The 136,908-nt window shown below is 45.0% G+C and overlaps 8 protein-coding genes across 15 annotated transcripts; 3 read left to right on the top strand and 5 right to left on the bottom strand.

The window, feature by feature from the left end:
* Positions 1-3,733: 3,733 nt before the first annotated feature.
* On the bottom strand, positions 3,734-9,069 carry YIPF3 (Yip1 domain family member 3). Its single transcript, XM_030944485.1, has 9 exons — positions 8,938-9,069; positions 8,655-8,861; positions 8,466-8,572; positions 7,829-7,874; positions 7,442-7,534; positions 6,971-7,102; positions 6,351-6,464; positions 5,758-5,881; positions 3,734-4,347 (listed from the first exon to the last, which is right to left on the bottom strand). The coding sequence occupies exons 1-9, from the start codon at positions 9,016-9,018 to the stop codon at positions 4,226-4,228; spliced, it is 1,026 nt and encodes a 341-aa protein (XP_030800345.1). The 5' UTR covers positions 9,019-9,069; the 3' UTR covers positions 3,734-4,225.
* Positions 9,070-9,081: 12 nt separating this feature from the next.
* On the top strand, positions 9,082-22,178 carry POLR1C (RNA polymerase I and III subunit C). 3 transcript variants are annotated; one of them, XM_030944492.1, is made up of 9 exons: positions 9,082-9,191; positions 9,274-9,345; positions 9,558-9,665; positions 10,188-10,320; positions 10,425-10,544; positions 10,748-10,900; positions 11,071-11,220; positions 11,742-11,858; positions 22,055-22,178. In XM_030944492.1, exons 1-9 carry the CDS (start codon positions 9,123-9,125, stop codon positions 22,072-22,074), a joined length of 942 nt encoding a protein of 313 aa, XP_030800352.1. In that variant the 5' UTR covers positions 9,082-9,122; the 3' UTR covers positions 22,075-22,178. The 3 variants fall into 3 exon arrangements, with proteins under 3 accessions (XP_030800352.1, XP_030800351.1, XP_030800350.1); XM_030944491.1 differs by lacking the exon at positions 22,055-22,178 and adding an exon at positions 12,183-12,550 and having other exon boundaries at positions 10,428-10,544; XM_030944490.1 differs by lacking the exon at positions 22,055-22,178 and adding an exon at positions 12,183-12,547.
* XPO5 (exportin 5) lies at positions 13,839-43,497 on the bottom strand. 4 transcript variants are annotated; one of them, XM_030944487.1, is made up of 33 exons: positions 43,303-43,497; positions 42,929-43,050; positions 42,239-42,311; positions 41,538-41,675; positions 41,046-41,228; positions 39,995-40,036; positions 39,123-39,149; positions 38,654-38,839; positions 37,891-37,967; positions 37,357-37,456; positions 35,864-35,947; positions 35,334-35,459; positions 35,017-35,107; positions 33,301-33,429; positions 32,432-32,547; positions 31,486-31,641; positions 31,032-31,073; positions 30,311-30,400; positions 28,822-29,021; positions 28,088-28,187; positions 27,045-27,226; positions 22,200-22,300; positions 21,015-21,111; positions 20,346-20,482; positions 19,671-19,768; positions 19,178-19,224; positions 18,907-19,001; positions 18,014-18,076; positions 17,447-17,529; positions 16,713-16,820; positions 16,392-16,529; positions 16,064-16,228; positions 13,839-15,533 (listed from the first exon to the last, which is right to left on the bottom strand). In XM_030944487.1, exons 1-33 carry the CDS (start codon positions 43,405-43,407, stop codon positions 15,393-15,395), a joined length of 3,642 nt encoding a protein of 1,213 aa, XP_030800347.1. In that variant the 5' UTR covers positions 43,408-43,497; the 3' UTR covers positions 13,839-15,392. The 4 variants fall into 4 exon arrangements, with proteins under 4 accessions (XP_030800347.1, XP_030800346.1, XP_030800349.1 ...); XM_030944486.1 differs by having other exon boundaries at positions 30,311-30,418; XM_030944489.1 differs by lacking the exon at positions 39,995-40,036.
* A 172-nt stretch (positions 43,498-43,669) lies between these two features.
* On the top strand, positions 43,670-53,050 carry POLH (DNA polymerase eta). Of its 3 annotated transcripts, none has more exons than XM_030946554.1 (10): positions 43,670-43,853; positions 43,952-44,086; positions 44,173-44,414; positions 44,674-44,843; positions 47,989-48,092; positions 48,934-49,053; positions 49,669-49,792; positions 50,413-50,478; positions 51,157-51,320; positions 52,101-53,050. In XM_030946554.1, the coding sequence occupies exons 1-10, from the start codon at positions 43,717-43,719 to the stop codon at positions 52,966-52,968; spliced, it is 2,130 nt and encodes a 709-aa protein (XP_030802414.1). In that variant the 5' UTR covers positions 43,670-43,716; the 3' UTR covers positions 52,969-53,050. The 3 variants fall into 3 exon arrangements, with proteins under 3 accessions (XP_030802414.1, XP_030802416.1, XP_030802417.1); XM_030946557.1 differs by having other exon boundaries at positions 43,759-43,857; XM_030946556.1 differs by lacking the exon at positions 44,173-44,414 and having other exon boundaries at positions 43,952-43,998.
* A 2,132-nt stretch (positions 53,051-55,182) lies between these two features.
* On the bottom strand, positions 55,183-65,848 carry GTPBP2 (GTP binding protein 2). The gene is made up of 12 exons (XM_030946427.1): positions 65,620-65,848; positions 63,368-63,394; positions 62,584-62,768; positions 62,196-62,304; positions 61,458-61,655; positions 61,007-61,181; positions 60,149-60,368; positions 59,588-59,723; positions 59,118-59,176; positions 58,222-58,393; positions 57,780-57,944; positions 55,183-57,396 (listed from the first exon to the last, which is right to left on the bottom strand). Exons 1-12 carry the CDS (start codon positions 65,797-65,799, stop codon positions 57,199-57,201), a joined length of 1,824 nt encoding a protein of 607 aa, XP_030802287.1. The 5' UTR covers positions 65,800-65,848; the 3' UTR covers positions 55,183-57,198.
* Positions 65,849-66,942: 1,094 nt separating this feature from the next.
* Positions 66,943-70,449, top strand: MAD2L1BP (MAD2L1 binding protein). The gene is made up of 2 exons (XM_030945955.1): positions 66,943-67,196; positions 67,822-70,449. Exons 1-2 carry the CDS (start codon positions 67,011-67,013, stop codon positions 68,350-68,352), a joined length of 717 nt encoding a protein of 238 aa, XP_030801815.1. The 5' UTR covers positions 66,943-67,010; the 3' UTR covers positions 68,353-70,449.
* On the bottom strand, positions 69,256-79,562 carry LOC115902453 (epoxide hydrolase 1-like). The gene is given in 11 exon segments (XM_030945954.1): positions 69,256-70,663; positions 71,622-71,747; positions 72,083-72,191; positions 73,982-74,196; positions 74,518-74,647; positions 75,009-75,239; positions 76,041-76,221; positions 77,018-77,231; positions 78,085-78,108; positions 79,415-79,448; positions 79,451-79,562. Coding segments are annotated over 11 exon segments (1,563 nt in total). The 5' UTR covers positions 79,548-79,562; the 3' UTR covers positions 69,256-70,461.
* Positions 79,563-84,337: 4,775 nt separating this feature from the next.
* On the bottom strand, positions 84,338-99,234 carry LOC115901776 (plasminogen-like). The gene is made up of 13 exons (XM_030944739.1): positions 99,177-99,234; positions 96,214-96,349; positions 95,469-95,575; positions 94,301-94,415; positions 93,102-93,265; positions 92,380-92,509; positions 92,139-92,257; positions 90,485-90,647; positions 89,483-89,613; positions 89,221-89,247; positions 88,490-88,619; positions 86,859-86,985; positions 84,338-84,601 (listed from the first exon to the last, which is right to left on the bottom strand). The coding sequence occupies exons 1-13, from the start codon at positions 99,232-99,234 to the stop codon at positions 84,338-84,340; spliced, it is 1,671 nt and encodes a 556-aa protein (XP_030800599.1).
* Positions 99,235-136,908: the final 37,674 nt, after the last annotated feature.

Here is a 136,908-nt window from a genome sequence, read left to right on the forward strand (position 1 = left end):
CTCTCCCCATTGAGTAATCCTGTACTTGGAGAAATAGGAAGCAGGGCCCCTGCGTTTTCAACTTCACTGAGCTGAAAAAGGAAGGCAGTGATGTGGAAATTAGGTTAAACCGCCTAAGTAGGCAGCTTTCTGCACGTAACTAATCTGGCTGCTGCATATAGCAGTGCTCAAATGAATTCCAGCCCAGTGGGTAACACTGGAACAAAACCAGGCTCCTCTGCTTGGTTTGCAGGCCAGGGCCCAGGAGAGGGGATGGAAAGGGAATAGAAAAATAAGGTGTGGAGGGGGATATGGAGCACTTCTCCTCCATTGAAATGGAGGAGCAGATCACCTGAGCTGAGGATGCATGTTAGGTCCTGGGTGGGTAAGGGGAGCAGCAGCTTTAAGACATTGGCTTGAACTCCCAATGTGGGTATCACCACACCCTTTGAGCAATCCATGGCTGCTCTCTGGAGTACCTACACAGCCTTCTCTTTCTTTACCTGTTGCACAGAGATGCATGACCTTGATACTGTTCTCCAAGATACACCAAAACAGACCACTGGCCTCGCAATTCTTCTGTGCTGCAATACTAGCAGCAGCTGCAAGCATCCAGATGTGGTACAGCTGTGGTACTGTGGCTTTCAGAAAAGCAGCAGCTCATCTCTAAGGTCACATTAAAAGACCCAGGTGAGAATGTGATCCTACATATTGTAGGATGGTGAGGGACAGAAGGCTGTGTTTCAGAGTTATAGGGAGGGGGTAGCCAAGAAAATCTCAGCTGCTGCTACTGCATGCAGGTCAACTAGAAGGCCACACTCAGACTCACCTCTCAGTTACCTCCAGGCACTACTCAACCCACGCTTTTTTAAACAGACTATTATTAGGGAGGTGCTCAGAGGAGAGCCCTTGGGACATGTCCCACTTCCATTGCAGCAGCAGTCCTGAAACATTGATGAAGATGCTCTAGTGCCTCTTCACTGCCTGTTGTCAGGAGCCATAGCACATTGAGGAGACAAGTATCCCACCTACTTTATGCTCAATTCATTGAAAAACTGCCACAGGAGCTAATGGTCCAAAGCTTTGGCTCACCAAACCTATTGCAGGGCTATGCAGAGGGGACTTTGGCAACGCTATTTTGTGCAGAACTAGGTATTTCTTCCTTGTCACATACAGTTACCCAGCAGGTATGAGGAAGGTCATTTATTGTTTACTTACTGGGGACAGAAAGAGTGATGCCATTGAGAGTTAACACATAAACAGAGAAAAACAATGGATGAACAGCAACTACAGTGAGAGTAGACACAGGAAACAAATGGGAGAAGAAAGAGCCTACCCGTAATCCAAAATCACAGCTAAGGTGACCATTAGTGCAAAAAGGATAGACTGTAAGAAGAGTTGGACACTCAGGTACTGCATAGGAGAAGAGGAGGTCATAGATGCTTTAATATTAATTTTCAGCTTTAATATACAGCTTTCTCTTTCTAATCTGACAGCTTTGTATGTTTGTTCCATATTTAATAAAGAGGGGTTTACACAGAGCTACCTTTACTCAAAAGGGGGAAATGATGAGTGGGTTATTTCAGGTTTGCTGCAAAGGAGAAGGGTGAAAATTATTTGAGATTTGCTGCAAGAGCTGTGGCAGGAAACAAAGACAGAGATAGTATTGCACGGCAGGGTTGTAAGGCTTCTTCTGCTAACTAGAGGACTTGAGTAAGCACTGAGATGCCCTCCCACAAGGACTTCATTAAGCCTGCTTGCTCAGCATGCTCCCTGGAACTGCAGCATGCATGCATTTCTCTGAAAAAACACGTCCTTCTCTGTCAGTGAAAGGCAATGCTGAAGCTCTCAGCTGAGCACTGAATTTCTGGCAGTAAAGAACAGTTCAGCTTCCAGCTGCTGCTGCACAAAGAATTAATCAGGGCTGAAGAACTGGAGCAGAGCAAGCCCCACAGGTTCCAAGAGGGTGGTTGGTTGTCACCCTGATCATGTCCCCAGCTGACACAACACACAAGCTGCTCAGGGGAAGCATGAGGAGTTTGCTCACTGCTCTCTTCTGTGCTTTGAGTGAAAACACAGGGCACAGCTTCACCCCTCTGGTTCAGCTGAGTGGCTCAGTGCAGGAGGGAGCACAGCTGTTCTACAATTCTGTCATAAATCAGCAATGGTACAAGTTTGGTGCAGAATGATTTTTTCTTCTCAGCTGAACTTACTCCAGTGACAATTGTCTCTTTCTCCTTTCCATCCCCTCCTGCCAGTACTTCCAGAGTTTGCACCAAGAGAAATGGATCCATTCTAGGCTGCCAGGGCAAGAACTTGGAATTAGAAACAAACCTCCCATGGAGATATAAAGAGGGAAATACTAGAAGCAGCATTACAAACTAACATTTCCATTTTGTCAAGTTTTGAAGTAATAGAAATTCTAGGAGCTTAAAGTGGTTCAATTGGTCCAAAAAACCCCACGGAGACTACTATCCAAAATAATTAACAGTTCCCCCAAGTAGCTTGCTCTGAGTGCTGTTCCTCAGCCAAAATGTTTCCCGAGGAAGGGGGTCAGGAGGGGAGAAGAGAGTGAAGGAACCTGTTACACATGTGATTGTTAGCAGAGAAGCTTTTTGCTCTTGAAAGGGGAACAAATTATGAATGTGGGAATAAGCAAATAGTGGAAAGTAGGTCTGTGACTGAAAATAATCAAGTCCTGTCCAGTGACATTTTTTTCAACTGAAGCAAATGAAAAACCTGATTACACTAGCTGGCACTGTCTTCCTCTCTTTCACTGCACCTGGGCACTAGTCTGAATGCCACTACAGCTGCATCCTCTCCCATTAATATCAACAAGGGACCAAAGAGTGCAGTTCTGATATACTGCCTTGTGCACTTGTGGGCACACCAAGAAAGGGCCATATCCTGGGTTTTTTTCTGCCTGAGTTTAAAGACGACCTTCTCTGAGGGGTGGCTCCTCTCCCCCAGACATCCAGAACCACAAGGAGAGAAAAGATGAAAGCAAACCAATAGAAGTTTGAGCAGAGCGGGAAGGCTGAACTACTCAGTTGTGAGTTACTGCAGTGCAGGTAAGCCTAGACTGGGCTGCTCTGCTTACCCATCCTTACTGGAGATTTCCTGCATCAATACACTGGAGATTAATATGGCCACTCCATTTCCATTACACACTCTGCTATTTCTCCTTTGTTAAATGGAAACACCAGAGAAAAGCTTGCCAGAGACTCTCAAGGCCCCAAGAGTCTTTTCAAACAAAGGCCTAGACTCAGCTTGAAAAGCCAGGCAGCGCACAGCAGAATGGGTGTCTGGGGAGCAGAATGCCACTCCTGCCCAGAGGTGACAGTCTCATGGCTGGGAGACATGAGGGTCAGCAGCACAAGGGTGGGCTGAACTGGCCTCCTCATAGAAATATCCACTGAAAACCGTGCACAAACGTGCTGCCCTGCATGTCCCACAGAGCAACATGGCAGAAGGGTGGCAGGAACAAAGGGTATAGTGAAAGCATGGGGAGAGATACATTTCTGACATCCAGAGCAGAAGGGATGCTGAGGTGAGATAGCAGCTTGGACCAAGTGAAGAGAGAGGGAGCAGTAGGGAACATGACAAGAAAAGAGCATGTGGTTAAACACTGTGCTGTTCCTGAAAATCACCAGAGAAAGTGAAGTTCCTGTGCCTTTTGAACTACTATGCCTTTGAAAAAGGTGCCCAAAACAGGACATGTATCACAGAACATTTGAAGAAGGACAGTAGAAAATTGCAAAGAATCCTGCTTTGAGTCTAGGACAGGACAGATGAAGGAAGGCACAGAGACCCAAACACCATGCTCCCAATTAGACAAGCAGGCTCAAGCATAAGACATCACTCAGCACCAACATCAATTTAATTCTTCCCTCTTCAGGACAGGAACAGGGCGTATACTTCTGGAGTTACATCAGCAAGCGGAAAGAGGGCTAAGGAACAAACTGTGCTGGGAAATCCCAGCTAAACATGCAGGCAACAGAACCACTCTACTCAAGATAGCCCACACCTGGATGGGGGAAGAGTACAGCTCTTCAGAGTCACTGAGGTGTGACTCACCTCCGCTGAGTCCACTCAGCTGCCCAAAACTGTAATGCAGAGGACATGTCCAGGAAAACAAAACCAAGTTGTCTTCTTGCTGTTCTGTCCTGCTTCTAACAGGCAGCAGGTTACTGTGGCCCTATGCAGCCCCAAAAGTAGTGAAGGAAGCAAGTCCAAGACTGTAAAACTAGAGGGTCAATGCAATGGCTTTGGCTGTTGTGTTCAGTACAGCATTGGAAACAACTGGAATGTCTCGGGCAACTCTCTGAAAGGGCGGCATGTTGGGTCCTTCCAATGTGTCCAGGATACCTGGAGAACAGAAAAAAGGGGAGAGAGGCAAGAGTTAGTTCAGATGATAACAGATGGCACATTTCTTCTTGCTTTCCTCTCTGTCCAGGTAGTGGTTGAGGGTGGCAAGGCCCAGAACAGGCAAAGCACTTGCAGGCAATGGGAGGAGACACCTAGGCCCAAAGACTGAACAGGAGTAAACACTTCCATCCAGAGACCACAGGGTACACATCAGAGATTGTGCTTGGGGCAGAAAAACTGCATGTTCCCAAAAGGAACACAGATGCTTTTGCTTTGAGGGTGTCAGATCCAGTCCCCTGCCATTTGACCTGAATGCAGGTACTGCCAGAGATGTTGCTCTGCTGAGGAAAAATGATAAAATCCTGTTTCTACTCCATCCCAGCACAGACCTTGCTCTTAGACCAAGATTCACTTTCATCCTGAGATACACTTGCAGACTCACATCAGGAGCTGCAGCTGTGCTGCAATGTGGAATTTTTGTCACTGCAATGCACAGACCATGCTTGGCAGGAAATACACAGACCAATGCAAACGTCCTCAAGTCTCTGTCAATTACCCTCTTAAGACTGATAATCAGTTTTGGAGTGCTTTGAGGAAAATTGCTTGGAGTATATTTTATTCTATTTAATCTGCCAAAAAGCTGCAGATCAGAACCTCTGCCATAAGAACAGATTCAGGAAAGACAAGATTTATATCCAGAAGGACTTGTAATGCTATTAAGCTAATTATGAAGATTTATCAGAAATATCACAAATGGGTCTGGCTGCCTAAACTCATAGAAGAGATTTGCAGAATTGCATATTTAGGGATATTTAGGGATTTGGAAACTCTCTAGAGATGGGGCAGGAGAAGAATTTTGCTTTGTATTTTTTTTTTAAGGAGGTTGAGACTTTGTTAGGAGAAAAGAAGAAGAGATAGAAGGAGGATGTGAATGTGAACATGCATGGCCTGGTTAACAGTACCAGCTGGGGAAGATACAGCTCTTGCTATCTGTGCTATACAACACAGGATACAAAAAGATGTTAAACAAAGAAGGAAAAACATTTATGACACATTTCCTGATCAGAGAAAAGCAACCTGACTTCAACAATATTTAGGAACGGGCTGGACATCTGCATGCAAGAATGGTCAGTGCTGTTACACTTCACTTGTGGGGAAATAATTAGGGTCCTGCCTCACAAATTGGGTGTTAAGTGCTAAAACTCAGTGCACAGTAACTACCCCAATGTTTACCTGCTGCCCTATTTGAACAGCTTCTTCTAAAAAGCTAGTGGTAGTGATTTTAGAGCTGGAAACTGGTACAGATGCCCAAAAGACAGATTTAAATGGCCATCCTTTCTCTCAGAGAGAGAAAAAACAACCTCTCTTCCCCCAGATCTAACAGGATATCTTTGTATCTCCCTTGCTTACCTTCTACCACCTTGTGATAAGCAAAGTGCAGATAGAGGAGGAAAAGCATATGTAGAGCAGCAAGAGTCCCACACAGGATGAGCCGCTGGGTATGTCCCACGGTGCGTGACACCAACACAGCAACCTAGATGAGGGGAGGAGATCAGAGACAGGGCACCTGTACCTGAGCCTCTGGCACTGCAGCCAGGAACACATGGAAGAACAGGTCAGGCAGTGAGAATCTGCAGGAACACTGCACTAAGTCTTTTTTGCAGTTTTCACCAACAAATTTGGAGTAATTTGGCACTGTTTTGTGTAGGTGAGCCTTGCCCAGTCTTGCCAAGAGTTCAGGAGGCTCAGCCATGGCTCTCCACAGCAGCAAGGGCTGTAAGGGAATAAATGAACCTCCTGGAGCTGTTAGAATGGGTGAGGATATTAATCCAAGCAGCATCTCCATACGCCAGTGGCCAAATTATGCAGGAGCATAATTTTCTCCACAGCAGTTTGACTGGCTGTGGAATGAAACCAGCACGCCAAAGAACAGAAAGCAAACACCACTTCCCTCCCTTTTTCTGTCCCAGGAAGAGGAGGACCCCAGGCTGCCTGTTCCTTACCATTCGTAGTGTAGAGAGTCCACCAACGACCAACCAGAAGATATAGAAGAGGGAGTGGAAGTGGATGTTATAGGTGACAAAGAGAGTGATGCAGTGTCCGAAAAGACCGTAGCCCTGACAAAACAAAAACGTCCATGTTACAAGCACCAGTCCCACACAAAGGGCCATTGATGAAGAGCAGAACAGCCTATTCCTGTGACACTTCACCATAGCAAAGCCTCACAAACCACTCATTCACTGCCCAACAGTCAACCAGAACAACAACAGCGGCTCACACTCAGATAATCTGTCTGAAGGATTCACGGGCACATCAGAGATTGCGACAATGTGGGAAATAGAGGAAAGATCCTCCAACCCCAGAGAAACTGGAGTCTCCTGGCTTTTTACCACCAGGTTCTCAAGTCAGGAAGTGCAAAGCAGGAGACCTGCATGAAGGAGCTGCCTCTTTGTACTATCGCTGTGCCTGGGATGGAGCAGGTCAGAGGAACATCCTGGAATTCCAGGTTGTCCCAGTGCAGCTACCAGCAGTTTACAAAGCCTTTTCCTGTTCTTTGTGAAAAGCTTGTTCTGGAACACCACACAGCCAATGTGCACCATGGGGCAGCTCCATGAGTACATACCAGCAGTGACAGCATCTGAACCATCGTGATTTGGGCATTGCACAGATATGCCAGGAAATACATGAAAGATGAGACGCCCAGCCAGTAACCGAAGCAGGTGCCAATGGCTGTGCCCATCAGCGTGCCTTCCCTCTGTGGAGACAGTGTCAGGATGAGGAGAACTCAAAGGAATGACCTGCCAGCACCCAAATTAACCCCTCAGAGTCCCAGACACTTTGTAGGAATTATCAAATAGGTGGCCAGCAGCATTCAGGGGGCCACAGGACCTACACCCCAAGCTCTCCCAGCAGCAGAGTGTCAAGAGTTTCTGGTAAATCCTTCCTCCCACCCCCAAACCAACATCCTCAAATCAATCTGCTTTTCAGCAAGATTCTTATTCAGTTATAATAGAGGTTTCCTCTCCTTTTCTAGTGTCAGTACAGCAAGCCAGAGCCCAGGCAAACCACCACTTATCACTGAAAGTCAACGTACAATGATGGTGTCTGAGGTCTTCATTCCATGCAAAAGAATGGCCACTAGGGTGAAAACCAGCATGAGGGGTCCATACAGCTCGCCTGCAATCTTCTACAGGAGGAGAGAGATGAGGGAAAGTTTGGTTAGAGCCCCTGGATATCAGGGTCCTCCCACAGGCGATGTGAAAAGTGCACTGAATGGAGTTTATCACCCAGATTATCACCTGAGGTTAGGTGACAGCACACTGAGGTTTGGAACAACCGTGGAAAGGAGCTACCAATATTTTCAGGGAGAAGAACACCTAACAAACTCAGTCCTTAATAACATGGATTATTACAAGTTTTACAAGATATCTGTGGGACAGTCACTTGGCCATGGAGTCTGATTCAGCAAAAGGGAACTCACCTGTGGGAAATTAATCATCTTTACAGGAATCATGGACTCCAGCAGTCTGCATCACAGGAAAACAGGGAATGACAACACGAGCAGGAAGAACAACAGGATAGTTAACAAAATGCTTCATAAGTAAAAGATGCCATATACCCATTACCAGTGTTTACTATTGTGTTGACAGGCCTTGAGGGACAGAGGATTCTTTCTAAAGGATGAGTCAAGGTCACTAAAGAAAGTAAGGTTTTCTGTCAGTGGGTTAACTTTGCTGAGGAGGGGCAGATTCAATGAAAATGTTTAGGGATGAGAGATCATTGACACAACAGCAGGAAAGAAAGGTAACTTTCCTCCTAAAGGCTTAAAAAACTTTGCTTTGTTGGACTCAACTGTGTGGCAAACCCAACAGAAGCCACATAAGGCAGCCAAGTACAAAAAGAGCCCCTTCTCCTGCCTCGAGCAGCGATGCCAGGTGACAGGGCTGCCAGCCCAGCCACGGGACCTCACTAAGGTGAGCAGGACAACGCACAATGTGTTCGCTCACACGTGAGTCTTCCCGCAGGGCTGCCAGCCCACTGCTGCTCGCTGGCTCGGAGCTGGCAGCCAGGTTCCTGCAGGCACGGAGCCGCTGCCTGCCCGCGCCGGGGCTGCCCACCTGGCTCGCACTTGGACGGGCTCCACATCGAAGTAGGGCCGGAGGATGTCGATGTTGGCGTAGAGGCTGAAGGCCCTGGAGGCTTGTCTCTTCCCCACTTGCCACATCTGCGGAGAGAAGGGAGCGGGCAGCGGCCGGCCGGGCAGGCAGGGACCCCGGGGCCGGGGCCGGCCGGGGAACAGCGCTCACCTGGTCAGCGACCTGCCGGCCCAGCTGCCCCCGCAGCCCCTTCATGCCCAGGAACTCCCCGTCCTCCTCCTCGCCGGCGCCCGCCTCGCCCTCCGCCTCCTCCTCCTCCTCCTCCTTCATGCGCTGGTGCATTTCCCCCATGTCCTCGAAGCTGGAGCCCGACGTGTCGTCCATGTTCTCCATGTCGATGACGGCGGAGCCGCCACCCTGCGCCGGGGCATACACGGTGTCAGCACCCGCTCGGCCCGGCCCGACCCCGCCGCCGCCCCCAGCCCGGCCCCACCTGCATGTTGTCCTCGAAGCCGCCCCATTCGGCGGCGGGGGCACCGCTCCTGCCGCCGCCCGCCGCCCCCGGCGCGGCCATGGTGCCCGTCCCGGCCCCGCCGCGCTGGCCCGGATGGGCGGGAGCCGGATGTGACGGCGGCCGTGGAGCCGCGGGCAGGGCCGGGAGCGCCGCCCATCGCCCTCATGGCGGCCCGGCGGGCCACGGACGAGATGCGGGACCGCGTGGTGCTGGGCGAGTTCGGCGTCCGCAACGTGAGCGAGCCCGGCGGTGCGGGACGGGGGGCGACCGGCGCCCGCAGCCCCTCATGGCCCCGCCTGTGCCCTCTCGTCGCAGGTCCACACCACCGACTTCCCCGGCAACTACCCCGGCTACGATGACGCCTGGGACCAGCGGCGCTTCGAGGAGGTGGGTGAGAGGCACCGGCGGCCGGGGCTGTCTGTGGGTGTGCGGGGTCGGGCCCTGCGGCCGGGCTGTTTGTGGGTGTGCGGGGCCGGGCCCTGCGGCCGGGGCTGTCTGTGGGTGTGCGGGGCCGGGCCCTGCGGCCGGGGCTGTTTGTGGCTGTGCGGGGCCGGGCCCTGCGGCCGGGCCGGCTGACCCGCGGTGCGCGGCTCCCGCAGGCGTTCCGCGTGGACGTGATCCGTGAGGAAGAGGACACCCTGGAGTTCGACATGGTGGGCATCGATGCCGCCATCGCCAACGCCTTCCGCCGCATCCTCCTCGCCGAGGTACCGGTGCTCACCTGGGGGTGCCCGACTACGACTTGCTTGACAGGGAGCGTGGAATGTCCAGCCTTGTCAGCCCTTGCGGACAGCTGCGGGTTTTGGAATGAAGCACACGTTCATTCCGCATGTGTGCTAGGATCCCAAAGAGAATTAGGGCTTTAGCAGCATGGGCGATACCGCCTAATGGTCCTAAGTGCTGTTGGTGGTGGCTGGGGGTCATCCTTTTTCACACAGCTGTGTTGCCAACCTAACAGAAGCCACATAATGCTGCCAGGTACTAAAAGGCTGAGGATGCCCCAAAGCTCTTTCTTCTGCCCTTCATCTCTTGCGATTGATTGTGTAAAAAACGGGATGGGAATAGATGGGGTGTAAGGGTTTATTGCATAGCCTGATTTGGCAGAAATACACTCAAAATAGTCTTCGTGGCAGTTATTTGTGGGAAAGGAGAGACGCTTGAGCTGGATAATCTCTTGGCATGTAGTTCAGCTATTGTCTTAGGCTGACTTGATCTCTTGTCTCCCTGAGGTGCCAACGATGGCTGTAGAGAAGGTCTTTGTGTACAATAACACATCCATTGTGCAGGATGAAATTCTGGCTCATCGGCTGGGCCTCATCCCTATCCGAGCTGACCCTCGGCTCTTTGAGTACAGAAACCAAGGTGAGAATCTTGAATAGAATAGAAGTATTGAAGGTTTCTCTCCAAGTAGGAAATCAGGGTCATGTAAACTGAGCAGAAGTAAGATTTCATATGCTTCTTTCCAGGAGATCAGGAAGGCACTGAAATTGATACTCTGCAGTTTCAGCTGAAAATTAAATGCAAACGAAACCCTCATGCTGCCAAGGAATCATCTGATCCTGATGAATTATATTTCAATCATAAAGGTGAGATTGCTCCTAAAAATAGGTGCTGTTTTTTTCTTTTTGGTCTCGGAAGACAGGACTTGGGCTGTTTTCTCAGCCCTGTGTGCTCACAGGGAGAGTTGATTCTGTTCTGCTAAACTTACTTTTTGCTATCTCCAGTCCTGTACAGTGAGTGACCTGCTTTGAGGCAGCATCTGGCTGATGCTTGTGGCTTCTCTTTGCAGTGTACAGTAAACACATGACATGGGTGCCCTTGGGGAATCAGACAGACCTTTTTCCAGATGCTGATTTCCGACCTGTTCACGATGACATCCTCATTGCACTGTTGCGACCCGGCCAGGAAATAGATGTGCTAATGCACTGTGTCAAGGGTATAGGTGAGTCCTGGCTCCTGGGGCAGCGGGACGAGGAATGGGAGTGCTTGGACTAGGGCACTGCGGTGTGATGGGGAAGGGTGGAGAACTGGCTTTTCCCCTGGGACTTTAGGCCCCAACATCCTTGTTCCCTGAGGCCTGCTCTCATCCTTGACTCTTAACTCTTTGTACAGGCAAGGATCATGCCAAGTTTTCTCCTGTGGCCACAGCCAGCTATCGACTGCTTCCTGACATTACTCTCCTGCAGCCTATTGAGGATGAGGCAGCTGAGACATTGCAGAAGTGCTTTTCCCCTGGGGTCATTGAGATCCAGAATATCAATGGTACTTTTTTCCTGTGCTAAGTGCCTTGTTCCTTGCAAGCTTTAGTAGAGTCGATTAGAGCTTAGAGCCAAACTTTGCAGAGACAAAACCACATTGTGAAGTTGTCTTGCTGATCAATGGTTCATGCTCTTCTGAGCCTGGTTTTATGGATGAGTGGCTGCCACGTGCAGATGTGTTGGGTGATGAACAGGGATGTCCCTGAAATAAATTGGATACCTGTCCACAGAGCTCTGCAGCTGCTGACTGCAGCTTCCAGTGCTGTTCAGTTGTGACACTGGGTAGTGAACTTGCTAGTGAGCTGGAAAAGCAGCTGAGTGTGGAGACTTCTTGTGTCCTTCCAGGGGTGCATGTAGGCTTAGTGTTTGGGTTTTCCTGCCAGGTTGGAGTTTCATGTTGGGTATATGCTGATTCTTGATATTGGTGTCTCCCAGCCTTTGGTGAGGGGGGAGTGCCTATTTGAGGTGAGCATGTGCTGTGACCACCTGCTGCAATTTGCCCATCTTGTTTCATCTTCCCTTTAGGAAAAAAGGTGGCAAGAGTAGCCAATGCACGGCTGGACACGTTCAGCAGAGAAGTTTTCCGACACGAGGGTCTGAAAAACCTTGTGCGCCTGGCAAGAGTGCGGAACCATTACATCTGTAAGTGCCCTGTTTTCCACAGCGTGCTGGCATGGTTTGTGAGAACAAGCAGTGACTGGCCAGCATGTGTGGCTGGCTCTGTGCCTCTTCCCACCCTCAGCATCCATACATTCAGAACGGGTGGGTAACTGCTTGCTGTGGGAATCTGGAAATTGAATCTGTTGGTGCTTCCTTCTGGCAAAGGTAGTCACTTCTCTGGCTGTGAAGATCTGGCTTGTTGCTGTGAGGTGTAAGGGAAGGTGAGGGACAGCAGCATGGAGCCAGGTGCATGGAGGCTGAGGCTGCCTCGTGGCTCTGCTGACTTGTGTCTGTGTCTCTGTGCAGTTTCCGTGGAGTCGACAGGTATCTTGCCTCCAGATGTGCTGGTGAGTGAAGCCATCAAGATCCTGATGGGAAAGTGTCAGCGTTTCCTCAATGAGCTGGACTCTGTGTCTATGGAATGACCAGGCTGTAGATGGGAAAGCAGAAACCTGCAGTGCTATTCTGAGCTTCCTGCACCTGCCTCTAGGGGGAATTCCTCTTCCATAGGCAGGAGGCTTGTTAGGGGCTTGCTAGGAGTCCAAGGACTATCTGTTTGGATTTTTTTGTTGGTAATGAAACGCAGTGAGAAGATGCACTAAAATAAAGCCTTTTTTTTTTTAAGCTGTCTCCTGTGCCATTCACAATTGTGAAACCATAATACATGGAGAAGAAAGCGGCAGCATGTCTAAAGATGAGTAACAGCATTTCTTTTAGATGGTATGCAGTGAGGAGGACTGATGGGCAGTGTAGTAAAGCACTTCACAGCAGGTCAGTGCAGTTTAACGAGTTGCTATCAGAGCATGGCTGTTTTGTGGGTGTTTCAGACCAGCTCAGGGATTGTTAATATGGTAGAGAAAAGGCTGTACTGTCAGAGGACTGGAACACCTCTCCTATGAAGAAACTGAGAGAGCTGGGATTGTTCAGCCTGGATAACAAGAAAGCTCCAGGGAGACCCTATTCTGGCCTTTCAGTATATCCACGGGGCATGGGGAAAGACTTTACCAGGGTCTGTAGCAACAGGCTAAGGGCCAACAGTTTTGAACTTGAGAAGGCAGACTTACATTGAACATTAGATATTTTTTACAATGAGGATAGAGGTAAGTTGTAACAGGTTGCCCAGAGCTGTGAATGCCCCATCCCTGGAAGTATTCAAGGCCAAGTTAAATGGGGCATTGAGCAACATGGTTGAGTGTTAAGAGTTGAAAATGTCTTGGAGTGTTGGTATGTCCCAGTTGCTGAAGTCAAAGCACACTATAGTGCTAGACCTCAGCAAGTAAGTGGAATGAAAATTTTGTTTCCTTGGGGTAGAATTACTTAAGAGTGTAAACATCCTGTTAGGGTGAACATGCTGTAGGGAGGAGGTACACTTGGCATCCTGGCTCCAACCCCAACCTGTCCCATGCCATGCTGCAGACCCAGACATATGCTGCACCTGCCTCTCACACGTTCTATCTATCTATCTATCTATCTATCTATCTATCTATCTATCTATCTATCTATCTATCTATCTATCTATCTATCTATCTATCATCTATATCTATCTCTATCTATCTATCTATCTATCTATCTATCATCTATCTATCTATCTATCTATCTATCTATCTATCTATCTAATCTGCTATTGCTTCACATGCTTATTGGACAGACCCTTGAAAGGCCTAAGGGTTTTGCTTTGACAGCACATACCCCTGAAGCTGTAAGCTGGGACCTAGAATTAAAACTAGCAGTGACAAATAAATACTTTAAAAATGCAATTCCCCCTCACCTAATTAAACTATCTAGTCTGGAATGGTTCACCCCCTCCCTGACAGTGTACTAACCACCAGCAAAGGTGCCCCCTTTTTGGTAACTGGAATAAGGAGTGGTGAGAAATCTCCAGGCAGGCAGTCTGGTCAGACCAGAGGCCTCAGATCTTACTGAAACAGATTAAAGAATAAAAATGAAACATGACACCATGTGTATGAAACTGGAATAGCTTTACTGACATTCAGGTGTAACACAACCAGTTCAGAGACAGCTTCGGATTTAAACATTCCTACAAAAAAGGTTTAAAATCCATTTTACAAAAACCCCTTGTGTCTAGCATGAAGTCACAGAATGTTAAAAATATCACAACAGAATAAATACACCCAGCCTTTGCTAGAGCCAGGAGCCATGTTAGCTCAGAGGTTAAAAAAAGTTTGAGGCTAGGAAGAAAGTGGAGGGTGCTGGTGGAACAGCAGGGGCAGGAGGGTGAGTGGATGCCCAAGGCCTGCTCTTCCTATCTGCACTCCCACGCCTCCCAACCCCAGCCTTTTTGTCCAGTCTGTCCATGTGGAGACATCACTTCTCCACCGACCACAGTTTATTACTTGTTCTGTCTCCTGGATGGCAAAACTGCCAGCTAGCTCTGGACAGACCCTCCTAGCTCCTGGGCTAACTCTAGGATAGATTGTGTAGTATTTGTCATGTAAGAAGAACCAGCTTTGCAGACTGGAGTGGCTTCATTAGAGTCCCACCACATCTAAAATCCAGTTTCTGACCTGGCTCCCCCCTGTAAACTGCAGTATAAAGCCCACCCCTCCTGCCCCACCATGCAATTCTCTGGGAAGTACCAGACTGGGTAAAAACAGAGGCTACTGTCACCTCCACTGCAACAGGGCAAGGAGATCCCTTCTGGATTGCAGGTACTTCAGGTATTGGTCCAGATTTTATCTACCCTGCGCTGGCCAAGTTCTAGTCTACAGGGCATGGAAAAATGAAAAAAACAATTAAGAAAAAATATGTCCTGCTCCCCCTGAGAGATGTCCAAGAAAGGCTGGCACAAAGTAAAAGCCTTCCATTTGGCTCTGGGTAGAACAAGCTGTATGATCATATCTATACATACATATGTATATATATGACAGTGTCTGCCTCTTTCTAGAGAGCAGTTGCACCTTAGAAAGGCTGATCTCACAGGAGATCCTAGAGCACTGCTAGGCTTCCTGGCACACAGCCCTCAGCCCAAGGCTCAGCATCCTGGAGGGAAACGGATTCAGCAGAATTCCAGTCCGCTAGGGACAAGTGCTGATAAGCATGACAGGAGTGTCCGATGTGTTCCCTACAACGCCTGGCTACTAGCACCCAGAGGAAGATTAGATTAGGGTAGCCCCTTTTCACATGGCACACTACTCTGCCTTTTGCATTAATCCTAAACCCCAAGGGCTGAAGAGGTGGAGCAAGAGTGACCCGAGGCTACAAGATGACAGGCTTTACCCTAAAGAGGTCTATGGACTCAGCTCCCACCTTGCAGAGAAGCAGAGGTCTAAAGATGCTCATCCAATGGAGGGGAAGGAGTCACGGGGAGAGCTTAATATTGACTGGTTCAAATGCCACCGCAGGCCCCATCCCAGTGTATGGAAGAGAAGGGGACAGGACCCGTAAGGGGCTTTATTCAGACAATGCTTGTGGAGGCAGTGACAAGGAGAATCTAATGTGCTTACTATGAGAGACAAATTATAAGGTAGGGGAGGAGATGGCTGCAGCATCCCAGGCTCAGGGTTCAAAGAGTACATTGAAGCCCTCTCCATCCTCGTTTTCTAGCACATCTGTCTGCAGTGATGGCTTCACCTTTTTGAAGAGAGACGGAAGGTTCCGGATATGAACCTCCTTGCGGAACTGCTCCCCAATGGGCTTCTGCAGAGGACAGACAGGCAGGCATCAATCATTACTGTCTTCATACCCCCACACAGCTCAGGGGCAGCGTGCTTGCACATCAGAGGCAGAGCCCAGGTTCTGAGCAATCCCTAGGCCTGGACTCTGTGCTTGCATTTTGAGGAATTTCAGGCCTGGCCTCTCCCAAGTGCCAGGGCACTGAGGTCACCTTTAGAATACCAGCTCCCCAGCTTCCATTCAATGTCAAAGGCTCTATCACCACCATCCTCACAGAAGTCCAAGGCCCACCCAGCAGCTTCAACCAAACATTTTAACACTGTTTCCCCAGGCACCCTTGTGCAAGGTACCCGCTGCCTCTCAGTGAGAGGCCATTGCTGGAGGGGCTGCTCAGGACCTCCAGGATGAAGAGAGGCCCTAAGAACAAACACTAAGAACATGCTGCAAGAGCCTCCTGGCTGGGAGGGGGGGTGGCTGGTGAGAGGAGGCAGGCTGGCCACCCCATCACTTCTGCAGCACACAGCTGTGAAATTTTCCTCCAGGCTATCACTTACCCCAATGCAACCTGAGATGAGGCGCTTGAAGTGATCCTTCCGGCGCTTGTCTGCCACTTTTTGCAGTGTTGGGTTGAGAAGCTTTGAATCAAACTGCTCCAAAGAGTCCAGCTGGATGTCTGGGATCTGCTCCATAACTGCCTTCAGCTCCCCATAGCGAGGGCGCTGCATGGAGAAGTACCATTAACACAGCTCTGCCAGAGTAACAGCCTGGCCCTCACTGGAGCCATTAACTCCTCTGCCCCTACCCACTAGGCATGGGATCATTTTTCACCATTCCCTTCACATTCCTCAACCTCACATTTGGATGAAGAACAGAATTTCTTACCAAGGCCTCGTAGATCTGGAAAGCCAGGTGGACAAGAGCTGCCATGCAGCCATCATGCTGCCCATGTACCTGCAAGCCCTTGAGCACACTTGTGAAAAACCAGGACACAGCATCGGGAAGGAGGTTTCCTGGAAGCACCTGGAGAAGAAGCACTGTCAGCACTGAAACAAGATACTGGTGGTACATAACCGCCTTTCTGCAACAGCTTGCTCTTCCCAAGGGAGAAGGTGCTCAGGGGTAAAGCAGCCACTCTTCTCACAGCATTCAGAGCTTCCTCTTCCAACCCTGCCAGAACTAATCCCTTCTTCTTCCCAGAGGTACCTGTTTGAGCAGTGGCCAGCAAAGCTGTGTTGTGGTTCTTTGGCAGGACAAGGTGTCCTTCCAGGACAGGGATGTGTAGGCAGTGATCAGCACTGCAGTGCAAACATCCTGAAAAGGAGTCGGAGAGGAAAACCAGTCTGAGGAACTATTTTCTACTTCCAGCATTCAAACCTGATGGGAGCCAAGAAGGAATCCAGAGAATGTGCAGGAACTTCTGAGAATCCTGCATGTTACTGTTGCTCTAGTGAAAGGTGTTCACCCAGTGTGCACCATCAGAACCATGAGGGACCAGTGTTAACCTGCTCCCTTCATCTCCCTGGGAAAGACTCTGGAACACTCATGGACTCCCTTCAGCTGCTACTCTCAAGTCACTACAAAAGCTTCTCCAAGAGCTTCTGAGGCATCCACAGCAGAGAGTACAGGAAAAAAAAGCTGGATGAAAACAGGCCCAGGATGAAGGCAGAGCCAGGGAGCACCCTGAGGGCTTAATATCCAGGGCCTCTTCCCCCAAAAGCTGAAGCTCTATAGCAGTGTGTTATAACTGGATCCCAACCCCCATTTGCTTTGTGGCTTCTGCAAGGCCCTTAGAAGCCATATATGTTCCTAAGGGGTGATTCCCACGTGGGGAATGCTCCAGCAGCCTAGATGTCTGCAGCAGTGTCTGGCTGCAGAGCAGACAAGTGTGACAAAGAGTACAGAGAAAGGATGGTGGCAGTCAGAGCACACGCTCTTACCTCTTGCTTCATCAGACACTTGCCAAGCTCGGTGAGCTCTGCGTTGGCAGGGGGAGTCACCTCCGTGGCCATCGCCTCATCATCTGCAGAGCAAAGGCTGCATTGTGAACATGGCCTCCCAAGGACTGAGGGGGACACAGGGAAGCTGCAAGAACTAAGCTGGGAGCCAGCAGACAGAATCAGTGTCCTGGCACAGCTTACCCAGGACATCTCTTTTCAAGCAAAAAGCACCCACCCTTGGTGGGGCAGGAGGGGCATGCAACTGGCTACCTTCAGCTCTTGGGAAAGTGTTCACATCCCCCTCTGCTCCTCAACCCACTTCTCTGAACCTTAAGAACCAGCTGCTCCAATATGGCACCTGTGAACCCTGCAGCACATTCATTTCCAGGCTAGACTGGGTTTTTCTGTGGCCCTCAGGCATGATGGGCAGGACAGAGCTGAAGGCTTCTTTCCAAGCCTATATCCCTGACACAGAACTTCCAGCCCAGCCTCCCGCTCAAGAAACAGGAAAGGAACAGTGTTTGTGTACACCAAGGGCAGGAAAGGCAAAGGTAGGCATTTACTTACCATCTCCGTCTACAGCAGCAGTAGTGTTCTGTTCAACACCTTTCTTAGAAACACAGCAAACAGCTGCAAAAACAGTTGCGGGTCAGAGCAGCAAAAGGGAAGATGCTACTGCAGAACATGCAGAGATTATCCTATAGACTCTGATGGGCTCACAGCTGCTTCAAGCTCCCCCAGCTCTTACAGGGAATCTGAAGAATCAGAAAGCCCAGTATAAAAGCTCAATACTGCACTGCCTGGAAGGCTCTAACACCCCATCCACAGTAGAACCTTCTGCACAGTGCTTGCTTCCTATGACTGAGAACCAGGAATGTGCAAAACAACCTGAAGCCTATAACCCAAGAAGAACACTGACTTAAAGCGAAAAGGGCAGTCAAGGAGAGAGAAGATTGAATTCTGTAATCTCCATGGAATCAATTTCCCCAGCCTTCCTGTACAAAGCCATGCTGACACAAAAATTCTGTTGGAGAAGGGGAACAGAAGGAAGACTGCTTTGGGGGACAGACTCCTCCCTTACGTCTGGTTAAACACATGGCAATTGCCAGCAACAAAACTGCTCTACACTTGGCTTGTCCACAAATCCATGTCCCATACAGGGTTCCAAAGCAGAATGGGAGAACCCAATTCCCTGCACGACTGGATTCTTACAGGAACGGTGCCAAAACCATAGAGCCCTAAAAGCTAAAAAACGGAAGAGTATCTCTTCTGAAAGGTTTTCAATTATCTCAAACTAGGTTTTAGCTAAGATTTTGGCAGGGCTGTCTCCTATCTGCATTCTCATGGTTATGTTACATAGTATTGATGGTTATAATTAAGTTTACTGCTCATTGGGAATTCCTGTTGTCCACTCCAGGGATTCCCAAGTATCTCAGGAGACCTAATCTGTTTTCACTTACTGGCAAGATCCATGACTTCTCGAGTCAGCAGCCTGACCAGCTGTTCCTCAAGCATCTCCTGAGACTCAGGGTTGTCATCTGCAGCATCATCCTCACTGAGGAGAACAGGTTTTAGTTTGACAGGAGCCAATGTCTTCAAGTACCCCTCCACCCAATCACAGGGAATGAGTCACCAGTGTGGCTTCCAGCCCTTGCTGGCAAGGCTGCTCCTGGGCAAAGGGCCACATAAAAGACCCCATTTCCCTCTTTGTACCAGGGGGTGGAAGCTTACCAGAGCATGCTTCGCTGGTTGATCACCTGCCATTTCTGGGACAACCTCTGTTCAAGACAGAAGGAAAGATTAAATCTGGACACAATGCAAGGAGACCCAAGCAGTATCTGCTGGCAGAAGCACAAGAGCTTTAAATGCCCAGACCCATTTTGAACGGCAGGAGAACTGGTAGCAAGTGTGCTGGAATGTGAATGAGCTGTCATGAAAATGAGAGGACATGGAAAAAAAACCATAAACAAACCCAAAAACTATCAGGGCTGCAGGTTAAGGAGTTGATGTCCACAGGTTCAAATTCACAGCAAGGGGTGCTGTGCAACAGCCAGGGCTCAATGCACTTTAAAGGCCCCTCTAAACATCATCAAAGTCATTAAGCATCAAGGCTCTGCCCCCGTCTCTGCTGGCTCTGTAGAGACAGACATTCCCACACGTTGCTGCCAGCAGCTACAGGAGTCAGGGCTGCCAAGGAACAGGCACTGAACAAGCTATTTCTTACCATGTGCAGATAGGTAAAGAGTGGTCCCAGCATGGGGCAGACAAGGGTTTCGTAGTATTCTGCAGGGCAGGAAAGTACCAAGGGTTTCACAAACACACCTGCACAGACCAGTTAAGGAAGAGATCCAACACAGCCAGCTGTGCCCAAGCCAGCCCATTCCAGTGAGAGGCCAAGGGACAGGCACTTGGAAGCCCACCTTCTCACAGCCCTGAACTAACAAGTGGCATCTCTATACAGAAAGAACATCAGTTATTCAGCTCTTTCTCCTGACAGTTCAGCTGAGAAAGTTAAAGGTGCTTAGCACCCACTTCCCAGCTATGAGACTGAATGTCCATCCCTGGAAAGCAGGTTGGGAAACCCACATGATCTCCCAGAGAAGCACATCCTAATGTCAAGCTCCTCACTATCCAAGCCTCTTTGCCTCTCAGAAGGCACTACTCATCTCTCACAGTGCCTCCAGAACCACACAAATCCTTGGCATTTATTCTGACCCCACACACTGCTCGTTCTGCTCATGCCCTCCTAGCATCACACCTCACCTACACCAGGTGTATCCCTGTTTGTTTACCTCCTCAATCACCCTTCTTTGTATTGGCCATACTGAAAACAATGCAGGGTTTAAATTCATGTCTTCAGAGCCTCCCAAGCTGGCCTGAGATGGTGATGGAAGGATACGGAGCATGGGACGCAGTCGGTAATCAGGAATGTTGTTGAGGTTGTTGAAAGCAGAGCTGAGGAGCTGGGTGGCAAGACCCTCAACAGTGTAGAAATCCTGTTGCATGGAGGGGCCTGCATTTCCCAGGATGTGAAAACTTCAACAAAAAAACAAGTTAGTTACACGTCTGCCAGATAACAAGTACCCCATCTCTGATCTGCAAAGGCTACAAGTACTATCATCCTGAGACTACACAGTTGTCACATGCCTAAACAAATACTATAGAGGAATTTCAGCACAGTATCTCTTTTTTTCTGGGATACCTGCAGAGGGACAATGAATTAAGCATTTAAATACTACAAGGTGCTTTCAAGTGCTGATGTACCCTGACACATAATGAGAAGTGGCAAAAGAGACAAACTAGATCAGGGTATGAGGTAAGCGCTCCAATCTGACTACCTAACTGCAGAAGAGCTAAAAGCAGATCCGCATTTTGAGGTACTTTTTCCAGACTGTTCCATGTCTGTGTGGCAGGTTACAACCACTGTATATATGCCACCACTGCAGCTTGGGTATTGCAGGATACAGCTCACATCAAAAGTCTACTCTAAAGGAAGCCAGGACCCCACTATAACCTGCTGCTCTGGCTGTGCAGTGCTGCATTGTGGTGAGAGATGTAGTGCACTTACCAGTTGTCATAGAGGGTACAAAAGAAGCCCTGCATCCTTTCTAAGACTGTTTTGTAAACAGGAGAGTCATAAAGCTCCAACAAAGGCTGAGGGAGACCTGTGGGAAGGAATAAGCTTCAGTTACATTAACGAGAGAGCACAGTGCACCTTCAGAGCATGCTGGGCAGGCCCCAGCCAGCTTGGCAACAGCAAGGGAAGCTCTTGGCAAGAGCCAAATACGAAGTGGTGCAGCAACCCTGGGGCAGAAAGTCAGAGGTCAGCCAGGTTCAGGCTGGTGGCACCCAGAGCAGAGGTGTTTCCACTGAGGTTGTTGTAGCTGCCTTATTTCTCTGAAGTAGAACTTACTTGAGCTGTCAGAACCCAGTCAGCAGCAAAGCTGACAGTTGTTGCAGCTCCTCTAATAGCTCATATCTTCAGGTTTGTATTCTCTGCCAGGATACAAGCTACTGTTGAACTATAATATTAAAAAGTTTAGAGCAGAGATCAAGGCCCTGCTGTTTTATGTGCAGGGGCTCACAGAGTTTTTAAAGTTGCAGGAAACAGGTAAAGGAACCTGTTCTCATTTTATAGATAGGAAATGGAGAAAAAAAGACAAACCAACTTCCCCAAAATATTTCACTGTTTTTCAACCTGACATTAAACCCCAATTTCCGAAGTCATGATCCACACTTTACCCACAAGGCCACCCACTTCTGCTTGGTTGGAAAAGCTTCTGTGTTCACAGGCTCAGACCTATTTTAAGAAGGCTCCGAAGGCCTCTTTCCAATATGCTGTCTAGGAATAAATGCCACACTGCACAACTTGGTTCTTGCCCTCCAGGACAGGTCTCTGCACCAGCACTCAGGGCTCCTTCTCAGCACTTATTCTGCTCAAAGGCAGACAATTACAGCACCCTCCAGCCTCTGCAGCCTGAAATGCCATGTTTCCAGAGACCACCATCACCCCACAGATGAGATAAGCAGTTTGGTAGTGTACCCTACAATGCATGCAGAAGAAACCAATGTGTCTGAGACAGTAACTTATTTATATCTTGGTTTCAGCTGGTTCAAATCATCGCTGAGCTGCAAATACTATGAAGAAACTGGTCCTCCAGCCCTATTTCACTTCCACTGCTATGGACAGATCACTAAGTCAAGTATCTCTAAGAATCTGCACACATACTCCTCCTGAAGAGAAACCTCTTACCTAGAATGGCATTCTTCTCCACTTCCAGCATGTCCAAGGCCTTTGCAAATGTATCCCCCAGCCTGGCCACCATCTCTGGCGTGTAGAGGTTGTTGTGAGTCCTGAAACAGAAGAGCACTTGGTTTATACTCATGTAAATCAATCCCTTTTTGCCCTTGACAGTGGAATCCTCCTTCAGCTTGTGGACAGCTCTTCTGAGGCAGATGATGAGGAAGGTGAGACCACGCACATGTGCATGGGATCCCCCTTCCCCACCTGCAAAAATACTGGGGAAGCTGACCCAACAGAGACATGGAGTGACTCCACCTCATGTCCTGAATCTCCTGGCTGCCCCTTCCACTTATTTCAGTTCATCCCACCCCTTGCAAGCACTGGCAGCAAAAACTCCCAGCAATTCTCCAGATGATGCTGGGAACAACTTATTAGCTTGGCCAAAGGGATCCAAGAATGTATTTTTAGAACTGACAAGACATGGATTCTGTCATCTCAAAAGGTCTTCTGCACCTAACGCCCCTGCAGAGGGAGGGGCTGCTTCAGCTCCAAAATACACACACTGCCCCTCAGGGATGGGTCACAGCCCCCAGAATGGCAGGTGGCATTGGAGAGACTCTAGTGAGAACATCAGTCCAATCAGATGTTACTCATGGCAGGCACATCTGCCCCCTGGACAACACATCCAGCTGGGAACAGTTCCCAATCATAGGAAGTGGCCACTGTCAGCTGTCTGCAAGGGACACCAATTCAGCCATGGGTGGCTGCTTCTTGCCATCCAAGCCAAAATGGGTCCCCTCTCTCAGCCAGAGTACTGACGCTCAGAGCTGGACTCGGCAGGGGTGTCTCTCTCACCTACCTCTCTCCTTTGAGACCTCAGACCTCCACTCTGGGTGTCGCCAGCTGCACACAGCACAAATCCTGCAGCCTCCTCCAAAACTGCAATGCCATTGTACCTGCTGCTAGAGGTGATCAAGGGCAACTCAGTATCTCCCCCTCAGCAGCGTTTCCCAAAGCAGGGGGTACATGGGAATGGCTGGGGGAAGGGAGGGTGGACAGACCTCAGGATGTTCTCCAGAGTCTCAGCTTTCACTCATGTAGTAATTATTGGGTTTTGGGTTTTTTTTTCAAAGGTCTACTTTCATAATTCTGGCAACTGTGATGCAGTGATGTCTGCCTGCATTTGCAGAAAGCTCCAAAACCACAACTAGCCTGTTTCTCTCAGCAAGTGTTAAATACTCCCCTGCTCACTGCATATGAGGAAGGCAAGTATGTGAACTTCATGAGAGAGAGCTATAGAAATGACTCATACTCTCATTCTGGGCTGGATCTAACACCATGCAACAGGCCTCAAAGGGGCACAAGCTGATTCTGCTTTGCCAAGAAGGGCCAGGGCCAGCTTCCACACTGGTTAATGCTGCCCCACTGACTCAAAAAGCTGTACATTTCTGCTTGAGGCTATCCTGAAACCTAGCCACTAAAATAATTCTCTTGCATGTCTCCTGTCCACTCCATGTCAGTGTTGGCCTTGCCTCATGCTGGGCAGAAGGCCAGTGGGGCAAATGCAGGGACTGTGTAATTGCAAAGGTGAACCCTGAAATCAGGGGCACTAACTCCAGCAGGACAGGCCAGACAGTCATATCCTGAAGGTGTGGTCATGGTCCTTACTTGTTTCAGAGTCCTTGAAGCATTTTCTTAAGTCTGCAAGTTGGGAGGCAGATGTCCACTTACAGGGCAAGCTGTCTTAATACTCTGGCAACTTCCCAGTGGGAATGGAGAGAAAATGGCCAACCACCCACTCCCTATGGGAGTTAAAAAGGCATCCAAGAGCCCTCATGTATGATGATGTAGCCCCTAGGCATGTTCCAGCTGAGACTTATCAGCACTCCTGGGCACCCCACACACAGGAAAACAAACTAATTTCAAGAGACATTTATGCTTTAGAAAAGACAAGCGAAGGATATGGCGGGACTTGGGGAATTTTCAGTGATGGTCACAGCTCTGCTAGAAAGAGTATCTGATGCCTAGAGAGAACAGCTTGTAAACCAGAAGATGAGTCCTTTAGGACAGTCCATGATTGAAGAATCTTTCCAAAGTTGTCTACAATGAAAATGCCTACAGCATCCATGTCTAACCAAGAATTCTTTCATCAGCATTAATGCTTTGGCAGTGTCAGCATTTCATCATCAGGAGTTCCAAAAAAGCTTTTGTCTAAGCAAAGCATTTGCTGAGCCTGAGCACCTAATTTGCAACAGAACACGAGCAAAATCCCAGCACAATAAAGGTTCTGCACCAATCAGGTCATGCAGCTACTGACTGCAGAAATGCACCAAGGTGGCTGAAAATCATGACTTGGGTTTAAATTCAGGAGTGAACGTTTTAAGCCAGTAGCTAGAAAATACCTAAATAAAATGAGGTGCCACAGAGGACAGGAGAATCATTACTCTGAAAACTGCAAGCAGTGATTAATAAAGCAACCTCAAAATAATTCATTTAACACAGCTACCAACACAGATACAAATACAGGTAGGCACAGTAAGATGCCACTCAAAGCTACTTTATTATTCCATTACCTGGACTACCTCATTCTTCTCAGTTTGATCTCACCCATGACCTCCCTTCAGGCTACATACCACCCTGGCAAAGGCCCAATGGTTTAACAGCTTCACTGCCTCTGTCTGCTTACACAGCAGCAGAATACCATACACTATCCAGAGAGCAGCAGTCCCACCTGCTCAGCCTGGAAACCCCCTCTGTTAGCACACTGGTGGCCTGACTTGGTGCTGAGTTCAGCTGCTCAGCAGGATCCATGCTACTGCTACTTGCACATCTGTTAACACAGAAGCCATCACAGCCTGCAGGGACTTCCATATCTCTGTCCCAGGGTTACACGTGGGCAACACTGGATGCTGCTTATCCATACAGAGAGCTGCCCAATGGCACAGATCTCAGAGAAGCATCCATCCCCAGGTAGTAATGTAGCTACATCCCTGAAGGCATCCTAAACACAGGCAGCTTTCCTGCCAGGCAGCCTTCCTCATATCGTCATACCTCCTGCCTGCTGACGGGCAGCTACAGATTCCATATTCTCCTGTGTGATCCATATTAAAGAGGGCTTGAGGATGACATACATGGAAAAGCACCTGAAGTCAGCAAAGAACACAACAGGAGCTCCATAGCACAAGATCCAGCTTCGCCAAAAAGATTTAAGCATCATCATCAACACCAGCACTGAACAACTAGGAGCTTGCAGTTGTCAAAGAGAGTCCTATATATCCAACAGAAGCAATGAAAAAATATGAAGCAAAAAAAGATCCACTGTTCTGAATACATCATTCATTAGTTCTTGTTGGAGCATCCAGCTTAAGAAAAGCCCAAGTGAAGTACAGGTTTCTCCATGTATGTTACTACCATGTACACAGAAAATATTTTGGTCTGCAGGTGAGATGCTTGAACACAGACATTTTATCTCAAAAAAAGCCCAAACCAGCCATGGAGCCCCTTCCTTTATATCGTGGATAGAGAACATAGCTCATGTGTTCTCTTGGAGGTGCTAAAAGCCAGGCACAGAGTTTCTGCTTCTTCACAGAAGTGGTGACAGAAGATGGATGACAGTTTCCTAGGCCTGTTGTAACAGAGATCCCAAGTGATTTTACTGAGGCACAAGTTCTGGCAGGAACAGTGACTGCATGAGGAAGAAGTGTCTGTTGCAGCCTGTACAGACCCTGGGCACCGGTTTAGTTGCTCTCACACAATATGACACAATATGGCAAGCACTGGAAGAAATTGCATAAGGCTACCACTACTCAGGTGAACTCCACCTAACCTCTCCCAAAAGCTCATCAGTAGGATCTTCAGCCTTCCAGGATAAAAGGCAAAAACACTGTGGCCATTGGTCACTGTGCTACAGAGTTTAGTGATGAGGAACACTGCCAGTGTGGGCCAAGACAGCATGTGCTTGTCCAAACAGTCCAGCATGTTGCTTCTCTCTGGAAGCAGCACATTTCTGAGCTCAGTGAGTACTAAACATACTTGACTAGACAGAGCTCAGGCAACAGAGCCCCTTCCCTTACAAACCCAGGAGCTGAAAATCAAAGTGGATCTGCAAATGCTTTTTCTCAAAAGGCCCCTGCCAAGGACAGAGCAGCAAGTTTTCAAGTATGTAACATGTTCTCTTACAAAATTGTCCCATAAGTCTGGCAAACTCCCAGTGTCAGGAGTTACCCTGAGAAACTTCTCCTTTGTAATTCTGGGAACTGTGTTCTTCAGGATTTCCCTTTTCTGCCTTCTCTTGCTGCCCCAGACCAACACACCACTGGTGACACGCAGAGAGGCACTGCATGGTAGCAACAGCCTGAGAGTATGCATCCACTGATTTCAAGAGCAGACAGTGCTTCAGGAGGCCGCTGCTCATGGTCAGCCAAGCCAGCTTAATTTAACACTGAAGAGAGAACAAAGCGAGCAGGATGTGATGAGAGCTGGGACTGCCCTGGTAGTGACAGGAGAGGTGGCCTTGTAGGGGCTGAGGGCAGAGCAGAGATGTTAGCTGAGAAATCATTAACTGGGTGGCAGAACTACAGCAGTGGAGGTGGGGGAGGCAACCCCAGCACAAGCTCCCATTAGCTTTGATGGCCTCCTGCAGGCCAGGCCAATGAACATTGAGAAGGCTCCAGTTTGCACAGTGCCATTCCCCACTGTGAGCAGTCAGGAACAGTACTTGGGCACTGGCACCAGCCTGTATTCCCACTGGCTTCACTGGGCAAACCATGCTCTGATCATTCCACCTCTTTATCACAGTTTGGCTTTCAGAGATTTATAAGCCAACATAAATGATTTCAAATCAACCTGACCCACCTTATGAGAGCAAGTAAATTGTCAAAAAGCTTCAGGACCTGCTCAGTGCAGGGATTACGGTACATTGGAGTTCCACTGGGCAGGTATCCCAAAAAGAATCCTCCAGCTTTTGCCTCTTCAGTAGCAGCAGGCCAACGAGCTCGTTTCACAACTCCCAGAATAGTGTACACACAAAAGCTTATCTGCAGCAAGAGATGTGGAGAAAGCATTTCTTAGCCAGATCACAGTCTGAATCAACAGGTTCTCAGAGAAACACATCATCCCATCTCAAAGGGAATGCTCTACAGTGAGCCTAACCTGGTGATAGGAACAACCTCTGGTGAGTTTGCTGCCAGGAAAATGCAGCAAATGATCATGCTGTATTCCATCACCTTCAGAGAGCCCTGGCCATGGCAGGATGGCCTAGGAATTCACTATCAGACAAAGCACCAATGCATACCCTCTCAAGAGCATGCAAGCAGCCAGGCAGGCTGCTAAAAGTAAGGGTCTAGACCATCAGTTCCTCATGTCCTTCATGAGGGAAGATGCAGTGCTGGGACAGATAGAGGATCTGAGATGACAGAACTGCATTAGCCCCAAATCACTCTATGGACTACATTTCAGTGTCTTCTACAGATCTGAGGACAGCAACTCCGTTTGCAGTTCAAGTGAAGATTTTACACTAAAAATTCAACACAAATCTCCTCAGATGAATTTTAATTATATTCTGTGCTCCAGTCTGAGCACAGTGTTTTCCTGGTTTAAAAAGCACAATTCACTGTGCCATATTTCTAAAAATCATGGAAATCAATTGCTTCTCCAAAACCAAACTCTATTATAAACAAAGAGTAGGAAACAGTGTGCTTCACTCTGATAAATAATGTTGTTTTGCATGGCCTGCATGCTCTTTACTGTAGCTTAAAGAGCAAAGGCCAGCCTGTTATTCTGCAATCTAAAGAAGTACATGATCACAGACCTTGTGTGCAATCACAAGAGAAATGGGGATGGAAGGAGGCAGGTCTCCTTTCATTAAGGATTACACCTCTCCTGGTAATGATACTCACTCTAGACCGGTTTAGGCCACTAGGATCTTCCATGACTGGATCAGCAATTTTGTTGTCTGCACCCACGTAGGATATAAAGGCTTCAGGATCTGAGAGGACTCTGGCAGCAGCAGAAGACAACAATGGGATTATTGTTTGTACCAGGGAATTTAAGCAGAGCTTTGCACTGGCAATGTACACCTCACAAATACAGAGCAGGCTAGAGAGGCTAGGTAGCACTCCATCCTCTACATAGGAACATGCCTAAAAAGCATCAGAGATGGGTACACTCTCCAAACATTATCAGTTCTCTTGGGCTGTGGGGTTCTAAAAGATTCAAATCTCTTATGAAGATAGCCGGCCTGGGAAAACTCTTGTGCGTGCCCAGCTACCCAGAGCTGCAAGACATCTCAGTTTTAGTAAGAACTCATCTTCTTACCTTCACCTGGGGATAAGCAAGGATGTCTTTTATTTCTTATTTTATGCAAATGCTTTGAGCATGCTGGGGAATGTTCCTTTATTACCTTAAGCAATTCTTACCCAGAAATTTTCAGCAAACAGCATTTAGTCTGTTGGCAGTTTCTGAACTGTAAAACTATTATCACAATGACTGCCCACAGCACAGGAGGTCAAGAGGCAGCCCACCACCCTCCTATGGTTTGTGTGTTTCCTTACTGGGCAGGGCATTACCTCTTCAACACCTGCAGTTCAAAGTTGGAGAAGAAATGACCAACAGAAAGAAAAGTAACCCATACCTCTGCATCTCTGGGGAGAGCCACAAGCCAGCCACAGGAGCCATGAGCTCCTCCAGGAAAGCCTTCTGTCGCTCATAGTCCTTAAACTGGTTGCTGATGAGGACAAGGGCCTCCATAAGAGCACACTTCTCCATCTGTGTCAGAAGCAGCTCATTTGACAGCAGCTGTTTCACATGGTTGTACAACATCTCAAAGTTTGGCTAGAAAACACATCCAAGTGGAAAAGCATCATGCATCTGGTATGGAGGAGGGCCACTGGGGGAGGTAGAGAAGGGGGTGTACTGTACAGCTGGAGGAGAATGGCTGTTACCTTTTCTCAACATGGCCATCTCCTCCTCACACTCAAATTTCTCTGCATGTTCAGTCTAAGGGAACTTCTGTTCTTCCCTACCCCTCTATCATTATCCTGCATTCATTTTACTTTAACTCTCCACAATGACTGAAATAAGAAAAGGAAATCTCTCCCTAGGCAGTTATATCCCTTAAAGCAGTGTCACACCTCAAAACAGTTCTGGTGCTTTTATTTGCTCACAGAAAACACCTTGCTTCTTTGGCCAGACTCAGGATTCATCCATCTCTTTGCTTGTGGTAAGTAACAACTCATATGGTTACAATGAGTGCCACAGGAATTCTTGCACTTCTTCCCTTCCTTCTCCAGTTGCCACCGCATCTACCCATAATTCTGTACAAACATTAGCAATCATCCTCTTCAGCAAAGTCCCCTGAACATCTTTTGGGACAATCTCTTTGGACTCATCTCTCTGGGTCCTTGGCTCTTTCTAATGAGGATGTTTGGGAAAGAGACAGTTATAGCTCAAGGACCAGTTAAGTGGAACAAAAACCAACCTATTAGTTCTTAGCATCAATTATAGAATGCAGACTGGAACCTCCAAATTACCTTAATTAACATCCTTTAAAAATGTCTTTGTTTAAACTAGCAATATCCTATGGTCCTCCCATAATCCTAGGTCCCACTCCACAGAAACGCATCTAAAGAATGTTGCATGCAGAGACTGTTTACTTCAGAAAAATGAACAAAACACAGCTCATGGAATTTAAATGTATTTGTCTTCTAATCTCAAGCTCGTCCAGACAACAAATACTCTCCTTTTTCTCCTATATTCTGCTAAGTAACAGAAGAAAATCTAGTGATTAGCTATGCTAGAGTCTTCAGCTAAGGAATTAGCTGAGACCAACACAGGTGATAACATAGACATTCAGCAAACATTCCCATAAAACCAATGCAGTGCTGCTTGTATCTTCCTCATCATCCCTTTCACATTTAACCCACCAATCTACAATTCAACTCCTCAGGCAGAAAATCTTTCAGTGGGGAAGAAAAGAGGTACAGGGAATGAACCACTTTGCATTTGTGCAGGAGGAATGTCTCCTGGAAAGAAAGCAGAGACTGTAGCCAAGGAAGTTGAAGATCCCACAAAATCCAACTGAAACTGAGGCAAGACTCTTCATGACAGTTGCATTTACATACCAGGACAAGCTGAGGGTAATCCCGGCACATCTTTATGATTGAGGAGCACGCATGCCTTCTCACATTCTTCACTGCTCGAGTTCTAGGAGCCTGGACAGACACAACAAACTTCAATGCAACAAAACAAAAGTTCAGCCAAATGCAGGGTATCTTCAAGAGACAAATTCATTACATATAGATTTCTGCACTGTTGAGCACAGATCAAAAAAACATCTCCATGCCTCCCCTGCTCCCTCCAAACAATCATGCAGCAACCAGATTTCCTCTGAAGCAGTAGTCAACCCAAGCAGTCCATGTTCAAACAAGCTGTACTTCAGGAGTGAGGATGCCATAGCTCTTACTCACTATTTCAAGACTTCAGGCACTCCTTAGGTAACTGGCAGGTTTAAAGCCATCCTTCAGAGCCATTTATGCCAAGTACTAAAAGAATACCCAGAGCTAATGAAGGGATTTCACTCTCAGGAAGGCCAGCACTGACTGGGGAACTAAGTGCACTGGCCTTAGAGCACACCTGTGGCCTTCTAAGTTTGTGAGCCAAAGCTTAGTAGGTGACGTCAGCCACAGAGATCAGCAATATCTAGACGCCCCAGCTTTTTCAGGAGCAGAACTATACTTGAGAAGCCTACTTCAGCAGAGTCTTCAGACTCAGGATGCTCCCTCCACTAGAATATGATGGGATCCAACTGTTATAACTCATTAGTAGATAATAATTCAGACGTACCTTACTTTCTTCTACAACTTCAAAGGTAACTGAAGCAAATAGCTGTGAGAAAAGGGAGGAAAAATACAAAAATTGTATCATTTGTTAATATTTAGAACTCATGTCTCTTTGAGCTCAAGGAACAGGTAATAAGGATTTTAATGCAATTTCATTGAAGTCAGTGAAGAACCCCTGAGTGAGCTGAAAAATGAATCATCAATACAGTGACACCTTGAAATAAAACATGGCCAGAGCATGTAATTATACTAATATTTAAGGCTAAAAACTACAAAATTTGGGTTAATTGACATTACTCTTCTTGTGACAAGTCTCAGTCTCGGTTTCTCCCATCTTTAACATGAAGAACAGTCCTTCCCTGACAGCAGCATCAAGAGGACTGACTCCTGCAGTTTAGTCCAAGAGCCCTGCACCACAAAAAGCTGATGTAGTTTTAGCAGGATCTGCATGTACCTACCTTGGAAAGTACTTGGGGGAGGTATTCTGGTCGGTAAGTGACAAACGGAAAGAGGGCAGAGACATTGGTGAGCACACAGGACAGGATCAGAGGATCTTTTGTTTCAAAATTAAGGACAAGCTGCAGTAGATCTATGCCATCATTCACAGGGATTTCCTACAAAGGCAGCAAAAAGAAAGGAAAGAAAAAGAGAGGCAACACTCAATACTTCAACCTGTAGTATACTTCCTACAAAACCTAGGAAAAAGGCTGAGGCAAAAAAGACAGCAACATCGCCACTGTTGATAGGACAGTCTTGAGACATCAGTCTCTAGTCCCCATACTATTGCTTACACCTCTGGGAAAGGCACATTTCCTCTCTCAGGCTGTCTCCCAATTCTCCTCCTGACATTGTCCAACAGATTTCAAGCTTAACCAACTGTACTGACCCACATAATTATTCTACTGTGATTAGACTGATGAGTATATGAGCAGTTTAATCTAATAAAAAAATCAAGTCAGTCTACATCAAACTGATCCTTCTGATTTACCTGCTGTTGAACAAGAGAGAGAAAATGATCTCCTACTCTCTGGGCACAGACTCTCTCATTTAGTTAGAAATAAAAAAAAATTAAAAGAACTAATAAGAGGATAATTAAATAAACTCGAGAAATTTTTCCTTAAGTAATCTCTTCTCTAGCAAGGCACTATGTAAAAACCTGTCACCTGAGCACTCTCCTGTGACTTCTCATCCCATAGTGTCCAAAACTAAGACACGCCAGTATGAGTTTGGTGTCATCAAAAGAAGGGTCATTATTCCTCATGAGAACGGTTCACCAAACATTCTGGGTTTTGCAAGGAGGTAACCACTACTACAAACTGCTCAAGGATAACAGAACTGCAAAACCCCTCTGGTGTCGACCCAGAAGCAGGCAGGAGAGAAGGCAGGAGCATGGGATACACATACATCTTTGTCCATGGTTCGAAACATCTGGCTGATGACGCTCTCTGAGAAGAAGGTCATGGCATCCCACTGCACAAAGGATGGAGAGAAGATGGAGCAGAGACCTTCGCCTGTCTTAGCTGAAAGGAAGAGAACACTGGAGCTCTCACCATGCTCCTCAACAGTATAGTGGACTAAAAAATGACAGACTAACAGCCTGGCAAGTTCCTGTGCTGCAACACCTTAGCACTCACAAGTATTTTAAGCACACAGCTCTCCCTGCAGATGCCTGGCAGGGATGCACTGGGAGCAATTAAGGTAATCCCGTGTCATTTGCTTAATTCAAGTGAAGGCTCCTGAGGCATAAATCTTTGAGGTACTGTGCAGAGCAATATGAATAGATCACAGAAGAGAAAAGAAGGGAGACCACATGCCCGGGCTCAGCACTGCAGGCAAGACTGCCCTCAGTGTGACTTTGCAGAGCACCAAGCAGCCTTCCTTCAGAGCAGGGAAAGCAAAGAGAATGACAAGAAATTTGCCAGATAAGCATAACTTCCCTAACAAAAGTAATAAATACATTACAAAGATAAAATGGCCCAAATAATTGTAAAATTGTATCAGAGTGACAGCTGTACCTGTTCTGCAGAGAGATTTGGGGTAAGAAAAGGAGGAGCCACGGGCTTTACATTACTTTTTCCATATGTAGACTTGAAAGGGATAAATTAGGGAAGGGGTGGGTTTGACTTCATTTTGCTTTTAACTTGCAAAAACCTTAAAATCCTTAAAATCTATCATGGAGTCTTGGCTACCACTTAAACAAGGCCAAGAAATTTCTTCTTGGCTTTAATTATAAAAATAAATCCCATATCCCTAATATTTTTCAGGTAACCTACAGTTCGTGGGTCCAGTATCAACAGGAGCTGTGAGTTGGTACTTCAGCCATTCACCAGCCATTTGGAAGCCAGTTAGAGGGTCCAGACGACAAGCCATCCTCATCACCTCTCCTTGCTGGGCTCGGAAGGCTGCAGGGAAAAATCACACACCAAGAAACCAGCTGATGCTGCCAATTTTGCAGAGCCAGGACTTCTGCTTTGGCAACAGCTGTGTAGTGGGCACAGATACACAACCAGTAAAGCAGGTACGACAGGATGGGCAATTTTTGAAGTGATTTAAGTAGACTAAAAAATGACAGACTAACATTAAAAAAAGTACAATTAAAATGCAGTATGAATTATGAAAATCTATGCTGATGCCTTTTCCTGGTCTTAAAAAACTGAGAGCCAGACATGGTTAAAGGATAAGGGATTTCTACCTCGGTATTTTAATAAGGATCCTTATTGGTGCACCACCACGCCAAGGTGCATTGTGGCACCTTTTACCTTACCAAGGTGAAAATCCCTTATCGCATAACCGTGTCTGGCTCTCAATTTTTTAAGACCAGGAAAAGGCATCAATGCTAAACCAGATTTACTACAATTAAGCCTCTATTCTTCATTTAAAATATGCTACAAACTATAAATGTTTGCTGCTTACAGAGCACCTGGGGATACTGAGATTAAATACCAGCATTAGAGAACTATCACTTCCTTTAGCTAAACACTTTTCCTAGATTATGCAACTAATGACAAACAAACTTGATCTCAAAACCCAGTTGCCTTGTTTTCAATTTCAAAGACACTAAAGACAAAGTACAGAACAGGAATTTCACTTGTTCCAAAATATTCCAGTGCATGACCACACAAAAGAATCAGCTCTGCTGACTACACAAATGCAACTTGCATTGTTAATTAAAGTTGTGTTGCCAAGTAATTTCATTTTGTGTTTCAAGTTAGTTATATTTTCTTATATATGTAATGTCTTCAATATAACTTAACCCTCTAAAACTATTTCAGATTCTGGCTTTGTGCATTTAGCTACTTTATATTTTCTATCCAAAAGGATTTCTTACAATAAGTAAAACTATCTAGTAAGCAATAAAAATGAAACACTTAAAATCTTCAGATATAAATGTAAAAAGTAAAAATTTATGTAATTTCTTCCATGGATCCTCCCACCCACCAAGTTAGTACCAAATTACACCAGCCAGTGAGAACCAACTTCAGTTTTGGAAAGAAAAATACAAGATGAAAGAAAAAGTAAAATCATTAATATCCAGCGCTGGTTTAAGATTCTTATTAAATTAGGCTATTGTAATTGCTCAAATTTAGCTATTGGTACTAAACCAGAAGCTTCCTACCAGGGCCAAGACAGATTCTTTCTGGAATGACATCTAAAGTCTTTTGTAAGCTGCCTTCCTCTCCTAATCTGAGCATGACTTGAGGCTGTTTGATTTCCTCCTCTAGGTGACCAAAAGACACATTTGCTCTGATACCAGAATGCTATTAGGCCATCTATCTGACCAGCCAGCAAAACAACAGCAAATACTAAAATTAAACACATGAGCTGCCCCAGGAAAATCCTAACTTAATTTACTCCAAGATCCAGACTTAAAAAGTTGAGAAACAAATGGAAGCTGCCAAGCCAATTTGGTAGGCTCCAAGCTCAGCCAGTGACTAAAAGGAGGAAGGACGGACAGACAACAGAATGCAGAAAAAGTCTTGGCAACTTACAGTTGAAGAAGGCATTGAAGTCCTCATCACTGTCAAAATCAAAACGGGAGTATTCACAGCTGGGGCTGTCTGCTTTGGAAGGAAAGCCGACCTGGAGACAAAGTGGAAAAGCTCAGGAAGAAAAAAAAGTCAACCATTACAGCTAACACCAGCTTCAAGGAGATGAAGGCTGGAGGCAAGGAGCAAGATACAACTGTGCTCAACAGCCTGGAGATCATGTTTGGCCACGACACAACAAAAATGTTGTTTCTTCCCCCATGACCCACAGGCCACGTCCACCAGGCACCTTCCCAAAACCACCTGTGATTTCCACATACCTTCACCAGGTTGGTCATGGATGCACGGAGATACTTGGGAACGACAGCCAGCAACAAAGGGTCACGAGACAGAACTTCATGCCGAAAGAGGGCTCCCCATGTGATCTGGGTGGAAGAGCGCAGAAACTGGGGGAAGAAGAGAGAAAAGAGACAAGCAGAGCAGGATTTCAGTGCTGAAATTTCTACTGCTAACATTAAGTGTTGCTATCAGAAAGCAACAGCAAATTATACTGACTATTAAGCTGAGGCTAAGGCACATTGAAGGCACACTGCAAATTCCCAGAAAGCCAACAATTCCTAATACTAGGACTGGCTGCAAATTCTGCATTTTCTACTCAGTTCTCTGTGTCAGGAACTGCTCCTGATGGTGTGGTAATAAGTAGAAAACACTCTGCCTTCCAGGCCTTCAGCTGAAATGGAGAGCCTAGAGAGCAATATTTAGCAGCTGAAGTTCTGTAGTTTTCTACAGGCCAGCTCAATTATGCATTAACACACACAGACACACATGAGATTTTCAGCCCTTTACATACCTGGCTGGGATGGGTTGTGAAGGCTAAAAATGACTCAAGGTATTTTCCAAAGTTGGCTGGCGTTTCCACATTACAATCTGAGCCCTATGAGGAACATGAAGTATTTCAGACAAAATACTAACTTTATGGCAGGCTGGGCTCACAAATGGTATGTTTCAGGGTAAAGCAGGAGCACTACATCCAAGGCCATAGACTGTAAAGGAGCAGAGACAGAAACACTGAACAACTGATTTTTTTCTGAAACCACTACAGCCCAAGGAACATCAAGTTCTGTTGACCAGCCTGGAGGTGCTGGGGACACCACCACCCTCATTCAAGAGTAACAGGTGACTTCTCACACAGTGGAGCTCCATTAAAACCAAATTTACAACCACTGCTGCTGCTGTGAGTCACAATTTCAATTCTATTAGGTCAAACCCACACAGCAATACTAAAGTAGTACAATTCAAACCAAAGAATTTCACAGGAAAATACACCCAGATAATTTCACTCAATTTCTCCAAATTTTCTCCATTTTGTGTATTTAACATATGGGTATCCATGACCAGTAACTTTCTTGGAAGTTTGTCAGGACATTAAGTTTTGCCCTGAGCCATAAACTCAAGGTTTTGCATCTTCTCAGAAATTATAACATGATCTGGTGCCCTGAAGATCCCTGAAACTGTACAGCTCAGTGCTGCCTCTCCTAAGTGAATCTGAATTAGCAAACTCAATCTCATAACTTCATTATGGATTAACAGCTCCTACTGCCTAACAGCAAGCGGAGTCGCTGCAAGCAGTAATGCACTCTGTATGCTGTCCATTCTTTTTAGGGATGAATTCTCAAGGATTGTTTTTGGTTTTTTTCTTTCTCTCCCTATGAGACTTTACTTTGCTCTATTGCTTTTACAAGCTGGTTGCTTCAATCTCCCCACAAACAGCATCTCTCAACAAGCCTGCCTTCTTCATTGCAGAAGCACTCAGTTGAATGGAGAGAGTGGGAATTCAGCACCAGCATGGCATGAACAGTATGAATTTGCATCTTCATCCCAACATTGACATAAAGCATTACAAAGATGAACAGCAGGAATAAAACCCGTTTCTTCCTTCAGCTTCAGAGAGTCTTGGTAGAAGAACAGACAGGTATACTCTCTGAGTTAAATTTACTGGGAAATTTAAAAGGCTTCCAATAGAAGAGTAATTTCCTGGACTAGATTTTCTCCAGCAGTAGTCAGCTAAAAACCTGACCAATTTGCAGTGAAGCTCAGCATTTTACAGAGGTTATAGGAAATGGTTCTTGATGACAGCAAAGCCCTGGCATCAGTCAGGGTCCCTCCAGTCTACATTTCTATGACTTGGTAGGATACAGTTAACCCACTTAAAAGCAGAGCCATTTCTGCCTTTTGGAAATGCACGGAGAGAACCCTGGTCCTACCTTAGATCAGGGTTGCCTCAAGCCCCAGCCCTAAAAACTAGCCCTGCCAGGGTTGCTGTTGGTATTAATAAAGACTTACTAGCAACGCACATAGCTGGCTGCCCAATGCGCACAAAACTTGGCAAAGCCTCTTCAAGAAAACATAGTGCTTCTCCACCAGGCCTTCTCCATCTGCTGTCCTGGGAATGAGGGAAGGAGGAAAAAACAGGATCACAGTTACTCATGCTGTAGGTGACAGGCACACTGCTGTCTATCTTGTAGACAGAAAGAGGACTAGAGCAATTTGATTTTTTCGCAGTGGGATTTTCTTTGCTATTATCAAGAAGTACTGCTTTATTGGCATCTAAAACCTCTCAAATTGCCTCTTTGAAAGAGTGCCTCCTCTGGATCAGCTTCAGGCTGAAACAAAGTCAGGGGAGCTGTGATATTTACACCTCTTTTCTTTCAATTATGGGTTTTGAAAAAAACTTCCTGTTTTGCCAGGTTTTGCAAAAGAAATAGTGGTTTTGTTCTCTCCTATCCAGTCCCTGCTTCCTTTGCTTAAGCAGCAGTATCTTTTGCACCTACAAAGCCATTTGTATGCAGTATTGTGTGAAATCACCAGGATACTCACTGGGCAGCAGAGAGGATGCAGTGCATGGCAACATCTCCAAACAAGACCATCAGAGGCTTCCGATCCTCCAGCTTACCCTACACACAGAACACACCACATGCTTCAATTAGAACTTATTTATTCCCATCTACATAAATATTTATTTCCATCTGCCAGGAAAATGAGGAGAGTCACAATTTTCTTTCCATCTAGGGAGGGGCTTACAGTCCACATATGATTTAAGTAAAAACTTGCCAAAATTCCAAGGTATCTATCTAAGAAAATGTCTCCAAGCAATCCCATCACAGGAACTTTAAATGGCAAAATTGACCCTGAGACATGATCTTTTTTTCACAGAAGACTGGCTAGTTATTTACAGGCAGCTGATAAACACTCAGCCTTGACACTCAGCTGCTTGTGAATGAATGGGTCAAAATCACCTGCTGTCATTTAGATCCTGCTGTCATTTCTCTGAGCTGCCAGGTGACACAGCTGATGACACTATTTTCCACTTCACAGTTGTAGGAAGTGGGGGGTAAAAGGTCAGTGAGGACCTCCAAACTGCAAGGAGAAATGAGCACAGAATTTGGAGAGGGTTCTAATGGTTGCTCTGTGTATTGTGCTAGCATGACACTCACACAAATATCATTAACAGAATCAGCTAAATTTGAATTTTGATTCTCAGATAAAAGGGCAAAGATAGCATTGCTCAGTTTGAAGAATTATATAGGAGAATACGAGAAAAATAAAAGGGAGCCAGAAAAGTCAGAGAGGAAGAACTCACTTTCCTGCTGACAGCAATCAGGAGACACTCTGCTGCTCCAACTTGGAGTTCAGGCTCATTTAGGAGCAGACACAACATCTCCAAGAGCTTGCAGTTGTCTGCTGTAATATGGCTTAGAGCTACCCAGTCAATGTAGCCAGCCAAAGTGTTGAGTGCTGCTATCCCCACACGACAGTTTGCCTGGGCCTGTGAACAGAGAGGAGGCACAAGGTCAGAGCCAGAGAAAAACAGCAATTCCCATCTAAAGCCACCCACTCCCCGAAATACCTCCCCTGAGAAAGTGAGAGATCTGGACCCTTCTGCTGCCACTCCTCACTTGTCTCTTCTCAAGAGGTTTGTATTAAGAGTGAATAAATCCATCTGTGTGAAACTGCAGGCAACAGACTCGAAAGCCTGGGAAAAGCCTAGTTCTAAGTAACCTAAATCTTAAGAATTACGAATGAGTTAACTCTCATATAGCTCCACTCACCTTTGGTTCCTGAGCCAAATTAGTTTTCTGAAAAAGAAAATGAGAAAGGGTAAATAACACCTACAGCACACACTTCCACACAGCCACTGCTATACAGGCTTATCCTCAAGGACACAGCCAAAAAAGAGGCTGCATCACAGTCTCCCACTCAGGACACTGCTGCAGCCAACAGTCACCTCTGCAGCCATCAGCTAGGAAAGGTAAGAGGACTCTTGAATTGCCAAGTGAAGCCACAATTCCCTTCTCATCCAAAAGGTAACACTCCAGTCAGCAGGCACCAGGGAGACACAGGAGACAAGAAGGAAAGGCATTTTGGTACTTCTTGGGGGCTTCCAGGAAATAAACTTTTGACCTTTTAAGAGCATCTTACACCCAAAAGCCAGACTCTGAAAAGATGCTGGTGGCTTTTAAGACTCAGGTCTGAAAAGGTGTTTTTTCCACGGTCAGAAAGGCAGCTGGAGAGAGCTGGAGCAGCAACTTACAGCCCAACTCCAAGGCCTAGGACACTTAACAGCAACAATGCACTGCCTGTACCATCTTTTTGCCTAATGCAAACAAGTCTCCCTCAGATACTCAGGTTTGATTTGTTTTTCAGCCGCAAAGACACCACAAGCATTTCTTTCTACTGTAAGCTTTTGGTTGGGACTATTCACTGCAGTGATGTTTTTAAGTTAATCAGCTTGAGTCCCAAACACCTCATATATGACCCACCTTATAAACACGTTTATCTATTAACCCATCATACTTATAAGCACTGCACACTATTATGGGCTTGGGGACCTATCCTCATCTCCCCCAGTCTGTGTGCAGACAGGTGAACACCCAACCCTCAGAAACAACCCTGTGCACAAATAGCCCAAAGATCTGCTAACCTGTGGAGAAGTGAGGACTTCTTGTTCCTGGGGTGCTCCAACCTTGCCAATCAGAAAGATTCCACCGTTAGCGGAAGCAGCCACACTTCAGAGCCTCAAGCATTGCAATGCAAACCTTACCTGGAAATGCATTTCAACCAGACTACAAAACACACAAGGGTCACCCTCCCATCACCATGAACTGCACAGAAAACTGGCTGCTCTACAGTGTGGGGGGCTGCTCAGCCTGACAGTGCATCAGGAAGGTGTACAGAAGGCAGGTAGAAAAAGGGTTTTTCATTGCTTCCCAGTTTCACATTTAGTATAACTCTGGATTTTAATTCATGGGAAAAAAAGAGTATGAGATATGACTAAGCAACTAGTTTCTAGTTTGGTTTCTTGACTGTGCTTCACTCTCAAATCCACTTCCTTTTCACAGAACAGATGGGGGTAGAGACTCCCCTTCATCATCCATTGTGACTGACCTGCACATCTCTGATTCTAGGTAAGAATTCAGGAAAGAAGTCTGTTTACACAAAACCAGAAGAGCATTCTTCACTGCAACTTTTCAAAAAAAGGGTTTCCTGACTTGAGCTCTTGGAGAAAAGGACCAGAGGCTCAGAAACATGTTGACACATGAGAAACTCAGGCATTTTGGTGCATCACCTCAAATGTAGCACACAGCATGAGAAAACAGACACGATTCCTGGATGGCATCTCTTAATCACTGTGTGTTACATAAACCACCACAAATTACCTGTTTCTGCCACAACCACACCTTCATTTTGCTAAGCTGTACACCCCTAGTGCCAGCACACATTCCAACAGCATGGATGAAGCATGCATCCACCCAAGCCATTTACACTAGCAAAATCAAAGTATAAACACTAACACTATCAGCCTTATGTGTTCAGGTTCTCTGATCAGCACCAGCCTCCCAGGCCACAGCAGATCCCTACCTCAGAGCAGCAGCAACAGATTTCAGTTTCTGCACTTGCTTCTCCAACAATTTGCAAGCTGCATTCCTAAATGCCTCCAGCACAAACCAGACCCAAGGGAAGGAGACTCTTACCATGAGTCTGTACTTGTTGACATTCTGCTGCAGGGCAGTTAGTAGGAAGCTGAAGATCTTTTCCATGTTCTGGGTGAGGGTTTGCTGGATATCTCGTCGCCGCTGGGTAGGTAGAGTTTGAAAAGTCACCACATCCTCTGCCAAACGTAGGAGGATGAACATCACCAGTTCTGTCTGAGTTTCCTGATGTCCCAAAGTGAAATACACTCCATCAGCACAGTCCAAACATTAAAATCTCTAGAGACTAGCTCAAAGATGTGGAGAGAAAGCAAGCATGCATGAAGACAGAGGTCTCATGTTGAGAAAGTAAAACAGCAGGATGGCGCTCTCTCTGCTAGTCATCTCAAGATAGATTAATCTTACAGGAATTTTTGACTCCATCACCAACCTGTCTCACTCGACCATGAGTAAGTTAGATTTTTCTCAGGATGATAGAAGACTGAACCCCACACTAAGAGCAAGCAAAAGAGACCAGACAGCTGTGTTTCATACCCCTTGCTTGGAAAGGGTATCCAGCTCCTTTAACATGTCAGGCCAGTGCTGAGGCCATTCCCGCTTGATCATCTCCACCACAATGCGAGACAGCACATCCTTAATGTGACTTTCCTCCTCCAGGATACTTTGAGTTCCCTGTGACAGAAAGGGGACAGTTACACAAAACAGCAAGCGTCAGGCATTTATAACTCTGACCTGGGAAACAGTGTTTGCAAACATTCTAAACCACAGAAACTAAAACCAAAACAAAACACAACATTGGGCAGCTCTTCATTGCAGCTACCTTAGATGACACTCCTCCCAAGCATCCATAGCTAATAAACTCTGGGAACCAGACGGATTCTCCTCAAAAGAAGGTCACTTGGTCATGAGAGCAATCACAACAACAGCGAAAACACAACTAAGATAATGGCTCTAGTATTTTTGCAAAGGATAAGAACATTTGTAGCTACTGAATTTCCTTCTAAGAAAAGAAAAAGTACCTTACATATGTTATACAAGCCTCACAACTTCCTGCCATGTGAGATAACATGGCTATTCACCTGACAAGACAGAGAAAAGCACTGAAACAACCAGAGACACCAAGAGAAAAAGTAATGAAATTAAAAACTGAATTCAGATCCTCTGTGCTAATTCACTGGAGTATTTTTTACTTTTGCTCTCACATTTCGGAACAGCCTGGGGCAGCAGGTACTTACGCTGGATATGAGGCCCATAACATTGTTCTTTAGGTAAACTTTTTCTAGGCGAGGCATATTGTTCCAGCGGTATCTGTTAAAAATAAACAAACAAACAAAAAAGAAACCAAGTCAAAACACTTCTAAGGATCTCTGAGTTAATTCTCAAGGAACAACTGCTTTACCTAAACTAAAGACATTACCAGCTCCGTGCCTCTGCCAGCACCCAATCCCTTAATGAAAGGGCTGAGTTAAAACTGCTGCTGGCAAATGGGCATGCCCCACCGAGGTCAACAGACACCAGAAGCAGCAGAAAAAGCACAAAGCATCAGGTCTGTAGAGGCGGCAGAGAAAGGAATCTCGGAACTGAACTAATACAAAGCCTCTTTGTTAGCAGGAGGCCAATGACAGACCTCTGCCAAGACCTACTGGTAACCCACTGCGCTTGTTTTCATCTTTTGATGTTAATGTGTCTTACAGTTCAGTGAATTCACCTTCCCAACCTGCATGAACGCAAGTCTCTCTTTCTTTTACAGAATAAGAAAAAAAATCCAGAGCAGGACTGCAACTGTCCTCTGCTGCAGAACAAACTCCCTGCGTCCTGAAAGTGCCTCCCGGGGGTGGGAGGTGCCGGAATGAGCACAGATCCCACGCCAGAGCTGGGTGGCGGCAGGCTGGGACCCTTCCCAGGCACGGGACGAGCTGACTTACTTGACCACATGCTCCAGGATCTGCAGGCCGAAGTGCCGGACGATGGCCGTCTGCGTCTTCTCCGCCAGCTTCAGCCCGCAGGGCACGCAGATGGGGCACTTTTCCTTGAACTCCTCGCAGAACTAGGGGAGAAGGGCCGGGACGCGCACACGCAGTTACACACCGGGGCAGGAGGTGGCAGCCCCATCCCTGGCGGAGCACGCCGGGCACACGCGGCCGCCCGACCCCCGCCGCCTGCTGACGGCTTCCCGGCACTTCACGGGACGCCCGGGACCGGCCCGCCAGGCTCTCGGCCGCCCCGGGCCGTGCGGACGGGGCGCCCGCGTGGCCGGAGCCCGGCGCCCTCTCTCCCTCCCTCCCCGGCCGGGCCGTACCTTGAGGGCCTCCAGGCGGTACCGCTGCGTGGACGCCGGGTCCATGATGACGGTCACGGCCTTCACCAGCTGCTCGCAGAGGCCGCTCACCTGCTCGGCGGACATGGCGGAGGCGGCGGGCGCGCGCCACCGGCCACCCACGGGAGGGACGAGCGGGGCGGCCGGGACGCAGCTCCGCGCATGCGCCTTGGTGGACACGGGGACACGGAGAGAACGCGGGCGCCGCGCACCGTCGAGGCGGGGACACGCACACGCCCCACCGCACCCTGGAGAACTACGACTCCCGGCGTTCCCCACGCGGAAAGTACGGGCGCCGCAAAGCGGCGGGCCAAGGCGGGGCTCTCCGCCCCACAGAGCGGGCGGTTACTCAATCATTCACTCAGTCGGGCGGGAGCCGGTGGTGGCGGCGGCGGCATGTCTCGGGGCCGGGAGCGCGTGGTGGCCCTGGTAGACATGGACTGCTTCTTCATGCAGGTGGAGCAGCGCCTCGACCCGCAGCTGCGCGGCCGCCCTTGCGCCGTGGTGCAGTACACCGAGTGGCAGGGCGGCGGGTAGGTAGGCGAGCCGCCTTGGCGACCCCGGCTCCTCGTCCCACCCCGCTCCCCGCGGGGCCGGGCCCGCCCCGCACTTCACCTCCGTGTCTTGGCAGGATCATCGCGGTGAGCTACGAGGCGCGCGCCTTCGGCGTGTCCCGCGGTATGTGGGCGTCGGAGGCGCGGGCGCTGTGCCCCGAGCTGGCGCTGGCCCGGGTGCCGCAGGCGCGGGGCAAGGCGGACCTCACACGGTGAGAGCGGGGGCCGGGGGTGGCGGCGGCGCGGGCCTCCCTGGTGGCGCGAGGCGGCGGCTGAGCCCGTGCCCGCCGCCCGGCAGGTACCGGGAGGCCAGCGCGGAGGTGATGCAGGTGCTGTCGCGCTTCGCCGCCATCGAGCGCGCGAGCATCGACGAGGCGTACCTGGACCTGACGGGCAGCGCGCGCCATCGGCTGCGCGAGCTGCGCGGGCGGCCCCTGGCGGCCGCGCTGCTGCCCAGCACCTTCGTGCAGGGACTGCCCGCAGAGCCCGGCCCCGAGCCCGGCGGGAAGGGCGCGCACCGAGCTGATCCCCGCGGGAAGGGTACGCACCGACCCCCGCCCCCCCCCGGGAAGGGCCCGCTCCGCCTGCTCTGACTGCCCCGAATCGAGAGCGTAGTAAATGGGGCCTGCGTTTTCCGCAGTGAATGGATTTTAAAGCGCCTCTTCTCCCTGTGGCTGGAATGCGCTTACGGAAGCCTGCAGCTGGTGGCTGGGACTGGCTGCTGCGGGTCTCTTTGCTGGGCTCAGCAAGAAGTGCCATATCGTGTCCCCTTGAGATCCCTTTTGTGTCCCTTTTCTAGAGGAGCTGCGGCAACGTGGTTTGGACGAGTGGCTGGCGTCGCTGTCTTTCGATAACCCAGATTGTCCTGACCTGCAGCTGACCATGGGCGCAGTAATTGTGGAAGAAATTAGGGTGGCAGTGGAAGAAGCTACCGGATTCCGGTGTTCAGCTGGCATCTCGCACAACAAGGTACATGCATAACACATCAGCCTGATTTCTTCTGGGTTGCAGAGTCAGAACATGCTGTAGATGCTCTCCTATACTTACAAGTCTCCTGTACAGAAGACAAACCAAATTGGGAATGCAACCATGTGTGATCACACCTTCAGAGAAATTATAAGACATCTGGAAATGGGAGGAGTTGTTTCCCCAGAGCTGTGGCCTGGGCAGTCAGCAATCCCCTCATTTACTGCCTGGATTCCTGGTGCACCCTAATGAGTGAGCTCACTAGGAACAAAAGGAGTTTAAGTCCTCCAGAAGTGTTTTCTGTAGAAAAAACAGAAGCATAAAGCAGATAATCTTCACCTTGAGTTTCAGGCAACAGTCACTGTAGCTAGTTTTACTGACACAAATTCCCAGATACTCAGTGGCAGAAGAACACCAGATTGGGGCACTGAGGTGAGGTGGGTTGTTTTTTGTCTTTCTGGTGAGTCAGTGTTTACTCTGCTGGCCATGGGGATTTGGGTGATGCTCAGCCAGCTGCCGAGAGCAGCCACAGCAGCACTTGGTGCATGACAGCAGCTGCAGAAACAAATGGACTTTGATGCTGCAGCTACAGAGGATTTCCTGCTGGGTGAAATGCAGGCTGCTTTGCTGAGACATCCCTTTTGCTCTGCAGAAGAGGGGCTTATTTATAGAGTAATAACTTTATAAAGGCAAGCTCTGACTTAAAAAAAAAAGAAAGAAAATGAAGACTAAATGGATGCTTTGGAGTTCAAGGAAGATATATTTCATTGACTGCTGCAGAAACAGCTGGTACTACTGCCAGCTGTACACAGGGATTGGAACTGGTTCTGCACTGGCTTAGTCTGAAACTAGCAGAGACTGTGAGGCAGAAATGAGCTAGCTGAGGAATGTCACTGGTGTAGAAATTTCTAGTGGAAGCTATGTTCAATTTCCCTTTTTGCTTTCTTTAGTCAAGAGTAACAGAGAACTTCCCTGATATCCCTAGCAGCTTCTCCCAGCTTCCATTTTCTACGCCAGCATTTTTTTTTGAAATAGTAAGGACATTGTGATGTACTGTGCTATCCCTGAAGAACTGTGTATCTGTAGCAGCAAGCACAGTGCAGAGATCACCACAGCATACTTGTGGCTGTGCAGAACACTGTGCTGTGCTTCCACAGCCAGCTCACCTTGGTGAGTACAAACCTTTTCTGCAGAACAAAAGAGGTGCTCTCAGTAAACCAGCCCACCTTCCACCCAGCAGGAAGCCCTCTGTAGCTACAGCATCAAAGTCAGCAAAGTCTGTTTGTTTCTGCAGCTGCTGTCATGCACCAAGAGCTCCTGTGGCTGCTCTTGGCAGCTGGCTGAGCATCACCCAAATCCCCATGGCCAGCAGGGTAAACACTGACTCACCAGAAAGAGGAAAAGCAACCCACCTCACCTCGGTGCCCCAATCTGGTCTTCTGCCACCGAGTTGCTGGGAATTTGTGTCAGGAAAAACCATTCTCAAGCTATAACAACTGTTGCCTGAAACTCAAGGTGAACTGGTTTTCCCAATGAAGTACCTTCTTAGAGTACACCAGGAACCCAGATGATGAATGAGACCAAAAAATTAGGAAGCACCTGAAGGATAACAGCATGGCTTTCTCAAGAACCATTCATGACAAATTCATTTATGTGCCCTCCTTGACAGCATAAGTGACCAAATGTGGAGGAAAGACTACAGATGTGAGGTGTCAACCTTGAAGTTTCTAACACACCTCACCCTGAGCTGAGTAACCTGGTGATGACACTGTAGCAGACAACATGGCTGAAGTTGTCTGAAGGGCATGCATGTAGCTGAAGAGAACATTACTGTTTCCCATAATGATTTTGTTCAGTGAGGTGCACTTTAAATTGGGATGTTCAGAGTGGGACCCTGGGGGGATCTGTCCAAGGTCTGCTAAGAGCCAGCATTTTCACTGAAGCCTACAGAGAGGGAACAGCTGTGTGAATTCAGGTGTTGCACAGATGAGGCTCAGGGCCTGGGCTGTGAAAGTTCTGAGATGAAATTAGAGTTGAATATTCTGAGCTTGAAAAAGCTTAGAGTCAGTGTGAAATCACCAAACAGCACTTCTTATGCTTCTCTTATGCTCATTGACTGTTTTTGTGGTTTATAGAAAAAAAGCAACCAGCAGGATTTTGGCTGAGTCACAGTAAGTCAGGAAGTAGCCTGGAGTTGTTGTGGACAAGCAGCAGGATGAGTCAGTAATATAAGTGCTCTTGTAGAAATGCCAAATCCTGTTTCAGCATGTGCAGTTTACAGAAGGTGTCAGAAAAAGTAAATGATTTCTCCCCATGAAGTCTCAGTGATTGGTTTCGCTTGCAGCACGTCACTTTATGAGGTGGGTAAACTTGGAAGTCTCTAGCCAGACAAGAAAAACAGTGATTGGACATCTGAAAAGGGATCTACTTTGTCTAGAAATGATTTCAAATGTATGTAAGCCTGTAAAATGGGCTATTAATAAAGGTCGTAGCTCAATAGGCAGGCAAGAAATTTTGCTTAGTTACAGGATGTGTGGCAAAGCACTGAAAGAGAAAGTTATTAAGAGTTGTTCAATAAAACCTCAAACACCCAGCTAAATGTACTTCAAGCTGATCTGTGTATTTTTGACCCTGTGGTAGCTTAGAGTGGGAAGGGAAGCTGTATAGGAGAGCTGCATTTCAAAGGTTTCCTTTTAAAGCACTATGCTGTTGCACACCTCACAGAGAGAAGATTAAAATAGTGACATTGAGAAAAAGCAAGACAAACACAGAAGGAAAAAGGAAATGAGAGGAAATGAAGGAAAAAGGAATAGTGAGAGACATAGCCTGGGGGAGGACTATGGGCATGGTGTGGAAGTTCTGGCATGCTTGCCTGATGGAAAACTATAGCAACCACAACAGATGAAAGATGTTTATCTGCTTGGAGCAGGAGTCCAGCAATTCACAGAACTAAAGCCTGGAAGCAGCTAATGCATGTCAAATCCTGAGGTGGATACTGCCTAAGAGCAAGCAGTGGTATACCCTGCACATATTTCTAGCAGCCATTCCAAAGGCAGCTCTTAGAGGTGATGCAGCACAAGCTGTTAGGTGGAGTCACATTAGTGCACGGTGTATAATAACAGAGTTTCCACCTTCTTCTGTGTTACAGACACTGGCAAAGCTGGCCTGTGGGTTGAACAAGCCCAACCGACAGACGCTTGTGTCTGCACGGTTTGTGCCACAGCTCTTCAGCCAACTGCCCGTCAGCAGCATGTGAGTACCAGGGAGCTGCTGCTGCTGCTCCTGGCCTCCTCAGCACAGCAGTGTGAGCTCACTGACAGCAGCCAGCAGAGGCTCTCAGCTCCACACTAACTGCTTGTCAGTGCTCCCAACAAACAGAGGGAACCCTGCCTGTGATCTCTTGTGGCTGTGAGTGACAGTTCAGGGTGTGTGCTTGGGAAGTACAGCCCGGCTGGTGAATGGACCACAGTCCAAAAGCCTGTGGGCATCCTTTCCCAGGGTAAGGCTGTGCTCAGGATGTCTGCTGGGGTGTATAGGTGTAAGCCAGAAGCAACTGTGAGCAAGGAGGCCATAGCTGTTCCCCAGTGTGACTGACAGCTGTCCTCACAGAGAGCAGATGTGGTTTGCTTTTGAGCATCCACACTGTGCACAAGTACTTTTCCTGGTGTAGGGAAGTGTTACCAGCCCTGCTGCTCCAGAAGAATGGATCCCTAATCCTGCTCCCCAGACCTGCACTGCTGCTCTCTGCTTTCTGTGTCTTGCAAGGGATGGAGAGGGATGTGTGTGGGAAAGGGTCCTTTCTATGTAGGAAGAAGGAAGCTGTATGTGAGGCATTCTTCAGAGCATGGTTTGGGGTCAGATGGAGCTGAGGGAGAAGCACTAAAATTGGGGAACCTAAGGAGCAGTTCCTACATCAACTCCTATGCGTCCTTTTACTATGAGCAGAAGAGCCACGTGCCAGGTGTTCCTTTTGTCCTGCTAGTTCCTAGCAGCTTCTAGTTGTCCTTATCTAGGAACAGCTGCTGCAATGAGACTTGTCACAGTGTCCACATGATGCTTCATTTGTGTTTTTTCCTTTGTTTCTCTGCCGTAGCCGTAACCTGGGAGGCAAGCTTGGCACTGCTATCACAGACATCCTGGGAGTGGAGTACATCGGGGAGCTGACACAGTTCAGTGAGACTGAGCTCCAGACACATTTTGGAGAAAAAACCGGGTAATGATGAACCACTCACCACAACTTGGCTCTTGGCAGGGATTGAGACTTCCTTTCAGTCACAGAACCTTGTTCTGCTGTGATTAGGAAGGCTGGAAGGTAAAACTTCAGTGACATCTTTGGGAAGCATTGATCTGTTGGGCCCACAGCAGGTTTCCAGTCTTGCCTGCTCCCAGGCACCCTCCCCAGGATAATATTTTGCTTGTCAGCCAGTGCCTCAGCCTTCCTCTACAGGATCCAAGGATGGGGTCAAAGGGCTGGTTCTCTGCAGGCTAGACAGAGGGCAGTCTTGACAGTTGCATCATAGACGAAATTGCAAGGCTAGGCTGGAGCCAGAAACACAGCTCTGGGCCCAGAACAGTGGTTGGACACCCCTGCAGACTGGTGAACTGTTGCCACTTCAGGAGAAGAGGTGGAGGAGTTGTGCTGACAGGCAGTTGTGGCCTGAAAGACTCCTGCCTGTTCAGCTGTGGCTGTGACTGTAGAGTGGAGGATGAGAGATAGTCACAGCTTGCACGAGTTGAAAGCAGGGCTCAGCAGGAGACTGACGTGCTGCCCAGTGATGCCTGCCTGTCTGTAGCTGCCTTAACCTCATGCCTTCCCTGTGGCTTTCAGATCTTGGCTCTATGACTTGTGCAGAGGAATTGAAGAGGAACCTGTCAAAAACCGGTACCTGCCCCAGTCTATTGGCTGCAGCAAGAATTTCCCTGGGAAGTCAGCCCTGGCCACACAGAAGGCGGTAGGAGAAGCCTATATCTAGCATAAGGCTTGGTTTTCACACTGGAGAAGATAAGAATACTAAAAACAGACTAGCTTGTAAAACTGCTGCTTTTCTGCACATTTATGCCCTGAAACTCAGCCTAGAGGCTCAGTGTGAGAAGGTGGTTTGAGCTCTGGAAGTCCCTGTTGACAGAAATGCATTGACAAACTCCTGCACAAAGAGGTCCATCCTGGTTGTAACTTCCATGAGCAAAACTGGGCCTGTGCTGTTGAAAAGTTATTCACAGTGCCAAGCTTCAAGACCATGGTTGCTAGCCCAAAGAAAAAGGCAGGATGCACTTTAGCAAATAGGTGGGGGGCAGTTCCCACTGAGCTGTAGGAAGATGGAAAGAGAAATCCAGGACAGGGAATGTAGGTTATTTGGCAAAGTCTAGTAGTAATGCAGGGCTTGTATGGTATCTAAAATGTCCTTCCCTGCATTGTTGAATCTCAGCTGGACTGATTTCTCAAGGTCTACTACACATATGGGGCCTTACAATAGTCTGTCCATTCCAGTCTGATCCCCCCCAGCATTCCCCTTGTACTGTGGTACTGCTGTGAGCAGAGGCCCAACCTGTTTGTTACCCCTGCTTTGTCCAGGTGCAGCACTGGCTCCTGCAGCTGGCCTTGGAGCTGGAGTCCAGACTGAACAAGGACAGGAGCCAGGTAAGGAGGGGAGGCACAGGGAAACAAGGAGGCACATTTGCACCATAAGTGGTTTGCAGGACGCTGAGGGTGGTATGTGGGAGGGGAGGAAATCTGCTCACCCACAGATGTGTGCCTGTGTGCTGAGGTGTCCCAAGAAGAGAGGTGTGCAGGAGCATGGCCCGGGAGGATGGTTTTGCCCCAGAACACTGCAGGGTTAAGAACAGTCCTTGTCCCATGCTTTATGTGCAGTGGCTTTCAGATGCAGGGATCTGAAAGCCACTGCACCTTCCTTCTGCTGCACTGCTGGTCCCTTGCAAGCCCTTTGCTGACCCAGGTGTGCCCTTGGGCTGTGAGAGGGAGTGCTGTGCTCCCATCTGGATGGTAGGCTGCAGGCCAGGGTGGGAGTAATCCACCAGCTTTGGCACTGCAGCAGGGCCAAAAAAACTGTGGAGCTGCCTTTGAGGGAAAGCAAGGACTAGCTGCTTCCCATCCTGTGTGGCACAGCTGTGCAAGCACTTGTTGTTGTGTATCCCATCCCTTGGCAATCAGGCCGGGCAGGACATGTCCCACCCCACCGTCAGGAGCTGGCAGGGGGGTGGAGGGCTGGGCAGGGCTCCAGGCGGGGAACAGTCCCCATGGCTGTTCCTGAGCTTTCCTGCAGGAGTCGCTGGAAGCACAGCTCTGCTCTCCCGGCAGAACCACCGCGTGGCCCGGCAGCTGATGGTGGTGATCCGCCAGCAAGGGGACACCCGCGTGTCACGTCTGTGTGCCCTGTCCCGCTATGACGCACAGAAAATGTGCAACGACGCCTTCACCCTCATCCAAACCTGCAACGTGGCTGGGGCTCACCAGGCTGCATGGTGAGTGTGGGACAAAGTGGGTCACCTGTGTCAGGACTGGTTCTGATGTGGGAGGTATTGGATGAGCCAGAGACCCATTGGGAAGGAACTGAAGTTAATTTGAGTGGCAGGAAAAGTGATTTCCAGCACCCTCACAGTAGAGTGCAGAGACCTTTTAGCAGTAGGACAGCCTGGCCTCTTCTGAGCCCCGCATCTGGTGAGACACTTCTGTACTGGGAGTTAGGATTGCCACTGGCTGGGGTTTATCCAGCTGAAGTGAGGCTGTCCTGACCCTGCTGGGCTGAAGAAATTAGCTAAGCCTGGTTGTCCTACCCTAAGGACAAAGGTTTTTGTGAGGAAGCCATTGGGGCAGGAAGAAAAATGAAAATGCACAACTCCTTCAGCATTTTCTTCCTTCCTTCTGCCCTGCAGAGAAGGCAAGAAGGTCCTGTCTGTTAAACTCTGACAAGGCTGCTGCTCCTTTAGTGTGTTCTCATCTCACAGCAGCTTCAGCCTGTAGTGACTGAAAGTCCAGGCTGGCAGTTGGCTGCTCCTGCTCCAGTGCCCTTCCTTTGGGAATTGCTGCTTTGGAAAGAGGGGTTCTGCTTTGCCCAGCACAGCCTGCTATGTCTGTTCTGGAGGTAGCAATACTACTTTGTCAGAGCAAACATCTCTCCCAACCCTTCCCAGATACTACAGTTCCCCTGTCTGTGAATGTTTTGTGTTGTTTAAAGTCTTACCTCAAAAGATTTCTTGCTTTCCAGGCTGTTGTCTGAGCTGATGTCACTCTGTCCTTTGCAGGTCTCCACCTCTGATTTCAGTGCAACTCTCAGCAAGCAAGTTCTCGGAGCCTGTCACCCTCTCTACAGGCATTGCCACCTTCCTGACGGGTGATGCCCAGCCTGATGGCACTGCCACCACCAGCCAAAACTCCACATCTTGTGGGAGGGCCGGGGTCAAGTTCTTTAGGAGCCCGAGCAAAGAGCTTCGGCAGAAGCCAGCTAGTGCTATCGAGTCGTTCTTCCAAAAGGCAGCAGAGCGGCAGCTGTCACAGGCAGTGACAGCAACCAGCCTGCCCACTGCTGCCACTGCAGAGCCAGCTGTGCCCAGCTCCCCAGAGCACCAGGAGAGAGCTGCTGTTGGCTTGCCTGTTGGACTTGCCTCTGTACAGTGTGACCTGGAGTCCCCTGTGAAGCAGGATCCCAGCGATGCCAGCCCTACTTCTCTGTACAAGAGGCTTTGCCGGGAGAAGTTGCCATCAGATGCCACACAAACACCCTCAACTCCACCCAGCTCCAGGACCCTTCTGAAATTCCAGCCAGCTGTGGAGGGAAATGAGCAGAATTTGCCACCCTCTCCTGAGCTCGCCCTGCTGCCTCCTGCCTCTCCAGGGGACCAGCAGCGCTGTGAGAAGTGTGGCCAGCTCGTGCTGGTGTGGGAGTTCCCAGAGCACATGGACTACCACTTTGCTCTGGAGCTGCAAAGCTCTTTCCTGGAGCCCAGCCCTCCCATGGCTCCAGACGCAGCTCCCAATGCAAAGGCTGTGGCTTCCAGGTCTCCTGCCAAGGCTAAGAACAAGCCCAAGACTTCAGCAGGATCTAGTACAAAACGACCCAAGGAAGGTGTGACAAGAACTTTAGATTTTTTCTTTAAGCCCTTACCTCCTTAACTCTCAGCCACACTGGGTGTTTTTAAAGAATCGGTATTTTTAAATAATCAGTATTTTTAAATAATCAGTGTTTTTAAAGAATTGGTGCTTTTAAATACAGTTAAAAGTTTTTATATGCCTGTCAGGTTTTAATGCCAAAAAGTCTAGTAAATTATCTTCACCCCAAGTCTAAGAGGAACTGGAAGTCACGAATTGTGTAGATGTAGCCTGTTTGGCTGGTGGCAGCTAAGCCTGCCTCTGCCTGCCTGGTGCTACTAGAAGCTGCATAGTACTGTCACCTACACCTCTTACCATAGGTATTTGCATGCCATCACTGCACAGTAATTCTGTTCCTCCTATAAAAGCAGCTACTGTAAGTGCAGCAGCTTATCCCAGGGAATCTCCGGCTAAGCCTTGGCTTGAACCCCTGTCTAATCACTGTATAAAACCTTCAACTCATGGTTCTACTCTGGCTGCAGTTGCAGGCCTTGTCCTTACTGTGTAATTTATATGTGGTAGCTTAGCCCAGTTATTCCTTCTCCCCTCCACCTGGAAGACAGTGATTTTTATTCCCTCCTTCCCACACCCCAGGATTTATGTTAGAGATGGTTTAATAACTCCCTCTGTGTAGCAGTCCATTGCATTATGCTTATCAGCAGCTCAGGAGTACACAAGGAAGACTACTCCCGTCATAAAAGATTTAAGGAAGCAGTAGCTGCAGAGGCACACTTTCTGGTGGCCTCTTCGAGAACTCTGCACTAATTCATACTAATTGGTATTGACACATAAGCAGTCTACTGTTAGAGCCCTCACTAGAAGAGAGAGAAAACATGCCAAAAGTCACAAAGAGCACTGTGAAAGCTTTTGTTTTGTAGAGTGCATAAGCACATTTTTCCTCCTTCCCAGGCTCTGAGTGATACTAGATACAACTTACTGACAGGTACCTGTTCTGACTGGGCTCTGCCAAATGACTTTTCAGCTCTTTGAGCCATAGGCCACAGTACAGTGGCCGCTCCAGAGCTCCACAGATTACAACAGCCAACAAAGCAGAGTATCATGGAGGGGACAAGCAGGCATTGGGAGAGGGTGAGACTGGCTCCAGGGCAAGAGAAGTGCTCTCAGCTGCCTGGCAGGATTCAGCTCTGCTACACTGTCTGCTGCCTGGAGCCCGCCAGAAGCTCTGCTGCCAATAATTTGAGCGTGGCTCTTTGGGCGGTGGGAAGAATGTGCCACGTCAAGGCAGCTCTGGGTGGGGTTAGGAATCGAATTTCAGGGAGTTTCATCAGCTGCGGTCTTCCCTTCCTCGGGCAGGGGGGGAGAGAGCCTTTCAGGCAGCAGATAATGATGCAAACTGCAGCTGTGTATCATCATCCTAAATGCAGCTGTTGAGCTGCTCTCTCCTTCCAGCAGACAGCCTGTGCTGGGATGCTGCTACATTACTGTCAGTGGAGTCTAATACTTGACATCACAGTCATGAAATTTCAAGAACAACAAGAAACTCATTCTGGTGTGTGCAGCTCTGGTAATAAGTAGAGGAAGGAATGAAGTCACTCCCACTAATGACAGTCCTAACATTGCGAAGTGACAAATTTCTCAAAGTCCTCACGTGAAGAGAACCAGTCTGGCAGGATTGTCCATCTCCTGTGACAGTGGCACATCTCATTTCCTAAGTGTCTGGCAGGACTGGACCCTGCAGATGCCACTATCTGACACAAAAACAAGTCTAGAAAAGGCAGATCCTTTTGGTCACAAGTCATCTCTACAGGGAAACCTTTCTGCCTGTACTTGTCCCAAGGGAACAATCTGTTCTCATGAAGACAAGGCAGTCACGAACCTCTTGATAAGGTCGAAGCTATTTTAGAAACAAATCACCGGTTAGATGTGTGCCCTAGAAAGCATCTCTTTAATTAGGCTCTGGGGGAATTTGTGACTGTGAGGAGGCTCTTGCCACAGCCCAGAGTCCCGCCCACAGCAGCCCAAAGTGCTGTGCTCAGGGTGACGTGGCTGCTGTCACCTCGGGCTGCACACCCAGGCTTGCTCAGATAAGCCGGGAGCGCAGGGTTGTAAACAGCAGCGCGTGCATTCTTTCCACACCACGGCGGTATTTATAGGGCTGAATGCAGGAAGCTTAGGAATGGGTGAAGGGTAGCCAGCTCCAACTGTGACCCAGCTCCAAGGGCAGCAGAGTAAGAGCCCAGCTCCACCCTCACTCACTGTACAACTCAGCCAGCAAGCTCAATAAAACATCTTTATTCTGTACATTTATATAGATGCTTGGAGAACAGGAACAATCCCCAGCATTAGAAAAATTCAAGACAACAAAACAGCAATTATGAAGAGCATGGCACCAAGAACAGTCATGCCACAGATGGCAGGGATGAGGTGAGACCAGCCATCAGCTGTTTCAGAAAAGGTCACAGCACCCCCCTTTGGGGCAGAAAACACCAGTGCAGAAGAGTACAAAGAGCTGGAGTCCCCCACCCCCAGCCAACTCTTTGTGACACTAGCACCAAAGGGAAGAGCCTGCTGGCAGCTGGGACCTGTCCTTCTTGCAGGCATTGGTGAAAAGACTGTCATTGGAATACCCAGCCCACTGCCAGAATGGGGAATAAAAGGGATCTTGCTTGAGCAGTGACCCTGAGCCAGCATCTCCTTTCTCTCTGCTGGGGATGCAGCAGTTTTCAGCTGGATTGTGCTCCCTCCAAGGGACAGGTCACTCCTGCAACTATTAAGCTGCCTTTCCTTCATTTATGCCACCACTTGCCGGGCTTCCCCCCACCTCAGCATGCTCCTGGCAGGGTGCAGCCCCCACCTTCCTGCCCCACGATGGCCTCACCCAGCACAGAGACCCAGGGCCCTGCACAGCAGCGCCTGTGCCAGCGGCCCAGCAGCAGAACTGCTCTCAGCATGGCACAAGGGCCACTTGTGTGTCCAAGTCCTGTCATAGGACCTTAGCCTTCTCTTCAGTCAGGGCTAGCAGGCCACCACACCAACCAGCAGGACTTGCTGAAGGCCTTTTGCTCACAGCAGACACATTTGGTCTAACAGTCAACAATAAAACCAAAAGCCTATGTACAGCTTTACAGACCCTGCTGCACCCTCCAGGCTGCACAGCAGAGCTGCAAGACAGAGTGGGAGACCTGTGCTCCACTCTACATAGAGTCCTTGCTGGCAACATCAGCTTCCCTCTGACAACAAACACTGGTGGCAATGGAAAGAAAGGAATTCTTGCTCCAAGAGAAATAAAAACCATGCCACTGTCAAAACAGAAGTTACCTGGTTTTGTGTAGGTAATGCAGCCTGTCCTCCTCACACATTAAGGCAAGCGTGTGAGGAACAAGGTGGGCTGGGAACAGCCACACCAGGCAGCCCACTGCAAACCACTGCTACCCATGTGCAGACGGCACCTTCAGGTGAGCATCCATGGAAACAACCTCCTCATCCCAGCACAGGCCTGGGCCCTGCTCTGCTCCACAGAATGGCCTCCTGTCCAGCTGCTGCAAGGAACAGATCCAAGTACAAACTCTGTCTTCATGATGTTATGTCAGGAGGCTGTGCCACTCAGAGCAGCCACAGCTTCCTGGAAGCCATAAAGAGGGATGCTGAAGAAATGTGTACATGTGAGTGGGGAACAGGACATCTGTCCAACACTCAGATTGGAGTAACGCAAAACCAGTGCACAAATGGACACACAGCAGATTAAAGCCAACCAAGATTCAAACGGTTAAAAAGTGTCCTGAACACATTCTGAGCGGTTCAGCCAAGCCCCTGATGTGGGTAGCATGGTCTGTTCCATCCCCTGCCCAGAAGGATTTACTGAAGGATGATTTGAGAGAACGCTGTTATCAACTCAGTCCTCAGACAGCAAAAATGGGACCAGACCTTGTGTCAGAGATGGAAAAACATCCCTTCACTGCTTGTCTTCAAGGTCGCTGCGCCTCCCAACCAGCAATTTTCAAACAGTAAACAAAGCCAATACTTGCTTGCCCAGGTCTGCAGGTACCTCTGATCTATTCTGAAGGAGTCTATTCCAAATGAAAGCTGCAGGCGATGTGGAGAACATGCTTAACTTGTCCCACGTACGGCACTGAATGGAAGAAATTCTCTCATGCTCCATCTCACAGTGCAGAGGAGGGACATCCACACTAGAACAGGACAGCAGCAGCTCCAGGCATTGCTCAGAAAGCCACAGGAGCTTCCAGCCTTCTCCCCAGGTGCTGGTGAGTGGAGATTTCTCTGACCTACTGGTAGTCAGAAGCTCAGCTGTCCAGGCCCCAGGGACTCCTCCAGGCCGTTTTCTTTAGTGGTGATGGCTTGGAGGTTAGTGACATGCCCAATGCCTTTGGTGACTCCTTCACGGAAAAGTAGTTTGGCTCCAATCTTCAAGTATTCAGGATGCTTGATGAACCTGAAACAGACAACTGCCTTCTCTCCTGTCCGCAGCTTGTCCTGAAAAGAAAAATGGGAGAGCTTAGACACATCTCCCAAGCTGATGCATGCAGGCAGAGGTATGTGTGGATGGCAAGAAGATGAGACAAATGAGCAGCCTTCTTCAGACTGCAAGGCTTGAGCCCTTCCCATTACTGTATACATAAGAAGAGACAGGAAGACACAAGCCCTGACGAATAGAGTTCACCTCTCTTCTTAAACGTGTTTGGAGGAAAAGCAACCAAATGGGCAGGATAAAGGGATAGAGTCTGCTCTAGGAAGCGACACAGCTACTCAAAATACCAGCAGACCGCAGCTTTACTAGAGGGTGTAGTGGAATCTTAACAAACCAAACAAACCCCACAGGGAGGTCCATCTTCCTCCCCTTTCTTCCCATGGCCTACCTTTCCATGGATCTTCTCTACAATAGCTGTCTGTCGCACATTCCCCACGTGCACCGTCACCTGAAACCCCTTCCGGAAAGTTGTGGCATGGAATAACAGAACGATCTCGGCTTCAAACACTGAGCAGATGGTGGGGTTCATTTCTGGGCTCACCATCACCATGCCCTGCAGAAAAACCCAAGGCTCAGACCAGTCAGGGCCAGTCCCCTTGCTTCTGAATAGCCCCCAAAACCACAAATTCACCTCCACTTTGTGACTTAGGCTTACATCCCATTCTCAGCCTTGTACTCACTGTAATTTGTAACCTGGCCATTTCCTCCCCTTCCAGCAAGTTTCCTGCAAACATTTGTACTTCATTCCCACCCTACCACTGGGGGGTGCCCAGGGAAGCCTCCAGCCCTGCTCACTGGAGCAGTGAAGGACTTGCAGGAGCAGGACTAACCTTGCGCAGCAGGGAGCGGTCGAAGGGTCCGAGGGCCAGAGTGGCTGCCTGCCCGGCCCGCAGCACGCGGCAGGCAGAGCGGTTCCGCTGGATGCTGCACACCTTCAGCCGAAGGAACTTCCCGTCGTCAGTGGGACCAACCACCAAGTTCTCCCCTTCTCGGCAGATCCCACTGCCCAGGGTAGAAGAGCAAGACACAGTTAATCAGGAGACAAAGACATTTCACCCTCCAAGATCAACCTGAACAAATTCCCCAGGGCCAGGTCTTTGGACTCTTACCCTGGACCAACTAACAGGAGACAAAGCTGCTGGGAATCAGGATTTCTTACAGCAGGAGTAAAAGTCACACTAGCACTCTTAGGAATCCCAGGTACAGACAGGGACCATTGCACTCCCAGTGCTCTGCCACAGCTTTGTTTCTGTGGAGAGACCTCAGATGACACTCTTTCAGTGTGGGTGTGCTGATGGCCAGACTGCTCTGATCGATCCCAAACACGGAGGGACAGCTGCCTTTTCATGAGGTAGTGTGCAGTTAACCCCTGCTGGAATCAGAGGATCTACCTTTTACATTTCCTCCCCCTACCTGAGGAAGGAAGAAAGCAACTCCTTGGGATCATGCCTAACCTCTGCCAACCCTAGATTCCAGCATGCCTTCTTTCAGCATACTTCAGGACACATTCCTAATCCAGCAACTTTAGAGCAGACTGCTTGCCACCACATGACCAATGGTCTGCTCACGTGACTTCCCAACACCCTGTAGGGCTCTACTCTCACTTGGGTCAGTCATCTGGCAGCAGTCAGGACTGAGCCTCACTCAGCTTCCACTTCTGCAGCAGGTGACTCTGTGGGAACTCCAGCAACCATTCACATCCACACGTATCTGCCTAGGCACTTACCTTGACAGAGTTCCTCCCACAACAGTCCCCACCTCTGGCACTGTATAAATTTCATCAACCTGCGGCAAGGCAACAAGAATAAGCTGCTCAGACAGACAGCTATGAAACAGCACTCCAGAATGAGGACAAAGAGCCTGCCCCTTGGGTGGAAGGAGGTGATCTCTCTGCTGGTCATCAGACACCATCTCAGAGCTTCACCAGCTCCCACTTACCCTCCCCATTAGAGGAGCAAAGCTCTTCCTTTTAAATAGCAACCAGAGAAATGATTGTATCCTTAGACAGACATCTCATGGTTACAACTGATTCAGCCTATCAGGCTTTTATCAAGGACCAAGTCTTTTTTTAATGTCTCTCAATAGCCCAGGAGTTTACCACATCTCTACCCGTGGTGTCCAAATTCCCCAAACATCTCTCCCATGGCACACCAATGAGTCCAGTATCAGAGCTAGAAACAAATGACCCTTACCCACCTGAAATTCTGTATGTTGCTGCATTAATTCTTCCTGCTCTTTACTGTTGGTCAGTGGAGGGAGGATGTTGAGGAAGACTTTCAAGAGATCCAGGTTCTCCCCAGAAACACTGGACAGTGTGAAGATTGGGGTGATGCTGTCAGAAACAAGTAGACAGAAATAAGCAGAAGGCCACAGCACAGTTCCAGAAGGTTTCTGGGATTCTGAATCTACTGAGACCCACAGGAAGATGGATACTGTACCAGTAAGTGGCTAAAGCAGGAAGGCCAGATACAACTCCACAGTAACCCCTGCCTCAATGTTTGGTTGAGGCACCAATCCCTTGTCAACATACACTTTTCTCATTAAGAAGTAACTCTAATGCAGCCTTTGCTCCCAGAGCCCAGAATAAAGTCTGGGAGGGGAAAATGCCTTCTTGGAGAATGCAAAGGTAGGAAACCTGACAAGGAGCAGAGATGTTCAAGATGTAGTCACCTCCCCTGTGTTCACCCTTCCCCAACTCTGCCTGGCAGCCCAGTCTGAATTGCCTGCTCCCAACAGAAGAAAGGAATGGTCCCTTACTTGGGAGATTGTGCAAACTGTTGTGCTGCTGTAACTGCATCGTCGTCTGAATTCACAAGCAGGGGGAGCTTGTTACAGCCTGGCTGCTTCAGGATTCGTTCCAGCTGCTTCACTGTCCGTTCCACGGTGGCTTTTGAACACAAGTCGACTTTGCTGATGACAATGAAGAAGGGGACCTTGAGGGCCATGGCCAAGCCCAAGTGCTCTCGAGTTGTGCCCGCTGCAGGAGACAAGTGAGAGTGTAGGTGCAGCAGCAGTCACCACTGTAGCTGGTTTATGCTGATAGCTGTGGCTCATTGCTATCCCACGGGCCCACTCTAGAGATTTCACTGTAACTGCTTAGTTCATCATACATTGAAAAAGCACAGTTATTCTTCTAAACAAAACTAAACATCAGTCCAGAAAAATAAAAACTACCAAGAAATTTTGTGACTGATCTGTCCGCTTCAGAAAGATGCAGTAGTTTTCATTCTTTGACCAAAGTTTGTCAGACAATAGTTACAAAAATGTCAGAGATAGATGTGGGAGAACTCCAGATGCCTTTTTACAAGACTTTGGGATCCAGCACCCCTAAGAATATTTCAAAGTTGTTTTCTTTTCTGAGAAACACTGCCCCAAATCCTGAACAAATCCTCTCAGTCCAGGGTACAGTTTAATGTTGTCTACAGCCAGTAAGAGGATCCCAGATCTACTCCCCTCTCAGGCACTCATAGACACTGGCTTACAAGGTATCAGTAGAAGCTTACAAATGAATAAACTTTTCTGAAAGCCATTCACAGCTGACAAGGACCCATTCCCCCCATTCTCCATTCCTCTTCACATGTTGCACTCAATCCATGCAGGCAGGGTGACACTCACCAATGCCAGTGTTGGCACTAACCACCAGCATGGCAAAGTCTGGGCAATAGCTGGTGAGGCCAAAGATGGTTGTTTTCAGATACTTGTGGTGACCAGCCAGGTCAATGAAAGTGATCATCTTGGAAGAACTCTCACAGATCTCTTCTGCTGTCCGGGAGTCGCTGTAATTTACCACCTAAGGGATAAGGAGCTTGTGAGAGAGGCAGCCCCAGCAGGCACGTAAAGAAAACCCTTATCTATCCACTTTGATGTCAGAATTACTAAGTAGAGATCATCCACCATGGGTGCAAGAAACAGTGTCTGCTGCAAACGTACAGCAAACACTCAGATTCAGCTTGAGGCACAGAGAACTGTGCCACCTCTCTTCCCTCCTGTCCCACTCACAGTTCTAACAGGAGGGTAATCCTACTCTCCTCCAGCTTTCTGAGTTCAGCAACCTGCTCTCTCTTACCTCTCCTTTGCTGTTGAAGCCAAGGATCTCAAAGCTGATGCTTGATGTTCTTCCTGACTGGATTTCATGGAGATGCCGGAAGAGGTTGAGGCGTGCTCTGCCCCGCCCATTGTCCAGCTCTCCTTGCGTTAGGACTCCCAACAGTGTTGACTTCCCTGAGTCCACATTCCCTAGGACAGCTACTCGAAGGTCTAGGAACTACAGGAAAAAGGACAAAGAAATCATTACACTTAACCACTGTTGTGCTGAGTGCACAAGCACTACTGGGCAGTGGAGATGCAGCTCAGAGAGCTTCCCTACATCAGGGACAATATGCAGTTTAATCTTGCTCAGATTCCACTCCTGCTCCAAGCAAACCACTGCCAGCAGTCGTGATACACTCTCTAGAGTTGAGATGTGACATATCAGGCTTTGATATCACAAAAAAGACTATTTGTTGCAGCAGAGTTCCAAATCTTTCCTTGTTTGCACACAGGTCTGCATCAGAACCACTGCTATAGAAGCAAAATAATTTTTCATTTCTGATCCAGGCAATCTCCTGCACTGACATCTGCCTCAATCACAGTCTTGGAGATAAGAAGCATTATCATCAAGCCTCCCTCTGGCAGCCCTTTAAAGCATCTGCTATGGGCCAACCTATGACAAAGTGCCTCTAGGGTTTGGGCTCCCATCCCAAAAGGAAGCTACTTGTACAAAGCCTCTAGGTCTCCAAGAGGAGAAAAAACCACAGGTCCCTACCTGCTGGTTGTCAGGCACCTTTCGGACAAGCACCTCTGTTATCTTCCTTGGAACATCGCTGTCGTAATCGACCTCCCTCTCCCGCAGCACTGTAATGTCAGCCCCAACCCTGCCACAAAGACAAAAGGAAGGAGTGAGACACATTTGTACTTGACAGCTCTTGCACCTCTACGATAACAGCTGACAAAGCGCATGGGATGAAGGCTGGGGATAGCAGGGAAGGAGCCTCAAGCTTCCAGACAAAAGCCCTATAACTTTCCTCATGCTTCCAGAGCCTCAGGACTGAAGGAACGTCAGTCATACAGGGCTTTGTAGGATGGAGCTGCCAGCTGCTGAGGGGACTGCAGGGAGTCACACTGGTGGCCCTACAGACAAAAGGAGCACGTACTTCTCTGCCATGCGGCGCAGCGTCTTGAGTGAGGCTCGCATCTCCTCCTCCGAGAGGCCCACCAGCAGCCCGTTGTCCTCCACGCCGATCTGATAGACGGCCTCCCCTCGGCCCTCCTGCAGCCGCCACTTCATCTGGGTCACCAGGTGCTCAAAGCGGTACTGCGAGGGGTTCACCAGCTTCAGCTGTTTAACAGAGGGGCAGTTCTAGTCACAGCCTGGATGCAGAGGCAATCCCATTGCCCAATTCCCAAGCAATGTTCCCAACTCTGACCCACCCCTAGAAAGCACAGCCTGTATCAGTGTCTGAACAGAAGCCATGGGACAGGTGAAAAGGGGTTTCACAAAGGTACAAATATATGGTAGAAAAACTTTCCCTCATCCTGACAAAGGGATCTGTACCCTGCCTGCTGCAGGGTTAAAGACAGCCCTCTGGGACCAATCTGTGATCCAGGAACCAATAAGTGCAAATGGCAGAGAGCCACAAGAAAGTGGCAAATCATTTTCAGGGATATCTGCATCTCTCTCTCAAGAACAATACAATAAGCATCACATACTAGAAGAGATTCCTAAAAATCAGTACTGAGATCAAGCTTTTCCAGCTCAGCAGACTGGGTAATGCTTGGCACAGAGACACAGAAGATGAATGGTAGTTCCTTACTGCAGTGTCCACTCTTCTGTCCTTTCCTTGGCCATGTTACCCATAGGCTGTCTTTGGTGAAGTTACTCACTGCAAAATAACCCTCTGGGAGGAAGATCTCTGTCTGCAACCTCAAAAGACTCACCTTGTACTCGATGTTTCCATCTTCTGCCTGGTCAGAGAATGAAACAAGACAGAAGAGTTAGATGCTGTGCCCACAGGGACTTCTACAGGCACCAGCTGCCCATATATTCTGAAGCTGGTGCTAAAGATTTCAAAGACAGGGAAAGTGGCAGAAGGAGACTGTGTTAGGTCCCAGCCTTCTGCCATTCTTTCCTACACTCAACTAGAAGTTTCCTTATGGTTTGTTTGTGCTGTTTGTATCCCACATCGTGAACACCAAAGGACAAAACTAGAGTGGGGCACAAGGGTAATACTATCCAGGGGGGAATTATTTTCTGGACAGTAAAGAATAGGGCCAGCCTAACAGTCACAGAGAGAGAGTTCCAGTTTCAAAAAGGTACAGGCCAGCATAGGATTTAAAGTCTCCCCCCTCACCCATCCATGACCCACAAAATGCTACCCACAGCATCCCACTCCCACCCTATCCAGCAGCTTCCATCCATCCAATGTGCACAGAAACAGGGGCCTGAGAACAAAACCTTCTGCTTTCTCTCCTGCTCAATGATACTCTCCCTCACTCAATCAGTTTTTCAATAACTTCCTTCTACATCCTTATGTATCTTCTCTCTACAAGGAAGGACTACAGACATAAAGAAGCAAGGTAATGACTCATCTGCCAGCTAGTCACTGGCCAGAGTTCTGGAGAACCAGACCTGATTGGGACTGTCTGTACACAATATCCTCAGAAGCACTTTCTCAGGGAAGGCCAGATGGGGTTGTAACAGAAAGGTCTGGGTACTCATCAAGCTCAATTCAACCAAAACAGGCTCCAGCTTATCAAAGAGAATATCTGATTTTACAATTAGATATACAATACTTAAGTAATTTTCCCCAGCGATTCAGTATAAGGACCACTAAGAAAGGGCTGGAGCCTGCAGGCAGCCACATACTCTGTCAGACTAAATGGGGCTGGCAACAGTAAGCACTTCCTTTTCCTCTGGACACCTATTTGCATGTCAGGAGAGGCAACAGCCCTCTCCTTGCCTTCCAGCTCAGCTCTTAACCACAGCGGTGCTTACAGTGGCAAAAGGCCAACAGAAGTTCTCAGCTGTCAGCTCAGTTCTCTGGCAGCAGAGCTGTGCTGTGAGAAAAAGGTACTTGTAGCAGGTTTTCCTCTCTTGCCATCTACCAGCTTTCCAGTTCTAAGCAAAAACCATTCACCTACTGCACTGTCATCTAAATAAGGGAGTGGGTCTTCTCCAAGGCACTTGAGACTAGAAAAGCAACAAGCCTAGACTTGCTGGGGCACACACTGCACAGGGTAGCCAGAAACAGGAAGCTGAGCTGAAACCACAGGGGACTCTCCAGCCTCCAGCTGAAAGGAACAAGATCTAAACTGCAGCTGCAGGGCACAGTCCTGCCCATGGAGAAGATCTAACAGTAGCAAAGCGCTGTTTTCACATCTTCCCAAAAGTCCCAGGCCTGCCTTGTGGAGGAATTGCTCCCTCCCAGCACAGGCTATTATATATTTTACAGAAACTTCACTGACGGGGGCCAAGCAATTGATCTGAGCCAATGCCATTCTGCCCACAGTGACAGTTCTACGAGAGCGGTGACAACTGCCCCAGCTGAGCACACATCCGCGGTACTACCGATGCCACTTCTTCCTGCTGCAAGAGACAAGTGCCTCACCCTCTGTCCATGGCACCTGCAGCCCTATGGAAGGAACCAGCTGTCCAATTAGCCGGGAAGGGAGTCACCAGAACCTGTCTGGCAGCTGGAAAGGGGCTCAGACCCACCAGATGGTCTCTCGGGGAAGGAGAGATGCAAACGGGATGTTTGGAACTACGAGGCGAGTAAAGCTTTATTTTCGAAGCTATTTCGATGGCAGGCGGCAAAGCGCCCACAGACAGACGCCAGGCAGTGCGATACGACTCACGGACAGGCTCCGGTGGAGCCCGCAAGAACTCGCTGGCACCAGGGGCGCGAGCACGGCCCGGAGCAGAGCCCGGGGCAGGCGGGCGCACCGGGGCTGCAGGACAGCTCCTAGGGCTGCTGTCAGCCCGACTGACCCCGGCACGGCCCCGCACCAGCACCGCCGGCACCTCCAGCCAGACCCGCCACCAACCTGCGGGTCCGGCCCGTGGCACTGACCCGCTGCGGGGGGGCACCGACCTCCTGCCCCTCCCGGCCCTCAGCGGCAGCGCCCCCCGGCCCCGGGCCTGGTCTCCCTCCCTCCGCGGCTGACGGGACGCGGCGGCCACCGGAGCTCACCTCGGGCGGCAGGTACGGGGGGTTGTTGGCCTTCGCTCCGCGGCTCCGCCCGTTCTTCTTCTTCGTCTTCGAGCCGCCGCCGCCAGGCGCGGCCCCCCCGCGCCCGCGCAGCGCTGCGCTTGCCCCGCCGCCCGTCGGCCGACAGCAGCCCCCGAACAGCTCTGACACCCGCGAGTCCATGGCGGACACCGCGGCCCCACCGCCCCCTGCAGCGCCCGCTCCGCTCCCCGCCCGGCCCCGCCGGCCCGGCTCCGGCCCCGGCCCCGGCGTCACCGACCGCCGCGAGGCGCCCCGGGAAAGCGAGTCCCGCCCGCCTACAACGCCGAGAACGCTCCGCGCGCCTCCCGCTCGAAACTACACCTCCCGGCGTGCTCCGCGGCGCGACCAGATCGGTCCCGTACGGGTTCCATCCGCGGGGGCTGATGGGAGTTGGAGTCCAAGGGAAAGGGCGCCGCCTGTCGGCCGCGGCCGACAACGCGCGGGATGCCACCGCTCTCCGGGATCTGCGGACGCCTGTGGGTTATCCCTTTGGCAGCTCACAGCCCCGGGTTCCTGGTTATTGACATCGAGCGATCAGTCATTCTGGATTCGGGAAACTGGGGCACTTTCGAAGCTGTTTGGCATTGGAGGTACCTCATGACTACGCAGAGGCAGCAGCCCGACACAGAGCGATCCTAAAGCACGCATTAAGATCCAACCAGGGGGGCGGCCGGAACAGCAAAAGAAGCTCTAGCTGTGCGCCGCACCCCCTCACTAAGTATATTCCCAGTCTCCAGTTCCACGGCCACTGCGCCTTCCCTTTCCCCGCCGCACGCCCTGGGGAGAGCGACGCTGGATCATTGTTCGTGTACAACCGACACCCTCCGTGGCGCTCCGCGCAGGTAGCTGCGGTTCCTGTAAAGCAGCCTCAGAGCGGCTCCTCACCATCCCGCCCTCCACTCGCCGTGTGCTGGAGGCGGCACCCAATGGGGCGGCAGGCACAATGTTTCCAAACACGGCACTCCCTGCACGCTCCCCGCCTCCGCCTCCCCGCGGCAGCGCGAAGGCGGCTCCTCCGCACGACCACGGAGCCGCCAGGGCTGCCAGGAGCGTGGCGGAGGACAGCGGAGCCGCTTCCTACGGCCCTCGCCGGATAGCCCTGCAGGAAGCAGCCCGAGCTCCCGGCACGGCCCCAGCCGGGCGGCACCGGGACGGGAGCGGGAGGGGGAGCGGAGGGGCGGGGCTACGCAGAGACTCCGCCTCCCACCACGCCCACCGCGCGGCGCGGCCCGTGCGCCGCTCCCGTGAGGCTGCGCGGCGGCGGCATTTAAACCGCGGCGGCCGTTGGGGGCGGTGTGTGTGCCACGGGCTCCTTGATCCCGGCGCTGGCGGGCCCAGATTGCGGTAGCGGGATGGGGCCTCGGGGAGACCGGCCGGTGCTGGGCAGCCCCGCCGTGGCCGTGGCGTTCCCGGGAGCTGTGTGCCGGGGCAGCGGCTACCGCTTCGCCTGTGAGCTCCTGAAGCACGTCCTGCACCAGCGGAACCAGCTCCCGCTGCCCTACGAGCAGCTGGCCTACTTCTGCCGGCGGGCGGCCCAGGTGAGGCGTGGCGGCCGCGGGGTCGGGCCCGGGCTCGGAGGTGGCCCCTGGGCCGGGGATTAGAGGGGCCGTGGCGTTTGAGGTTTGCTTGCGAGTCCCTGTTCTCGCTCGGGGACTCGCACGGCGACGTGTCGGCGCTTTTAAAGTAAAGCGCTTGTTGTGGGTGCATCCCGAAGTGTTACCTCATCTTTTCAAAACGAGCCAAAAGCAGCGGTAAGTTCAGGCTGCTGAAGGTGCCGGTAAATTGCTCTTAATTGATTGCTTCCTGCTTTCCGCTCAAAGCGTGTCACTGCTTTGTTACCTCTAAGCAAAAAAACCAACCAAACCAAAAAAATACTATTAAGTGATTTCAGAGAGATGGCTGATCTTTGAAAGATGGGCTTCTAATTCCTGTTGGAATTCATCAGTAGTGTGATTCAGATTGTAGCTATGGATTGTGCTTTTGTGTTCCTCTTGCATCTCCTGATGTGGTGAGAAGATGTGCGTCTTCCCCATATGGGTACCTGTAGCTCTCGAAATGAGTAGAAACTGCTTGTTCCTTGACTCTCTGGGATGGGCCATGCTTTCTGCAGAGTATAATACATGTTCATAACTAAATGTGTTAATGTGAATTTTTATTTTCGAGGGTGGAGATGGAATTGAGAAACCACGTTCCCTGGGCCTAGCAAGCAGAAAGTGCCAGCAGTTGCTGACAGAGCTGGAGGGATTGTTCCAGCACCTGGAAGTCATGTTTAGTCTGACGCTGGTTCCTCGGGTTCTTTTCCTACTTGGAGGCAATGTCATGAACCCCAAGGAGCTCTATGAGTTGAATTTAGAGGGGTTCTGTGAGGGCTCTGCTGAAGAGAGCCTCCAGACCGCGCCCTGTGTTCGCCAGCTCTTTCACCGCCTGTTTGTTGCTGATGTCTTCAGTGAACTTAAGGCTCTCCCTGTGACAGGCACTCTTGTCCTGGTCCAGGGCCACCGTGACTGTGGTGTTGAGTGGTTCCGGCCCAAGCTCAACTACCAAGTGCCGAGCCGAGGGAGGAAGCTGACTGTTAAGCTGTCCTGTGATGGAGACCTCCACGTCAGTGCCTCACCTCCACAGCACACAGCACCTGCTTGGGAGGACTATGTCTGGTTCCAAGCACCAGTGACCCTCAAAGGCTTTAGTGAATGAATGGTTTCAGTAGAAATTTAACCGGAATATTGATTACTTTTTTTTTCTTTAGGTGTTAATTTTAGCAAATGTAACCATGTATTTTTGAACCATGTCTGCCTGAATTTTTTTTTCTTCATGGTGTCTACTGCCTTTCCTGTATCTTGCTGTGCGCCTCTATTGTCCTTATTTCCTGAGCTGTTGTTGAAGGCAAATCCACTTTAAGGCACAGTTGCACACAGGTCCAGTGATTCTTTAGGGACCTGATCTGTGACCCGGGATGAATTAATGTGTTGGGAGTAAAGCTTCCCTGCTGGGTGCTTGCTGAACTGGATACATGCAATCTCCTCCGGAGTTTTAATATGGCCGTTTTCTGACTCTGCCTTTGCCGTGTCACCCATAGGCTGTCTTAGGTGAAGTTACTTCCCGCAAAATAACTCTCTGGGAGGGAATCCTGCAGTCCTTAAAAGGTTTCCCTCAGCAGGTAAAACAGCGGGCAAAACCAGAGTGGGACACAGAGGTAACATTGTTGCAGAAGTGGGATTTATTTCTAAAGAATGGGGCAGGATGAAGGCAGTTCCTCTGCAAAGGGCAGGAGCTGCCAGGGCAGCCGTGGAGATGGGCGGAGCCGCTTCCAGGGGCCCTCTGGCAACTCTACAAGCAACAGCCGCAGCTCCCGGCGCTGCCTCAGCTGCTGTGGTGTGCGCCCCGCTCGAGTACTCATCTATTTGGTAGAATTACACTTTCCCATAACTCACTTTCTGTTCCTTAACACTCCAAAGTAAGACTTTTCAGCAACTCAAAAATCTTGTAGCTAGTGCTGTCTTGGAGATGGAAAGAGACTGGTACCGTGGAGGCAGGGTAGCAATAAGCAATTTATTTTTTTTACTACTCTTTGCCTAGCAGCCCTGACAATTGGTTAGATATAACATTAAAAGTAAGCAGTTTCTTTGCTAACCCTCTTCAGAGAAAGTTAGAAGTGCTGCTGCAATAATGAAAGATTACTCTCACTTGAGGAAGAAACTTGGACTTAAATGTTTCTGAAATGCATAGAAATCAGGGGAATGTGATCAAGTTTAGCACTATCTTTACCTGCCAAATTCGTGTTCTTAGTCAGCCTGTATTACCTAGAATCAGAACTTGAGCCTGTTCTTCTGGGCTGGTGTGTGCTGCAGAACAGGACAGGGAGAGAAACCATGAGAGCAGTGTTAGGACTAGATATCTGCTGGAGTTGTCTTCAGTCAGCTGGGCGATTATCTGTGCTGTCATGAGCTTTCAGTAGCTTGAAATAACTCCATCCCACTTGAAGGGAAAGGTGAACCTACTGGTAGTGAGGGTACTTGCTGTTACTAGTCAAAAATGCACAATGGGGTGGTACAAGCCCTTTGTGAAGAGGGTGAAGGTTGAAGTAACCCTCTATGCTTGGTGCATATTTTAACTTTGGCCTTTTGGATGGAATGAGATGATAGAAATAGTAGGAACTTAATTTGGGATTTTTGAGCTTGGAGAACACTAGAGTGCCCTCTCTGCTGTAGTATCCATTAATATCTGTTTACAATGTGCAGTAGCTGCTTCTTAAGCTTGTTCTAAGGGAAAAACTTTGAGTGATGAAAGCTGCCTTATGTGCAGCTGCCCACTTGAATAAGGAATCTCAGGCCTCTTGAAGGAAAAATATAACTTGAATGTAGGAGTGTTTGTGCTCAGGAGATCAAAACCTTTTATGCTTCCACCAAAGCTGCTTGTAACACATGTTTAAGAATGCAGGTGCCCAAGTGTTTGAAGAAGCTTTTAAACAGAAGCCTTGGCCAGTTCCTTTCACCTCTCTTCCTCAGCTGAGTGCAATGTTACTGCAATAAACTGTTTACATATTCTGTTATACTTGAACTATGAATGCAGCAATGATAGGGTGCTGGGAACTAAGGAACACAAGATGCTTTTTGGATTGTTTTGTTTTGTTTTTTCTTATTAAAACATTACAAATTGATTGTAAAAATCAGAACTGTAATTATTATCAAAATAAAATGCTGGCTTCTATGTGATTATTTTGAGGGATTAAACAAATCCAGTCTAAGGTTTTGCCACTGGTAGAACCACTTGTTTCCATTCTATGCATATATTTCAACTGCAGGCTCACAGCTGTTCCACTTTTCGGACAAACTGCATGATGTCTTGTGCCAGGAGCTTTGGTTCCTCAAAGGCAGCAAAATGCCCTCCACGTGGCATGTAAGTGTAAGTGACAATGTTCTTGTAGACATCCTTTGCCCAGACACGTGGTACATGTACAATCTCCTGAGGAAAAGCTGCAATCCCTGTGGGAACACATACGCTAACCCTGGAAGACATAAGTTCATTGCATTGTTGAAACAAGTCCTGGGGGAAGTCTGTAAAAACCTCTGTCTCTGGGAACACATTCAGCTGGAGAAGTTTGCCCACTTTGTGCAGTGTACCCCCTGGTCTGCACTCCACTGAGGAGCTTTCTTTCTATTCAGGTATCATTGAGTTTTAGAAGATGATACTGGTAGAGGTGCAAAGTAGAGCCAACTTTGCACATGGGTTGATTTTGAAATGTTCCCCATCTTTGAGATTAACTTTTTTAAGTGTTGTGCTACATGACAAGATACCACACCTCTTTGAGAAATGAGCCAGCCCCTGTTTGCTTTAGAATATGATACCAAATGCATAACAAATGACTCTCTGGAGAGGAAAGGGGCTGGTTCAGTCCACCAAGAAAAAGACTCCCCCACTTGTTCAGATGATCAGTTACCTGTCTGCTGAGCAACATTTTGTGGTCAGCCTCTCTTAGCATCATCTTAATGAACCAGCTGTCACAAGGTGCTGGGTTTCAAGTACTGCTCTCCAAATTGCTACCCCAGGTTTGTGCTTAACTCTTGTAGTTCTTAGCTTACCCTCCAGCAAGCAGTAGCCTTCCTAATTCAGTTTATACTTCTCTCTTAGGTGTGCCCATGATCTTGTTTTGTTTTCACTGAACTGGGCTGGAAGTGACATTTGTTTGGTGAAGAAGTATATAGACTTGTATTTTGAACACAAGACTTTGCTTGGTGCTTTGATAAGTCTTTTGCATTGTCTTGGCTGCAAGCTACCTTGTGCGCATTATAGGTTCAAAAGAAAAGTGACCCTTAACTATATTTATCAAAAGCAAGTACGAATTTGGACTTTCATTTTTAAATTAAATGAATTAAAATGTGCTGTTGTAAGTGATCTCACTGTTGATACAGGCAAATGTTTCAACCTCATTTGCAAATCTGCCTTGCAACTTGCCACATAATTACCTGTCATGAACATTTAGAGTAGGGTCCTTGGAAAAGTTTTCCTTGTAGTATCTCATTGAAGACACAATGGAGGATGTCACCCAATAGATCATCACATTGGTCAAAAGCTCATCAAGAGAGTATTTGCTGTTGACAGAGAGATGAAGAAATTTAACTGGAAGCTGTTCCTCAGTGCTCTATGCTGGGCTCATGCCCTGAAGAACTGCTGTCCCTCTTAATCTCCACTTATTTTCTAGCAGCAGATTAGTTGGCACCTGTGTGTTCAGAGCAAAACTGCCTGGTGCTGAAGCAGTAGTGTGCAGGCAGTCTGCTGTAAGTTTAAACTTGTACTTGTCATGTCAGCCTTTCATCCTTAAATTTCAGCTTTGTCAGGCCAGTATTTTACCTGTATCCTCATATTAGTTCCCACCATTCTTTTAATGAAACTTCTCACAGAATAACATCATAACCTAACATCTTACCTTTCCAAGCCTCCATCATCTTTATGCAGAAATGATTTGTCTGTCCAGGTTGAGAATTTTTCCATAATATATGCAGCAAGCCCCACTGGGGAGTCATTCAGTCCACAACCTAAGTGAGAAGAAGAGCTGTTGCAGTTGCCTGGCATTGCAATACTTCAGTGCAAGTTAAACTGGACTTTCATGAAGAGTTCTGAGTTTTCTAGAGAATTCAGCAGAGTCTGTATTTATCTAGCCCTTATAATACTTTATTTGTGACAAATTCCCTGCAGAGTAATTCTGGCTGTATCCGAGGGCACTACAAATTCAGATAATTCCTATACAAAAGAAGCTGGGAGTTAAGGAAGTTCCATTGGCTTCTTGGTGATATGTGGCAGAAGGAGCAAATTCAGATGTAAAGAGATGGCAGTCTGAAAAGAAATTTCAGATAAAATATTTGGGAACATCATCCTGCTTAGGATGAGATGTATTCTGATTCTAAAATATATGTATGAAACAGGGCTAACAATACAATAGATTCAGAATATCACGAATATAAGGGATTCTGTGTTTTTACTTTTCATTTTTTTTAGAGTTTGCAAAATTGCCTTAATCTTTGATCCAGCTGATTTTTGAGAGCACTACCCTTGACTCTTGGAATCTCTCATATGGGAGCAGCCAAACTTGAACCCACTTAAACTGCTTTGAACTTTGTTGATATCAGGTTCTATTGGCTGGTTTTATCAACCAGTCACTTATAAACTGAAGCTTGGATAACTGTCAGTTTTACATCTAATTATTAACTTTTATTCATAGAGAAGTTAGGATCTTGTTAAAGGGTATAGATGTCAGAACAGATTTTTGTGATTCTCTCCTTTCCTTGGAACTTGTGGATTTATTCCTGTGCTTGGATTCTTGACTAGTTTTAATTCTTTTCTTAAGGCAGTTTAATTTCTTAAGAATGCTGGGGAAGGAGCCCCAACAAAATATTTTTGGAAATTATGTAAGTTCCATTAGTGGATGTACAGCTGTTTGATTCTGCCAGAGCTCTGATTCTTGAAGCATGATTTCCCTGTGATATTATCCCCTGTAAATCAATTCTCCTTGTTTAAACAATTCTGTCAGATTTCTGATCAGAGAGAGACTAGACATACTAATCTTCTTTTTTTTTTTGTGGATCCCTTCACTTTTTGGCCCTTAAAAACACCCAAGCAACCAGAAACACCACTGCCACAACGACTCCCTCCCACCTGGTATATTGTTTATCTCCTTTTATTTCTTTGGGTTTGCAATCACTTCAAGCAATAGTCTAGGCATTCACTGACATTCTAGTTTGAGCTTCTTCTTCTCCTTTGGTGCATTGCTAGGATGGGGGGCTGTTTGTTCTCTGGTCTCCAAATCTGACACCAGCCTGAGACAGCCCTGCTGTCTTTCCTGATGAGGGATTACTTCAATAAATACCCCAGAATCCTCTCTAGTGGGGACTGACGCAAAGAGTTCCTCTTAGCATTATGAAATAACCATATCTTTCTTCACAGTCCTTATCCACTGGCCCCAGGATGTTAGCATTCTGGGTTTTTGGGTATTTGAGCTTTGTCTACCTTTTTGCAACTTTCACATTGCACCTCTTTGCTTGTGATATTTTTCTTATTTTTAGCTCCATTTACATCTCAAAGCTTCAATTTCAGAACCCTGTGTTTTACTTTTGAGAGACTCTATGGAAATGGGCTCATTCTCAAGGAAAGTGGTGTGCTATTTAAAAGACCTTGAAAAGTTACACTTGAAATCTCTATCTTTTTTTGAGTGGTTTCTTTTAGTGGTTTCTCTGTTTTATACAGTTCTCATCCCCATAAACTCATTACCCCTATGAGTCACAAGTGATTAGTGTAGCATGTTCACAGGCATACAGAGAAGGTATGTTACCTGCAGTGTCTGGTTTGGTGGCTTGGATGTGTAAGTATCCAGACTCTCGTAGGACATCATAAACGTTTTTCTGCATGAAAGGGTAGAAACGTCGAGCATCTTCCCTGCTGAAGCCTACAAGCCATGGTACATAAGCCCCAAGCATTGTACGAATCATCTTTCCCAAGCCTTTTGTGGCGATGAAAACAAGATTCAGATGAAGCCCTTTCACAGATCTAAAAGTAAATTAAGGAATAGAGGGTTAAATCAAGCAATTTTCTGTCTCCAAGTTTTCTAGAAAACTAGTCTAACTGCAGCTGTAAGATAAACACTGGACTGAATCAAATACACAAAGCCCTTCAGGTCCATCATGATTAAAAAAAAATTTCAATGCAAAGCATATGAGAGCAATTGAATATACAGGATGGGGTTGTCCATGAAGGAAACGGAGCAGAAGAGAAGGAGAAGCGGGGCAAACAGAAGGTAGGACTGTGGAGCCAGAAGGTAGGGTAGGAACTGGAGGCAGCTTTTCTGCACTGATTTCCTTTGCTACTTACTGTGGCAGCATCTGGGCCATGTTAGTGGTAATGCGAGATCCCCAGTCCCCTCCCTGTAGGTAGTATTCCTTGAATCCCAATCTGTTCATCAGCTTATGAAATATCCGAGCAGTTGCTATGGAGTCAAACTCTGTAGGTAAAGGGAAACACAGGAGACCTGTTGGTCCTAGTGTTCCTCCCCTGGCCAAAGACTGTGACCTGACCGAGGCACGTGTTGTGGGACTGTGGGAAGGGACAGTGTGCAATGCTGCTCTGCCTCACTCCTTGGAAATAAAGTGAGCAAAAGATGAAAGAAATTCAGTGGAAAATGAAATCAGACTTGACTTTTCCAGTATTGCAAATCTCCAGAGCCAGCCCCAGAGCCTCAGCCACATGGGCCTTAGTGAAGAGCCAGGCATCTACACTACAAACTCCAGTGCCCAGGGCTGCCTGGGATAGTTGAGGTGTTACTCCAAAAACTGCAATTCCAACAGAACCTTTTCATTGCTTACCTTTCTTGTGAGAGGCCTCTGAGAAACCGTATCCTGGGATGGAGGGGCAGATGACCTCAAACACCACATCACCCTCATTCAGGCCGTGCTTGGCTGGCTCCGTGAGCAGAGGGATGATCTTGTAGAACTCATAGAAGGAGCCAGGCCAGCCATGGACCATCAGCAGAGGTCGAACAGCTTGACCGTGAGGAACATAGGATGGCTTCACATGGATAAAATGGATATCAATCCCTGCCACATATCCAAGAAAGAAAAATTAAAGCTCTGGGACCACAGTTTCTGCTTTGCATTCTGTAGAAGGAGGGAGGCAAAACTGTAATTAGCATCTGGAGAAGAAGTTCCACAATCAGCCCACTGCAAGTAGATGCCTGTCTGAAATGGAATGCCTGGCCTAGTATCAGTTGTCTCATCTTTTGCATACAGACAGAGATATTGACCCTAGCCGCAGATATTGGGGTCACTGGAAATTAGCATCCATCTCCTGAGAAACGGGTCTCATAGTATATAAGTAAGAACTGCACTTGAATGTATAGCACAATGGGGGTAAGATACATGCAAAAACATTACAGTAGTTAAAAGAGAAACATGGAAAAGGGCATGATAGAAGTCTAACACAGAGATCAATTATGTACAGTCTTTCTACCCTAATCTAGAGATCATTTATATAAAGTCTGGCTAAGCTCACCTGGCTAAACTACTGTGTGGTGGGGAGGGATATTCGAGCCTCAGTCTGGCTAAATTTCACAGTTTTTCAAAGGTGGCTTCAAGGCAATCACTGAAGAGCACCTCATCGTTAGTTAAGATGGGTTCAGAGCCAGATGAAGACCATCTTGAAGCAGACCTAATCTTATTCCCACTGTGTAATGGTCTTAATCCCTATAAGATTATTAATAATAGAGCCTCCACTTAATTTCACTTGTATCACGAAGCTGTTATGCGTAGCTTATCTCAAATATTGTCACTTTTTACATCTCCCCCTTCTTGCTGTGCATTTCCGAGTGAGACCTGTTCAAGGCACAGAGGCCCCCTCACCTTCAATGGTGGTGTGGAAGTGGGGGTATTTGTTCAGCACTTCCACTTGCTTGCGCCAGTCAAACTGATTCCTCCAGTAGTCCACCACCTTCCGCAGGTAGCTGGAGTTGAAGCCGTAGTGGAAGGCAGCTCCTTCCACATGCGGTGTGAAGCGGAACCGATCCAGGCGCTGGTGCAGATCCTGTGGAAGGGAGCCCTTCTTGCCAGACTGGCCAGCTGCTGCCATGTGCCCTATGACAGGGCAGGCACAGACAGGCTCCCCTGGCTTTTGTATTGCTCTCTGGGACACCACAAGCCCTCCTGCAGAAGTGCCATACTCTAATTGACCACCTGAATTGTTTGTATGTGGAATACAATTTTCTACAGGTTACAAGTTCCCCTTGGGCACCCAGGAGTGGTGGGTGCTGCTAACTCTTGGCTTACTGCTAACTCACTTCAGGGTTTTTGGTGCTAGGAGCTTGGCAGCACTGCTGGCTGGGAGAATAAGAATCTCACCTTGAGCTGCTGGCTGCTGCTTGGTCAGACAGAGACAGGCATGCAGGGATGGAGGAGCTATGATTCAGTCAAGACACCATCCCTCTTCAGCCTTACAGCCCTTTCCTCTGTGGAAGCCCCTCAGTCCTGCCCTAGTGGTGCCACTGCTGTCCCAATGCCCTCCTGCCCTGCTCTACCATCCACAGACTCACTGTCAAAGTCTGTTGCTCAAGGCATGGCCTTTCTGCAGGAGAAGCCCCAGCTTGCACAGAGGGGCTGCTGTCTCAGAAAGTCTTTAGGGGACATTGTAATGGACCAGAGCTCAAATCCCCTTCATAAAGAATGGTGAGCCAGAGTATCATCTAATGGAGCTGGGTAGCTGCCCTGGCACATGGAAGTGCTCTGCTGCCAGCCCCAAGGCATCACCTCAAGGCAGTAGGGTGGGTGATGGACTGCCTCCCCTTGCTGTTTTCTGCCCCTCCTTACCCCCCAGCCAGCTGTACCTCAATTTCTTTGTCAGATGTTTCAATCTTGAAGGGACGGATGCTTGTGTCTTCTTTCCCTTTGGGGGGCCTTTCGCCTGCGCCCCACCACCCATCGCCCATGTCAATTGTCTTGATCTTGCGTCCAGATCGGAGCCAGTAGAGCAGCATCCCTCCAACCCCCAGGGCGGCCACAGGGACCAGGACTGCATTCTTCTGAGAATAGTCAAAAGGCCTGGGGAGGTACAAAATTGCTTGTGTTCAACAACAGCAGTGTCAAAGGGACTTATGCTGAGGCTTGGTTGCACATCCCTAGAGGCTGAGCAGGGACAAAAGCCTCTGAATCCCAGGCAGTCAGCAGGGACTGGTTATTTCTGTTATTTTTGAAGATCACAGGTAAGATTTGGGGCATGGTTCTATCTACTAAGGCTTCTTAGGGGTCTCAAGTCCTTGCTGATCAGGACTTGCTGATCACAAGTCCACTTTGTCCCTTTCCTTGTGAACCAGGATGCCCAGGGGGACAAAGTTCAGTAGGATATGGGCCAAGCTTCTTTGAGGCAGGTGCTGCAGTGAATGAGACAGTAGCAGCTGGACTTGTCCAGGAATAAAAACTGCATGGGCAGAGTCGGCTGAGGAGCAGGAGGAGAAACAAATGTCTTCAGCTGCTGAAGAAAGCTGGGTGTGCTGGACATGCTCCTCTTGCCAGCGCTTCATGCACAACTACCCTACAGATTCAATCATCTCTTACGGCAATCCTGGCTCTCCGCCATAGCTCTCAAGTAAGGAGTGTCTGCTGGTGCCCCTGTTTCTGTTCTGAACAGCTCGAGGTGTGGGAGCCAAGCTGCCAGAGCTGGAGTTGACAGACATGCAGTCCTAAATGTAGTGTACCTTCCCACCCCTCTGACTTGTGTTTCAAGTTCCCCAGCTTCCCTTGCGGGGATTAGTAGAGGTGTCGGGGGCTGCAAGGGGGCTGTGAGTGAGGATTTTGTTGCTGTTGTCATCCAGAGTACAGAAGGGATGATGCTGTGCCCCAATCAGGGCAGTAACCAAAAGAGGAGACTGCAGCACAGAACAGCTATTCCACTCACCTGATCCGGGACATGATGGTCTCCCTACAAAAGGGGAAAAAACAGAAAGATCCTTACTGTCTGATGGTGTTGTCCTATTCCAACCCTTCTGGATGGTGCAAAGAATATCCCCTGCCAGCATCACTCATGTCCCAGAGATGTGATCACAAGCTCTTTAGCCACCTGGCAACATCTGCCATTATTTTTTGTACTCTTTGGACGGGATAGGCAGAGAGGGGCTCACAAAGCACTGCCTCTATACAAAGAGACAGTGTTTCTGGGCTGTGCTTTAGCTAGGTAATTTGTTGCCATAATATTCCCTCCTTCAGCACAACTTAGATGAAAGGCAGTAAACAGCTGCATAGGTGTCCTTGCAATGTTTCATCCTGTGAGCAGCTGTGTAACTTCGGCCAAGAAAATCGTTTACTTTGCTGTGTTGCAATCGGTGCACAGCCTCAGCAGGGCAATTCCGAGCTCCAGGGCTGTTCTGCTCCCAGCCATGTGGGGCTGATCATGCTGCAGGGCTGGCACCAGCGGAGGCTTGTGGACCCTTCACTGTCCAGAGTTTAAGGAGCTGCTGTACCTTTGACACTGCTAGCTTATATCAAGCCTTTAGGTCTCCCCTGTCTGCTAGGAAAAGAAAGTATCCTCCTCAGTTCTCTAAGCCTAGTAGCTTCTGGTACAAAAGCACAATCTAAAATCTAGTAACAATAGAAGCAAGCCTTGTTACTCTGCCTTGTGGAAGGCAGCTACATTAGAGAGTTCTTTGGTACAATAATTATAGTACTTTGAGAAAAAAACAAAACAAAACAAATGCCAAAAAGGAAAAGGACTTGATAATCCACGAAAAACCAACTTCACTGAGTGTTTGTTATCCCCTAGAATTGTTTCCCTCTGCTGTCTGAAGTGCAGAACCTGGAGCCTGTACTGGATATCTCAGTAACTTCCAAGGCAATTTGCTCACACTTGCTGAAGGAGCCTATGAGTGTGGTTTTTTTTTCCCTTAAATCACTTCCAGACATGGAAGAACAGGGCTCCTAAGAACAAACAGCTTATGCAACAGGGAGGAGTACCCCCCTGCACGTATATCCGGGAGGTCGGTGAGCAGAGGTGTGAGAGCAGCTACCAAGGCAGTAGCACAAACCCCGCTCTAACAAAGCCAGCTGCTAGCAGCAGCTCTCTGACACAAACAAGGCTCAGTGGATCAGCACCTTCTCCGCACTCGTGCTCAGGAGATCTCAGCTCCCGCTCCCGCTCTCCCACTCTCCCGTGAGCCTCCCGGGGCTTTCACGCACCCCCAAGCGCGGGGAGCCCGGTCTGGGTCCCTGCTCCCGTGCTGAGGAGATCTCACCATGCGTTTGGAAGGCTCTCCCGCCACATGTCTGCTGCTCCCTGCCTGGCCGCTGCTCCGACACACTCCCAGCTTCTCCTCTCCGGCTTTCTCTTCCGCAGTGACGTTTTCTCGGAGACAACGCAAACCACATCGTCCCTCAGTGCCACCTATGGCCCGAGTGTGCAGCTGCAAACCGAGCTCCATCCAGGCCGAGCCCTGCGTGCAGCAGAACAGCCCTGAGCCCCAGTGCCACTGGATGCCGAACGCACCGGAGCGGCCCTGCAGAGGCTCCCTGAGCTCCTCGGCTCGGGCTTCGGCAGCACCGCGTCCTCACAGCAAGGCCGGCTGGGTTATACCGCCCGTACAGAGCCCTGTGGCGGGATCTACAGCCAGCAGCCTGAGGGAAGGGATTCTTCACTCTCCTCAGCGCTCCTGAGACCACACCTGGACTGCCGCAGCCACTTCTGGCCTTGCTGGTAGAAGACGGACTGGAGAGGGCCCAGCCTTGGGGGGGCAGGGCTGGGCCATGTGGTGTATGAGGAAGGTGAAGAAGCATCTTCATCCTGGAGAGGAAAGAGTAAAGGGTGGGATCTTATTGCTGTCGACAGTTAACCAGTGAAAAGCTGAGGGAAAATTGACCCAGAGTCATCCCGGAGAAGCAGCAGGTGAAGGAGAAAAGGCAAGGACCCAAATTGTAACAAGAGAAGTTAAGGTTAGATATGAGGAGAAATTAGTCCTCCACCGAGGTATTCAGATACTGAGACATGGGTCCAGATAGGATGTGGGATTTTCACCCTTGGGGGCATTCCAAATTCGACAGGAACAAGTCACGGAGCAGTCTGACAGAGCTGAACCTGTTCTGAGCAGGTGTTGGCATGAGCTCACCTCCCCGTGTCCCTTGCAGCCTGTATATCACTTGGCTGCATTCCAGGTGCACCCATGATTTACAGCAGCCAAAACATAAAGGAAAAGTTCAGTTTTTAATTTTTTACAGAAATCAATGCTATGTTTTAGTTCAGGTGCTAAGATTTAATTTTCCTGGTGGTTGGTAAAATAGTCCTGGATAAAGGCTTCTCCTTCATAGGAATTTGACAGCTTGGGTGAATGAGAGTTCAAAGGCTAAGGAGTATGGGGTGGGGGAAAAGTGACCAGAAGAGCAGTATGGAAAAAAAATACATGCATGAAAGAGGATGGTGAATCACCGACATATTATGCAACATGCTCAGTATTTTGCCTTTTACATTTTCAACATATACTTCAGTAAGAACTATTCTCGTTGCTTCCACAAGTGGAAGGGCAGGGTCAGGGAGACTGTCACCAGGGTTTTATTTGCTTACAGTCAAGAAAGAATGATATTCATCCTTCTGTTACTTTGTTCTGCCTCTCAGAAACCTCTAGTTAAAGATTCTTTCCAATGTGCTGTCTTTGTTATTAAGCTTCCAAATAAAATACATTAGTGGAAGGCTTTATAAACAAAAGAGAGAATTACAAGAGTAGGAGGAAAAAAAATGAACTACAGCTTTCTAGCTTTTTTATGTTGACAGCTTATGTTCCCAGGCAAGTATATAGCAAAAGAAGCATTTACACTGCATAAAATCCACAATAACCCCATGCGTTTCCTAAATCAAAATGTTGTTAAATCAAACATTTGTGATGTGCCTAAGTAGTGACTCATATATATGCCCTCAGTTATTTACCAATGTTTATGAATGCAGTCCCCATGGCAAAAAGCATGTGAAACACTCCCAACACCTCCACAACTGGGAAGTCAACAATGGTTCAAAATGAAATGTTAGCTAAATTCTTCCACATGAACAGTGGAAGAACCTCTGATTATCCAGCCAGGTTCTAGAGCTGATGATTGCAACCTCTTGGTGCTAACTTGCTCCCATTTTGTTGTTTTGTGCTGCAACCCCTGAGTACTGTGCAGCCTGTCTGCCTCTCCTTGCAGCACAGTGCAGCGACTCTGAGACTGCATGAACCCGGGTGTCCTTTCTGCTGAAACTTGTGTGACTTCCCTGGCTTCAGGACATGAGTTTGGATTTGAACAACCACGTTGCCATCAGGATGTGTCATGGATGGCATTGGATGCAAATATTCCAGATGTGAAGGGGCACCATTACTGTCTTCTGCCATGAACTGTGGTCACTTTACCATTATTACTCACAGTGCCTCTCACTCTGAAGTGCCATGTGAAGCTTGACTGGCTACTGACCAGTTTGGGGTGGTCAAAGCTTCTACACAGAGTAGCACTTTAGATGTGCATAGGCACTCTCCAAGCCATTATTATTCAAACTGCCTGTAGGAATTTTTTAGCATGTGGTTGATTTCTCATTATTGATTTTATAATTATTATGTGCCCTTGGGCATTCACACTCAGCCCTGCCCTTTTGCTAAGGAATTGGCATACCAAACCACAGAGCTGAAGGTGATAATACCACACCCTGCAACAGAATTGATTAAGTTACAAGGACAGAGACTTGTTGAAAATTTTACTGGGGAAATGAAATAAAGCTTTCTGAAGAGAAAGCACATGGTAAAAGACTCTAGTCTTTAAACATACTGTTTCATACTGTTGCATGAAAAGTTTAAGCTTGTTAGAGGGGGGAGGACTGATCCCTCTCCCTGCTCCAACATGTGATAAAAGTGCTGGGAATGTGTGGGAAGTGGTGGGCTTCCTAACAGTGCCCAAGAAGGAGCTGATACCCTGTTGGCCTTCTCCCAAATTATTGTTATTTGTTCCAAAATGTAGAGATCAGGCCCCAGACAAAAAAAACCTCTCGGAACCACTCCCAGCTTACAAGCTCAAGTATCAAAAATAGTTGTGTAAATTATCTAATATTAGATAATGTTAAACTTTACAAAAGGAAAGTGTTGCCTCCAAGAACACACTGGAAATCATGGATGATCTGCTTGACTCCCTGTGTGCTGAAAGATTGCTGCATGCATTTCCCCCCCAGAACCTGACTGTCCTGCAGTTTTTGGACTCAAGAGCTGCTGGAGGGAATGAACTTCATAAAGGGATATTAACTAGATGTATGAATAGCAGCTGTCTCCCTACAGGAGAGTTTCAGCATGCTTTCTTCTTCTTTCCTTCTTCTTTATTTACTAGATGGGAGCAGGAGAGGAAAGGTCCCATGTGGTTGTTCCAGTCTGTTGTACTGAGATACGGGGTGGCTGTCAGAGGCTGGATGAGCTTGAGTGTCTCAAACCAATGCTGGTGGGTGTGTGGTTGAGGTTGGGTCAGGTCTTGCTTCTGGTGAGACAGTGCCCCACCCCCAGACCCCCAGCCTGGCTGAGCTGTCAATCAATCAACCAATCAATCAATTGCTAGAGGCCATGCTAACCCAGCTCCTGATTCTTTCCAGCTGTAGACAGGATAGGATTAAAAGAAAGATTTAAGTTGGAGAGCCACTGAAGGGCTTAGTTAAGTTGAAAAGGCTTATGGTCTGAAATCATGACCCTGAAAATGATATGCTGAGGTGGCTGGCATGAATGAGTTTTATTTTGTCTCTAACTCCCACCCCTGAGGCAATCCAGATCATTTTAGTAGTAGAATTGTACTGTATGTCATTTCACATGATGTCCACTGACCTTTTTCTCTCCCTGAGTACAGGTTCTGGGAATCTCCCTGAAACCTGCTTGGTGGGAGGAATGAGAGCAGTGATCTAGGACACGTGTATTTGTTTGGGTTGTAGGGATACTTGGACATGTAATATTGTGGAGACCAAAAGGGAATTGAATTTGCCAAGCTTTTTTTGGAACTCGGCTTACAAGTTCAGCAAGTATCACAAACAGTTGTGTAAATTATCTAATGTTAGACAATGCTAAACCTCAAAGTAGGAAAGTGATGCCTCCAGGAGCACAGGGAATCACAGATGATCTGCTGGATTTCTTTAGGTGCTAAAAGACTGCTGTATGAACTCACTCCCTGGAGCCTGATTATCCTGTGATTTTTGGATTCATGAGATGCTGGGGGGAAAAGAACTGCATAAAAAGATGTTAATTAGGTTTTATTGGTATATCAATTGCCAATTATATGAGTTTCAATATGATTTCCTCTTCTTTCCTTTCTACTCTGCCTGCTAGATGGGACCGTGATGAGACCGAAAGAGGAAAGGTCCCAGTGCCATGGTCCTGGTTGATGTCTTGAGACACAGGATCATTGTCAGAGGCTGGGTAAGTTTAGTGTCCTCAGCCACTTTTTGGGGTGCTTGAAATGCTTGCTTAAGTGCTGCTAGGTGAGGTGATGCCCTGCCCTGCCCCCAGCCCCCCTCAGCCCTGGCAGAGCTGTCAATCAATCAATCAATCAATCACTGACATGGGGGGGTGGTGCTAACCCAGCCCCTGACTGGCCAAGCAACTGGAAGTCTCTCCTTAGGGGAAAGGTCCGTGGAAGCTTAATAGATGGAGCACAGTGCCAGCACATGGTCTGGACCCTGCCAGCTTCCTGGAGTTCCTGTCTCACCCACAGTGGAATCCTCTACGTGTGTTCTTCTAAATCTCTCCTGTCTTTCTGTCTTTGTCTCTCTCTCTTATCCTAGTTCTCTTTTCATGGAACTTCGTGGGTAACGTAAGATCTCATAGGTTGAAAGGTTTCTAGGTGAAATGGGCTAAGTAAATTCTAAGTACTAAATTAATGCTAAGTAATGCTATGATAAGTGAATATGGTGTCATATTTAATCCTTTTGCCAAGATTTCTCTTTGGGATTTCTCTTTGTACCAACTAGTGTAAAGGAACCTTCAATTTAATTCCTGGATTAAGTATTTGGGGTGTAACAGGGATGGAGTAGGAGCCTTACAGCTGCTGTCACATGCAACTATGTTGAATCATACAGGTACAACAGGGACACTCTGACAGACAGTAACAATTGCTCAGCTTGGCTACTGCTTTGCAATAGCTACTTACACTCAGCCAGTAGTGGTATTTATTGAGGATTCCTATGAATTATTACATAATTTTAAAAACCAGTCATAAAGCCTTGGTATGTTGGAATGTTGTTTCTGACACAGGGACTGCTTTCCAGAAAAATTAGCCAGCATCCAGATTCGGTGGGAAGCTACTGCATTCTTGATCCAAGAAAAAAAATCAGGAATTTGGAAAAAAACAGACTTTGATGTCTGAGTACAGTCCAGTCCGCAAGAAGTGACTCCATATTGGAGAAGTTTGTTCTTTTGGCAGACCAGAGATCCTCCAACTTCAGCCTAGGGAGGAAAAGAAAATATGAGGTAACTCCTCTAGTAATGGGGACACTAGCCATGCAATCAGCAAAACAGTGGCAGGAATAATATTGTAGTTCCAAAGGCTTTAAAATGTGACTGACACAGGGACTGTAGAGAGAGAAAGTGTTTTATTAGACCTGCTGGAATAAAAGAATTGGGGGGAAAAAACCTCTTGTCTCTAAGCATCCAGGCCATGCTCTTGGTCTGAAGATCCACCAGTCATGGATGCGAGTAAATCCCCAGATCACTGTGAGGTCAATGACACACACAAAAATGGAACTTTCCTAATTTTCCATATCCCCGATCTACTCGATCTGGACAAAAATAATTTAACTGTTTGAATGCTTTAAATTCCTTGAAATGCAGGCATAGCAGGATATGAATACTTGTGTCTGATGATTCTTGACTCTACCAATGAAAGCATTGCCTACAGTCTCTAAGTCAGTATATTACAGTATATATACAGTATATATACAGTATATTCAATATATTACAGGCTTTGCTTCAGGTGAGTGGGATATTCACAACACTGGGCTAATATGAGTAAGATATTGCCTTATACAATTTTCCTCCTTTTCTGGTTGACTGTGTAAGAAAAAAAATGCTGTGTATACCTCAGTTCTTAGGCTTCATGCAGAAACGTTGAGCTTCTGAAACTATTTCTGAGCCTTGAAAGCCCAAATTACATGCATTTACCTGCTTATAGTCAAAGTTAGATTATTCTTACCCCACAGTTATCTATGCTTCCCAAAGTAAATTCACCACAAAATTAATGATTTTTAACACTTCCATTCATAAATTCAGGGTGATTATATATTGATGTCAAGGAACTTCAGGCTAAATGTTTTCTGTAACATATTGCAAATATCTGGAAAGATTTCAAGATTTTTGCTAAATGAGTATCAGTAAGCACTTTCATGAGAGAAGCATGTTTCAACAGCCCATTAGACAGAAGGAGCAACTTTTGCTTCCAAGGACTTTGCTACGGGTCCTTCTTTTCTGCTGCATGTAAGAAGAGCACCCAGCTCAATTTAGAAATGTGTCTTTTGTTCAACCCTGCCACCTTCCTTTGCAAAACAAGTAACTCATGCAAAACTCCACTATACTTTAAGAAATGCCATACCACTTTGACCAGTGTGAACTGTTAATTAAGGAAGTAACAAAACAGGACAGAGCAAAACCTCATTTATCTAATTTTGCAAAACAAAGCTGCCTTTGAACAATGCAATTCTGCTTGTGTTGTGCTTTATGTTTTCAGGTCACCCCCCTGAAAATATAAAGCACAACACAAGCAGAATTCTTATGATAATAACAGTCACATATTTCAATAGCACACAGCTAGAGAAATACTAGAAAGGTCTTTTTTCCTCTTGTTCACCTAAATAAAAAAGGTGAATTCCTTCAGAATGCACTGTAAAATGACATAGGCTACAGGATATATACTAACTAGAGAGCGCTTGCTGCAAAATGCAGCAGTACAGATCAGAGAGCTGCAGGAGGGATGTAATTGTTACATTGCAAGCCTAGTCAGTGAACTGGTTTTGGCTTAGATAGAGTTAATTTTCTTCTTAGTAGCTGGTAGAGTGCCGTGTTTTAGATTTACTATCAGAATAGCAATTATAACACACTGATATTTTGGTTGTTACTAAGTAGTGCTTACTCTAACTCAAGGACTTTTCAGCTTCCCTTCTCTGCCAGTAAGGAGGTGCACAAGAAGCTGGGCAGAAGCATGGCCAGGACAGCTGACCTGGCCTGGCCACAGGGATGTTCCATCCCATAGAATAACATGTATAAGCATTACATGCACTGGATGGAGCCACTAATTGCTGTTCAGGGACAGGCTGGGCATTGGTCAGCAATTGCATTGTGCATCACTTTTGTTCCTTTGGGTTTTATCTCTCTCTCATGTTTTCATTACAATTATTACTATTATTATTGCCACTATTATTATTGTAGTTATTGCACATCATTTTGTTTCAATTATTAAACTATTCTTATCTCATGAGTCTTACTTTTTCAAAATTTCCCCACCAAAGAAGGGATGGGTGAATGAGTGAGCAGCTGCATGGTACTTAGTTTCTGGCTGTGGTTAAACCATGACACTCAAGAATAATTTTGATAGGTTGCTACTTACCATAGACACTACAGGAGGTGATGCTTATAGCCAGCTGTTACCAGATGTAGTGGGTATAGTCCAGCCAGTGTTTTGTTCCATCATTCCAGGGGAGGCATTTGATGCAGGCTCTTGTGCATGATCATCACACCTCTTGAGATTGCAGTACTCCCATATTGTGTTGGGGTCAGTGGTGAAACACCACGGGCTGCTGTCACCATCTGGGTTTCTACAATAGTTTTCCCTCAAATCCCTGCACAAATAAAGTCAACAGTCATGCTGCATAAGACTGAAAGTAAGCACAGGAATATATTGACAAAAGAATGTACTATGTACATCTACTATGTACTAATAAATAGATTTATTGGTTTTACTTATGGCCAGATATCCTATTACCAGCAAGCACATCTGTGGTTGTCATGCTAGTGAAGAGTTGTATTTCACATGTGCATTGAAATCCTGAATATATTTATGCATAAAGGAAACAATTCAACTACTGGCTTATACTCTGGCTGTAATATTTTAATACACCAGTACCTAAATAATTACCCCACTTGGCAATTAAAAAAAAATTATAAGTAGGTGTGTGTAAGCATACACAATTGTCAGAATGTGTGAATTAGTAATAAATATGCAAGAAAATTCATACTATTGGGGGGAACTTAGGCTTTTCCAAATTTTTTTAAATGTCAAAAGGTTTTTTTCTCATATTCAGAAGAATGGCAAACAAATCCTTATGCAATTGATCCCCTCTTAAACCCCAAAACTCCATTTCTACTGAATGGGGTAGTCCTCTACCGACTTCAGTGAGAGGAGTCCCATGTCTGTGCTGGCTAGGGCATGGGGGAGTAGAATTTCTCTTCAATAATTTGCAAAGTTGCAATATTTCCCCCTTCTGAATCACAGAACACTCTCAGAATAAAAAAGAACTGAAATACTTTTTCTCTGAATATGACAGAACACATGAATTCCAAATTTTCCAAGCTTGATTTTAATTTTTAAAAATGTTTTTGAAAGATATCATTCCCTCTGAGGATATTCCAGTTTTTTCATGCCAAAATAGAACTGAAAATTTCAAATTATTTAGGGTGACAGCATAAAAAGGGCAAAAAATTAGAAAAGTATCAATCTTCCTGCTTATAATCCACTAAGCATGATGAATTTCCTCACAATTGCTCCTGCAATCTTGTTGTTCTCCTGCCCTTACTAAAAACTGGCACATTACTGATTTTGGTTAGCTTGTCACTGCTCCAGTCATTCCTGCTGCAGTTTTGTTAATCTGAAAAAGATAAATCAAGGGGAAATTTCAGTGCACAGAATTCTGGGTGCCCAATTCCAATGGCAAAGAACACTTAGTTGGCATTTCTAAGCATGACCTATCTGACTGTGTGTTTTGTATCATAAATGCTGTGTCCTGTCCGGATTAAATCATTAGAAAGGCCACAACAGCAAGTCTCAAATTCATAAACAAACACATATTTCAGTAGATGCCTTGTCTCTGGATGCAAGTCTCCTGGTGTTGGTTGCAGAAGATCATATTTAAGAGTAAGGGACACAGCTGTATTTTACTCAGAATTTAGATAACAAGAAAACACAATTCCTACAGATGAGACTAACAGAAAGCATTTCTGTATCTTAGAAAAGTTCTCTTTTATCAATACATTCCCTAGCAGTATTTTAAAGCTTAGCTGTGCAAAGACAATACAACCAGCAGCAGTTATTGCCAGAGAAAGCGAGAAAAGGTGAGATAAACGTACGCGTCCGGGAATCTCTCCGGGGTTTTTATATGCCTATGTGGGAACATGGAGCTCCAGGCCTGGCACTTCCTTCCTGATACAGTGACAGAAGTTGTGCCACGATAACTCTGCCCTTTGCCTTGGTAGCACTCTGTTATGGGAGCTTGTACAGGCATATCTGCAGCAAACAACAGAAACTGGTCTTTGGCATTGTAATTTTAATGTTCTTACTGAGCAGGCACAAGAAAGCCTCAAACACACAGGGTGACAGAAATGAACAACTCGTTTATGCAGACAGTATCCAGTGAAGTCATCACAGCTGCAGCAGAAGGGCATTTCCAAAGATACTGAGAAAACTTTCACAGTTTCAACATCTTATGTCAGATGTTTTTCAGCGAAGTTTAATTTTGGCATAAGTTTAATTTTGGCATAAGTGAACATGTCAGAATTAAAGATAAGAAATTTCTCATGCAAAATCCTCAAACATTAGATACTGGTGATTTTGCCAATTATATTTTTCAAACAGACATTATGTTAAACTTTAGTCTCTCTATTATTCTTTTGATTGTAAGACTTTCTTGTTAATTTTGTGCTTAAATAAATGAATGCTTCAATGTGGTTTTTAATTACATTGGAAGCTCTTATCCTCTCATTTGTGGCTAACTTCCAAAACTAGGAGTTAATTTTGTTTAGCAATTTTTCATCCCTTTAAACCTTTTTATTTTTTGATGAATTTGCTATAATTGGCCTACCTTTGGGAAGAAAGGAATATAAAAACATAAATATCTTTCATCTTGTAATTCTTCTATTGAGTCAGCTTGTGATTTGCATCTTTCACTGTATTTCCCTAACCACTCAAAGTTTAATATTTCGCAGATTTTGCAACATACCAGGCAGACAAACATTAAGAGTGACAAAGTGACTGGAAAAAATATTTAGCACATTTATAATATGAAACAATTAATCTTTCACTGTTTTAAAGTCCTTATCTCAATTACAGTCCACTGTTCATACCAGCAATCCCTTGTTCTGTTCTGTCACAGGGAGGAATTGTGCAATATTCCCATCTAATGTTGCTGTTGGTGGTGTAGCACCAAGGCTTCTTCTCTCCATCAGGGTTTCTACAGTAGTTTTCCTCTAAGCCCCTTAAAACAAGAAACAGGAACAGTGACTTTAAACCAGTCACAGAAATCCAGAAGAGTTGTGTGCATGACTATTAACAACTACTGCATGCAGAATTGAGCTCAGTGGTGTATTTATTCCTTTTGAAGATTGATTAGCTCATGCATCACTCCTTTGGGACTAATCAATGGTCTTCAACTTCGCAGTCTGAATGCTGAAGATATAGGAAGAACTTTTCCAATGCTTACACTCTCTGCTCTTGTTGTTGAGGTCAAGGTGCAGCAGGAAGAGCTGGCTTCAAAATACAAGGCACTGATATCCCTGAGATTACAGTAAGAGCCAGGCAAGGCTGGATGTGACAGACTGGAAGTGTGTACATAGGAGCACTGGTGCACGCTGCTTTCTGCCCCGTGAGAGTGGACAGGGTTCCAGCTCCCTGGGAAAACTTGCAGGATCAAACTACAGAGCTATAAACCAGGTCACTTCCAGCTATTCCTGCACATCAGTAATGCTCTGCAAACCCAGCTCCTCTGACCTTGGAGCACAAGGATGTATGGGAGTATGTTGTCCTTGGAGCATCACTCTTCACAAGAGTAATGCATTGAAGATGTGCCAAAACACAGCCAAAGGATTTTTAACATAGAAGTAGTGAGCTAACTATAGATCTGCTGTGGGATGTGGAGGAGACAAGTGAGAAAAATACATGAGAATAAACAGGGAGGCAGAAAAAATATAAAGAGCAAGACCTGAACAGAAGTAATGAGCACTGACAAACAGTGAGAATTACAACTTAATATATATGTGGAAAACCTGTCCTCCTCTTGCCTCTGCATCTAGATTGATAGGGAACAACTGTTCTTTGGTATTTGTTCAGAATGATGAGGCTCAGCATACTTGCAGGGGTATCTGTCAGGAACCCAGCCATGTTTGTGAGGAAACTGCGTGTTCCAGTGTTGACAGGCATTTCCCGATTCAGTGATGGCTATCCTTCCTCGATAGTCTTCTCCTCTCCCTGAAAGACACTGGGAGTCCAGGCCAGAGACTGGTGGGGGTGTAGCTGTAACAGGAAAAGAAGAAAAAGAAAAGGAAAGGGAAGGGGAGGAAAATATTGTTAAGTAGTGCTTTCAAAAATATATAAATACCTTTGTTTTGGTAATGTTGAAGATGTATTTTTTTTTCTTTCAGCAAAGGTTACACTGGTTAAAAGCCATGTCAAAATATGTCAAAATCAAAGAGGACATTTTTATGGGCCTCCAGACTGCCAGATGGATGTCCTGAGTCTGCCCCTTTACAGTAGCCAGTAAATAACTTGGCTGGGTTGAGCCACACTCTGTGCCTACTGTCCCCTGAGAGCAGAGCAGGAAAGGCAGTGAGTAGTCTTGCACAGTCTTGTAAATCCAAGTGAGATGGAGTTTAGTTGAATGTTGTATTACAATAATACGATACTCAATACAATACACACAGGTAGTGTGGAAGGGCAGAAAGGACCAAGAAGAAATTGTGAGAGAAAGCAGAGCAGCCTTCAGAGCTGAACTTCTGGAGTCGGTGAACTGGGGAAGAGGGACAGAAGGAATAGTGAAAAAAAGAAAGAAAGTGAAATGGTCTGCCATGTGGGGAACAGCAAAGAAAACAAGAGTAATGATCAGAGGCATAGAACCTGCAGAGGACAAATGGAAAATGAACTTACAGCACATACTTATACAGAATTCCCCAAGGACATGAGTATGACCCTAAAAGGTTGATATGTTCCTTAAACTTTTAAGTTTTAAGTGCAGGATGGAAATCCTAATAAAAGGCAACTGTCACAATTTATCATACAAAAGTCTATAAATAGTTATTCTGCCATCAGTAATTGAGCATGCTAAGAGAACTACATCTAGCAAACACACACCACTACGTAGAGCACTGACAAGTGCAGATACATAAGAAAGCAATCTCTAGAGAGAAAAACCACACTTATAATTGTTTTTTCTTGAAGTGCAATCCACTTCTAAAATAGGTAATGTTACCTCTTAATTCAGCACCTTGGAAATAGCCAGATTTAGTGTGCTCAACTTAATGGGTTAAGCTGGCTCACTGATAAGCCAGGTTTTTCTCCTGAGGCCTGAACCTGTTTCTCAGGATTCATGCCTTGCTAAGAAAAAGGCAGTGCTGGCTGTGTAGATGAGACCCAGGTAAAATATCACAGTATAGCCACATGGTAATTTAGATGATTTCTATGAGTTAGCAGATCAGCAGTAAACTACCATCTGATTTAACCTTAATGTCTTGCCCCCCTAGTAAGTTGAAAAGTAACGTGGTTAAGGGCAAATTATGGTTTCCCATAACATCTTTGGCTGTACTGCACTTTGTGACACCTTCATCCTCACTGACCATACATGATTTTGCATAATAGAAGTTTAATGAGTGATTCTGCTTATTAATGTGCACTTTCCCTGATTCACAGAGATACCTGTAGGTTACTCAGAACTGTGGTTTCTTTTCTTTCACTTCCTTGCATTATTTTAATGAGCTACCCTCTGGAGTGATCTCAGGAAATCAGACTCACAGCACCGAGGAATGTTGCAATATTCCCAGCGTTTATTTGGGTTGGTAGTGAAACACCAGGGCCGAAGTTCACCATCAGGATTGCGGCAATAATTCATCTTCAGATCCTTCTCTGGATAACTGTACATTGAACATGGAGAGAAACTTGGGAGTCAGCAACAGCCATGTGTAGCAATGAGGCTGTCTGCAGGCAGCTTCTCCCAGGCTCTATGGGAATGAGTTTGGTGCTGAGTGTCACTCACTGTTCCAGGATAAATCCATGCATATGAGGCTCTTGCACATCCCAGTGTTGGCACTCCAGTCCAGACTCTGTTCTGGAAACTTCTCCACGGTAATCCTCACCATTACACTGCATGCACTCCCCCAGAGGTCCTAGGCAGAAGGAAAAGAAGCAAGGAACACACGAGCCTATTCATGGAGGATTATGCTGAAAGAACAAGTGGGATTTGCTCCAGCTAACAATGAAAGGAATTCAGAAAGCTGTGCATTACAGCCTGGCCAAGTTAATAATGCTTCAGGAGTATGTTTCACTTGCAGGGAGGAATTTGTCATGTATCTGTATGTACTGTTAGCAATGGGAGTTCAGTGTGTCATACAGCACTTGGGTCACTCTTTACCCTTGTTACAATTAAATAAATTACTGGTGTAAGAGCAATATAGTCCTTATCCAGATCTCTGCCATTCTCTGCCAGTAGTCAAAAGTCACAAGACACATGAAGATAAAGCAAACAACATCAGCAAATGATTAAAAAATTTTAGTTCTTCCATATTTACAAAATAACTTTGATAACTCAAGCCAATTAGTAAAGCAACCTCTCTGTTGAGAACTTCTTAAGTTCATCTTGATTTAAATTCTAATTTGAAAAAATTAGAAATAAATAGAAAAAATAGAAATAAAACACAAAAAAAGTAGCAGGAATAATATTCCCTACTTGAACATCTCTTCTCTGAAAAGTAAATATACCTTCTCCGGTGTGCGTGACCTGGTCCTCACACTCTGGGATGGCACAGTAATCAAATCTCATAGCAGGATCTGTTGTGTAACACCACGGTCCATTTTCATCTGCATCAGGGTTTCTGCAGTAATTTTCTTCCAACCCTGCATTGGGGTGTTTTTCAGGTGTATAACTGTAATAGTATTAAATTTCTATTTTAATGCCAATACTTTAGTGGTGTCGAAGGGAAAAGTTCAACCTGTTCAGTTAGCTGGGAATTTTATTCATTCACAGTAAAAATGAGAGAAACTGATTTCCCATTGTAAGCCATAAATGAAAACTGAAAAATCATTCCTAACTACAATTATTAGTAGCTTTTTCCCTAGCCCCAGTTGCTGGTAAGAAGTGAGCCTACAGCCTGTAAGGACAATGACAGTCTCAAAGGACAATTGTCTTTAATTCGTGCATCCAGTTGATCTAATGAGCTCACTACAACCTGTGGCTCTGTCGTGTTTGTCTTAATGGAGCTGCTTTAAAAGTTGTGTGTTTCTAGAGACTATTCACCAAACACAACTAGGTCTCACAGAGATCTGAAGCAAGTGAAGCTAGGCTTCTTCCTATAGCAACCCTCCCAGAGAAGACTAAATTACTTTTAAATTATTTGAACAAGAGTATCCAAGTGTGTTTAATTAGAATAAAACCAAAATATTTTCTTTAAAAAACCATGAACATAGATGAGAGGACACAGGACCTCTGCTTCCCCACTTGCTTCAGTGAGCCCAATGGCAGACAGCCCTGAGAAGACTCTACCTAGCCAGATCCATTTGGCCCTTCGATACTTTTCTCAATTTTTTTTTTTTTTACTGTCTGTATGGCAGGTAGGAGGAGCTTAGAGTTGGACAGATATCACTTTATACAGAGGAGAGTAATTCTGACCCCACTGTTACCAATATAAAAAGTCTTCACCGTGTTGAGAGAAGGAGCATTTAATCTGCTTAAGACGCCTCACATTTAGACACAACTTCTCTAGCTAACAATGCATCCTTTCCTTATCCAGATTATTGCAGTAGAGTCAAAAGTAACAAGACAGGTAAAGATAAAGCTGTTTTTAAAAGTCACCTGACAACAGGATTTTACAACTTGCACTACAAATTTGTGTATATATATAAAGATGAGGAAACTTGGAAAAGTTTCAGAACAGCAAAAAGAAATGTAAATAGGGACATACTTTGGTTTGTGGGGTATTTTTTCTGCCCACTTCTGGCATGGAATACCCCTCTGAGTCTTGGCTTCTGTTCCTCTGTAGTCTGTCCCAATCCCTCTTTTACACTGCATAAGGTAAACTGAAATGAAATCAAATTTGTAAATTAACTGGTGTTACAACATTCATTGGTACTGAAAATCTGCAGATATAACTGAAGATCATCTGTACATGATAAACCATGTTTTACTCATGTTTTGAACCTCTTGTGCCTGCAAACATTCTATAATGTATTTTGAAATAAATTAGTTACAGCTACTAGGCATCTAAAGAGAAAAATTTCTGAAGCATTGTTATAAAGCTATATAATCAAGTAAAGAGGACAGCTACGTCAAGTTTTTGATGTGCAAAATAATGCAGACTTATACTATCATAATACAGGGAAAAATAGGAATGTCTTTCAGCAGCAGCTGGGGATTCTTGGAAAGGCATTGTTCATAAGCACATTTGCAGTGTGGGTGTCATCCAGCTACCACTTTAAGCCAGAAAATACTTAGTTATCAAAATGCACTTGTCACATAAGGGCCCCCAAACTTTTGATTCATCTTAGCCTCAGACTCTCCCAGGTATTGTTCTAGTGGGATTCCAAGACAGAGAATGCAAATCATGTCGATGGTGCTTTTATTGGCAACAGACACTGAAAATTTTCCAGTTTTGAGGGCAATGATCTTAATTTTCCCTTCCTTTTCCCCTTTCCCCTTTCTTGTTTGCACAAGAAGATTCTCCCCAAACCTCAAAATATAAAATGGAAATGTTAGAGCAAGGACAGGAGACCAATCTGCTGGGAAAAAATGGGTTCCTCCTACATTATTTTAGCCTGTCTAAATAATAAAGCTGGACACATCTGACATCCAGGGAGAGGAGATGAAGACTATATAACTGGATCTGGGAGGAAGGCAACAAGTAACTTCCCAGTTCAAATGGCACATGGAGACCACCGTGGATCTAGGCCTTGGTATTTGATCCCTCTTGAACAGCATTTTTAGTAATGTGGCTTCTTCCTGTTTGGCCCCCAAATTCTCTGTTAGTTTTCTGCCCTATAGAGGAATTTGCTCCAGCACTGCAGCAGAGAACAGAAGGATGCCATTGGAATAGGCTTGATGAGTAAATATGTTACATCTTACTGTACACATACTTATCTTCTCATAAAGAACTGTGTCTGTGCTGGCAAATGTCACTGTCATTTTAGCATTTTCAGCCAGTGTTAAACACTGTAGCTTTTTCCTGGTGAATAGGAAAGCCCTGTTGAAATTGAGAAGGAAGCAATATTGACATAGGAAGCAATATTTTAAATTAATTTCAAATTATTAAACTTATAAGTATTTTTCTATAAATTATTAATTTGCTACCACTGTTTTATATTCATTCTTATCTTTCAGATACTGCATGCAATATTTTAGACAAGTATGAGGTTAGGGTTATCTAGTACTCTCAAGTGGCTCACTTATTCAGGATATATGACTTTCTGAATGAATTATTGTGTGGGAAACTAGAAACTGTGCTGGCAAAACATTATCAACATCATCCTAGCTGCTCAGGTTAGTTACTGTCCCTACAATGAACTAGAAACCTTGCACTCTTGTGAAACAAAGCAGCACCCAGCTAGAGAGGCTCAACCAGTTATCCATGTAATGTTGGATAAAAACAGGAACTTTAACATTTACTATAAAGTGAGTAGTAGGTTGTAAATCCACTCTTTACTTGATCTTGTGGTAATTTATGGCTGGAGATAAGTCACAATCTAAAGGCTCAGCATGGGAGACACTGCTGTAGGCAGAGCTGCAGCAGAATGGGGATGTTGGTTCTGAGTAAAGGTAGGAACATATCATTGATATGCAGACACCCACAATGGCACAGTTTTACGATTCAACAGAAATTACCTGCAGGTAAAATTTCTTTCTGCTTCACATTTTTCTGCACATTCTTTTTCATTATTTGTCTCATAAAACTGTTTGTTTCGAGTAAGTATCCAAACACCATCTGTTCTCAAATAGTCATCCAGTATATCTCCTTTTACTAGAAGGGAAGGAAAGGAATCAGACATTACAAATGAGAATTCTGCAGATAAGAAGATATCTGTATTTCAGTCCCATTTTCCATGTAGCTTGGACAGGTGAAGACGCAATTTATTTTGCATAATTCTGGGTAAAAGATGATAAACTCTGGGGTTATTTCTGTCTCCTGACAGAATCACGGCTGAATTACTGCAACATGTCATGGGAAGAAAGAGGTGGAAGAAAGACGTAGAGTCAATTCTGATTAGAGTTATGCATGAGTTTGAAGCTAAAAGCAAAAAATGGGAAAAAAGAGTGAGGGTGAATGGAGAGAGAGACTAAGTGGTGTCAACACCAACCAGAGAAAGATGAAGGGAAGTGATACCCATATCGAGGCTTTGGAGAAGCATGAATCAGGTGGATGAGAGATTATGACCTGTCATGTGGATTGTGCAATCCCTGCAGCTTCATTGGTCACTGCCCAGCTGTTTGTCCCAACATGTCTTGCCCTAGAGCAAGACACCTCAATCACAAAGTTACTATACAGCCTTTTACAACGCCCACCATTGTTTTATTACAATGGGTTGAGCAGACTTAGTAATGAAATTGTCAAACTACATCTCTGTTGCAACAAATTAACCCAAGATTTTAAATTAGTAAATTAGTTAGTATTATTAGATCTGAAAGCGACATATGCATAAGACTTATGTTATCTACCTGCTAATAATTCTAACACACCTCTAAAATACTGTAGCTCACAATCGAGTTTACCATCTAATTGATTTTTTCTTTTTATGTCTAAAAAGATTCTATGTTTCTGTTTCTAATTTCTACAAGAGTTTATTTCCGTCTCCAGCATCACGTTACAGTGTTGCACAAGTGAGTTCAATTGGTCATATGGTTTAATTATTTCATTTTTTTACAATATGGATTATTATTGACAGATGCAGGAAGTTCGTAATTTTGTACAGCATGCTCACAGGTAATGTTGTGAATTTTTCATTTACAAGCTCATATTAGGGCTGAATTCACTGCAACATCACTCCAGTGTTACTAATTCCCATGACATATGGGCCATTCATCACCTACCTCCATATGACACGGATTCACACAAAATAAAAGATATTTTGGCCACTAATGAAAATATGATTATTCATTGCCTGAGGGCATTTTCTGTCTCTCTGCAGAGTTGGCTCAATGCTATAAAACCTGCATGGTTCAAGAAATCCCTGACACTGAGGCTTCCCCTATCTAGTCCTACTGTAACAGCAGGGCTATGCAGAGCACCAATAGCCCACCCTGCTAATTTCTCCTGATGGAGTTAATAGACAAGTTCTTCCTTTCCTGAATTTTTTCCTAACTGAACTGAGGCCACTGTTCCAGGGGACTAGAAAAAGATTATACTCCTTTCCAAACTTTATTTACGCATCTTAAAATTCTGTATTTTTTCAAAGAGCTCTCTTTTGGATACTATTCCTTTTCAGTGACTATAAGAAAGAAATGATCACAGTTGCATTAAGAATGAATACATGGGAATTTGGATGACCTGTATAAACTAAAAGTCAACATAGATTGGCAGAAACTTAAATAATAGAAAAGAAAAGGTGTTGCTGGTTGCCTGAAAAACACAGCAAAGTGTAAACTTTAGAAAAGAATATAAGAGATTTTAAATGTATCAGGGAGTATATTAGTCCAACTAAAATCTATATAAACCCAGATATTGCACAGGATAATTGAACGGAATATTCAAGATACTGGTCAATATTCCAGATTTGACCAGAACTAACCCAGAAAACATAAAAATTTGCTTTAAGACAGTTGTGGACCATCACTTTTGAGCAAGTCAGCTAGAGCTGATAACAATGAACAAATAAAACCCCCCACTTTCTCAGTTTTCTTTTATAACCTGGTACAATCATACAGTTATATGTCCCTGGTATTCTGACCTTAAGTCCCTGATATTCTGACCTGAACCATTAAAAACTCATAAAAACTGTGCTGATATGTATTTACTAGTGTTTTTAAAAAGTCATTTAAGCGCCATGCAATTATGCGTAATTTCAAAGTACAAGAGAGTATGGTAGCTGATCGAAATCTGATTGAAATATATACTACATATGGAATCGTTATTTACAGAATTTCTAGATAAGCTTGAAATCCATATATTACCTTCATTGGAACACCTATCATCTTTTGGAACTGTAAGAAAGAATCCTGGACATATTCCTGGAAAAGGTGATCTAGGTTACTGTGGAGTAAATTTCTACCTACTGCCCTCAGGAAAACAAGGGAGAACATTTTATTGTAAGTGTTTGACAACAGAAAATGTGATATTGTTGGAATATGAAGAAGCCTGTTAATTTTTCATTTTGTTTTAAATATTCCATTTCAAAGCTTTAAAACTCCTGTCATAAAGGATGAAAATCAGTATCACTGTGCTTAACAATGCTTGGCAGTAAACACAGCTTTACCTTTAGCATTTGATCCAAAGCCTGCTGAAATTAGAGATAACTTCTGACTGACTGCTGTGGGTTTTGTACAAGCCTGTGACAGGCTGCTTCCCAAGAGTGCCCCACCTCTGGCCATGGGAAAGGTTTGCCTGAGGCCATTACTTGTCCATGCAGACACCAAGGCAGCTGGTCTTCTGGTGTTGTTAATGAACACAGCCCTGGGGAAGCCACAGCTCTCTCTTTGCTCAACAGCAGCTCTTTCTGACCAGCCAGGCCCAAACCCATTGTTGTCCAGGAAATGAGTGACACATTGACTTAGGGCCCTACCTTCACCACACAGAGCCTGCTAGTATTTGGCCCCAGTCCCAACCAGGCAAGCAGAAGGCAAAGGGCTCTTACCTGAGCTGAGCAAGAAAAGGAAGAGAAGGAAGAGAAAGGCAGCTTTGCTAATCCCCATTTTGGCCCAGATGGTGGGTGCTGAAGTTGTGTCTGTTGGTGCACAAAGTTTTATTGACTCGCACTGGAGTGAGGCAGCATCAAACAAACAAGGCAGGAGGATTAAGTTAATAATTCTCCTGTGCTGTGCCCCCCTCTGCCATGGTGTGGCTATCAAAGCAACCTTGAATTGGATGGATTACCAAATCAGGCTCAATAATTTCTACTGGATGCTGGGAAATGTGAAGGCACTTTCTTCTTTTGTGGGACATGTTTTTGTTTTTTTTTCTCAGATTGCTTGGCATCACTTTGTTAAGGTAAAGATGAGGATCATAGTGGTGGAAAGTATGGGAACAAGACACAATCCACACACCTAATTCTATATAGTCCTGGGTACTCATCTTTAGGTCCCAATAGTATTTCCAGTCAGAGACTTGGACTGCTTTAGATTGAAACTGCTGCTGATTTATGCTCCTGTGTAACTCAGTCCTAACTCTGTATCAGAATTGTTTTTAAGACCCTCCCATGCCCTTTCTGGAGGAAAAAAAAAATTACTTCCCTCAGCTTTTTTCTGTTTATGGTTTAGTTTGTGTTGTTCATGACTTTGGTTCAGTGTATGATGTGCCTTTGGCCTCCAGGCAAAGCTGTTGCATTTCAGCAACATCTGTCACATCTGTCAACCCCATGGGGCTCAGCTAAGGCAAGCCAGGCATTGCCAGCCATAGTGCCTTCAGGAGTTCCCACTGGCCTGCCTGGCCAGTCAGGGCAGCCTTTAGCTGGGATTGGGAGGGCAGATGGGAATGCAGCTGGGAGGAAGGTGGGAGCCTTGCATATTCCCCTTTGTGCTGGGAGTCACCTGGGGTAAAGGCAGTGGCCAAAAGGTACATGGCTCCAGGGCACAGGTGGGACATGCACCCTGGGCTGCTGAGGAGGCAGTGGGGAAGTGGCCTTTTAGTGGGCTTTTTGCCTCAGCTTGGTCACACTGCCGAGGGCTCTTAGCCAATGTGTAACCTGTAGTGGGAACAGGCAGGAGTGACACTAGCAGGAAAACAAGTCTTTGGTCCTAACTAACTGTTTTGTGGTGAGCTGTTTCTATATGCCAGCACATCCACAGCTCATCTGCATCCCAACCTACACAATCAGGGTTTGAGCATATCGTTCAACCTGTATCACATCTGACAGAAGGATATTCCTACAGGGGTGTTCCTACAAGGCTTCAGAAAATCAGTGGTTGAACAGAGAAAAGAATCCAAAATTTCTGTGAAGACACTCATGGTGGAAGCAATCTCCACTGATTTCTGCTTGGCTAGCCAGTCAGTCTGTACCCTCCAAGCAGCATGTCAGCACATGCATAGGTGAATCCTGGGGCCACATGGCTGTGGGAGAGACAGGCTGTCCTCATGGAAGCCAGGAGCAGCTCACAGAGACATTTGGGGACCTGAATGGGAGGAAGCAGGACTAGGGGACCATGTGGGGGAGGTGGGTAGAAGGGCATGCAGGACCTGAAGATTTCCTAGTTTAATACAGCAGAGAAGTGGGGTTAGCAAGAGATGCAGTGGGACATTATGAGCAGGGATATGAACTACGGGGAGCCAAGCCTCGCTGTTTCTGTCATTGACAGCACTACCTGCTCTGTCCTCAGGTAGCAAAAACCATAGACTACAGATGCAGAAGTCTGAAACCACTCTAGATCTGCTAGCAAGTAGTATGGAAACGTCTTTTCTCTTGGAGTTAATTTAAATCTTAGAACAACCAAAAGCAGAGAGATTTTTATGCCCATGTTCTAATGGCAATGAATAAAATCACATCTTTGCTGATGAAAACTATGCTGCATTCCCACTTCACGCTGTGTGAGATTTTCTGGAGAACGTGCTGTGCTGGCAATGTCCAGAGGGGTGCAGCAGACGATAGCTTTTGGAAAAAGTGAGTGACATCAGATCCCCAGCATGGAAAAAGTGTCAGACCACACTCAGGATACGCTGTCAGGCAATGTTTGTTCACCAGCTAGCTCATATTGCAGCTCAAGCTTATAAGGAAATTTGTTGTATGCAAATATGCTTTGCTTTTCTTTCTCAGTTTCACCTTTTCCTTCCTACCTTAATACAACAGGTTTCAAGTTGATTGGTTTGAACTTATATAAATAAGTTCAAAAACTTTATTTTCTTAATGCAATACTCTGTGTAGGAAAGACAGCATGCAAGTGTGAAATACAGATTAAAAGCAGAATGAGAAAGAGTGACAGGAAAAAAGCCAAATGTAATATTATCACTGAAAGGTACTCAAAAACATAATAAAGGTTATGATGCAGTGAAAAATAGAGTCTCTTTGGAGCAGAGAAAAGCCCACAATTTTGTGAGAAAATAGCACAGATTTAATTGAAATTAGGAAAATTAGAAGGACAAGAAATTACTAGATTGAAAAGAAAAAGAAATGTTGATAAAAAAAAATAAGTGAGATTAAGTTAGAGCAAGTTCAACATAATGTTCTTAAAATTAATTTGGAAAAACACAGATGAAGAGCTGAACAATAATGAAAGCATTTTAAAAAAAGGATTTGAATGTCCAGTATTGAATTATAAAATACTTTCTTTTGGCTTTCAGCTTGGAGAAAGAAAGATTTGTACACACTTGCTCATACTATACTTTTGCTAGAGAACATCATGCAGCTCTGCTGCACTGGCTTGCAATGTGTGTTTTCTGTAAGAGCAGAGCAGAGGATTTGTTATTTAATCACGGTGCTACTTGCAGCCACTGATTCACTCAGTGCTGTCAGTGGGATCAGAGAGTTTTTAGACAGGCCTTGTGTAAGATTTCATCATCCTGTACTCAGCACTGTGAGGTCACACCTCAAGTGCTGCATCCAGCTGTGGGCCCCTCACTGCAAGAAGGACATTGAGGCCTTGGAACAAGTCCAGAGGAGGGCAATGGAGATGGTGAAGGGTCTGGGACAAAACTCCTGTGAGGAGTGGCTGAGGGAGCTGGGGGTATTTAGCTGGGAGAAAGGGTGACTCAGGGAAGACCTGAAACTTTGCCTGGGGAGGTTTTTGGATCTTCGTGACTAGAAACTTCAGAAACAGGTTTGATAAACATCTGACAGACATTTTAGATCTGTACATGTTCTTACCCCATGATGGTTGAACTCAATAATCTTTTTTATTGCCTTTTTCCTCTCATTCTGTGAATTAGGTTTGTGACACCTAAACAATTCCTCAGCACAGCTATAGAGCAACTCTCCGTAAGCCATTACAAATAATGCTTCTTTCTCTGTTGTTGATTTATCATGTTATGATATATACATATACTATACTATACTAAAAAGAAAAAGAAAGGAGAGTTTCCAGAAGCTGCTAGCTACTTAAGAATAGAAAGTAAAAGAATGAATAATAAACTTCGCTCTCCCGGACTATCTCCAAGAAAGCTCAGTCCTGGATTGGCCACCAACTCCAAACATCTAAACTGGGCCAATCCAGGCAGACTTGTTACATTCTACAGAAGCAGATAACCTATTGTTTATGTTCTGGTTGCTGAACTTCTCAGCTTCAGCAGGAAAATCCTAAGAGAGGATTTTTCATGAAAGAAATGTCTGTGACACTCTGTTGAATGGCTTATGCACCTTCTGTCTTCCTTCTCCATGATACACGCAGCTTACAGACACGAAGAGAAGAATCACATTTCCAGAACTTCAGATTCATTCACTTAAGATTTGGGCTTGATGAACCTTGTGAGTCCCTTCCAACTCAGAATATTCTGTGATTCTTGAAATGCTCACATTCCCACAGCACTGTGCCCATTAGCTGCCTTGGTTATATCTACATGCCCTGCTCAGCTGGCAGGCTGCAGCTCTGTGCTCTGTGTCTGTGGGTCACTCTAAGAGCACTTTGGTTTCCTTTGGGAAAAGTACAGCACACTGAATATCCTTGCCCCAGGAAGACTGACTGATCAGAATAACTCGCTTCAAAGAAAGAAAAATCTTTTCCAAATCACTCTGGGAACACACAGCAATCTCCTTTCTCAAGACATCTCCAGTATGAGCCTACAAGCAACATAATTTCATTCAAGTGACAGCTTCCTCTGCCCCAGGGGCACACCAAGCACAGTTGGTTTGCCCCTGCTTTTCACAACATAATTGCAACTTCTGGAGTTACCTCACCTTGACAGCTCTGTTGTTTTCAGCTGAGGTGCCCCCAGCTATGATGAGAGATGCAAGTCAGACTTGTTTAGGCCTGATCCCTGGCCTCTGCCAGTTCTGCAGCTGACGAGGGAGACTTTGTGTCCTGCTGGCATCCACCAGACTGGGCTCTGGCTCCCACCCAGCAGCTGCTTTCCTGCCTCAGGCTCTCATACATTCAGCTTCTCAGCACCACAGGCATTACCAGCATGCTCCCAGCACTGCTGAAAACTCTTCACTTGGAATAGCTGGATCATAGCAATATCCGATCATAAAATGCTTTAGGAAAACATCTTGACTAAAATGACCTTGCTAAAGTAGAGACTGATACTCACTTTAGTTTATATGACCCTAATGTATTGGTAAATGAATGAGACCCACCCAAAGGACTGAGGATTCTCATGGAATGTACTCAGAGGAATGATGCCCTTATCCATAGTCATAAGCAGCTGGTTGTCCAGGCAAAACTCCTTCCAAGACTGAGCATTGCTATGACTTTTTTACCTTTGAGAAAGGTTCAAAGTGCAGGCCTAGAGCTCATTTCCTCCTGCAATTGTTTGTTCCTGTATTTTCTTCCCCTGCATGTGAATACCAACAACTGAATCTTTAATTTGAAATGTAGTGCATACACCCAAGTTTGGGCCATTTCCTACACCAACTGAAGTAGAAATGAGCCCCAGAAGCCCCCTAATCAGTCTCCCTTCCTTCAAACAGAATCAACTCTATAATATCCTTCCTGACTGCTGCTTGAATAACTCCAGGTTAAAAACCTCCCAGGACACCCTTCTCAGGAAAGCAACTAACAACTATCCTTACTGTTAAGACTTTCCTATGTCTAATCTAAAGGGGTTTGCCTTAGTATAGTTCTTTCATATCTTACAGCGTGTGGGAAATTAGCAAGGCATCAAATAGCAGAATTGCAAAAAAAATAATAGTACAATCCAGAATAGTACACTTCTCATAGTTTCTACTAGTTCCTCTGCATGGATGTGTTAGGTTTACATAATATAGCAAATATAATGGCTGGTTCTTTTGAAATGCATTCAGACAACTGGATGCAATACTAAGTTTGAAACATATTCAGAATACTTCAAGTAAACCACACATAAATAATACACATATTTAATATTCATGCAAATTATTAATATTAATTCCATATTAATGATAAATATCAGCACTGCTAAAGCAGGCAGGGATATGATGGTAGTGGCTTCAGAAGCTGTTTGATAACAAGTGTGTGAGCTGACATTATTGTGCTGACTGCTCAGAGTGTCTCATAGCCCCCTACAGAGCCACAGTCTTATGGCCACTCCTGTGACATTTGGCCTGAGACTCTTGAGCTCTGGCTGTACCAGCAAAGCTTTCACACAAGCAGTGCAAGAAGGGCTGCCAGGACTGCATCCCTGATGTTTACTGTGCTTTTCTTGTCTATCCTTCTCCCACAAGTGGTCCTCAAACATCTTCATGGTAGCCGCAGACAAAACCAGAGACCTGCTAGTGCTCTGACATGTTAGTTGATAAATCCCCTCTTGGCAGATGGTAAACCTTGGGCTAAGGGCTCACTTCCAGAAATTTAGTTCCTAAAAAAGCCTGTCCCAGGGTGACTTGACAGAAGCAGGTCTCCTAGCCCTGCTGTGAACCATTCTCAGGCAGGGAGCGTGGCAGCTCCTGCAGAGCACGAAGGTGTCCGTGCAGCCAGCCGGGAGGAGGCTGTGCTGGGGAGCTGCCTGAGCCAGGCAGCCACTTCCCCTGCTTTGGCTCCTGCACCCTCCCTGCTGCAGGGACCACTGGCTGGAGACAACCAGGGTAGGAGCAGGGAATCAGACAGCAAGGCACAAACCCTTTCCTGCTTCAAGGACCATGGAGAAAACAGTTTTGCTCCCTAAGGAACTCCCTATGTGCCTGTCCCACCTCTAGATAGGAGCAGCAGCTGGGGGTCACCAGGCCACCCCGAGCGCTGGGCATTTGGCACATCCCTGGGGGCTGTGCGGACCTGGAGAGCAGCCCTGCTGCAGCACTGTGTGTCCTGGACCATAGGGGAGCCCTGTGTGCTTGGGCAGAGACAGCAAGGGCTCGTGGTACCTGACAGCTACAGGACAGGGAACTGAGGAAACAGGAGCTTATTTCTCTCCTTCTTGCACCCATGCCATCCTCTGCACTTCTCCGTAGACTGGTCTGCCATTCAGCTCTGTGGGAAAGAGTCCAAGGTCAGAGGCATTTCTGTAGAGAAAAATCTGCAAATGCAGTTTCATTCAGCAGAGAAATGAAAGTTTAGAACACCTGACTGCCTCTTATCTTTGCTTGCACAAATGCATCATGAACGAGAACCTTTTTCCTGATTTTTTCTGTGCTTACGTCTATTGTGACTTTTCCTGAATGGTGCTGGGCAGGGAGCTGGAGTGGCACAGGGAAAACTGGTGCAATCACCTCTTACAGCCCTCAGGAAGAACTTAGTCATTTTGTGGAGACATTTCACTGAGCAAAGAGATAAAAATCTGCTATGACGTCTATTAGTATGTGTCTAATTTGGTTTCAAGTAAATGTCAAAACTGACCATAAGAACAAAACAAGCTTCAATGCTGGACAATATTTTACATGCACATTGTATAGGCTACATAGCTCTACCTTCACCTTGTTTCCTTTGTATTTCTCAGGTATTAAGTTGCAGTTTATTTTTCTGTCCTAAACTAAGCTTCCCTGTGAGGGAAATCTTGTTCCTTCTCATCTGAGAAGAACACTTCCCACCCAAACCTCTCCTTTCTCCCTGACAGACATGGAGATCAGCTGCATATGCTGTCATAGGTCACTTGTCAGTGACTGAGATTCACCAGCACAAAGTAAATACCAAACAAGTGCAGTTTGATATACAACATACATTGAATTAAAATGAACTGCCAGCAGTCAAATGAGTGCAGAGGTCGAAGCTAATGTTGTCTGGCAAAACAAAGACAATATACTGTTGGTCAAATTGTAACTAAGGTGTGAAGGGATGTCTGATGTCTTTGGCTTCTGCTCTCCAGCAAATCTGAAACTTAGTTTGTGTTGTTGGCAACTGGGTTTTCTAGAAAAAAAATAGTAGTATCTTTCTTTTAAAGGATAAGTTTTTAGGAAATCACTAGAGCTGAAACTATTTCACCTTTAAAACTACCCTAGAATACATGCTTTTGGATATAGTTCCTTTCAATAGCAGTCTTATTTTCCTTGGAAACAACTTTATTTGACATTAAATTCCTACAGCAGAAGCTACTGCCCTTTATATTAGGCCATGCTGGCCAATCCATGCTGTAATGAACTATTTTTATACTCTTCCCTCTTCTGACGTAAGGTCATGCCACGTTCTTCCCTGATGAGTTACCAAACAGCTTCTTAGCACCACAATCCTCTGTCCTCTGTGCAGCTGTTGCTCAGGTTCTCCTCTTGCTTCTCCTCTGCTTCTGGAGTTTCAGACTGTCAGATTATGCAGATTTGTTCCTTGAGACACTGTGCTTTTTTTTAACAGCAGAGACTAAAACAATCCAGTCTTTTGCACTGTTGCTTCTTGGCTAGAGACACTAGAGGAGGTGTTTGTGTAAAAAAGGATCTAAATTGGCTGCCTGTTGTGAAAGTGAGGAGACACCTATGTATGTAAAGGTAGGACAGGTCCAGAAAATGTCCCTTTGGACAGATACAGAAAAATGTTTTCCTTTCCTCTTCTCCTGCAATCAAACCTCCATGTGTGAGAACACATCCAGGGACAGAGTGCTCAGTAAGTGATAAAGAAAGCAGTGCAACCTCTCAACCATCCGCAAAACTTGCAGATTTTGGGACTTGCAAATGCCTTTTTAAAATTTAGCCTGACATTTGCAAATTCAATGCATACTTAGGTACCCTGGGAAAGAGGCCTTGATGTTCAGAGACATTGTGCAAATGTGATTTCTATTCTGCAGCCAGGCTTCACATTAACAATGCAAAACAAGCCCACTTGATCTGGAGAACCAGAAATTAATTTAGCTGTCCATCTTGGGAATTCTTCCAGGAAGCATATTAGCTTTTATCACCCTTTTCACAGGGAGATAAACTGTTGCTTATGTTTGAAAAATATCTTTTCTTTCAGCAACCTTGCCTACTGCTAGAAGAAAGGAGAAAAGAGTGTTGCTACTAAAGCAGAATCTATACTTTTGTTCACAGTCAAGGGTGTTTGGTATTGCTGTGATAATATGTCTGGCAGATAGAGTGTGCAGTTGGATCAGAACACTATTTAAAATTCATCAGCTCAGCTGTGTGGCTTGTTCAACAAATTGTTCCTCACACTGAGCAAAAAGCAGGCTTTTTCATCCGCTTTTATTGTACACACTATTAGTGATCAGATTAGCAATTTATCTATGTACATCTTAAGCAAAAAGTCATAGATAAGCTGTGACCAGATCATCTTTAGAAAGCTTAGATACCCAGCATCAGTAAAAACATCCATAAAAACAGGACTTTAGGAGTAAAGAACATATATAGAAGTGCAGCTTACGCTGGACAGGGCACAGCCAGCACCTGCATTGCTGTGAACTGTCCATTAACTCAATCTATTTTTGGGTATTTTTGTCACCTTAACTGCGTGAGAACAATTAAGGTGGAAAAAGTCTATCTGTTCAGTTACCTTCTGAAGATGTGGGAATCATTTTGAGGAATGAGAATCCTTTGATTCTCAGGGTTCCACCCCTTGCAAATCAAGGTGGAAAAGACTTTATTTGCTTGTTCATGCCGTAATGGTGGTCTAAGAACATGGGCAAGACAAGATTTATAGGTGGACTTAGTATTTTTCTCTTAGATCAACTATTATAGTTGAAAAAATGAATCAAGTTTTATGCACACAAGGCCTTCCTTGGGTCTTAAAGCTCGTCTATTTTTTACAGCCATGCCAGCTGTAAAAATAGGCTGGGCCAATAAAACAAGTAGCAGGAGAATCAAGAGATGCACAGGGGTGAGACAGAGCAGGTTGGTTCACACACACTGCAAGAGTTTATAATTGACTTTGAAGGAAGTCTTCTTGTACAGGCTTAATCAGAATACTAAAATATGACCTAGATAACCAATTCCATTTTATAATAAATATGCAGAGATCAATATGTTTTATATGATCCTGGAATTACAGATAATCTAGAAATATTGAAATGTTGTTTAATTTTTTTTTCATTAATCCTCTGAGAAAAGCAGGACTTGTAATAGATTCTTATTTTATCTCTAATGCAAGGGTTCTCACACACAGGACACCAAACTGCTGACTGGATTCAATACTAAATTTTTTAAACAAGAACATCTGGTTGAAAGAGGCTAATCCCACAAAATTTCTGTTTAAGAGCAAAAGAGCATTTTGAACAATTTTTTGACTCTTGTACAATAGTCAATGTAAACCAGTTCATTAAAAGAAAAAGTTTGATTATATTAAAAGCCACCACCAACTTCTGAAAATTATTATTAAAAACATTTGCATGTTTCAGATTTAAAACCATGATAAACTAGAGAACTTAGTTCACAGGCAAGGGTGAGATTGACAATTCAGCAAATGAGTTTAATAATTAATAATTAAACTAGTTATTGATGGTATAGTATCTGTACTCCTACCATGGAGAAAGGTTCTACAAGGAAGGTATAAAATCCTTAATATATTACCTGACATGCCAGATATTTCTGACTATGGATAAAAAACTATAAAGTTATGCAACCTATGTCTTCTAAACCAGTATATAACAGAGAAGTATGTAGGCTATCATAAAAGAATGCACCATCCCTGAAGACAAAACAGAGTGAAAAAATAACAGAAACCCAAATCAGATTAGTAGTCTTAAACTAATCTAATTGTCTACTGAATTGTAAATACTGATAATAAAAGCTGCCTGGGTAAGTAAATCATCCTTCATCAAATTCTTCTGGTTTTCAAAGTAGTTTTTATTTATTTGAGTTGTTTGGGTTTTTATCTCTCTCTCTCTCTAGCTCCCCATTTTATAGGACTTTCATATGAGAAGTAAAATGAATATCTATGCACTGTTAGTCTTTGTTATTTAGAGTAAGTCTTTTAGTAAAAATGGGAGGTAAAATCAACATAGAAACAAGGCAAGTTTTTGAAAGACCTAGTTAAAAGTTTTACCAGTTTCTGTTACACGTGTAAGGTTGTTAAGCACAGCATGAGTGAAACCATAGACACTAAGTGCATACTGATTAAGATGAAAGAACAGTGATATTTTTAGGGGAGTGATATAGATAATTAATTTTGTAATGCCTTAATGCTTTGAGTTTGAAAGCTTTGTAAGTCAAGTAATGAAAGAACTTTTAGTCTTACATCTTTTTGAGCTAATGAAGTCAAGGCACTTGCAAAATTCATGTTGAACTACTGTTACTCTTCTAATAATAGGAGTGCTGAAAGTACAGTATTATCCAATCAAAAAAGATAATGAAAGTCTCCAGAGTATACCCTCTAATGCATATTACATGTGTAAAGTGGAATCTTTAATGATAAAAACTGCAGGTTTGGTGTTCAGTTAGAAAGTGAACTGTTGCACTAGTGTTCTCTCTGATACATAACATCTGCTTAGCTCTTGATAAGATGTTAACACCTGTTAGGTTTTTATTTTCTTTGAAAACTTACTAGGTAATAATAGCTGTCCTATGCCTTTTTAGTCTACAAATGTGCATTTATTATAGTAAATAACCCCTCTACATATTTCTAGGGAATAGCTATTCAATTGCTCTTTTTCATCTGTACAAAATATGCAATGTGGGAAATAACAAAGGGGTTTGCTCAAAAGCTTTTTCAGCTCTACTGAACTGAAGCAGAAGAAGCAAACGAGGACATCGGATAAAAGACAGCAACCTCTTAACTGATAATATTGTACAGCTAACCTGGCTTTAGGACTGCAGTGAAAGAGTGCGCTTCTATCCATACATGTCATTGTAAGCAATAAAAATTTGGCTATTGGAATTTAAAAAACATGCTGAAGAATTAAAAAAGGAGACAGGTTGGCTTTTGATATCTTTGTTAACTCTGCAGAGAAATTAACAAAAAAATTAATTTTTAAAAAAAGTAAATTAATGTTACAAACAGCAAAATCCACCACTCAGTGAAAAGTTAAAAAAAAATATTTCTAAGTATTGTGTGTTCTCCAAGGAGAAGATCAAGACGATGAAAGTCTTGTGCATTGGATATTTGCATCTAGTCCAGAGTAGTAGTTACTTAAACACAGGGTGAAAATTACTCCTGGGACTATGAGTGCAGATGTTTTTTTTTGGGCATATTGACATTTCTAGACAGCTTGTCAGTCTTCTTCCTAAAGATGATGCTTCATTATGTTCTCAGAAAAAAAAGCAATGCTCCTTGTGGTGCATTCCAGGAGTGATATTGTTTGTACACAGGGACAACTGACATTGGAATGAGGCACTGAAGAATGAATGTGCCAGTGTAAAACAAAATATTAAAATAACTATACTAAGATTTGAATGTTCTTTAGTATTGAACTGCATGGCAAAGAATTAAATGCATTATAGCTTCTTTGTTTTCTTTTCCTCTATTGCATGTCTCAAATTATGAAGAAATAAAACCTATTTATGTATCCTAACAGATAATGGGACACCTTTCACAGCCTCAATGTGATATAAATTATTTCCGTACAGCTGGGATGTGACTTTTTTAAGCAAAGTACCTGTTACTATTTTAGATTCCCTAGGGAATTCTCATGAGGCTCCAGCTGTCATTTGAGAAAGACGTGGCTCTCCTTCATATCCTGTTTTCTGCTGGCAAGAACCTGAAGATTTCTAAATGACCTTAATATTTTCTTTTTGGGTAGTTAAATCCTACCTCTGATGTGTACAGACTGAGACAAGGTGGGTACTGAGGATCTGATCCCATTTTTGCTTTGCACTGTAATTGGTTGTCAACAACAATGCTGAAGACTTGCCTCAACCTGCCCAATGGAGAAGTCTTTGACACCCCATGTGTTACTGGTATCTTTGACACCCCATATGGACACCCCATGTGTTACTGGTGTCTTTGACACCCCATATGGACACCCCATATGTCACTGGGTCTTGTGTCCTCCAGTGCTCAGACTCAGGAACAGTTCTGAATTTGCCATACACAAAACTGAAGAACGAGTCCCTTCTATTTGCACCAAATCAGAACCTGAAAAAATCACACCTAGTGCCAATTGCCAAGGATAAGAAACTTGTAAAACAGAAGGCTTCTTTGCTGATTATTTTATTTTGCCTGCATAGCATTTGGAGGGGAAAATAATCCTCATGCTTGGCAATTGCTGTGATGGCTGTTAGGTAAGTTCTAGAGGATGGAGGCTACCAAAGCCACATTCTGCTGTCTGAAAGGCATTCACAGCCAAAGTCTGCCGACGGAGAACCTCTCTCCCATAATTTAGCTTGATGTCTTCACAGCCTATGGGAGTCCTTGAGAAACAACTGGAAGTATGGCCATTAATAATATGGCAGATCACTGAAAAGCTGGAGAGCATAAAGGACCCAGAAAAAATACAACCTTTATGAGAGGTAGAAGTAGGTGTGGGATTCAGCTGCACAGAGAAGGAAGTGTTTTAAATGGATGCTTCATCTGTTTTTATTGTAGAATGCACTGAAATACAGAGCATACTGGAAGCTGCGAACAAACCATCTCATTGGCCAATTATTAGAATGTTAGTTTATTTTAATTTATAATGGATTTATTTTCCCTTAGATTTTTATGTAATTTTTTCGTAGCGGTTGAAATCTTATATTTTGAATATGCATACTGCTTTCCAGGAGAGGGCAGTCCATTCCCAGGATCAGGTGGCTCACACCACATTCTTAATCCAAGAAATGTCCGAAGACAGAAAGTTTCTTTTTGGCAGGGCACAACCAAGATCCCAAGATGTGACTGCATTTTATACAAAGCTACCTTGAATAAGAAAAACTAAAGGTTCTCCACTGTCTCCCTGAAGAAGAAAGAATGCAAATATGCTACTGGAAGTACATCAATAACCAGTAATGTGCAGAAAGGAGGCACAGAAGTGGAATGAATGTATAACCACAGCTGTACAAGGGCTAATGAATGCCACATCCAGAACTTTGGTCAGGGAAGAGTTCTCCCTATCACACGATTATGGTGAGTTTAACAAGGGCAAGTGCCAGATTCCACATGTGTGACAGGGCAACCCACGCTGTGTGTATAGGCTGGGAAATGAGAAACCACAGAGCAGTGCCATGGAAAGGGACCTGGGGTTCCTGGTCAATGGCAAGTTGAACCTGGGTCAGCAGTGCCCTGGCAGCCAGCAGGGCCAGCCCTGTCCTGGGGGGTATCAGGCACAGCATCACCAGCTGCACAAGGGAGGGGATTGTCCTGCTCTGCTCTGAGCTGGGGCAGCCTCACCTCGAGGGCTGGGGACAATTTTGGGTGACACAATGTAAAAATGGCATTAAGCTCTAAGAGAGTGTCCAAAGAAGGGCCATGAGGATGGTGAAGGGCCTTGAGAGGAGCACTTATGAGGAGCAGCTGAGGTCACTTGGTTCATTGAGTCTGGAAAAGACTTAGAAGAGGCCTCACTGTGTTCTTTAACATTCTCACGAGGGGAAGAGGAGAGGTGGGTACAGATCTCTTTTCTATGGTGACCAGTAACTTGAGGGAATGGCTTGAAACCGAATTGGAGAGGTTTAGGTTGGATATTAGGAAAAAGATTTTTCAACTGGAGCATGGTTGGGCACTGGAACAGGCTATCTAGGGATATGATCACAGAACTAAGCTTTACAGAGTTCAAGAAACATTTGGCCAACACTTTCAGGGCTCATGTGTGACTCTTGGGGTGTCTTTCACTGGTCCAGGAGTTCAACTCAGCATATTCTATGATTCTAAGATTCTATAAGGGCGTAAAAGCTCTAGACACAGACAGGAGCTAAGACTGGACTTTCATTTAACATAATTTCATTCTTCAATTAATTTCATTACTTTTCCTATTTTTACAGAACAATGTCAAGTTTTTTTCTGAAAACACAATATATTGAGTCAGACTGTGTTTCTTCCCTTACAATCATGCCTGTGCTCCTTCTATTTGTCTCTGCCAGGTATGTGATTCACCCAGGAGAGCTTTGAAGTCTGCTCTGGAGTAAAAAGCAGGGTAGCCACATCAACAAGATAGAGCAGCTAAAGTAATTAGCCTTACCAGCGTCTGGAGAGACACTCCCCAGCTTGTCTGAGATCGTGTGCTCAGGTGTGGCATCTCATGGGCACTGACATCCACAGCAGATACTGACTCCTGAGCTGGGGTGGCAGCACCAGTGAGGTGCTCAGCAGCAGTTGGTGAGTGCACTTGTGGCCCTGCATTGTAACCTGCACTGAAGGATGTAATAAATATAATTTATAAATGTAATAAAACTCAAGGAAGGAGAAGGCAATTTCTTCCACAAAATGTCAAAGGAGCTGATTTTACCCCTTCAAACTCATTCTCTCATGAGCTCCATTTGCTCATGTTCCTACACACAGGCATGTGAAGCACCTCTTGGTCTGGACCTCTGCATCCAAGTGGTCTGCCCAGGATCACTGGTGGGGCACGAGGGATTCTGGCTCCTGAGTCCTCATCATGTCTCTAGGATTACTTTTGATTTGCAATGGCTAAAAATTTTTGGACAGATCTTTTACATTATTTAGGAGTCAGGGATGTAATGGGGCAGTCCTTTTCTGCAGCTTGTCATCCTGATCAGTTACAGAAAAAGGAATGGCACAATGGGGTGTGCAGTCATGTAGTTAGAGTGCTATAAAAGGAAGGTCAAGGCATAGTACATACCTTTCAGCTCTTACATTTTAGTTGAAGGCTAAAGCATATATCACCTGAGTAAAAGTTTAAGAATTGAACTATAAAGACTGACAGAATATTTTCATTTTCTTGGAGAATCAAACAGAAACTTGAAATACAGTCATAAACAATAGTACAGCAAATCACTGAATATATTGACAGGATCAAATTATTAGAAAAATAAACTTCTAAGAGCAATGTACTTTCTACAGGCTTGTAATAAGAATAGAAAAAGAATCATTGTCAGTGGACTGGGGTGAAAACCTTCATACTACAGACATGAAGAACAGAGGGATTCATTGACAGGGAAGCGTACACGTTGTTTTTGTTAGGAAGGCACTATTAGGTTAGGAATATGTATGAAACTTTGACTTGAATCTCAGTTCACTATTCTATCTGGAAATTGGACCTAGATATTTCCTAAATTATTTTTAGTGCATTTTCTATCACACCATCTACCCCCATTACAGTCAAATCCACTTTCTGCAAGTTTCTTCAGAGTCTGAGACAGGTGCTGAAGGTAAGAGTGCTTGGTAGGGAGGAGGATGTATTCTCCAAAGGGCAACAATGACTCCACCACAATCTCTGTTCCCTCCTACTCTTCAGTGGTACCTGTACTGTCTAGGTGAGCAATTAGAAATAATTATGTATATAAATAAGTGCGCAAAACAAAGACTAAGTTTGAGAACTTTTTTCTTATGCAGTACTCAAAGGGAATTTTTTGTTAGCTGAATTTTCCTTTTCCAGAGAATTTTACGTCCCTCTTCCCCTTCATTGAGAGTTTTAATCCTGTGAACTTGAGGAAGCACTATGGTTTCTGTTGTTTCCGAATTTGCTTTCATTAATCTGTGGTTGTGTCTTGTGACATCTCCCTTGCCCTAGCCCACTCCCCAGTCCTAAACCATCTGCCACTCTTGCCAGACCTGCCACAGTGCCAGGATCATACTTTATCTTGCTGATTCAGATAATTTCACAAATTACCATCTTCTCCTCAGCAGCAACATCTACAGCCCATCTCAGAGGGTGATCTGTGTCCATGCCCAGAACTGGGTGTACCACTAACTCCCTAGATAAATATATATGTTCTTTTCCTTGTACTTCACTCATCCCAATGCTGGAATGTTTGTGCAATGACACCAGTCCCCCCAGCCCAGCTGGTGATGATTTCAGTATCAGGGTGTCCTTTGTTGGAGAGGGGACAAAGACTACGTCTGTCCAAGCAAATGAAACGTGACCAGAGCCTGGACCTGCACGCTGTCCTGTGATGGTGCAAGCTGTTCAAATGTTAGCACATTCCCTGGCACAGCTCTGGACCAGGCTGCCCAGCATGGTCTCACAGAGTGCCAAGACATGGTTTGGGAGCTGGCAGAGTCTGGGGGCCTTTTCAGTGAGCAGGGCAATTGTCCACTTTCTTGAAAAAACCCAGCAGTGTTGGTAGAGCCTTAACCGGAGGCTGTGCAAATGTTCTGACTGGAGAAGTGATGCCCCACAACGTGGCATTCCTGCTTATTGACATTCATGAGAACATAGATGCAGCTGTAGAAACCAATTCTCTTTTTTTCTTTTAAATTCCCATTTAAATGGAAGCAGTTCTTTCATGAGTAGGATTTTACTATAAAAGTAAAAAAGTTCTAGTTTTCTTTATCAGAAATTGAGGAAACAAAAGGTAAGTCCTGTATAATTTTTAGGTTGAGGGACACATGAGCACATATGGATGTGAATTTGAGTGAAGACTCCCAATCAACAATAGTTATAATGAATTCAGTGAGCATTTCCCCACATAAGAGCTTGCACTGTGATGACTGGATAGGACAGCAATCACTGGTGGGACAGTGAGGGGAATTGTCTTTCTCTCCCTAAGAAAGATCAATAATTTTTGTGTCCTTAGTCAGAACAGGGACAGGACCTCCAACAGTTTCACAAACAGAATAATTTCATACACTCAAAAACCTGTTGATCAGAAATGAGTGATTTAAGATGGAACATAAAATAAGAGATGAGTTGTTGGCAGGTTTGAACAGAGATTTATGTGGGAAGAAGTCAGAACACACTGGGAGGATTTGGGGAAAAAAGACTGATGAGAAAGCTGAAAAAGAGTCAGTTAAATTAACAGTATTTGTCTTATCGTTACCATTACAGTTTACAGCTAATGGTAGCCTTGCTACAAATTGTGATTACTTTGCCATATAAAACGCAGTCCAGGCCACTGATGAATGACAAGCTGTTCAATTTTTCCATCTATTGCTCTCTAAAGCACTTTAAAGGCTATTGCAGTTCTCACAAATATTTATAAAGAGATGCTTTTGGAAAGCAGACAGCTATTTTGCCATATGTCTGAATTGCTGTTCTTCAATATGTTCTTGAAGAGTAATGACAACTCTTAAAATTTCAAGGGCAATTTAAAGGGATCCTCTTCGTTTACATTTAGTCCACAATTTGTGAAAAAGAATGACTGAAGGGTTATATTTAATATTTGGAAACATGATTTTTTTAAAAATCCTGCACATTCTCCTCTACTTTTAAGTACTGTAAGGCAATTGTGTGGAAAGTAAGAGCAGCTGGCTAACATAACACAAACAATGCAAACCAAACATAGGCATTTGGGAAACCCCTTACTGTTCTGTTGTGACAATGTGGCATCACCAAGCTCCAGGCTTGCCATTTTTTTCCTGGGAAAGAAACTGACCCATGGTAATTCAAACTTCTGCATTGACATATCAGCATGGGTAATGAACAGCAGAAATCAGTCCCTGAGGGTCATTTATTGTCTAAATTTAAAAAATCCCCCCTGCCCCCTCAGTATTTAGGAAATATGTAAAAGTGAGTTAGAAACAGCATACAGATTAGTAAGCAGTCACAGGAATGATTGAGAACAGAGACCAGAAGGCATTTTTAAGGGTGTCTGGAACAACTTCGTGCAACAGATGGTACTTGGTAGGAGCACTTGCATTTCAATTTCACTTTGGCATGCTGCATTTGTTTGTATGCAAAGCCTTCACATTCAGCTCAAAAATTTCTTGAAATATAATTTTTCATGAGTAAGATTTAGGACATTAATGTCCAGGATTAAAAAAAAAAAATCCTTTCATTTTTTTCCTCTCCTCATTTTCACTTTTCCCCCACCCACATGAAATAAGAAATTTGGAGTCCAGCAGTTTAATTTTACCACCTATCTTTAGTTCTGTTCTTTCTGATAAATTCTTACATTTTGTTGCAGCTAAAAGGAAAAGTAAAAGTCCCTAATTTGTCAATCAGCAGATTTGAAATCTTCAGTGTCAGATCCCCCAGTGATCAAAAGTCTCTATTTTCTAGCCCTGGCTGATAAAGATTTGCAGCATGCACACAAGATCAATAAACCATCAGTGGTGCTGAGGAGAGTTTTAGCAGAGACTTTTACATGATGCCACTCCAGCAGGCTGAGAACTGTAGCGTTAGGGAGGTTGAATGAGAGGCTGAAAAGAAAAATGTGAAAAGTCAGCTGGAAAAACAATACTGGAGAGAGCAGGAAAAAGTGAGAATAAGAGACAAGGAAAAGGTATGACAAGAAGTACTGCAGGCTACGGAGAAGCAGAGGTACTCTACCCTTAGGAGAAGCCAAACCTAAGTCCTTTCTTCTATGCATTGTAACTGGACTTTGTCAAACTACATTTTAGTGATTCATATGAATGAATCCAGTCTTAACAATAAAAATGCTCTAAATTCACATGTAAAGCAAATGGCTGATTCAAAATAAACACAGGAGGATCTGAATGTTGTTTCATATTTAAATATATCTTGCTCTCATGTTTACACTCTGGGATGCCACAGTAATTCAGTGTGGTATCAGGAGCAGTTGTGAAACACCATGGTCTATTTTCACTCCCATCAGGTTTCCTGCAGTAGTTTTTTTCAAATCCCACATGAATGAAAATTTAATCTCCAAAGTTGTAATGGAAAGGAAAATATCATTACATAATAAGTGAAGCTTTTTTGTTTTTATTTTTACCAAAAGTTTATGTCTCAGTTCATGCAACCTGAAAGCCAAGAAAATGATTACTCCCCTTGTGGATCTGCTGTGTTTGCCTGAATATTTTTCCATAAAATAAGCTGGCATAAAAAGTCTCTCCAATGCCTGCCCTGAAAGAACCACCAGACACATATCCATACTTTACAGGGAATTTTACAGTCTCCTCTGTATTTTTTAAATTAGAAATTTATTTATTTATTTATATTGTTATTTAGTTTTATATTACTGTATGCAACAGTAATATAAATTATTTTACTAATGCAGTAATATGCAATTATTTTCTATATTTTCGTGCAGGATTTGACTTTCGTTGCCATACCTATTGTTCTAACCTACAAGGTTTAAAAGAGGTTCACATAAAGAACTGTTGACTTTTTTTTTTGAAGATATAGAGAGGAAACCGATTAAAAAGCAGAATTATCCAATGACACACATCATATTTGAGTCCACCTGAAGAGCAAACAGGCCTTCTTGCATGCTTCTCATATAGTAACCTCAACATATTGGCAGAAAAAGGTGCATCAATGTAATGATACTATTTCAGTTTCATTTGTCACATACTATCTGTTACCTAACCCAAAAAATCTTGTCTCCATTTAAGGATGTGTAAGTGAGTGGTATTTTTTCCAAGTGTGTGTTTTGCCTGAACAAGAACCACAAAACTGGAAGCATATGATACCATTTTAATCAAAATGGGGTGAATTGCACAGTGTCTTCAAAGCATATTTGTCTTTCTTATTTTTGTGGTAAGAGATAAAAGTCTGTGTGAGAGATATGTAGAGGAAGTTATTCACTATGAATTGACCTCAGCAAAAAGTAACTGTCTTTGATAATCCATGGTATAGTATTGCTTAAAGCAAGCTATTAATGGATATTTCAGAAATTATCACTCATAATATTTAGACAAATATGACAAGATCAAACATTGATGTGTGGATTGTGCTACCCACCCAGTTCTGGCACAGCACCCTCTTCAGAGTTCTGTCTTTTATTCCTCTGTAATATCCTGCCCCCTCCTTTCTTTTTTTTTTTTCTCTTTTTCACTCTAGAAGATAAAGTGAAACAAAATCTACCACTGATGAATCAGTATCACTTTATATGTGCCTTACCTAACTGACATTTTGCACTTTTTGTGAATATTTAGCAAATTTCAAACCCTGGTCCTGCAGAAATATGCATGTTATTCCACCAGCATCAATAAAGTTAAATTAGAGATATTAACAGAGTACTTATGAAAGGAAACTCATTAAAGTTGTATTGTTTTCAACAGGAAGACCCTGTTGAAACCAAGAGAAGAAAACACATTAAAGTCAACAGACTGTTTTGTTCAAGCCGTTCTGCTGCTGCTTCTGACACATGTGACTTTATCTCCAGCCTCCCATGTAGCATTTGCATTGAAATGTTATTTCTTTCATCTGCATTAATGGTGACAAACAGAATAAAGCTCCTTCTCCTGGGAGTGGTACAGGGTAATGTTGCTGGAATAGGGAGTGAGGGACACAGGAAAAGGCAGGGCAAAGACAGAGCCTTTAGCAGCACAGAGCATTGCATCTGAAGATGAATATTAGCTTAGTGCATTGCAGAAGGCTCTTCCCAATCAATGCCTTGACACTTTGCACTATGCCATTTTAGATCTCACTTCCAGCCACCTGGCATGCCTTGCTCACAGCAGAGCCATGAGAATAATTATATGCAAAATTACAAATTAATCAAATGTGATATGAAGGAGGGCCTTGGAAGGATGTAGACAGTGAGGCAGAACACTTCTCTGACAGCCCTTTACAGGATTATAAAGCAATGAATTTGTGAGCCATCTGTGACTCTTTGAATCTCTAATCTCAAATTCTGTGTGTGCTTCAAAATAGTTCCAGTTCAGCTACTCATTCATTTTTTCTCATAAAGGAATGTGCATTCTAGCTGGTTCAAGCTGAACAGAAGAGTATTTGGGTGGGATGCATACTCAAGTGGAAGAGAGAATTAACTGAATCTCTAAGCAGCAGCAAGAAAAGGAAAATGTGGCTTAAACACCTGTCTCACTTTAAAATAAAAATGGCCTTTAAAATAAAAATGTAAAAAACTGGTTTCTAAACATCAGGAATACTTATCATCATGGTTTGGAGCGCATTCTATTATAAGCACAGGAAAATTGATTAGTACAACAACAAAAATAAATGGATCTATTTGCTTTGCAGACACTTCTCTTAGAAATGAAACTAGGTAATCAAAGACATTTAAGCAGCACAATACTGCAATAACTGGAAGTAATAAGGATAATCAGATTTAATAACAGTTTTAATAACCTAAAGTACACAGAGCACATCCTTGCTATATTTTATAATTTTTTCGATGCTTTTGTCACATGGTATTTCTGAATTATTACAGAATTGTACAAAATGTATTTACCTTCCTGTTGCTATACCTTAAAAATGCAGTTACAACAGCAAAATAGGGTTTTTAATGTTTAAATGAAAACATGCATTTTTGATACTACATGAAAGCTGATTGTGTACTGTGTTTACTGAACTATTTACCCCAAATGTCCAAAACTTTTACAGATAACCTAAAAAGCAATATGAATTCTTTTAAAAGTTTATCAGATTACTTAGCATTTTGTAAAGGTAATTACATTTCCCTAAAAAAAAATCCTGCAAGATCTTGGTAACTGAAAATTATTCTTAAATCTCCTAAAGTCTATTTTGGTCCTATTTTTATGTGCAATAAGAAATCTTCATCAACATGTAGCCACAGAAAAGAGGGAATGTTTTGTGCTTTTACTCATAGTGCTTTTTAAAAGTTTGGATTTCAGAAAAGGAGGATTAAAATTAGGGTTGCTAAATTGTGAAACATTTCTTAGCAACAGATGAGCAGATACAGGAGCAGTTCCACATTTCAATGGTGTTCAATAGATGTCATTTTAACTGAGATGAAATAGAACTTTGTTTTAGACCTTTAAAAGTCTCATTCTAAGACTGTCAGGGACACATCGGCATCTAGACTGTATCCTTTCCCCAAAAGCACCTGTAAAGGAATAAGCAGGGAGTGACCCTGGATAACAGAGTATCCAAAAAGGACAGTTTTTCAGCCATTTTCATACCAGTGTGATTACACCCTAATTTCTCAAGCCTGATACTACTCTAGTGGTACTTAGGTTCTATATCTTAATCCCCTCTTTAAATCATAGAGAATTTTGCAGCAGCTTGTTAGGAGCATGGCACTCATTTACATGCCTGTGCCAGCACCTCCAGATGTTATTCCTCAAAGAAAAAGGTTATATCTGCAGATTATGTTAATAGATCTTTAATGTGGAACACAATTACTAATATTTGTGCATTAAATCTATGTATGACTATTTACAGAAAATAGATGAATAATTCAATAAAGACTCTTGATTTTTGTAATTCTCAGCTACCATAGGTCTGATGCTCTGGCAGTGACTGGAATTGGTCGGAAATCTGAAAATCACAATGCAACTTCACAGACTTGACAGTGAAAATACCTGGGTTTGACTTTATTAATTCAAATGTAAGGGCAAATAAATATTTCCTGAGCATAGAAATGCGAGAGAAAGACAGCTTTCCTAATCCCTATTTCAGCCCAGCTGGCTGGGCTTGAAGCTCTGTGTGAGTGCATAAACTTTTATTGATTCCCACCAGAGTTACACATCAGCAAACAAATGAGATAGATGAAGTTAATAATTTCCTCTGTTCCAATCGCCATTTTTTAATCTTCAAACATGACCTGGAATGTAAGATGTTACAAAGTAACATTTAAATGTTTGCACTAGGTGTTGGGAAAGGTAAAAGGTGCTTTTGTCTTACTAAATATGCTTATTTCTCTTAACTAAAATGTAGATAATGTTGCTGAAAATCACGGACAATGCCTCTGAGCAGAATCCTGGTCTCTGCATGTTCAAGCCCAATTGTCTGTGCTATAAAAGGTTTACCTACATGATAACGAATACAGGACTGAAAAGGACCTTCAATCTATTTCCCTGCAATTGGAGAGCTCTATCATGCCATCATATATAAAAAAATTATCAAAGTTCATTGTAACATGGTGTATGTTGAAATCTTATCTCCTATATACTACTCAAAGCAGGAAGGCTGCTTTTAACTCTTTCAGACCTGGTAAAAACCATAAAAGCAAGGGCTGAGGTAAAGTGGGAAGCAGTCTCAAACTTCTCTAATAGGATCTCCTAACAGAAGTGTGTGTGCTGAAAACAGTTTGAAAGTGCCTGCAATGCCTACTATTGCATGGTCTCCATAGAGGCAGGCTCTCCCTGGAGTCCCAGTGGCTTATTTAAAATGACTTTCACTAGTGGAAGTTCCTAGCTCCATGAACAGAGGAAAGATGCTTTAGTCTAGGGAGGTAGGTGCCACCTGGAAACCAAACTCATGGCAGATGGTGAAAACCAGTTCAACCGAGGGAGAAAAAGCAGCACAAAAAGTTTAATTCTCCTTTGGCTTGTTAATTGCTATGCAACTGCAGTTTTCTAGAAAGAAGGACAGAAAACATTGCAAAATGCACAATAGCCCTGTCATTTTGACCTCAGTGGTCAAATTTACTAGCCAGGCTCTCAAGCGCTTAGGGTCTCCATGGATCAGCTGTATGATGGAATAATTAACATTGATTGCAAGCTTGACCATGTTCAGGTACGCTCAAGGACAGGAGTAGCATTCCACATTATCTTGACAAGCTGGAGGTGCAGTCAGGGGGAAAAGGGCAGTATAAAGGCCTTGATTTTATCCAGATAAAATAATTATGGAAAATTTAGTGGAAAATAGGTAGATGTATAGGAAATGTGTGAAAAGGAGGCTGATCACTCTGATTGTTCACAACTTGAAGAAGGGTTAGTACCAAGATCATCCGGTTTTGACATAACATTTCCAAAGGCAGTGTGACAGAGGATGCTAAGAATGGTCAATAATCTTGAAATATTATTTGTGAAAAAAGCCTGCAAGATAGTTTTCTTGACATTAAGACAAAACTAGCAGTTCTGTGGCAGAGGTTTCTTGACATTAAGATGAAACTAGCAGTTCTGTGGCAGTGGGTAGGTAGATATTCAGGTGTTCAAGAGGCTCTGTTTTCATGATGGATAGGCTTAAATTTAAATTGGGAAGACTCAAGGCAGACACAAAGCATCACCAGCAGTTCAAGGGAGGTGATTGTCCCATTCTGCTCTGCATTGGTGTGACCTCACCTTGAACATTGTGTGCAGTTTTGGGTGCCACTATGCAAGAAGGATATAAAGCTATTAGAGTGCTCAAAAGAGGGCAACAAAAATGGTGAAGGGCCTTGAGGAGCAGCTGTATGAGGAATAGCTGAGGTCACTGGGTCTGTTCAGCCTGGAGGAAACTGAGGAGAGACCTCACTGCAGTTACAGCTTCCTTGTGAGGGGAACAGGAGGGGTGAAGAAGAGACACTGATCTCTTCTCCACAGTGACCAGTGTCAGGACCCAAGGGAATGGCCTGAAGTTATGTCAGGGAAGGTTTAGGTTGGATATCAGGAAAAGGTTCTTCCCCCAGAGGATGCCTGGGCACTGGAACAGCTCCCCTAGGGAAGTGCTCACAGCACCAGCCCAAGAAGCTTTTGGATGAAGCTCTTGGGCACGTGGTGTGACTCTTTGAGGTGGTGCTGTGCAGGGCCAGGAGAGTGACTGGATGATCCTTGTGGGTCACTTCAACCCTGCATGTTCTGTGATTCTGTGGTCTGTCGTGGCACAAAAAGAAAGTTCTGAATTAAATCAGCTGAAAAGATGTCTTAAGTATAGGTTACAAATGTCTCATAGGACTGATGTAGAAAAAGTTGCACTATTGTAGGAGAGAAGGATAGAAGAGGTGGACTTGAGTTTTGGAATGGACAACCAAAATAAGATTTTTAAAAAAATTCTACTTACCAAGTTCAAATAGTGAAACCTCGGAATTTTAGAGGGAAAACATTACCCAAAATGAAGAAGAGGATGAAGGGACTGTCCAAAAAATAGATTAATAGAGGGACTTTCTGACACTCAGGACCTCTCCTGAGCCCCTGCATTCAGTCAGGTGAAATGGCAGCACCTGGGGAACATACAGTAAAATCTTTTGGTATCTTACTTGTACTAAAAAAGAAATGTAGAGTTCAACCCACTTTAGATGAAGTTAAGATATTAGGTAAATACTGATTTCTAATTAGTCTATAACTAATTAGTCACCGTTCAGATTCCCTTTCCAACCAGCTGAGGCATAGGTATTGTATTTGGAAACAATTTGTCTGACTACACATATATGTCTACTTTGGGATGAGCCACATCCTGGGAATTCTCATTTCTCTCATTGACTACAAAAGCAACTTAGTGTGAAGAACTTGTCAGGAGACATCTACCCTGTAGATCTCTGCATTTGATCAGATAAATCCACCTAAAGTGTACATAGTTACATTGCTTCATTTCCATTTGTTCCCAAGCATATGCTGAGCAAGTTCTCATCCTACTTCAACATGCTCACCATATTGCCAGTAATGGGGTGGGAAGAGCTGAGAACCTCTGGGCATTTTAATTTACTTTTTTTTTTTTTCCCTGTTGATATACTAGGTGAAAGAACTGATTTCTCATCAAATTGGTTTGGGCTGACCATATATGCTTTCTTTGAACCAGGCAGTCAAGAAGAATCTCTTCTACCATAATGCAAGCTTTTATATATGACTACAGACTCTTAGGTGTGCTACCTTTCTATCTTTATTGACATTTCTTCTTTCTTATAAATAGGTAGCCTAATGTTTCAGCCATTTCATGAAGTTTGGGGGAAGAATACTGACAATCATGTGGCAAAAGATAGCTGAGAAAACAAAAAGGAGAAGTACTTTCCCTTGCCTGGAAAAAGGAAGAGACTCTGAGGAAGAGATATTTACAGGAGTGAGAGAGATTTTTACATTATAGGCAGGAGTCACCTAGCTGGCTTTGAAGATCTTCAGAAGCTGCTTCAGAAGTTTCAGGATTTTGCATTTTCTTGAAGCAGGACAGTACATGCCTGTGATGTTTTTTGTGATGACCTGTGAGGCCCTGTGGTGCAGGCTATTACTTATGGTGATTGCAATATCTAAGCAGCTTTGCCACTCAAAGCCTTTAGTCAGGATGTAAAATTGATAGAGCGTTCATTTGTGCAGCTTTCCTTAGTAGTAGCCCTCATACACACTTTGACAAACTTTCCTTATTTTCCATATTACAGACATGTTCATACTATCAAAACAGGTTTTTGATCATTGCTTTATTCTTTTTATTATTTAGCTTTTATTGTTCCATCATTAACTGGTAATATATCCTTTCCTCTGCACAAACCAAACCAAAAAAGCAGAACAGGCAAATGAACGAACTACTGCTATATTTCATTCAATATGTACCTGAAAATGAGATCATCCAAGTGCTGCTGCAATCAAAGGGAGTTGTCACAGACTTCAATGTAGTCAAAATATCATCGCTGGCAATGTACAGATAACTGACCACATTTTAAAATGTAAATGTGTAAAGAAGAGAAACTGAATAATAGCTGGTGTATTTGTAGTGCTTTATCAATATTTATTTCCAGGTCAATGTAACATAACTTCTTTTTGTGTGCTACTTCTAAAGCATTGTTATGAGCTTAACAAAAAGATTTTCTCCAGAACATACTTGCTTAAGGTATGGCATCTAAGTCTAAATTAATGCACACTTTAAAATCTCAGGCTAGTTTACTGAAATATCTTTGATGTTATCATCCATAATTTATTTCCTTAAAATAACAGTGTACACTGCTACTGTTGAAAATATATATGCTGATATTAAAAACCCCAGAATATTATTAATATTTCTGTTTGTGGATGAATTCAGTTTGTGTTTCAAGATATCTTGAGTCAAACTTCACCAAAAAAATCTGTTTTACACTCAGGGTACTGTACTGAGAAATTACATACATCTTTCTGAAGTTCTCACAATTTCTCATCCAGTAATAATATCTGAAGACAAAGAATAACATAAGAAAGTAATTTTTTTGCCATTGGAAGCACACACACACATATCACATATTCAGCTCTTTTCTGTAGCATGCATCATAGGAAACTATAAGGAAGAAGAGCCTCTCCTTTCAAAGAATCAGGAGAGCTCTCAGTTTAAGGCTGCACAAATATTATAGTAACACTGACAAGCAAACTTCCACTGGTACTCTTTCATTTCAATAGTGTCCCCTTTTTAACTATATCAATTTGTCATGCTCACCATTCTTGTTTATTACTGAAGACAATGAGGACTGAAAATCACCACTCCAGAATGTGTAGCACCAATGAAAATCTCTCTCTTCTCCACAAATTGTTTTCATTTCCTGAGAGAAAAAACAAAAACAGGAGTAAAATGCATACCTTCCATATACCTTCTAATTGTTCTACCTCAAATTTACAAAATATTTTACTGTGGTTGCAATTAATGAGCATTCTAGAAGAAAAGTGGGAGGCAGCCTTTTGTCCTTAGGCGACAAAAGCCATACAGTGTAAGTACAGACATGTGATCTGAAATCATTCTTCAGTTTGGGCAGAAGATAGTACTGAAACATTTTTTGCTCCTGAATCTGCCTTGGTCTTTGGATCAGCCAAAGGGATGGAAGTTAAAGTAGGCTTTGCTTTTAAAAACACTGAAACTGAACTTTTGCTGATCCAACCCACCCTTTGATCTTACTACACATCTGCATAATTTTTCCTTAAGAAAGGGCTGTTCTGTGCATGGATGGAATAGTGCTGCTTATGAATTTTTATTTGGAAAATAAGCATTAACAGGACAAGTTCAAAAATTACAAAGGTCCTGGTAACCACAACATTACATGTAGGCAGGAGGTATTTGGTTTCTAACTGAGTTAATTTCCAACTCCTTTGGTATTTCCTAGCCCATTCCATTGAGCTAAATTTGTGTGGAAACTTGACTCTAGTCCTTTACTCTTTCCCTACTTCTTTCTCCCTCGTTGAAATGATTTAAAGGACCAGAAAGGAAAAAGAGGAGTGACTCAAGATTGAAATGTCAGTGCTGATGGAGAGGAGAGCTGTGCAATGGAGAATTTAAACATGATACCCAGAGAGAGATTTTCACCTGCTTTCATTTGCAAAGTCACAGAAACATTGCAGAGCACTGTAGCTGTTATTTCCAGAGCTGGATGGCTCCCATGATATAAGCGGTGTCTTGCTAATTTGAACCAGCCTGCAATGCTAAAGGGAGTAACAACAAGGATGGTATGAGTTAAGGTAAGAAAATTCAAGGTCTTTTTCTTATCTTGCAGCTTGTGAGACAGATAACTAAATCATTGACTCTTTCCTTCTCTTCCCAGGAAAGTAACTGGTTATTGAAGTAAGAACAGCTCACAATAGCTTTGCATTGAATATATCCTGCTCTTGAGGATGCAAAGGTTTGACCTTGGCAAGTGTATTGAAGGATTCCTGTGTCATTAAAACCAGGTGAAAAAATAGGTGCAGGCACAAAATAAAAAGCAGAAGACTAAGCACTTAAGAAGACAGTGACAGAAATATTGGCAATAAAAGGTCAATAAGAGACAAAGCTGTGAAAATGCTACGAAATGCATTAAATAGCAAGACAAAAATCAAGGTTTCACATCCGCTTGATCTAGAAGACATCAGTATCCAGTAATTATAAAAGCCTTAACATTTTATTTAATGTGCAAACATATTTTACAGAAAAACCAGCATACACACCATGCATACACACTGACATGCATACTCACACACCATGTACAGTCACTGCTCTCTCTGCCAGTATGACCTGTGATCTCACTCCAGTTGCTGCGCTTAAACCATCATACACAAAATAAAAGATCACCATTTTAAAAAAGAAGATATGGAGTTTTATAAGGTGGTGGATAGAGGCACAAGGGTAAAAGTGAGAAAACTTGTGGGCTGAGATAAAGACAGCTTGACAAGTAAAGTTACACATGCAAGTAAAGCAAAACAAGGAATTTATTCACCACTCCCCATGGGCAGGCATGCAGCCATCCCTAGGAAATCAGGGCTCTGTCACATGTAACAGTCACTTGGGAAGACAAACAGCATCACTCTGAATGTTGTCTCTTGCTCCTTCTTCCCCCAGCTTTAGATGCTGAGCATGACTCCACATGGATATCCCTGTGCTCACTTGGGGCCCGGTCTCCCGACACTGTCCCTTCCCAGCTCCTTGTGCACACCCAGCCCACTCACTGCTGGGGTGGCATGAGGCAGAAAAGGCCTCAGCTCTGTGTAAGCTGTGCTCAGCAATAACCAAAACACCCCTGTGCTATCAGCACTGTTTCCAGCACAAGTCCAAACCACAGCCCCTTACCAGCTACTGTGAAGAAAATCAACACTATCCCAGTCAAAGCCAGCACTGGAAGAAAGCAAGCGTAGGGAACATGAAAGGAAACAATAGTTTTTATCAGAAAAGTAAATGGAAAATTAGACACACAGCTTCCATTTTAAATGTATTTTATTGGGGTAGGAAAAATCATTTCAATACCCAGCTCTTCGTACATTCTCAGGCTGACGTTACATGGAGCCAGCAGCAAGTCATGGTCTCCATGGAGTGCAAGTACCTGCACAGCTTCCTTCCAGGCAAAGCTATTTCCTTCCCCACTCTGCATTTTTTCCTTCTGATATCTGATGTTTCTCAGCTCTCCACTGATAAATATATTGCAATGACAGTGAAAAAGGAGTAGGATAGCAGTCATGGGGAGTGGTGGAACAGACAGTAGGCACAGTGTTGTTCACAGTGTCACAGTGTTCACTTGTTTTCCAAAGTGAATGAGCTTGGTGACCTTTAAATCTGTTTCTGCTGCTTCTGCAGTTTGTTTTTTACCCACTGCCACTCCACCCAAGTCACTGGACCCTGTTATATGTTTGACACATCACAATTCTGGAACAGGCCATTATATATGCAGTAAGTAGAAAAGTTTTTTTAAACTTTTGTGGTTTACTTCTTTAGGTTCCAGTCTTGCCTGGGGTTTTTGATTGCTTTGGTAGCTCTTTTTTTCTTTTGTTGTACACGGTCTGAAAGAACTGTTTATTATTAATTATGACTATCATCCTGATCAGTATTGCTATGAGTTCTCCTGGCAGTGCTTGGGATCCATGGCTTGGTGCCATCCAGCTCAGCATGGCAGGAGAAAGGGCCTTGGAGGTAAAATGGAGTAGAAAGGATAAAAAGGTCTTGATGAAGCTAAGGGAACAAGAGAGTGGCAAGGCTGAAAGCCTTGGTCACTTACACCCTTTGCAGAGCTCTGTGTATCTTCCTTACATAGCACCTGTGACAATGTCACACCACCCACCTTTCCATCTCTGCTGGAAGCCTGCAGAGGAGCAGGGGAGCTGCGGTATTGTGGTGGTGCCCCTGGTCCAGACATCCCTGTGGGATGGCACCCCCATTCCTGCACACTGAACCCCAGCTCCAGATGACCCACTTTGTACAAAGCAGAGTTTGTTGCACTCCCTGAGAGTAAGGCAGGGGTGTCAACACGTGCTTATCTGCTTCCTTGATTTGTGATTAGTGAGGTTTTGCTTGTTCACAGCTTTAGAAATGAAAGGTATTGTCTGTCTGCTGAGAGTTCTGGTTACATGAGTTACTGGTGAGCCTCAAGGCATGTTCCCACTGAATATGTGGAGCAGCTGGTATTTTAAGTATCTAGCCTCTGTGATTGTGTCCAGATCACTGTAGAACTGAGTTCAACTTAAAAATAAAAGAACCTCTCTGTTTTCAGTAGAAAGGGAATTCTCCTTTTCTGGTCATAAAACTTTTTTTTTACTTGTTCATGCTTTCCTGATGTGTGAAGCCCAAAGGTCTAGTATATTATCAGAGGTGCTGTAGGCTAGGCTGGGAGCTATATCTTAGGGGAAGTAAAAAAAAAAAACCAACTCTCTTTTTTTTTTTTATTTCCCTGGTGTTTGGGATGTGTATTTGTTATTCTATGGAAGAGAACAAGCAATTAGACTGGATTATTTGAAGATGTCAATGTCATCTGGATTTGAGAAAAATTGACTGATGTGCCTACATATTATTACTGTACAATATTACAGCTACTTACATCAAGCTTATGTCAGTGCAGTAAAAACTTAAATAATCTCTGTATTTAGAGAGGATTTTGCTGGCAAATAAAACCAAGATAATGGTCTGCTGCAGGATATTCTTATATATCCAATGTATGCAAATTTGAAATTTTCAGGGACATATGAGGGCAAACATAAAAAACCCATTCCATATACCAAAAAATAATAAAAATATATTTTGAATTTTTAAATCAACTCTGATTAATTAGTAAAATATTCCTTTTCTAAGAACATGGAATATTCAGATAATCTGGAATTTAAAGCGCCAAACAGGATGGCTTAACCTTCACAATATAAAAAGCTTTGGTGCTTTAAGATACCATTGCCAGCGTTGGACCATTTGCTTTCAGCTGTCTGCTCTGAGGGGTCACCCTCCTAGAAGAGCACATCATCTGAGCCCTGGGCACATCATGCCAGCCTCTAGGCAAAGTTGCTTGGCTGATTTGAAAAGCCTCCATGTGCTGGGGCTCAGCCCAAGCTGCCAGCCTCGCACTCAGGCAAGCAACCTGCCCGTGACACTTGGGTAGATTGGCAGCAGTCACCTACAGCAATCCCTGCAGTGCAAGGGACAGCTAGGAAATGGCCACCTTTCAAGCCTTACAGCTGTTTCCAAATGAAACCCGGTTTAGATTGCAGCCAGATAAAATGTTTCAGCTGTCCCTGAGAGGAGATCACACCTCAGATTATCACACAATTGACCTATCCCTCCATTCTGCCATTAATGGGCTGGTTTGTTTTCTTGTTCATGCAATGTAAAGGAACAGGGGAGCTGGGCAGGAAAAGCACTGGATGGTGAGGCAGCAGCAAGCAGCTGGGATGATAACCTTTTAATCCAGCTCATCATAAGAGTTCACCTCATTCTCCTTTACAGAGCACACAGACATGACAAAGGCAGCAGAGGAGAGTGGGAGGTGGGACCTGCAGTGATACTGATGTGCCTGGGGTACATCCATGCAGTCAGTCCCAGGCTGTGTGACTGCCAGGCTGGCAGGGATGAGGCCATCCTCAGATGGCCAGAGATGTGACTGCTTCCCACACGTCTGCTTGCCTTCTCAGGCTGGTGTGAGCTCCCACACCTCTCTGAGCTTGTCAGCGATGGATCACTGAGTGCTCTGCCCACACAGACCAGCAGGCTCAGGGCACAGGGACTGCTTAACCAGGCAGAGTCGGTGCCAGTGCTGCTCTGCAGCAGACAGCAGGGTGCTGTGAGCCAAGGGGAAAGGCAGGTGAAGTCTCCCTATCCCCAAAGACAACCCCACAGCTCCCATCAGTACCGAGGAATTCCCCGCAGCAGTTGTTCCTCTCAGCTGGTCATCCATAATAACTCTGGTCAGAAGGGCAGATACTGTCAGGGACAAGCTCTGTCACCTCTGAGTCACCTCAGTGAGTCACCTCTGTCTGGCCTTGCCCCTGGCTACGGAGCCCCCAGCTGCAGCCCAGCGTGGGAAGGCACAGTCTCCTTTTGTGAATCGTCTTTTCTTCCAGACTCCTGCTGCTGCTGCTCCCTTGGCTCCTGCCCCAGCATGGCTCACCCAGGCTTGTCTCTCTCTCTGGGGCGCCCCAGCTGGCTCCCTCTGCCCATAAAAAGTCAGGCAGCAAATTATTCCTTGGAGAGTGGTAACAAACACACAGCAAGCCTGGTTTTTACTTGTCTTGGCATAGGGTTGGAGGAAAATGACTTGGGGCTCAGCAGGTGATGCATTTAGATGGACGCAGAGAAAGGTGCATCTTCTGGCTTGAGTGCAGAGCTGCAGCTCCTGGAGCCTGACAGGCTGCTCTGCTCAGGGAGTTTGGTGAATGAGCTGAACCAATGAACCCATCCATCCATTTCACTGATGAGCAAGAAAGGGCTTTACACTCAGCCTGAGCAGCTGGAGCCAGCTCTGCCTCAGGCTGCCTGGGGTAATCAGGAAAGAAAAAAGGGACAGAGAACTCAGGGGTCTAACACAGACAGTAAAGCCAAAAAATTTACAAACAAGCTTGAAAACACTTTACAGATATCAAGAATGGCAGAGAAGGCTTCTACACTTTCAGCCAGTTTCTCTGAGTCATATCTTAGTGCAGATGAAAAAAAAAAGATGAATCACACAACTTTGATGAAAGCCTTCTCTGCCATTCTAATAGCTATTTAGTTTTACATGGAGAGGAGTCTTTAGGATACAAGAAAGGCATTACAAACAAATGAAGTTATTTAACAGGAATAAATTATCTTCTGCACATGCTGAAATGGAGTGTGACATTCTGCCTCTATATATGATGCAAACTTCCTTTTGTTCTAATTGCCTGTCTATCCAGAAGAAGTCCTTCTAGTTTTATGGCCTTTTAAATCCCTTCCTTTTCAAGCAACAAGCTGGCATTCAGGGTCATAGGAAAGAATCCAAGTTCAGAGGCGTCTTTGCAGAGAAAAAACCGTGAACGCAATTTCTCTCAAAGGGGAAATTGAGTGTTTAGGGCTCTTGGCTAACTGTCATGCTTGTCCCTACAGATGCACAAATGTAACACTAGCAAGGACCTTTTACATATTTTTTCCATGCTTCACTGTGTTCTTTTCACTGTGTTCACTGTGACTTTTTCTGCTGGGTACAGGGTTGGAAAATGGACTGACAAACAGACTCTGTGTTAGTATAATCACATTTTTTTAGATCCTCTGGATGAACATGTGAGTTTTGCATTTCACTCTAAAGCATTTCATTAGGGAACTGAGTAGTATAATAGCTGTTACCATTAACAAAATGATTTTTGTCTTTATTTAATGTGACAGAACTACTGAATATGCAAGTATCAAAACAAAGTACAACCAAGTATTTTGCAGTTCTTTATATCTAGTTTGCAGTTGCTACATAGCTAAAACATATATATGTGTGTATGTAATTATATCTATATATATATATATCTCATCATCAGGATGAAGGAACTCAACTGAAGAAATCAACTTATGGTTTTTAGATTTTCTTGAAAGGGTGGGACATCACATGTGGTTACCCAGGCAGCTGGTGTGAATGTTGACTGAAGGGCAGGATTTCAATTCTACTGAGACAGAACACAGAGAAGGACAGAAATCCCCTTTTATTTCTTGCAGGGCTCAGGTCTGTTTGCTTTTCAGTGTCTTGTTGATGGCACAGCTTGTTGACTCTGAGAGAAGGGAGAAAGTGGGAAGGAAGTGCAGATTGTTGGGTTACAGAAGATCTTTGGAGGAACTGATGCAGGACTGCTCTGGCAGGTCACATTGCATAGTCATTGCATAGTTCACTCTGCTTAATTTTTCATTTTACACATAATTATAGTTTCTAACAATAATAGGATAAATCAATGTGTCTTAACCTCTCCTGATACACTAATGGTGTAATATGAAGTGATTCTACAATTTCTCCCACATAAACAAGAATAACAGCAGCTGATTCCTGGATGACACCAGAGAGATAAAAATCAGGGATGTTTCCATGTTCTTCTATACTAGGTGTATACCTAATGAAAAGTTAAGTTAAGGACTATTAAAGAATGTGCAAGAATCTGCCATGCAGGAGCTCTTAAAACATCACAACACAGCCAGCTACTTTTGGCAAATACAGTAATCCAAACCCCCTTGGGCATAGTTTTAAATCTGTTCATCTTTAGATTCATTACCAGAGTTTCACATGCCAGTGTATTTTGCAAACACATCCTATAAAAGTATAGGTAACATATTCATAGGGGTATATACAGATAAGAAATGTACAGGTAGCAATAAATAGCAAATAACACGATATATGAGTCTTGCACCACAGAAACAGGATGGTACAAGTTTTAGAAAGGAAGCACTCACAGGAATTCTAGGCAGAATAAGTTACTTAAAACGAAAATGAGACACGGAGAAATTTCCATCATAGTGTCTCTGAGGCAACAGCATGGGCACAGGCTTGTTTACAGGCCAGAGTATTGCAATATTGCTCAGTTTTATCTTGGAGAAAGAGAATTTCCCACAAGGACTCCCTGTTATGATTAAAGCACTATAAATCCCTTTTTTTCTAGAACTTTTTTGTTTGTGGTTTAGAGGGGTTTTTTTTTGCGCTGATCAATACAGTGAGGGACCTACTTGTGGTCTGCCCTGCTCTCCTGGGCTGGCACTCAGGGAAGAGCTGGTGCCCTGTGGGGGTGCAGCTGGGAGTGGCTGGCACTTGCACAAGCCATCCTCAGGTGAGAGAGGCTGGCTGCTGCTCTGAGGAAGTGTTGGACAGGTTCTGATTCTGGACATTAAAGAACACATATTTGGGATTTGTACTGGAGGAGTTCTAAGGTGTTTCTATAGTGTAGAGGCTGAGAAAGCAGAAAAGGAGGGGCACATTTTTAACATAACAGTCTTAATTTACTTCTAAAGTACATAATTGTGTCAGGAGGCACACATAATAAGAAAACTTACCTGTATCACTCCAGATGTCAGCTTTAAAACTCTGTATTCTGGAATGAGGATTTCTTCCAGACAGAAGCCTGACAAAATTGCTTTATTTGCTTATTATAGCTTTGGGCTACAATAGCCCAAAAGGAGCTAGGTGAGAATTGGAATTGGCCAAAACTGTTATTCATTTAACACTTACAGTATAGCAAGTGAAAAACTTCAGTCAGATTCTCCAGCATTGTTATTAAAAAAAAAAGTAAATGGTGGTTTCTGTCCCAAAGGATGAACTGTCTAAAAGATAAGACATATGTGACTGGATAAAATCAACAAATAAGTCAGACCTGGGCAGAAAAGAGCAGAAAAGGCAGATAATTGGTTAAGGCTTGTCTGGTCTGTTCTCAATCAGGAACACCTCATACAGTTTACCAAATACAGGGCTTCTGAGATCACAGGGTTTTTCCACTTCAAAAAAAAATAAAGAAGTTTTTGCCTGGTGATCCTGCCCTTTTGGAAGTGCAATCAGTTTGAATACTGTTGCTTTATGCATCACACTTAATAGATAAGTGATAGAAGATGAGGAGGAGTCTCTCAGAGTAGCTCCTGTCAGTCTCTGCTGCTGCTGAGAGGCAACAAAAGAGAACTTCAGACCCAAGCGGCAATGTTGCATATTGGTTTTTGTGGACATGCCCTGCTAACTGCCAAGGTCTGTGTTTCTTTTTTTAGCAGCTTAGATGGCTTTTACCAAGCATAAATATAGACCGCACAAACAGTGAGAAGCTATTTTTGAATATTTTGGTCACTGCTAAATACAGAATTGCTAATCCAGGCATTCAGAAGTCATGATTCAGGTCCCCAAAATGAAAAGACTGGACTGAGTATATGTAAATCCTTTATTATTTTCACTCTGGTTTGCTTACTTAAACTTCAGAATATTTCTGGAGCATGTCTTCGACAGCAATTCTACTAAACTGAAGACAATGATTTCATCTGAATTTGTATTTGTCTCTAATTCACAAAGTTCCTGGAGCTGTGACTTAAAAAAATTATTCCCGATGCTCTAAGAGTTTGTTATAAAAGTAGCTGAAATCTCTTTAATCAAAAATGGAAAAGTGAGCAGGCAGAGCAGCAGAGGACGGAGGCACCATTCACCTCCCACCTTCCTTTGTCTTCACAGATGAGATGTGAGGGGAGCTCAGTGCCCGCCCTGTGCAGGGCTGACAGCCTGCGGCAGAGCAGCAGCAGCCCGCTGAACGGGGCACTGGCTCATAGAGCAGAAACACATCGTCAGTGTCACACAGCACACAGACTTGGTGCCACAAATGTCAAATACTCTGAGCAATTCTTACAACAGGCATTTGCATGAACTTGTTTGATGAATGTTTCATACAAGTAATTCTAACTTGTGACGCATTTGGGAGGGCTTTTTTTTTGTTTTGCAATTTTAAAAGCAGTTCATAAGCAGAACATGGGTCTTTGTCCAGTGAAAGGAAAATATATTGCTTGTTCAGTTGTAACCTTAAGTCCAATATGTTTTAGTACATCCTCAACTTCTACTCCCAGCAAATTTTAAACTTGGCCAATGTTGCTACTGCCTGAGACTTCCTGCAAGAATAGTTTATTGTCTCGTCATTTCTCATCATTCCCTTGAAACAACCCATTTTTAAGCAATCAGTGTCACAAGAGCTGGTGACTCTCTCATGTCTAAGAGTCCTTGCAAATATATTTTTGTGGACAAAGTACCCTTCATTCACTATTGTATTTTTCCTGGAAACACCTCAAAACCAAATTCATACATGGGTAATATACTGGCCTTTTCAAAAGTGCAGATTAGCAAATTTCTCTTTTATAAAATACTTCCACAGCATCCCTTTCTACTGCAAACTACCCTTTGCTGAAAATTAACAAATTTGTCCTAGCACCTAATATCTATTATTGGTTCAGCAGTCTTTCATCAAATACCTGTTCTAATTTCTGCTTGCTCTTGTGAGCTACATGTTTTGCTTTACAGGGGCATCCTTTTGCCTTAATATATTGACTAAATGCATTTCTGTAAAAATAATGCCAGGCTATTTTTGCCTGAAGCTCTCAATGATGGTTGTGTGCCTCTTTAACCCTCCCTCCTGCTTAAAAGCTTCGGAGTTTGCTTGATACCTTTGAGGAAACAAATAGTCTGGCAGGGAAGGGCAAGGGCAGGGCTTGCATCACCCTGACCCGTTCCTGCTTGTTGAGCCAGCTCGACAGCCCAAGTCAGAGGTTACACCTTCCCTAAACAGGTGGAACTTGAA

This window comes from Camarhynchus parvulus, chromosome 3 (assembly GCF_901933205.1).
Source record: "Camarhynchus parvulus chromosome 3, STF_HiC, whole genome shotgun sequence".
NCBI classification, from domain to species: Eukaryota; Metazoa; Chordata; class Aves; order Passeriformes; family Thraupidae; genus Camarhynchus; species Camarhynchus parvulus.

Excerpts from the sequence above, each read along its gene's own strand:
- YIPF3 (XM_030944485.1), bottom strand. The coding sequence starts at position 9,018 with ATGGCCGCGCCGGGGGCGGCGGGCGGCGGCAGGAGCGGTGCCCCCGCC. Across the intron at positions 8,862-8,937 it reads GCTTCGAGGACAACATGCAG|GGTGGCGGCTCCGCCGTCAT; the intron begins GTGGGGCCGGGC and ends GCCCCGGCGCAG. Across the intron at positions 8,573-8,654 it reads GCCGGCAGGTCGCTGACCAG|ATGTGGCAAGTGGGGAAGAG; the intron begins GTGAGCGCTGTT and ends TTCTCTCCGCAG.
- POLR1C (XM_030944490.1), top strand. The coding sequence starts at position 9,123 with ATGGCGGCCCGGCGGGCCACGGACGAGATGCGGGACCGCGTGGTGCTG. Across the intron at positions 9,192-9,273 it reads GCGAGTTCGGCGTCCGCAAC|GTCCACACCACCGACTTCCC; the intron begins GTGAGCGAGCCC and ends CTCTCGTCGCAG. Across the intron at positions 11,221-11,741 it reads TGAGATCCAGAATATCAATG|GAAAAAAGGTGGCAAGAGTA; the intron begins GTACTTTTTTCC and ends TCTTCCCTTTAG.
- XPO5 (XM_030944486.1), bottom strand. The coding sequence starts at position 43,407 with ATGTCCGCCGAGCAGGTGAGCGGCCTCTGCGAGCAGCTGGTGAAGGCC. Across the intron at positions 41,229-41,537 it reads ATACCCTTTCCAAGCAAGGG|GAAACTCAGACAGAACTGGT; the intron begins GTATGAAACACA and ends TTGGGACATCAG. Across the intron at positions 16,229-16,391 it reads TCCAGATCTACGAGGCCTTG|CGCCCTCGCTATGGGGAGCT; the intron begins GTAAGAAATTCT and ends TTCTCCATGCAG.
- POLH (XM_030946554.1), top strand. The coding sequence starts at position 43,717 with ATGTCTCGGGGCCGGGAGCGCGTGGTGGCCCTGGTAGACATGGACTGC. Across the intron at positions 44,087-44,172 it reads GGCAAGGCGGACCTCACACG|GTACCGGGAGGCCAGCGCGG; the intron begins GTGAGAGCGGGG and ends GCCGCCCGGCAG. Across the intron at positions 51,321-52,100 it reads GGGGCTCACCAGGCTGCATG|GTCTCCACCTCTGATTTCAG; the intron begins GTGAGTGTGGGA and ends TGTCCTTTGCAG.
- GTPBP2 (XM_030946427.1), bottom strand. The coding sequence starts at position 65,799 with ATGGACTCGCGGGTGTCAGAGCTGTTCGGGGGCTGCTGTCGGCCGACG. Across the intron at positions 59,724-60,148 it reads CAGTTTGCACAATCTCCCAA|CATCACCCCAATCTTCACAC; the intron begins GTAAGGGACCAT and ends TGTTTCTGACAG. Across the intron at positions 59,177-59,587 it reads AGCAACATACAGAATTTCAG|GTTGATGAAATTTATACAGT; the intron begins GTGGGTAAGGGT and ends GCCTTGCCGCAG.
- MAD2L1BP (XM_030945955.1), top strand. The coding sequence starts at position 67,011 with ATGGGGCCTCGGGGAGACCGGCCGGTGCTGGGCAGCCCCGCCGTGGCC. Across the intron at positions 67,197-67,821 it reads TCTGCCGGCGGGCGGCCCAG|GGTGGAGATGGAATTGAGAA; the intron begins GTGAGGCGTGGC and ends TTTATTTTCGAG.
- LOC115901776 (XM_030944739.1), bottom strand. The coding sequence starts at position 99,234 with ATGGGGATTAGCAAAGCTGCCTTTCTCTTCCTTCTCTTCCTTTTCTTG. Across the intron at positions 94,416-95,468 it reads AGTTCTTTATGAGAAGATAA|TTTACCTTATGCAGTGTAAA; the intron begins GTATGTGTACAG and ends ATTTCATTTCAG. Across the intron at positions 86,986-88,489 it reads CCGGAGAGATTCCCGGACGC|GGATTTGAGGGAAAACTATT; the intron begins GTACGTTTATCT and ends TTATTTGTGCAG.